General features: G+C 41.9%; 16 protein-coding genes across 16 annotated transcripts in view; all 16 read right to left on the bottom strand.

The window, feature by feature from the left end:
* The window catches only part of Krt39 (keratin 39), an 8,781-nt gene extending 2,140 nt beyond the window's left edge, over positions 1-6,641 (bottom strand). The window contains exons 1-6 of the mRNA XM_028889551.2: positions 6,144-6,641; positions 5,011-5,093; positions 4,244-4,400; positions 3,401-3,562; positions 3,174-3,299; positions 1,583-1,803 (exon numbers count right to left, since the gene is read on the bottom strand). Coding sequence (XP_028745384.2) covers positions 1,583-1,803; positions 3,174-3,299; positions 3,401-3,562; positions 4,244-4,400; positions 5,011-5,093; positions 6,144-6,587 — 1,193 coding nt within the window. The 5' untranslated portion in view covers positions 6,588-6,641. The remainder of the gene's footprint in view (positions 1-1,582; positions 1,804-3,173; positions 3,300-3,400; positions 3,563-4,243; positions 4,401-5,010; positions 5,094-6,143) is intronic.
* Positions 6,642-19,708: 13,067 nt separating this feature from the next.
* Positions 19,709-26,512, bottom strand: Krt40 (keratin 40). Its single transcript, XM_028889524.2, has 7 exons — positions 26,039-26,512; positions 24,610-24,692; positions 24,148-24,304; positions 22,945-23,106; positions 22,729-22,854; positions 21,393-21,613; positions 19,709-20,368 (listed from the first exon to the last, which is right to left on the bottom strand). Exons 1-7 carry the CDS (start codon positions 26,468-26,470, stop codon positions 20,269-20,271), a joined length of 1,281 nt encoding a protein of 426 aa, XP_028745357.1. The 5' UTR covers positions 26,471-26,512; the 3' UTR covers positions 19,709-20,268.
* A 7,850-nt stretch (positions 26,513-34,362) lies between these two features.
* Positions 34,363-35,280, bottom strand: LOC114706960 (keratin-associated protein 3-2). The gene has a single exon (XM_028889526.2). The coding sequence runs from the start codon at positions 35,026-35,028 to the stop codon at positions 34,729-34,731; it is 300 nt and encodes a 99-aa protein (XP_028745359.1). The 5' UTR covers positions 35,029-35,280; the 3' UTR covers positions 34,363-34,728.
* Positions 35,281-42,638: 7,358 nt separating this feature from the next.
* On the bottom strand, positions 42,639-43,348 carry LOC114706905 (keratin-associated protein 3-2). The gene has a single exon (XM_028889438.2). The coding sequence runs from the start codon at positions 43,299-43,301 to the stop codon at positions 43,002-43,004; it is 300 nt and encodes a 99-aa protein (XP_028745271.1). The 5' UTR covers positions 43,302-43,348; the 3' UTR covers positions 42,639-43,001.
* A 10,290-nt stretch (positions 43,349-53,638) lies between these two features.
* LOC114706903 (keratin-associated protein 3-1) lies at positions 53,639-54,243 on the bottom strand. The gene has a single exon (XM_028889435.2). It carries the CDS (start codon positions 54,195-54,197, stop codon positions 53,901-53,903), a length of 297 nt encoding a protein of 98 aa, XP_028745268.1. The 5' UTR covers positions 54,198-54,243; the 3' UTR covers positions 53,639-53,900.
* Positions 54,244-70,891: 16,648 nt separating this feature from the next.
* Positions 70,892-71,906, bottom strand: LOC114706900 (keratin-associated protein 9-3). Its single transcript, XM_028889429.2, has one exon. It carries the CDS (start codon positions 71,866-71,868, stop codon positions 71,512-71,514), a length of 357 nt encoding a protein of 118 aa, XP_028745262.1. The 5' UTR covers positions 71,869-71,906; the 3' UTR covers positions 70,892-71,511.
* Positions 71,907-73,391: 1,485 nt separating this feature from the next.
* Positions 73,392-74,526, bottom strand: LOC114706990 (keratin-associated protein 1-3-like). Its single transcript, XM_028889569.2, has one exon. It carries the CDS (start codon positions 74,486-74,488, stop codon positions 73,967-73,969), a length of 522 nt encoding a protein of 173 aa, XP_028745402.1. The 5' UTR covers positions 74,489-74,526; the 3' UTR covers positions 73,392-73,966.
* Positions 74,527-81,118: 6,592 nt separating this feature from the next.
* LOC114706989 (keratin, high-sulfur matrix protein, B2A-like) lies at positions 81,119-81,824 on the bottom strand. The gene has a single exon (XM_028889568.2). The coding sequence runs from the start codon at positions 81,781-81,783 to the stop codon at positions 81,247-81,249; it is 537 nt and encodes a 178-aa protein (XP_028745401.2). The 5' UTR covers positions 81,784-81,824; the 3' UTR covers positions 81,119-81,246.
* A 6,044-nt stretch (positions 81,825-87,868) lies between these two features.
* LOC114707012 (keratin-associated protein 9-3) lies at positions 87,869-88,614 on the bottom strand. The gene has a single exon (XM_028889601.2). The coding sequence runs from the start codon at positions 88,572-88,574 to the stop codon at positions 88,158-88,160; it is 417 nt and encodes a 138-aa protein (XP_028745434.1). The 5' UTR covers positions 88,575-88,614; the 3' UTR covers positions 87,869-88,157.
* Positions 88,615-92,338: 3,724 nt separating this feature from the next.
* Positions 92,339-93,022, bottom strand: LOC114707013 (keratin-associated protein 2-1-like). Its single transcript, XM_028889602.2, has one exon. The coding sequence runs from the start codon at positions 92,972-92,974 to the stop codon at positions 92,582-92,584; it is 393 nt and encodes a 130-aa protein (XP_028745435.1). The 5' UTR covers positions 92,975-93,022; the 3' UTR covers positions 92,339-92,581.
* Positions 93,023-99,214: 6,192 nt separating this feature from the next.
* On the bottom strand, positions 99,215-99,926 carry LOC114706904 (keratin-associated protein 2-1-like). The gene has a single exon (XM_028889436.2). The coding sequence runs from the start codon at positions 99,849-99,851 to the stop codon at positions 99,459-99,461; it is 393 nt and encodes a 130-aa protein (XP_028745269.1). The 5' UTR covers positions 99,852-99,926; the 3' UTR covers positions 99,215-99,458.
* Positions 99,927-103,062: 3,136 nt separating this feature from the next.
* On the bottom strand, positions 103,063-103,926 carry LOC114706901 (keratin-associated protein 2-1). Its single transcript, XM_028889430.2, has one exon. The coding sequence runs from the start codon at positions 103,816-103,818 to the stop codon at positions 103,426-103,428; it is 393 nt and encodes a 130-aa protein (XP_028745263.1). The 5' UTR covers positions 103,819-103,926; the 3' UTR covers positions 103,063-103,425.
* A 5,035-nt stretch (positions 103,927-108,961) lies between these two features.
* On the bottom strand, positions 108,962-109,764 carry LOC114707002 (keratin-associated protein 2-1-like). Its single transcript, XM_028889584.2, has one exon. The coding sequence runs from the start codon at positions 109,710-109,712 to the stop codon at positions 109,320-109,322; it is 393 nt and encodes a 130-aa protein (XP_028745417.1). The 5' UTR covers positions 109,713-109,764; the 3' UTR covers positions 108,962-109,319.
* Positions 109,765-120,621: 10,857 nt separating this feature from the next.
* LOC114707003 (keratin-associated protein 4-8-like) lies at positions 120,622-121,419 on the bottom strand. The gene has a single exon (XM_028889585.2). The coding sequence runs from the start codon at positions 121,377-121,379 to the stop codon at positions 121,080-121,082; it is 300 nt and encodes a 99-aa protein (XP_028745418.1). The 5' UTR covers positions 121,380-121,419; the 3' UTR covers positions 120,622-121,079.
* A 4,260-nt stretch (positions 121,420-125,679) lies between these two features.
* Positions 125,680-132,920, bottom strand: LOC114706998 (keratin-associated protein 4-12-like). Its single transcript, XM_028889581.2, has 3 exons — positions 132,504-132,920; positions 126,273-126,333; positions 125,680-126,223 (listed from the first exon to the last, which is right to left on the bottom strand). The coding sequence occupies exons 1-3, from the start codon at positions 132,880-132,882 to the stop codon at positions 126,094-126,096; spliced, it is 570 nt and encodes a 189-aa protein (XP_028745414.1). The 5' UTR covers positions 132,883-132,920; the 3' UTR covers positions 125,680-126,093.
* Positions 132,921-137,536: 4,616 nt separating this feature from the next.
* LOC119086955 (keratin-associated protein 4-12-like) lies at positions 137,537-138,340 on the bottom strand. Its single transcript, XM_037201045.1, has one exon. It carries the CDS (start codon positions 138,297-138,299, stop codon positions 137,859-137,861), a length of 441 nt encoding a protein of 146 aa, XP_037056940.1. The 5' UTR covers positions 138,300-138,340; the 3' UTR covers positions 137,537-137,858.
* Positions 138,341-141,602: the final 3,262 nt, after the last annotated feature.

The following is a 141,602-nucleotide window of genomic DNA, read 5'->3' as shown; positions in this document are numbered from 1 at the left end:
ATAAGAACAGAATTTTAGCTGTGATTAAGGAAGGGCAGTCTAGCTGTGGAGAAGATGGGAGTGGCTAAGCTGTCAATACTTGTCATTCAAAACAATCACTGCTAAATGCGTATTCGTTCATTTTGTGCTGTGGTTATAGTAGAAGAACTAGAATCAGAGAAGATCTCTTGGAAGACAGCGTCCTGGCTTCAGAAGTGCTACCTGGCTTAAGCTTCCACTCTAGCCCCATGGGAACCACACTGCACCAGCAGCCGAAACAGGGGCAGAGCCCAGCTCTGTTGTTTGCTAGTGGGCGACGCTGGGTGAACCAGTCAGCCCTCCAGAGCTTTAGTTTTGCATGGGCAGAATGGACAAAATGGGAACTAAACTTACGGATCAACATGGGTTGATGCAGCAAGTGGAGGGTCTTTCTATCTGGAAAATGGAGATGAGTTAGATAATTTTCTTGTGTGGGGGAAATTTTTCATACAATTAGTTGCGATCTGAATCCCACTTATGGGGGAGTCTGTAGCACATCACTAGGAAGTGTGGAAGTGCCCTTTTGATGTCTCAAAGCATTTTTATTTTTATTTTTTATTTTTTTTAGAAAATTGGAGTAGCCAGCAGTTGTAGTACGCTCTTTTTGAGATACGTGATTCTAATTGGCTAACTTGTGGCCTTTTGCCCTACTGTAGTTCTTTAAAGGAACAGCGTCAGTTAACACTGTGCTTGTGCTGTGTGTACATGCCAATAAAGAGGATGCAGTGAGCAGAGGCGACTGATTATTTGGGGGCAGTTGGTATAATTTTAACAAAGCTTTTGTGAGGTTATTGTGGTCTGAGTTACTCCAAGAACTCATGATTAACGTTGAGTTCTTTTTGGGTTGGTTGGCTTACTATTAAAAACAGAACAAAACAAAAAACTTTTTATTTGTAAAAGAAAGGATGCTGAAACATCATTCTTTCACATGTCAGCATGCTCCTATTGGGGCGAAGGGCAATATCTAGACAGGGTTGGGGGTTTCAGCCTGATGCACTGTGGGACCCTACGGGACCAGGGTTGTCCTTTTTCATTTCAGCAAAGTCCCATGCTCATCTTAGACGAGCAGTTCTCAACCTTCAGAGTACTGTGACCCTTTAATACAGTTCCTCATGTTGTGGTGACCCCCAGCCATACAACTATTTTTTGTTGCTGTTTCACAACTGTAATATTGTTACTGTTATGAATTGTAATGTAAATATTTGATATTTCTGAGTTCTTAGGAGACTCCTGTGAAAAGGCTGTTTTGCTCCGAGGGATCTCGACCCACCCACAGGTTCAGAACTGCTGTCTTAGTAGAATGCAACCTATAAGGAACTAATTCGGTATGTTGCTCTTCAAACCAGTGTGTTCTACCCACATCTCAAATCGGGACTAGGTTACAACTGTAGGTCTTTAGAGAATATTTGATAATCTCCATCCAAATTTTCCCATCATTGCCAAGAAGATCAAAGTATTGTTCTCTGATGCTCCTTCCGTGTGTGTGTGTGTGTGTGTGTGTGTGTGTGTGTGTGTGTGTGTGTGTGTGTATCTTGCTCATGTATGTTGTTTTAGTTTTACATACCTGCCATCCAAGCTCTCCAGAAGACTGCGGTAGGTGGCGATCTCACACTCCAGCCGGGACTTGATGTCCAGCAGAACTTGATACTCCTGGTTCTGTCTTTCCAAGGCACCCCGGATATCTGACACTTGAGCCTCCAGGTTATGGATCAGACCCTGGATCTGGGCCAGCAGGGTTGTGTAGCGGGCCTCTGTCTCTGTGAGGATGCATTCCTGGGAATCTCTCTAAGGAAGAGGAGAAAAACAGATTCAAATGATGACTCCCTTAAAATTCCCTTAAGGTCACTGTTGAGGCCATTTTAAACAACAGTTTCTTGGTGACAGTGCTAACAGCTCTTGAAGCCCTTTATTACTTCTTAACCAAATACATGCAAGACGAAAATGATAATGTTTCTTTCCTTTATCCCCTCTTTTTAAAATATCTTTGGTTTATTCCTCCCCTACCCCCTTTGCCACTTAATCTCTTACCCTCTGGAGAGAGAGAGAGAGAGAGAGAGAGAGAGAGAGAGAGAGAGAGAGAGAGAGAGAGAGAATCCACCTCACTTCATTGAAACCCAGACATTAAAATCATACCAAGACACCTCATTCAGCCAGCATTTGAGTCTTTCAAAGGAAGTGAGCAATGTTTAACTACAGGCCTTTCCCTCAGTGGGTCAATTCCTTCAGAAGTGGGTCAGTTCCTTTATAAGTGGGTCAATTCCTTTATAAGTGCGTCAATTTCTTTATAAGTAAAATATGAGTGTTGAAATTCGAATGTGTCAAGTTCTTTCTTGTTCTACCATTTTGTAAGTCTACACATAATGGTGGGATTTTAGGCTTTAATAACCCTGGCTATTCACATGATTATCTCAATTTTTATAGATGAGAAAAATGAGGTTCGATGAATTGCCCAATATCACATGACTAAGAGGTGATGAAACCTGGGGCCAGGTTTTCCTATGCGCCTCCTAGCAGGCCATTTGAGTGCTATCTTATTTCAGAGTCACAGTCTCAGGAAGCAGAGGTGGGGTCTGATCCCAACACGTTTCTTCGGCAACTTGGACAAGGCCACTCACTGCTTTTAGATCTCAGAGTCTCTGTCTGTGAACTAGGTGTAAGGGCGCTTAGTGTGGATCTGGCTTAGGAAAGTCCCCCACATTCTTGGAACCTCACCAGTAAAGTTGGTTAATGGTTTACATCATCTCTTTCAGAACTTTGTTTCAGAATTCCAATATGATAGCTTACAATAATGCCTTGCAGAAAATAAATCAAATGCTCTCCTGGTGTTTCCAAAAGCGTTTTCCGTGGGTCCTGACCACTACGACATACTCTTGGGGGGGGGGAGAGCAGAAAGAGCTTCTGCAATCTAGTAAGTTTTGGAATGCCGAGTACTGCACATCTCCTTCTTGGAGGTCCATGTCATCTTGCAGGCTAGCTTGTAGGAAGGCTAACCTTTGTTCAATCCAACATTTCCAAGACTAACTGGACCATGAAGTTCTTTTCTAGCCACAGACCCTTTAACCAACAGGGACACAGTCTGGGAAACAGTGGAACACTCAAGACATCAGGGGGTGTTGCCACCAGGGTAAGGTTAGGCTTGGCGAGCCTCTGGGTACCATTCGGTGCTGGGCCTGCAGTTCCACCTCGAGGGCACTCCTGGCACGTCTCAGCTCTATGATGTCCTTCTGGCAGCACTGCTGTTGTTGGGAGCTGGTCACTACTTGTTGGTTCAGCTCCTCCATCTGAAACACAGAGATCCCGGGTATTTTACACGGAAGCAAAGATCACAGAAGACCTCCCAGAAATGTCAGCGTGTTGTTTTCGCCTTGGTTGCTCTCCCCACCTGCCTATCGAACCACTGTTCTACGTCTTTACGGTTTGTCTCCACAATGGACTCGTAGCGGCATCTCATTTCTTGTAGAACTTGATTTAGGTCCACGGAAGGGGCAGCTGTAACTTCGATGTTGAGTCTGTCCCCCAGTTGGCACTGCAAGGAATTGATTTCCTATAGGAAGAAAGAAGAAGGTGAATTACTTAGCGAATAGATGACCCTTCCCTACCCTGTTCTTGTTTCAATCTGACAGAAATAATGTGGTCTAATTGGTTCTGGAATACAGCCCACAACAAAGGGATGCATGATTTATAGGTGTTATTCAGATGCCCTACAATGATTGAAGATGATTTCAGGCATGACTCTGTGTATAGATATGTGAAAAAAAAAAAAAGAAAAAAAAGAAAGAAAGAAAAGAAAAGAAAAGAGAGAGAAGGAATTGACTAACAAGATCAGAATTTCATACATTTTAAGATCATTTCTAGAGATGAAGAATGGATGCAGTAGCATGGAGGTGGGGATTATATGGAAAGAACACTATCTCCATGATGCCCATATAAACTTGTGCAGAACTGATTTGTGCCAGAACTGGCTTTTCCCAATAGAGATGTTAGAAGTCTGTTTAAGGATTTCTACAAAAACCAGTGAAGATGAGAAAATTGGGATGATGGGAAATATTCTACCTACATGGCATTAGATGTAATATAATAAGCTGACTTTATGGGCTGTAGCAGTATAATCTGGGCTGACAAATGGAGACGTGTCTAGGGGGATACACCTTGTTATGTACGACTCAGAGGAGCTGATGCTAATTTTAGGAGTTTAGCTTGTGCTGACTCTTGGTCTTTTTCTCACCTCTTCATGGTTGGTTTTGAGGCACAGAAGCTCCTCTGTCAGAGACTGGACTCGAGCCTCCAGGTCAGCCTTACTCAAAGTCAGCACATCCAAGATTTGCTTCAGGCCCTTGGCATCAGCTTCTATGAGCTGGCGTAGTGATAACTCAGCTTCATAGCTTAAAAAAAAAAAAAAAAGAGGCATTAGAAAGGAGATGTCCAAGGCAAGCTCAGCAGAACTCCTGGCTTCATTCTCCTCTGGGACGCTCACTGAGTGTCTCTATGGAAGAGTTTGTCCTTTGTAGAAGTGAAACCATTTGATCTATATCATGACTTAGTTGTTATGCTTAGGAGTGATACCACCTGGCTGTCTTTTGAGAGGAGGGAATTTATTTCCCTTCTTTTGCTCCCCAAGGCAACATAGTGTAAGAAAACCATTGGGTTTGGGGTCAGGATCTTGGGTCTGCATTTTTGGCTCTGTCTCATATTATAAACCTTTGTGTAAGTTTCTTCCTCATTATACCAAGGTTTTCTTGCCTAGAGCAAGGTTACAGGATATTGGCCCTACCTATCTCACTGCGGGTAATCCATCGGGTCTGCATGTCATCACAGCAGGAGCTGTGTGCAATGTTAGGGCTATTAATCTTAATCATATTGAATCTGAAGGTCTTTTCTGGGTTAGCGCTGGACAGGCTGTGGCTGAGAGGATGCGGGGACAGTCTCACTGGGAACGTTTAAGTCAGACTCGGGGTGAATGCTATCACCGGTAACAGTGCTGGGCAGGCTTACTTGGCTCTCAAGTCATCTGCAGCCAGTTTGGTGTTGTCAATTTGTGAGACCAGTCTGGAATTCTCAGCCTTGGTACACAAGATCTAGAATTAAGAGATTGAACACACAAATGAGACAAACACCAGGATCCCCTACTTTAAGAACCAAAGGGCCGTGTGCTCCAGTTAGTCAAAGACTAATTAGAATTTTCCTGAATCTTCAGAGAGATGCTTAAGAAATGGGGAAACACTGGAGATTCAGAGTTCTTGTTATTGTCCTGAGATTAGCAAAAAGCCATGCAAATTAAAAACCTTTGTGTATGTTTTTCTATTAAAATAAAGTGTCTTTTCTAATTTTTTCCCAGTTTACTATGACATACTAGAATGCAAATTTTTGAGTCCTGACATATTTTCTTAGAGCCTAAAATAGTGGCTGGAACATTTTTGTTGGTGTTCAGTAAATACTTGTTGAAAAAAAAATGAAGTAAACCCAGGTGTGTAGCAGCAATCACTGGACAGGAAACTGAGGTTTGGTATAGAGACACACTATTTAAATACTGTGAAGATGACCACATGGGCATAAAGGTACTGGTAGTTATAATTCAGATAAAAGCTAAAACTATTTGGAGACTTTAAAAAGCAGAATAGCTTCTCAGAGCCCCAATCTCTTATTTTTATTTAAGATGTGGTAGCAACTCATTAGCTTTCAATCCTGAGTTATTTGGTTATAAAATGGCAGAGCACACAATAAATAAAAAGATATAGAAAACTTTGTGTGTATATCTCAAGATGAATTTCACTCAAGGGATTCCTTCCTTCCTTCCTTCCTTCCTTCCTTCCTTCCTTCCTTCCTTCCTTTCTTCCTTCCTTTTTTTCTTATTTATTTTATTTTTTTCAGACAAGGTTTCCCTGTGAAGCTCTGGCCCTCCTGGAACTCACTCTGTAGACCAGGCTGACCTAAAACTTACAGAGATCCTCCTGCTTCTGCCTCCTGAGTGCTGGGATTAAAGGCATGCACCACAATGACTAGCTTCTTCTTTTATTCTTAAAAATGTACCAGCATAGAAGGTTCTAGAAAGACTAAAATGTAACCGATAAGAGTGGTTTAGAGACCATTGACTCATAGTTTGATTCAGCGCTTTGCTGAGTCCTTACCTTCTGCTGCAGCTCCTCAATGGTGGTGTAGTAGGACAGGTAGTCGGGACACAGGACAGGGAGCGCCTTGCTGCACTCCTCCTGGATTTTATCTTCTAGTTCGGAGTTTTCCCCTTCCAGCATCCGCACCTTTTCCAGGTAGTTAGCAAGGCGTTCATTCAAAATCTGCATGGTCTCTTTCTCGTGACTGTTAATGCCTTCGCCACACAGGCTGCAGTCTTCCAGGCAGGGATGGAAGTTGTAGGTTCTTATCAAGTAGTTAGGGGTGCGGTAAAGGCAAGGGGTGGGTCGACCCTGGGGAGTTCTTTGAGCATGACCAGTTGACTGGCCACTGTGGCAACAGCTGTTGTTAGAAGAGCTGCTCCTAAAATCTGTATTCCTAGAGCAGTTTTGGGGTGCTGCTGAAGAAGAAATAGTTACTGTAGAACCCTTGGTATCCATCATGTGTGTCCAGCTTCAGGTTGTCTCAGTGTTTGTGGTCACCACCCAAAGCACCCTGATCCTAAATGCCAAGCCTGTGGCTTTTCCTCTTTGAAGTGCTTATATAGCTTCCCTCCCCGCGGTGACACAGGAGGTGGGGTGTTTTCCTTTCTAATGTTTATATCGAACCCCACAGGAACATCTCATTAATCTGCTTTTTGCCTGCCTGCCAAGAGTTACTTGTCTCATAAAAATGTGCATTTAGGTGGTTACTAAGTTATTACCCATCACAACTACTACTTGTCATGGGCCCAGGGCTTCACACTGGGTCTTCAAAAGGAACTGCCTCACACTCTTAACAGCATCCATTATTAAGCAGGTGTGAGTGTGTTACGATCTTTAAATTCTTGTTGACCTGTCTAGCTGACATTGGGCTTCACCAAGAATAAGTCCAACCTTCTTTTCCTTTCTTCTTTAGAAAAGGGAAACTATTAATATCTGACAATTATCGGAGAACTTGGAAACCAGCATTTCATTTTGATTTTGATCTGACCAACTCATTTCCCTGTTTTCATCGCTCAGACATGGAATATGGATTAAAATGTTTAAACAGGGCTTTACAGATGCAATTGCTGGGATTGTGTTTGAGCTTTCCTGATAGGCTTTGAGGATTAAACAAGGCAATTCTTAGGAAAGACATTGATTACTTGGTGATGATTGTCCACCGCCTGTATTTAATAGTGTTTTTATTGCTCAGCATTTGCATGTTACATGAATCTGTCGGGCTTGATTTGATGTTGAAGGCAGACATGCTCTTTCTGAGGAAAAGAGCATTTCATCACTTCTAAGATGGTACTTGATTCTGGTGCTTCATGGAGGCTATAAGAGAGAACAATTTTTCTCACTTTCCCCAGCTTCTACAGGTGATCCACACCTGCTATGTTTGGATAAGTGTCACTTAAAGGCCCATGTGTCATTGGCTTGGTCAATCAATGTGGTCACTATGGGGAGATGGTAGAATCTTTAGGAGGCAGAGAGAAAGTTAGATCAGTGAGCGTGTGTCTGTGAAGGAGATCTTGACCCTTAGTGCCTTCCTCTCTGCTCTAGTTTGCTTCCGATTGCTGTGGTAAACACCACACCCAAAAGCAAGTTCAGGAAGAAAGGGTTCATCTTACCATCTATCATGAAGGGAAGTCAGGGCAGGAACTCAGGCTGGAACCTGGAGGCATGAATGGAAACACAGGCTGTGGATGAGCACTGCTTGCTGGCTTGCTCTCCAGGCTCACAGTCAGCTACCTTTCTTATCTGCCCAGGGTGACATGGCCCACAGAAAGATGGAGCCTTCCATATCAATCATTAATCATGAAAGTGCCCTCCCCAGACATGCCCACAGGCTGATCTGATGAAGGTACTTCTCCAGTTGAGGTTCTTTCTTTCTTTTTCTTCCTTCCTTCCTTCCTTCCTTCCTTCCTTCCTTCCTTCCTTCCTTCCTTCCTCTCTCTCTTTCTTTTCCTTCCTTCCTTTTTTTAATTTTTAAAATTCATTTTACATACCAACCACAGATTCCCCTCTCATCCCTCCTCTCACTTCCCCCAGTCTCCCTCCCCCTCCCCTGCCCTGCACATCTCATCTCCTCCTTCAAAAGGATAAGTAAGTCCTCCCATGAGGAGTCAGCAAAGCCTGGTACATTCAGTTGAGGCAGGACCAAGCCCCTCCCCCTTGTATCAAGGGTGAGCAAGGTGTCTCACCATAGGCACTGGGCTCCAGAAAGCTAGCTCATGCACGAGGGATAGCTCCTGATCCCACTATCAGGGGCCCCTCAAAGAGACACAGCTGCACAATTGTCTCTATATGCAGAGGGTCTAGTCTGGTCCCATGCAGGTTCCACAGCTGTCAGTCTAAAGTTTGTGTGTTTCTACGAGCTTGGTTCAGTTGTCTCTGTAGATTTCCCCATCATGAACTTGACCCCCCTTGCTCATATAATCCCTCTTCCCTATCTTCAACTGGACTCCTAGAACTTGGCCTGGTGCTTAACTGTGGATCTCTGCATCTGCTTCCATCAGTTGCTGGATGAAGGCTCTATGATGACAGGGTATTCACCGATCTGATTACAGAGAAAGGCTAGTTCAGGCACCCTCTCCACTATTGCTAGTAGTCTTAGCTGGGTCACAATAATATAAAATATCTTGGGGTAACTCTAACCAAACAAGTGAAAGACCTGTATGACAAGAACTTTAAGTCTTTGAAGAAAGAAACTGATATCAGAAAATGGAAAAGATCCCATGCTCATGGATAGGTAGAACCAGCATAATAAAAATGGCAAAAAAATTTACCAAAAGCAATCTACAGATTCAGTGCAATCTCCATTAAAATCCCAACACATTTCTTCACAGACCTTGAAAGAACAATACTCAGCTTCATATGGAAAAACAAAAAAACCTAGGATAGCTAAAACAATCCTTTACAATAAGGCAACTTTTGGAGGCATCACCATCCCTGACTTCAAGCTCTCCTGGAGAACTAGAGTAATAAAAACAGCTTGGTATTGGCATAAAAACTGACATATGGATCGATGAAATCGAATTAAAGACCCTGACATTAATCCACGTACCTATGAACACCTGATTTTTGACAAAGAAGTCAAAACTGTACAATGGAAAAAAGAAAGCATCTTCAATAAATGGTGTTGGCATAACTGGATGTCAACCTGTAGAAGATCGCAAATAGATCCATATCTATTGCCATGCACAAAACTCAAGTCCAAGTGGATCAAAGACTTCAACATAAATCCAGCTACACTGAACCTGATAGAAGAGAAAGTAGGAAGTAGCCTAGAATTCAGTGGCACAGGAGACCACTTCCTAAGTACAGCACCAGAGGTTCTCTCTTTCTAGATGACAATAGTTGTCAGGGTGACAAAAACTAACCAGCATGCTCCCTTCCCTCCTGGCTGCCATGAAGGAAGCAGTTTTCTCCACCATACACTTCCACTGTGATATGCTGTCTCCCTGTAGGTCATGGAGACAACTCACCATGGACTGCAACCTCAGTAAGAGTGAGCCCAAATAAATGTTGCCCCCTTCAAGGTGGTGCATATAAATATTTTTCTCCCACAGTGATGGAAATCTGATGTGTATAACATCATTGGTCTGGGGCCCTCTTACATCTTCAAAACCAAAAAGGGATCCCTTGAATTTTGCTAACTCATACCACTCTGACCCGACTTCTGCCTCTCTGGCCCCATTTAAGGACCTCTGTGATTACAGTGGGCCCACCTAAATAATCCAGCATAATCAGATAATTAGCAACTTTATGTCCATTTTACCATGTAGCATAATATATTAACAGGTTCTGAGATTAGGGCGTGGGCACATTTGTAAGGAACCCCATAATTCTAAATAGTAGCAACAAACATAAAATTATAGGAATCAATTTTGTTTAAAAAGGTACAATATTTGTATGAACGTGTTTAACTACACCTAAGGACAGAAAACCAAAATAAGTAGAAAGGTATGTCATGCTCTTGGATGGAAACACAGTTTACATCAATAATAAAATCTCAACTGTATCTATGTTAATTTAATTTACATACCAATAATGTATTGAGATCCTCTCAAAAATAAATGATTTTCTTCAACCAGATATGATATTTTGAAGTTTTATGAGAGAAATTAGTCAGGAAAGCAGAAATGGCCCTTTCAAGATATTACAACAAAATGCAAAAACTTTAGTAATTAAAATAGCATGTATTGATGTGTGAAAAGTCAGAACAATACAATAGACTGAATATCCTGTGAAAAGAGTCCTAAGCAGATTTGGATTTAGTATGTGATAAACAGTATGCTTAAAACCAACAGGGAAAATAACGAAGTCATGTAGATGTCAGCTACACTCTGGGGACAATTCTGCATCACCATGCAGAGATGATGAGAGCCACCTCCCCTAGAGCAGATGGGAAGCACGCAGATAAGGGAAGATGGCAGAAATTCCCAACAATAAAACTGCAGTGGAGGGACTTGGCAGGAAGAGCATAGGATAATTGAGGACACAGCTTAGGTAGGGTGAAGAGGAGTTACAGGACAGGGCTGGCTAGGTCAACGCCATGCAGACAATCATCGCCAGGCAACCAAGAACTTGACTTTGTTCCGCAGGAATCATTAAATAGTTTTGTACACTGAACTATTGTGTTTGTTGCCTATCTTAAGATACCTCTAAATTTTATGTTTGTTGAGTATCTCAGGATTGATAAGGAAACACATCAGGATAGGCTATGTAGAATAGCCGTGGCATAGCTAGAATGCCGAAAGTGAGCAAGCGAGCTGGTGGTGGGAAAATGGCGGTGACAAATCCCCACTGTTCTGTCACAGTGAAAAGAGGATGGACAATGTCTTTGTGGAAGAAGAGCCTCAGAACTAGAAGGAAGAGGGATTTTACGGATGGGAAACGAACGTGCTTACAGGGAAAGTTAAATTGACCACATAGTGAAGAAGACATGAAGAGTCCAGGATAGGAGTTAATGGATGGACTGTGGCTTTGCAGGAAGCAAAGGGGAATCAATTCAGTAGTGCAAAATCAGGAGCTGAGTCATGAGAGAAACAACTTACAAGGAGAGAAGCAGTAAGATGAAGAGAAACGCTGATTTCCAAGCTTGCCCTTTTCAGTCCTGAAAGTAATAAATCAACTTGTGGAATTTCATATAAAAGCACACTGAAAAGAAGATAGTTATCATGAAGAGTTACAAATTGCAGAAGAAAGCTACTGTTAGCACTGTTATGTGTCTCCTTCTGGCCTTCTTTATACAACTTTGAGATTATTAAATGTCTCAAATGTTATAGTCAAGCTTATCAATATTTTATAGATTCTTAATTTTGAGTTGCTGTTACAAAGGCCTTCCTCATTCTGAAGTTTTAGATGAATTCTACACTTTCACTTTAGCCTGTTTATGATTTACATTTTATATTTGAAATATTGATCTATTTGGAATTTGAATAGATGAGGAAAGTAGTGAGGGTTCATGTGTACACTTGCAGCACAACTTAATTTCTAATTTCACACACACGCACACACATACACACACACACGTACACACACACACACACACACACACACACACACACACAGAGTCATCACCCAGATTAAGAGATAGAATAGACTATCAGACACCAGCCTTGTAACTTCCTTCATGAACTTTCCAGCTAAGCCACCCTCCTCATAGCTGCCACTGCTTCAGATACTCAACACTGTAGGCAAGCCTTACATAAATATAATGATATCATTAATACTTCCTTGTCCCTTACTCCTTCATCTCATAAGGTATCTGAGATTCAGCCATGCTCTGATAACTAGTAGCTCATTATTACTGCTGCGTACTATTCTATTATGTAATTATCAGTTACTGATATTGCTGTGTGTGAGCAGTTGAATTATTTCTATTTTGTTTCTATTAAGAATACAGCCATTGTGAGATGTTTTGAACGAGTCTTTTTTGTGTGTGCATATAGCCATTTCTCTTGGGAGCCTAATGGATGTGAATGGTTGGGTCCTAGGAAAGGGATTTTGCGGGATAGATACTGATACATGTACAAAATCAAAATACTAATATGTATTTATACATAATGTTCATATAGCAAGTCTTTGGTTTCACCTCTAGAGAGAATAGAATTTCAGTATAAATAGACTAAATGAGAATCCCAGAACATACATAAAAATCTTTACGTAGTATATATTTGAAGTGTAATATATTATGCTTTATATTTACTAAAACATGAACAAGGAGGGAATATTTTTTATCCAATCTGTGACTCTTTAATTTTCTTAGCTATTTATTTTCATCCATAACATGTTGTAATGGTGATGGAGTCCAATCTACATTTAACAGTGCCCTCTGGGTGCTAGTTCATCAGTGTCCTGCGTGCTGAGCAGTCTTTGCCCCCATTAAAGCTTTGACTTGGTAGCATCACACTTAAATACCTGATTTATCCCAAAGAACAGCTTAGTTCTTCTCTTCTGTGGGGCACATGGGAAGATGAACATTCTTGTCCTATGGCAGTTATGCAAAATGTTATCAAGCCTTTGTCTTTTTTGAAATTTATTTTTTGTTTTATGTGCACGAGTATTTTCCCTGCATGTATGTCTGTACAGCATATCTGTGCCTGGTGTCCACAGAGGTCTGAAGAGGGCATCAGATCCCCTGGAACTGGAGTTACAGATGATTGTGAGCCACCATGTGGATGCTGGGAAATAAACCCCTGTCCTTAGAAAGAGCAGCAAGTGCTCTTAACCACTGAGCCATCTATTCAGACCCAAAACCTTTGATTTCTGACTCAAGACCCTGGGGCAGGAAACAAATCTGAGGTGCGGAGTCAATATGTTCCAAGTACTGGGCTTATGTGCATTTCCTTTTCTTTTGGTCTTACAATTTTGGGGTTTCTAAGTACTAACGTTTAAGTTCAATTTCTCTCCTGTAAGAACAAATCTGAGAGAAACGACAGGCATTATCTTCACAGCTTTGTTCTGGGTAGAGACCTCTGGGTGTGGGGCTGTGCAGGGCAGGGGAGGGTGCCCTAGGAGCCAGCCTGTGGCGGGTAGCTGGGGGCTCGCAGAGCCGTCTCCCTTCTGTAGAGCCAGTGAGGGCTCCTTGAATTGCAAACACAATTGTGCCTTATATATAAAAGATATTATCAGTTAACAATGGACTGTACAGACCAGGGTGGAATCATAGTATACTGGAGCTGAAAAATTCCCATCACCCAGTGACACCTTGGCCGTTGTGACGTCCTATGCAGTGTTTGGGCTGATGCTGGTGTTAACAGACAGTTCTAGAAACATTATAGCACAACTCAGCTATGTGTAGGATATGAGTACAAACTATTCACTGGTTCATCAATTTATTATCCTGTTCTTTTAATGATTATTTGAGAATACATTCTTTTCTATTTATGAAAGAGCTTACTGTAAAGCATTATGCTCACCAGGAATGATGGTGCATGCTTGTAATTCCATCACTTGGGTGGCTAAGGTAGGAGGATTGTGAGTCTGAGGAGAGCCTGGGCTGCATGGCTATGCCCTGTCTCAAAGTCAAAACAACTGTAAAACTCCAATAAAGTAGTCTGTTGTGTCACAACAGAGCAGCCCCATTTAGTTTATGTTTCCCACAGTTTTTATTGCATCAAGAGGCTTGACTGGCCACTGTCACCTACGTTTGCGTAACTGCACTCTGACATTCACAAAATGAAAGATATTGCCTAGCAACATATTATTCAAACATAACTCCTGTTATGAAGTAAGAGCTGACTGTCCTAAATACATACTGTGAGGAGCAGGAGCCCCACAAGTCATGAATACTTACAGCTAAAGTTCAAGGCCACTGTTTTTCACTAGAGTCCTTCTGGTGTGTTGTTACAGACTCTACAATGCAAGTGTGTGTGTGTGTGTGTGTGTGTGTGTGTGTGTGTGTGTGTGTGTGTGTGTTAGTGCTTATAGATGAAAGGTCATAATTTTTATGTAACACTAAGTATTAAAACTATAGGCATCCTGTTAATTAACTAATGCTATGAAAACTTTATATTCTTAACCAAAAATGAGGCTCCTTCTACATTTTACTGGGTGAATTTTTATTATTCAGTCCAGAGGCAAATTGTCATTTAAATGATTGACAATCCAGAAGAATAACTACTGTATGTGCATGTGCCCAGTGCTGAAATGAATGTGGAGAAAGACCTCTCAGCAGTTTTGAGATGTCAAGCTTCCTAGGACTGACATCCCTGCCCTTCATCTATAATTTGCTCTTGGTTTATCATCATCATTATCATCATCATCACTAGCAGCAGCAACATTGTCATCAGCATCAGCATCATTGGCATCAATTAATTTGTTGTGGGGTGTTGGGTGAACTGTAGAGTGCCTAATGATCTAGATTCATATCAGTCATAATATTGGCTTATAATTTTCCAGTATTAAAAAAACATATTTCAGTTGCTATACAAATGTAACTATGCTGTTGTGAGGTAAGAAAAAAAAATCTATGTAGTGGTCTTGCAATTTTAGAGGTTTTAAATCATTGTTGGAAGATTAAAAAAAAAAATGAATGGCCATTTGGCCTGTGCATGTGAACTATAGCCAAAAAAGCTCGACTCTCCAACCCTAACACTATTTATAATGGTGGGGTAGGTGGGTAATTAAAAAGCAGATTAGATTTGGAATTGATCTGTACCATTAGAATAATGTCACTTTAATACTATGCAAAGGGCTGTGAAGAGATTAAGGTAACTACAGGGCGGGTCTCTCAAGTGGCCACCAATGATAAAGATTTTCCTCCTTTGATTTTACATGAGCCCAGGCTACAGACAGCCTCTGATTTTCTAAAGACAAACAGATTTGCTGATCATACAAGTTGTTCCGCATGGTGGAAGGTAGCCATGACTATCTTTCTGATGGGAAACTCAGATAAGTTCCCCAAGAAGTGTTTACAGGTACTGAAAAAGTTGTTAAAGAAGAATATATACACATATATGTAACAAAATATTGTATAAAACATTGTGATTAACCATATATAAATATATATATATATATATAGATAGATAGATAGATAATACAATAATATATATTGTAATCTTGCAGCTGAAACAAAAGCGTGGTGAAGCCAGAGAAGAGGTCGGTGATAGCCAAACAACTTGTGAAAACACTTGTCCCCTGGGACACTCCAAATGGTGGTAATTTTATGGTTAGATATTTGCGATTTTCTAGCCTTGTGCTCTTGTGTTTCCTGCTGATTTTATCATCAGAGCAATATTAAAGTTGGGATGTCAATTTGTCTGGAAAACATTTTACTTTAGGTATTTTCACAACTTTTTATTGTTAGAAGAGCTGTGTTGTGTAAACACATTTGATAGAAAGTTTTAGGTCCAAAATTTGACTTTACCTTAAACCTACATTAACTGCTGTTAGTGTAATTTTTATGAGTGTTCAAAAGAGAACTAGAAAAAGTGGGGAACTACCCTCTAGCCGTCGGTTGAGTTTTTCTAATAGTTTTAGATTTTGAAAAATCACATATGCACAGGAAGTTACAAGGAAGACATACCAAGGACCCGAGCGCCCTGCTTCCCCAGTACTTACATCTTATTTAATTAGACTACAGATGCAAAAATCAGGAAATTAACATCAAAACACTGGGCCATTTTAGTTCTGTGTAATTTTCCAGATGCTGTCATTTGCAGGAAAATGGGCGGAGTTAGAGATCATCAAGGTAGCAAAATAAGCCAGACTCATGGTGGGGGTGGGTGATCATGTTTCTTTCATGTGTGTGCAGAATCTGGAAATAAATAGACATGAAAGTAGATGAAGAACTATTAGGGAAGAGGAAAGGGATCTGGGGGAGGGTTGTAAGAGTCAGGATGGGTGTTGAGTGTAATCAAAATACATTGTATGTATGTGTGAAAAATGTCACAATGAGTACCACTAATTTGTACACTTAAGGTAAATTAACAATGCATTTATTAACAATATATATGTATTTATAGCTAGGACTGGATATATCACAGGCTGGCTTCATACTTGCTATATAGGCAGATGTGACCTCCTGATCCCTCTTTTGTCCACCTCCAGAGTACCAGGATTATAGACATATATAAGCACCGCCAAGTCCAGGGCTGTCATTAGACCCAGAGGTTTAGGCATGCAAGGCAAGTCCTCTATCAACTGTGTTTCATCCTCAGCCTCCAAAGCAGTCATCTTCTGAGTGGATATATAAGCACATAAACATAAGAAGTACATACGCGTTGATAATTTCTTTTCTTTTAGCATTTGAAACCATGGCTTCCATGGTTGTAGTGGGTTAGATATGCAGTGTCCCCCAGAGACTCGGGGGCCAAAGGGTTGACCCCGATGTGGTCTCAAGATTTTGGGAAGTGGGGGAAGTTTGAAGAGGTAGGTAGGGTCTGGTTGCAGGAAGACACTGGAGGTGGTGTGCATCTTCCTATTTGTTTGTCTCTCCACTTCCTGGTCACTATGAGTTGACTACCTCCTGCTGCACATTTACCCTGCCTTACTGGCCCAAAGCAATGGACCCAGCTGACCATGGACTGAAAACTCTGAAATCATGCTCAGATATAAACCTTTTCTACTTTAAACCGTTACGCTCAGGCATTTGTCTCCACGACAACAACTAACACAATGGTCTGTGGTGTCAAATCTACCTTTGTTTAAATAGTTTTTCTTCCAGGAGGTGAAGTTTTATTTCTCTCTCATTCTTATTTTAATGCCTGTTCTTTAGTTTTCAGAAATTTGTCCACATATATCTCGCGTGCATTCTTGCTTCTAAATTTATCCTTTTGGATGTTGGCTTATGTTCTTGAATCTGGTGGTTTGATCTTTGTAAGATGTGGAAAAGTTTCAGCCTTTATTTCTTCAAATACACTTAGCCACCCACTTTCCTTCCCTTCCATGAGATGGATGGTGTGACACTTAGCCCTTCTTAGCCCTTCTGATGCGGTCCCCAAAGCTCCCCAAGAGCTCCAGGCTTTCTGGATTACTTTCTGTTGTTTAGGCTGGTTGACATTTTCCCGTTTTTCTGCTCTTTCTCTTCTTGGCATGCCAAGTTCTGTGACTGAGCCTATCCACCGAGAATCACCTTTTGGACTGACGGTATTTTTCAGTTCTGAAATCTTCACTTGGCTCCTCCTGACTTCTTAGCTGAGCCACTCCTGGGTTTTTCACTTGTTGAAGAAGCTAGTCAGAACGCGGTCACCAGAACACGGTCATAGAAGCACTTCTAATGATGACTTCTTTGAAATTCTCATCAGGTTATTCTAGTATCTCCGGGCGCAGGGGGGGGGGCGGGGGGACGGGACACGGGACGGGACCTTGGAATCTGTTGTTTGCACTTTTTCACTTGAGTTGACATTTTCTGAAATGATGAGAGAATTTTGATAGACACCGGAACATTGGGATATTATATTCTCAGACTCTGGCTGTCATTTCAATTCTGATCAAACAGGTCTCCCTGACATTATTTTGAAAGGGAAAAGAGATACTACCTCATGCTGGCAAAGAGGAGTGGAGGCCCAGGTTCTCTACTTCCTATTTTAACACTAAAAGAGAAGTCTCTTTCTTAGAGACAGAAGGCTGAGATTCCAGGCTCCTTTTCTGGTTACTCCCTTGCTGGGTGGGTTAGCGTCTTATTAATGCTTCCTGTGTGTCCTTGTTATTGCTCATCTCCAGGCCTCCTTGCATACCATCCCTGAAGAGGATTTCTCACAACTAAAATGAAGTATTATGTCCAAACTCATCACATCTTCACTGTGTTAGGGGAAGGTCTCAGTATTACCCAGCGGGAATGAAAGTTCTGGGTCTCTTCCTTAGCCTTCTCTGACTTGACCCTGCTGGGGAGTCCAATAGCCTTTATGGCCTGGAAAAGATGGAAGCCTGGATTTTCTATTTGTCCTTTCCTGGTGGGCATGGTGATAGACAAAATGATCTTTTATCCCCCTGGCATTTGTTTGGGTTGAGGGGCTAGTATCTAAAGGTTTTATATCTTTCTAGGTGGCCCCTTTCTGGTTCTTTATCCAGAGAGCTCAAGTTCTTCTTGAGACATCGTTTTTTCTGGTTTATACTTATTGATGTTACTGGGATGTTGATCCCCCCAGTTCCTGCTTTGGGATAGAAGAGGCAAGAAGGAAATCTGGGGGTCCCACCTCAGAGTCATTCTCCGAGCCTCTAATTTCCACATGGTTTGGCTTCTTCTGCTTTTCAGGGTTTATATTTGTTTCCTGTATAATCACAGGGCTTCACAGAACTATGTGATAAGATCCTATTGCCAAAGACACTAAGACACTTTGCTCACAGGTCATAGAGAAATCCTGTTGGTACTGACCAAAAGCTTTACCCTTGACTGGTTAGCTTGCATATCTACAGCTATTATTTTGCTAAATGAATATGTTATCAACCTGTCCTCTAAATTCACATCTCTACACTCGTAGATGAGTGCTGCAATCAGACTCCATCAGAGAAGCTTCTTTGTGCAGTGTATAGTGGTTAACACAGAAACTCACAACTAGTCAAGTGCAGTGAATACTTGTCAGTGGGATGGTCAGTCACAAATGAGACATCTAAAACATGCTCTTGCCCCTAAGACTCAGGGACTCTTGTGAAAGAGAGGGTGGAAAGATGGTAAGAGCCAGAGGTCCAGGAGTGAACAGTGTTTTCTGAGTGTGAGAGGACTTCTGGACTTGTGAACCTCAATTAGCTGTGGATGCCAGTCAACACTTCACCATGGAGTGAGGAGGGGCACACAGTTTCCCACCCCTGGCTGAGGAGCTATGGGCGGTTAATGGCTTCTTGAGGAGGGAGAGTCAGTTTTCTTTAAGGGTGTGGTCTTGGTAGATGGTCCCACACCCGTGAATATACACACAGCACCAACTGGACTAAGTGGGTTAGAAAAAAAAAAAAGAGGACACTAAGGTGGGAAGGGCCTGCGTGGAGTTGGGGGTGTGTGTATATGATCAAATTCATGTACGAAATTCTCAAAGAATAAAATATTACATTAAAAGAATTCTGGGGATTTCTCTCAGAAGGAAGAAGAAAGACATGAAGATGTATGTGATCTTTCTGGAAGTTTCCTTCTCCCCACCACACCCCCACCCTGTTTCTTGAAGCACAGTCTTTTTCTATAGACTTGAAGTCCACTATGGGCTCCCTACTCTACAGCCTTGGAGCTCACTATGGACACCAGATTTAGGTTCATACTATGCAAACCTGGTCTTGAATTGAAGTAATTTTGCCTCTTTTTTTCTCTTCGGATTGCTAAGATTACAGATGTGAATGACTACATCTGGATTTACTTTGCTTTTTAAATGTATGAGAATAATGATTTTTATAACCTAGTTGTGTCTTATGATATGTTAAGCAACCCAGCCACTAAAATGATGGACACAGAAAAATGTTTTCTTTTAAATTAGGATTAAAATGCATAGATAGCATAAGGGGAAAATTATATAACTGTATGCCGTGTTAAGCATAATTAGTTCTATGTGGAAAAAACCAATTATAAGAAGAAAACTGGAAGTCCTGACTAAATATTGACCATTTGTGGGGTGGAATTATGAATATTCTTTCTTTCAATATGCAAAAGTTAAAATAGGAGAACATTGTGCATTTAAAACTAAAAGTAAAAGAAATGTTATTTTATTTCTGAGAAAGACACATACAAACATCTTTTTAGATAGGAAGTACTTTTCATCTAATCTATTTAGGTATGCAACATTTCTCATGAATTATCTAATCTAATTGAAGACTGAAGATATTTTCAGTCTGGATTTAAGCAAATTCAGACTATAGTCATGGGCTTAGACCAATTTTCTTCTGTTAAGAGGCCATTATAACCAATGACAATTAGCTACTAGCCTATATTTACCATCCTAAAAAAATGAAACGTGTTATTTGGAGATTAACAAGAATGCTTTATGGGCTTCCAGAATACCACAAGCCTGCATAAGGCAGAAGACATGACCAACAGACCCAGGATGCTGAGTGAAGATTTTCAGGCTCTGTAAGCTGGGTGGATCCCTGTTTTTGCATTGGGTGTGCCTGGTTGAGGTTCTGAGTCCCAGATGGATCTGTGTATCCAGACGGAGTGTGGCCTGGTTGAAGTTGGACTTCTTTCTTGAGCACCAACACCAAATCTCGATCCACCTTGCTGGAGATTTAACATTCATGCACAGCAGTTTTCAACTGTGCAAATCACATAGGCTGAACACGGTTCACACGTGCTGTTTGATGTGGGAACTGTAGAACATGGATTGCAGGGGAGTCTGGGGAAAACCAATCCAAACTAAGTTTAGTGAGAGGATTTTGGTAGCGTACCATCTCAGTAACATCTCAGGAACATTAGAAATTGCCTTACAAACTGTGCTCAAGAGAGGCCTGGCATTTGGCCCTAGCCTGTGCCATCTTTGGACCCGGAACAGCCATAACGTCCACTTCCAGTGCTGCTTCCTGCTCCCTGCAGCAGGGATTGCTGCTCAGCTCCTTTTCTTCAGTCTGTCAAATGTTACATCATGTACCTTCCCAATTTCCTCTCGTGGAAATGGATCTATGAAAATCATTCTGTTTCAGAACGGGAGGATATTTTAGAACACTTCCACTATCAGAGATTTAACCTCAGCTTTTTCTTTTTACACTGACTTTGTGTGTGTGTGTGTGTGTGTGTGTGTGTGTGTGTGTGTGTGTGTGTGTGTGTAGGTCAGAGGACCGCCTATAGAGTCAGTCAGTTCTCTTTTTCCACTATGTAGGTTCCAGGGAGCGACTCCAGGTTGCTAGGCTCCACCGTAAGAACCTTTACCCACTGTGGTAGTTTGAGTGAGAAATGTCCCCTGTAGGTTCAGGTATTTAAACATCTGGCTCCTGATTGTCTTGACGTTCTGGGGAGGTTGTGCGGCTCTGATGGAGGAAGTACATTCACTGGGGGTGGGCTTTGAGAGTGTATAGCCTTGCCCCACTACGGTTCACTCTCCCTGCTTGTGTTTACAGTAGAGAATATGATCTCTAAAGTTCCTGCTTCTTCTGTCAGGTCTGATGTTTGCTGCCGTTCTGCCCGCCATGACAGACTCTTACCCATTGGCAACTCTTAGCCAAAATAAACTCTCTTCCTTAAGTTGTCTTTGGTCACAGAAACAGATGTAATTAAAACATCCACTGAGCCACTTAGCCAGGCTTTTCCTACACTTTTTAAAAAAGAAAGACCCCCTAAACCTATTAGTGGGGGGTTGACTTTAGGTCCTGAGGAAGCAGGATTCCCCCCTGGGACTCTGGGGACTGTGGAACTGTGGAACTTGCCTGCTGTCCTCTTTCTCCAGCAGGCCCCGGTACGTGTTGATCTCACACTCCAGCCGGGCCCGGACGTCCAGCAGCACCTGGTACTCCTGGTTCTGACGCTCCAGGTCACAGCGGATCTCAGCCAGCTGGTGCTCCACACTGTCAATTAGGCACTGCATCTGAGTCAGCTGTGTGCTGTACTGGGCCTCAGTTTCTGCCACAGTACACTCCAGAGATTCTGTCTGCAAGAGGAAGACCTTCTCAGAAGGACCCTGTGACAGCTCCTTTGCTGTACTCCTTTCCTGCTCTGAGTCTATAGGCAAGTTACTTAGCTTCTCTGAGCCTCCGTTTTATCCTATAGTCAATGGAGAATGCAAAGTACCTATGTCATGGGGAGGCTGGAGGGGGGTGAAATGAGTTGACATATGGGGAGCACTTGGTACTGTGCCTGGGAAAAAAAATTCAAGGCCTTTAAATGTGTCACCTCTATCCTTGCGACAACTGTCCCCTAGGACTTATTTGTGTAGCTTAAGGAGGGTTGACAGCATTTGGGAACTCTGAGTTTGAGTACCCAGCGGGGAAGAACAGTGCAGTGTTATCGCAGTGACAGAAGATTGGGGGTTCAACCACCTGGATTCGGTTTCCCCTGAGAACTGCAGAGCAGTCTGGAACTCAATTCCTTTGACTCCAGCTTTCTTCCCCCACTTGCTCAAGGAGGCTAGTGAAGGTGTCCGCCATAGATTAACCCGGGCCTCGCCTAGATGAATGCTCAGGTGTGGTTCATCTGGGTATGCTCCTTGGACCCCACCCAACAGTGCATGCTGTGGTGCCGGATGGGACCTGGTGCATGTGACTTTCACTGCATGGTGTGCTGTTGTTGCTTGGGTGGGGAGGGGGGTGGTAATGTGCAGATCTCAGTTATAGTATGAACACTTGAAAAACGATTTTGTGTGTGTGTGTGTGTCTTATAGATTTGATGGTGAAACTGGAAAATTGCCCATTGATCAAAAGGAAATTAAAATCTGTTAAGCTGAAGTGCCTTTGGCTCAGCTGTCCCTGTCACACTGTGTTCTGAGCCTTTTTTTTTTTTGTTTTTAGTGGGTGGTATTGGGAACATACTTAGGCCTAGGAGGACCAAGGAGATGGCCTGATGAGACCAAGAAAGCTGTAGACCTGTCACGTTGCTACCAATATGGACTATTGATGTATGTGGAGAAAGGCAGGGAAATGCCACCCGGACTAGTGGGATGCTCAGTCCTGCTGCACGAACTGTGAGCAGCTCCCTGGGCTTCTGTCAAAGAGTGTAGCCTCTCCAGGCATGTTGCTGACAAGGGATGACACTGTTTGTCCCACGCACCAGGGTTTGCTGCGCCTGGAGCTCAATTTCCAGAGCGTTGGCCGTGCGCTTCAGCTCCAGCATCTCAGTCTGGCATCCTTGCAGCTGCTGTGCACTGGACATCTGCTGCTGGTTCAGCTCTTCTGTCTGAAACAGGCCACGTTTGAGAGCTCAGGCAAGGCTCCTTTCCGGAAGCCCGCCCTTTCCGGTAGCCCGCCCTTTCCGGTGGGCACCGACCTGAGCAGTGAACCACTCCTCCGCATCCCTGCGGTTATTGGCCAGCACCCTCTCATACTGACATCGCATCTCATCCAGAACCTTGTTGAGGTCCACAGTGGGGGCGGTGTCCAGTTCCACGCTGAGCCGATCTCCAAGCTGCTCACGAAGCAGGTTGACTTCCTGTGAGTGGAAATGGAGTAAAGAATGTCAGAGTGGTGTGTGTGTGTGTGTGTGTGTGTGTGTGTGTGTGTGTGTGTGTGTGTGTGTGTGTGTGTGTGTTGTGTATGAAATGTCAATTTGATAAAAAAAAAATAGCCTATTTTGTTTTTTGGCATGGGGGGGTAAAAGTCTGGGGGTTTGATTCAGATTCTCTTGGTTGAATTTTTTTTTTTTTTAAAATTACTTCCGTTTAAGAAAGATTTTAAAAATTTACATGTATGTGTGTCTGTTGCCACATGGAGCTGGGAGTTATGGGCAATTGTGAGCTCCCTGAAATGGTGCTGGAAAATGATCTTGGGTCCTCTGGAAGAGCAGTAAGCACTCTTAACCTCTGAGTCATCTCTCCATCCTCTCTTTCTGTTAGTTTCAAGTCTCAGTTTCTTCATCTGCAAAATGGCTGTAATATTGTACCCTTTCCCAGAGGGTTATTGTGAGACAGGGAAGAGTTAAACACAATAAATTTATAAAATTCTTGATAACATGCTAACGTATCTGGAATTGCTAGCTATTATTACCATCAAAATATGCAAAGAATAAATTTTTGTTTTACTTTGTTAAGTAACTCTGCTTTTCACTCTTAACAGTTTATGATAGAGACAAGAATATCAATGCACCATATCTGAAAATATTACTCCTAATATTGCATGACTATTTACCCCTTTTTTGGAAGGAGAGACACAGCCTGTTTATCAGCTTAATTTTCTTGTTGTACAGTAGAGCTATGGAAAAAGCCATTAGTGGAGTTCATTTTCCAACCAAGCAATGGCAGGCGAGAGAGTGGCCTCAGCCCCTGGCGCTGCTGAGTGTGATGTCACATAATGACACATGCTGTATGTCACATCTACCTTGGGAGACACTGCAGTGCTCAGGCCACGCAGTAGGCATGCCTTTGGTTTTGTTCCAGCTTAGTCAGTGTGTGCCCTGGTTCAGTTCAGACCTATGAAATCTCTCCATAGAACTTTCCTTCCCTATAGTCCTTGGCACAGTGGCCACTTTGCTTACCTCTTCATGGCCTTTCTTAAGGCAAATGAGATCATCTTTCAGAGACTCCACATGGGCCTCCAGATCTGATTTGCACAGGGTCAGTTCACCCAGGATCCCACGAAGGCCACTGATGTCATTCTCTACCAGCTGGCGAAGAGACAGTTCACTCTCATACCTTCAGAGCAAGAGAAAGAGGAGGGGGCTTACTTGGCTAAACACTGACCAAAATGCTGGGGTACAGGGGTGAGTGACATGTGGCCTCCGGGAGCCACATACCACAATTCCCCTTGCATCCCAAATGATAGTGACTTTAATTTTCAAACATTCTCAGTTTAAAAAAAGAAAAAAAAAATCTCATACAGAGAATATTTTCTGTCTCATTGGAAGCCATTATTATTTTCAAATTAAATTTAAAATTTAACATGCAAATTGTATACATAAAATACAGGGTGGTTTAAAAATAAATACAGTTTGACTTACTTTGACCTAAAATCATCAGCAGCCAATTTGCAGTTGTCCACCTGTACGGCAAGTCTAGAATTCTCTGCCTTGGTGCACAGGATCTAAGAGGTAAGTCATCATGGAATCAGCAGCTCTTTGAAAGAAACCTACACATCTATTTTAACAGCCATGCCATTCATTAGCTTATGGAAGTCTTTGCAAGTTAGCATAACATCGCTTTCAATGTGGGTTTCCTATTAACTATCCCAGGAAGAAAACAAAAAACCATGCAGTGCCAATTCAGAAACAAAATACAGAAATAAAAAGGTTCTCTTTCTAAAAAAAAAAAAAAAAAGATTTTATCTTGTTTTTCCAATTATATGTGTGAGTGTGTGTATGTGTGTGTGTTATTGTGTGCATGTATGTATGTATGTATATGTGTGTGATTGTGTGTGTAGACTTGTGCATTGCCTTAGGTGGTCAGAAGAGGGTGTCAGCTCCTCAGAGATGAAATTATAGGTGGTTGTGAGCTGCCGTACGTGGGTGCTGGGAACTGAACTCAGGCTGCTTGTGAGCAGCACAATGCTGCTATTCACTGCCAGCCATCTCTTCAGCTCAAGGTTTCCTTTCTAAGTGACACAAGGCAAGGCCTTTTGCAGTCATCATTGGCAGTTGAGCTTTGTTAGTTTCCTCTGTCGATAGTATTTATTAGAGTTGGGTCTCTGTCTGTGGTCATAGAAATTCATCAATTAGAAAAAAAGAGATGGCTTTGACAGTAGAACATTTGCAATGCAAGCAGGAGGTCCCGGGTTCAGTCCCACAGAACTCATGTAAAAAAAGCTAACTACAGCGGTGTGTGCCTGCTAACCCTTGTACGGGGGAGGAGGAGGCAGCTGTATCCCTGGGATACAACTCTGGCCAGCCAGTCAGTCATATCAGTGAGCTCCATCTCCCTTGAGAGACTCTGTCTCTAAAAACAAGGTGGGGAGAGGAAGACACTTGCCATTGACCTCAGGCCTCCTCCTGCATGTACATACATTCCCTCCACTCGTGCACATACCTCCACTTCCCCACCAACCCCACATGCACACTCACATACACACACACACACACTAAAGGAAAACGACCACCAGGTGAACTAAAATAGATGATGTTCACAATCCGTTTGATAAAGAACATAAATATGCAATGATACACGCAGAACAGATTTGAGATGTCATGATTCAGCTTCTCCCTCTCTGTAGAGGACAACGTCTACAGAGAGATGACATTTCTAGAGTCATTCAATAGTTAGTGCTGACCCTGAGACAGATTTCTTGTCATCTATGGCCCTCTTTTTCTGGCAGCATATTGGCTCTTGGAATCCCTCCTCCTTTGGTTTTACATCAACGAAGCAACCTGCTCCAGGATAACTATGAGCGAAATCAGAAATGGGAAGCAGAGAACACTAGGGAACGAGACAAACAACCTTTTGTTGGAGTTCTTCAATGGTGTCGAAGTAACGCTGGTAATCCGGGCACACCAATGGGGCATCAGGCTCGCATTGCTCTCGGATCCTGCATTCCAGTTCCGCGTTGTTCTCCTCCAGGCTTCTCACCCTCTCCAGGTAGCTGGCCAGTCTGTCATTCAGGAACTGCATCGTCTCCTTCTCATTACTGTTGAACGCCCCTTCCTCACACCATGCACAGCTCCCCACCAGGCACGGACTGTTACAACCGCCAGCGAAGTAGCAGGGTGAGAGGTGAGTCCTGCAGAGGAAGCTGGGGGTCTGACATCTGGATGTGGCGCAGGTGCTGGGAAGGCAAGTTGTGTCGGTGGGACAGGGTGAGGCAGCTACGCAGCCTGACGCCTCTGCACAGGGCTCAGAAGAGCAGCACCCAGGGGAACCGTCGGAAGCCATCTTCTGAGAAGGAATGAACAGACTGGATGCAGTAGTGCCGAGGTCTCGTCTCCAAACATCCCCTTCCCTTCTGAGACCTTTATATCACCCCTCAAATGGTTGTTTACAGGCCGCAACGTGTTTTCTCTAGCACCGCGGGTGCCAGTTTCCCTACAAACATCTCATTAGTGTTGCTTATTTACCGAGGAAGTTTTATGCCTCATAAAAGAAGGATAACTTCAGGTTACTAAATCAGGACTAACGCCATTTCCACATGCTGCTTGGATAAAATCCTTATTTTAGCAAATGGTCATAGGAAACATTATCCTTTTGAAAGACTAAGGAACCCAAGAGAAAATGTGAGCCATCAGTAATTATAGGTAGAGCTCATTAGAGATACAGAAAGTAATATTTCCATAGGTTTTGATTTTGAAAATTGATTGCTCTTGTCTACTTTAAAAACAGACACCACAGCTCATTAAATTGCAGGTGTTTGATTGTGCTACCAACCGCCATGAAAATGGTGGTTACCAATCTTGAAGTGCTTGTGTGTGTGTGTGTGTGTGTGTGTGCGCGCGCGCGCGCGCGCGCGCGCCCACTTGAAGCAAGTACTTACATAGTAAAAAAAAAAAAAGATATACTGAGTATAAAGCATGTGTGTTCATTTTATAGAACAATAAGATTAAGTTGTGCCCTTGTGAGCAAAAATATAAACTGGTTGTCAAGATCTGAGTTGTGATATTTGGTTATCGAAAACTTTCGATCACTAGCCAAGCACTAATCGTGCCCAACCCTGCTTAGGTTTTGAGATTGGATCTGCTCAGAGTGGATGGTCATACACATAAGCTTCACCTTTTGTATTTCCATTTTAGAGTCCTTATGCTATTTTTTAAAAGCTGTTATTGTTTATTTATTTTGGTGTTGGGGCTCAAATATAAGGTATTCTATTTATACTACATATATGATATACCCCAAACTACAACCCCAGTCCTTACCTATATTTCTAAGGACAGTCAAGATATAAATTGCAATGAAGATTTGGGTAACCTCATTGCTTACACTTAGAAGTGGAGCCAAGGAAGCCATAAAAAGCTAACAAGAGTCTGTTTCCTCTTGTTTATTTAGGAAAGTCTCAATTTCATGAAAATTAGAAATATTGGAACTTAGGGGATGTGATTATGTTTCAAACAGCAGTTCCATTGAGTCTAAACCTCTGGTACAGAACCAGTTGGATGCAGATTTGAGACCGAACTTCTTTTCATTTGTTTTAGGACTTCACCTCTACTATAAAGCGCAATTTTATGTTGTTTTTACTTTAATTGTGATTTATAGTTCACTTTCAAAAGTACACAGAGAAAATTTCTTCCAGAGTCATTAAGAGTCCATCTCCTGAATGTGTGTGTGTGTGTGTGTGTGTGTGTGTGTGTGTGTGTGTGTGTGTGTGATATGCCAAAGGTTAATTCTGGGTGTCTTAAATTGCTCTTTATCTTATTGTTATTCTCTTTGAGATAGGGTCTCACTATATAGCTCTACCTGACCTGGAACTCCCTATGCTATGTAGACCAGGCTGAACCTGTCACCGGAATGATATGATTAAAGGCATGTGCCCCGTTTTGAGACGAGGTCTCTCACTGAACCTGGCGCTCACTCGTTCAGGTAGGCTGGATGGCCAGTGAGCTCTAGGGATCTTCTTGCCTCCCCACTCCCTCCCTGAACACTGGGATTACAGATGTACTGTTGTGCCTAGCTTTCGTGCTGGGAATTTGAACTCAAAACTTCAGGCTTGTGCAGCCAACTCTTTACTGATCCAGTCATCTCCCTAGTCCCTGTAAGACTCTTTATAAGGGAAAGAAAATCCATTAATCTGGGAAAGTGAGAAATTCATGATCTAAAACACAGTTGTTTCCTCCCTTTTGAGCATTGCTCCCTAGGTAGCTGCCAATGGAAATAAAATAATAAAAATCAGGAGAATGAGCTAGTGTGTAAGATAATATCTTAGGATTCTTTATTCATGAGTTATTTGAATCCTTGTGTTATATATTCTTAGAGGGGTTCATGGTGTACTTACTGATACTATTCTGTAAAGGATATGATGCAGAGGGTTCAAAAGCACACTTGAAAAGATAAATACCTAAAATAAAATCATACTCCAGGAGTAAACTGATAAATAACATGCAAAATAGCTTTGAAGAGAAACTCTATTGACTACTGGTCGTCTATCATAGGCCTTGGTAATTTTTTAAACATAATACTATGAAGCAGGGTGTGGTGATTCATGACCAGAATCCCAGCACTTGGGAAGCTGAGGCAGGGGGATTAGAAGTTTGAGGATGGTCTGGAATACATATCAAGAACTCTGTCTAAAAAACCACCTCCAAAAGAGTGTTATAATTTTAAATTATATTATTATTTTAAATTAACTCTCAAAAAAAAAAAAAAAAAAGACTATTTCCTTTGCCTTGAACTAAGTTCTGATTGGAGAGTTTTGGCTGCTGGTTATTGCATCTGAAGGGCATGGGTATTCATTTTGGTCTTGATTAAATAGGCAGTTTTGTATAATAATGAATAGCTGTACTCTGAGAATGTGGAAAGGGGCCAGAACACACACCTGAACCTTATAATGGTCAGAAGAAGAGACCATTGGGAATGGAGGGAAACAAATCGACATCATGAAAGTTCATGATGGCAAACGTGGTTGTTCCGTGTATGATGTGCTCTTGTTTTAGGACACCCACTGACTCCTGCTGCCAGAGTCACTCTTTTGAAAATCAATTTTTATTCCTCACTGATACAATCCAAACTGTCTACCTTGGCAACCAGGATCTTCCTTCCCTGGTTGCTAGCTCCTTCTCTGTCTTCCACTCTTCTCACACACCCAAGCTCCGCCACTCTACAAGTTCACAGCATTGATTCTCCTGCCCGTTCCATGGCTCACCTTTCATGTTAAAAACTAAGGGAAATTGTTGTGGATGATTGATTGATCGATAAATAAAACACTGATTGGCCAGTAGCCAGGCAGGAAGTATAGGCGGGACTAGCAGAGAGGAGAATTGGGAGAACAGGAAGGTGGAGTGGGAGGAGATGCCAGTCTGCCATCCAGGGAGCAACATGTAAAGACAGCAGGTAAAGCCACAGAACACGTGGCGACATATAGATTAACAGAAATGGGCTGAGTGTAAGAGCTAGACAATGGTAGGCCTGAGTTAATGGTCGAGCAGTTTAAATAATATAAGTGTCTGTGTGTTTATTTTATAAGTGGGCTATGGGACTGCTGGGGCTTGGTGGGACCCGGAGAGAAACTCTAGCTACAGGAAATGCCATCCAACTGCCTCAGGCTGGGATATCCCTGTCAGACTCCTCACGCCAAGGCTCAGGGATCATTATGGAAGAGAGAAGCAGGAAGACTGTAGGAGCCAGAGGTGGTAAATGATCACAAGGAGACAGTGTTGACAGAACACAGCAGGGCAGTTGCATGAGGAAATCAGTGGCTGGGACAGCATGAATAAGACTCATGCAAGCTCAAGTCAGACCAAATCTGAGCATGGAGAAGAGAGGTGAGCATGAGGCCCCACCATAGCTGAGGAGCTACTGGGAGCTGCTGGGGGAGGGAGAGTCAGTTTTCTTTAGGAGTGTTGTTCCTGATAGGTTGACTACATTCCAGGGGAAGGCCACATTTCCAAGGGTATATGGGCAGCACAGTTTAGACTTGATGGGTTTAAAAAAGAGGAGAGGGACACAAAGTTGGATGATTAGGAAAGGGAGTATAGATGTGTGTGTGTGTGTGGGGGGGGGGAATGAATATGATCAAAGCACCCCATCTGAAATTCTCAAAGAAAAGTAAAAAAAATCACACACAAATTCACACTTGGGCCAGCTCTCCCACTCTTATGACATCAAGGCCAGTTCTCCCACATGCCTCAGGCACCGATGGGAGGTGGGGAGAAGACATCTCTCCCATCCAACCCATGCTGCCACACTACAGATGGGTAATAGAGACAGCTCTCCCATGCCCACAAATTCGAGGCTGGCTCACCCATGCCTCCACCAATGGGATTGGCTCTTTGTGCTGCCCACACAAGGTGCAGGACCTGCTTTCCCAAGTGTTGCAGCTGGTGGTGGGCAGGGGCAGCTCTCCCGCCCTCTGACCTCAGGGCCAGCTCTCCCACCTGCCTCAGGCATGATGGGTGGGAGGGGCTGGAGGTGGGATAGAGAGGTGGGAGGGTGAGGTGTTTGTGGCATCTCTCTCCCACTCATGCCATCACATGACAGATGAGTAATGGGGACAGTTCTCCCTTGCTCACAACATCAGGGCTGGCTCACCCACACCTCTGCCAGTGGGGTTGGCTCTATTGTGTGCCCACATGAGGTGCAGGGCCTGCTGACAGCGTCTCTTTTAAGACATACTATGTCTTATCTCTGGTCCTTAGCATATAACAGACCGTTAATAAGTTTGCTAAAGACAAATCTATTTACTAATAGGGACTTGTGTTTTGATACATAATTCTTTACAAAAATCAATATTGAAGACAAGGAAAATGGGTGGAGAGTGAAGACTACTGGCCCGGTGGCCATATTGTCATGTGACTGATTAGATGTACATTTAGGTGTAACACTCTCACTCACTAACTGTATTTTCTTTTTCTAGGAATGGAACCCCTATTTGGGCCTTAACTTGTGTTCACCATAAAATGAGAAAATAATGCCTGTGTTTTTTACTGTGTGGTTATCAACCAATAAACACCAAAATGTGTTTTACTTTATAAAATTTAGTACTGCTAAATGAGACATCTTGGTTCCCAATGGCTGCATAATTGTTAACATGTTCACTTCCTTCCTTAAGTTAATTTGCTAAGAAAATGTTATATATGGCTGGGCGCAGGTTTGACAAAGCTATGCAGCCATCACTCCGGTCAAGATGTTAACATTTTCCCATCACACTGGAATGTTATTTTGTGTCCTTTTCACTTGGCTCTAAAAGTAAACATTACAGTGATTCCTGCTACTGTGGATTACTGTTCTGTATTCTTGAATTTTATGCATAAAGTCACACAGTGTTCATAATTTTGTGTCTGGTTTTCTTCAGTTAGCACTCTGTCTTCCAGCTCTCTGATATTGTATCAGTATCTTATAGAATTTAAAAGGTTCATTTTGTAATTTTGATTTTTTTTGTCTTTTCTGTGGATGAACGATGTTTTCATTTGATGCTATTATAAATAAAACTTCTAAATCATTCATGTGCAAATGTTTTTGGGAATGCATTTTTTTTCTTCTCTTGGGTCAATATTAAAGTAGAATCGTTGAGCTGTGAGTAGGTATATATTTTATTTCTTTTTATAAGAAGCTATCAGAGACTGGAGAGATGTGCAGCAGTTAAGAGCACCTTGTGCTCTTGCAGAGGACTTGAGTTTGGTTCCTAGCACCATGTCAGGCAGCTCACAACCACCTGTTACTCTAGTTCCAGAGGGTCTGACACCCTCTTCTGGCATCTGTAGGCACCTACACTCATGTATACATACCCACACACAGATGATACAATATTCATAATTGAAAAGGAAAATATTTTTAAAATAAATAAATAAACTAAATATTAAAAAAAGAAACTTCTGGAGTTTTATACTCAAAGGATTTATATTAATTTACACAACTATAGCAAAATGTTTATGGTAAACAAACTTAAATTTATCTTGGCTCATGATTTCAGAAGTTTTGGTTCATGGTCACTTGGTCCTATCGCTTTGAACCCATTACAAAGGACATCAAAGTAAGGGATGGAGAAAAGGAGAAAGCTGCTCACCATGTGGTGGTTAGGAAGCAGATAATGGGAGATGAGGGGGATCCCAATATTTTTTTTTTGAGTGCACTCTGAGGGACCACACTTCCTTCTAGTAGGCAGTTCTTCCTAAAGTTTCTATGATTTCCCAATATTGTCATCAACCAGGGACAAAGACTTCAACACATGAATTTGGGGGATATTTAATATCAAAAGTATAATGGGGTCACATCACTCATGTTGCCATCAGTAATGGATGAACTATATAGTCAGTCTGAGTTTTCTCCATTTGGTCTTATCAGTTGTTACAGTTTCAGATATTCTACCTTTTGTAAAGTGTTGCACTTTGTTTTACATTTTCCTAGTAACTAATTATATGGAGCCACTTTCCATGTTTTATCTTTAACCATTCATATACTGATAGGCATCTAGGATGTGCTGTGGGATAATGCTTTTGTACACTGGTTTAATAAAACGCTGATTGGCCAGTAGCCAGGCAGGAAGTATAGGTGGGATAAACAGACAAGAAGAATTCTTGGAAGAGGAAGGCTAAGTCAGGAGACGCCAGCCCATTGTCCAGGGAGCAGCATGTAATGGCACACAGGTAAAGCCATGCAACACATAGCAACACATAGATTAACAGAAATGGGCTGAGTTTAAGTGTAAGAGTTTAAGTAGTCAGTGGTAGGTCTGAGCTAATGGCCAAGCAGTTTTAATTAATATAAGTCTCTGTGTGTTTACTTGGATCTGAGCAGCTGTGGGACCAGGTAGGACACAGGAAAACTTCCAGCTACAAGGATGGTTCTGTTTCCTGAGTATGATGAGTAGTTCAGCAATAAACATGGATTAAAGCAGCTTGAACCAGGCAAGTCATTGAAGTCTACCTTCAAGCACACTTCTCTACTGGACTCTTACACATTGGGTGTTGGTTACTTTTCTATTTCAGTCATTGACAAGAAATGAATCTGGGGAGAAAGAGTTTATTTTGGCTCACAGTTCCAGAGGGATATAATCCATAATGGGGAACATGGCAGTCAGAGTATGAGTCCAACCTGGCAGTCAGGAAGGAGAAGAGAGAGAGAGAGAGAGAGAGAGAGAGAGAAAGAGAGAGAGGAGAGGGAGGGAGGGAGGGAGGAGAGAGAGGAGAGGGAGGAGAGAGAGAGAGAAGAAGAGAGAAGAAGAGAAGTGAGAGAAGAAGAAGAAGAAGAAGAAGAGAGGAGAGAGAGAGTATGTGTGTGTGAGAGAGAGTGTGTGTGTGTTTGTGTGAGATAGAGAGAAAGAGAGAGGAGAGTGTGTGTGTGTATGTGAGAGAGTGTGTGTGTGTGTGAGGTGAGAGAGAGAGAGAGAGAGAGAGAAGAGAGAGAGAGAGAGAGAGAGAGAGAGAGAGAAAGAGAATAGGGAGTGGAACCAGACTATAACAGCTCAAAATCAGCTCACAGTGACACACTTTGTACCTCCTAAAGGATCTATGACCTTCTCAATCAGTGACACCAACTGGGGGCTGGTGTTCAAATACCTGAGCCTATGGGAAAACATTTCCCATTCAAATCAGCACATACCAAGTGTCCTGGCTGGTGTTCTTTGTCAGCTCAACACAAGCTAGAGCTGTCTGAGAAGAGGGAATCGTAATTGAGAAAATGCCTCCATAAGACTGGCCTATAGACAAGTCTGTAGGGTACTGTTTTGATTAATGGTTGATGTGGGAGAGCCCCGCCATGGGGTGGGGCCGACCCTGGAAGGTTGGTTCTGAACTGTATAAGAAAACAGGCTGAGCAAGCTGTGAGGAGCAAGCCAACCAGCAGTGTTCTTCCCTGGCTTCTGTTTCAGTTTCTGCCTCCCACCCTGATCCCTTCGGTGACAGACTGTGATATGGGAGTGTCAGCCCAACAACCCCTTTCCTCCCCAAGAAGCAAGGTCATGGTGTTTTGTCACAGCAATAGAAACCCTAACTAGGACCCTAGACCACTTAATTTCCCCAGGACAGCAAGAGTAACAAGATCAAAAGTTTCTCTTTACTGCCTCTATTTTCAATGTCACCCATGCTGGTAGTTTTTCTTTAAATGCCAATTAATACCAGGAGTTCAGAAACACATTTAACGAAGTCATAGAGATTAAAAAAAAAAAAAGCAATTATGCACATTTGTGCTATGCCACAGACACAAAATTTATTAGGAAGATCATGAAGAAATTCCCTAATATTTCAGAAAGATACCACCCAAGACCGAAATCAGAAGCCCCAAACACCCAAAGAAAGGCACAAAGGAGTCAACATTTTCAGAGACCTTAAACTATCAACCGTCCAAACTGCATCTGGTTACAGGTAAAAGCTGCATCACCAAAGACTCTGGTTTCTTTTGGTTGAGGCAGGCAGGAGAGGTGTTGTTAATGACAGCATCACCCAACTTCGGCTTCTAAACCAGAGTAAACTAATTGCAGGTTCTGCCAGGTAAGTGCTAGGGCTCCCGGGTTGACTCTTTCGAAGACAGGTACCAAGCATTGGAGCCACAGGTCAGCAGCACCTTGGGGTGCAAGGCTCCTCACAGCCGGGCTGCACATAGGTGGTGAGGTTGACAGTCAGCAGGTCTGGGGTCGGGTGGCAGGAGTTGAGCAGGAAGCAGGTGGGCACACAGGGCTGAGGAATGTGGCAGGGTGGGGGACAGTTGTCACAGCAGGTGGGCTCCAGTTGCCAAATGGTGTGTGGGCAGGTGCTGGGCAGGCAGACTCCACAGCGGCAGGACTTGTCTGAGGAGCAGATGGTGGTGGCAGGGCCAGTGGGGACACTGCAGCAGCGGGCGACACAGCAAGCCATGGTGATGGAGTCTGGTTGGCTTTGGTCCAATGTAAAGATGAAGTCTCTGAGGTTCAAATGTCTCCTCTTGCTCCGGGGTTGTTATATACCCTCCCCAGTGGGCGTTGGTCCCACCAATGGGCTTCTTTCCTGGTTCTTGTTTATGTTCGTGTTCCCATTATCTTTTAATTGACCTGACATTTAGATGCCTGTAAAGAGTCCCTATTTTGCTAATTACCTTTTATTTGAATTCATTGCCAAATTTTAACTGATTGCTCTTGCTATTTGTCACTGGGACACAAGCTTTATGATGTATCACAAAAAGGCTTCTCCTATTACGATGTCACCACCAGGCTAGCTGGGGACCACATGGGCATGACAGCAATGTGCAGAATGCTGCTCTCCATGCTGTTGCTCGCCCTTTTTTCTCTTCGCCCCTTTCTATATCAGATGGCTTGATGAACTGTTTCTGTTTTGAAGAGCTGAAAGGGAACTTTATTTTAGTTACTGTCTGTGAGCTTTGAGGCACTTGGAGCTCAAAACTACACTAAAGTGGGAAAACAGTTTTATGAGAAATACGGCAAAACTTTACAAACACTTAATAGCTTAATGTAAAATATTACATAGTCACTACAATTTCAAAACTACTGGAAACCATAAAAGTAATTTACCTATAGTGGAACCATCTGGAAAAATCTATTAATATTATATATGTATGATAGAAAATACTCTTGACTATATGTAATCATCCATTTTTACATTTCTGGAATCATTTTGTGCAGGTTCTATAATATACCTTCTTGCATAAGCACTTATATTTCATTATCTTGCATTCCTAAGTATATTTAATAATGTTATTTTTAGTAATCTCTAGTACTCATCATGTAATTGTACTTCTCAGTTCCTTTAAGATTTCATTTTCTTTCTTTCTTTTTTTTTGTTTTTTTGAGACAGGGTTTCCCTGTGTAGCTTTGCGCCTTTCCTGGAACTCACAGAGATCCGCCTGACTCTACCTCCCGAGTGCTGGGATTAAAGGTGTACGCCACCACCGCCCGGCTAAGATTTCATTTTCTTAATCTCAATTTTTTCTTTAATAATTGTGGCAATAAAGAGAGACTCTCCATATGAATCTTTGTGCTTTTTGTGGTTATCCTGAAGCGATAATAATTACCAGAAAGGGTTATAGGAACAAATGTTAAAGTCTAATATTTTCAAAGCCTTTTTTGATATTCATTACTCTACTGCTCTCTAGTACTTTTTCAGCAATGTTTTGTTGAGAATTCCTGGTTCTTTGTACATTTTGTAAACATTAACTTAGGTTGACACATCCTCCCATCATACATGTTCCCGCATTTGTCTCCTATCAAGAATTTCCATTCCTGTTGCTTTTTTCCCTTGGCCATTAAATGGGGAAAAGTTGAATTTTTAACCTTTACATAGGATGAAAATGAAATACTAAATCAAAGAATAACTTTTAAGACTACAAGGCTAGAATTCCAGGAAAACCAATCACAATAGAAAGCAAACATATAAGCCTGAACCAGATTGATTTTAGCTTTTGTTCCTTCATGTGTTGAAAGACCCAAGTCATCTTCTAGGGCACCATTTAGACTTAGGTATCTTCAGTGTTTAAGAGAAAGTACTAGGTGTGTTCCTGGACAGCATCATCCCTGCAGCTTAGAACATTTCTCCTAAGATTGGACTCATTCATCCTTTAAGCCATGGTTCTCATACTTTTCTCACTTCCTACTCTAAGACTACCTGTCCATCAGTGTATGATGACAGGTTTGTCTGCATGTTTGGGGAAGAGGTGTACAGAATCAAGAGAACCACACTCAGAGTCAGAAAGAGCTCTTTGTTGGCCCCAGGAGTACTGGTTACTTCTTCCCTTGCTATTATAGGGAGTTCACTTTTTAGAGTCTTGCCACTCTTTTCTGCAAGTGAGGGCAGTAATACATTCTCTCACTTAAAAGACCACTGTAAGCCTTCATGAGAAGAAAAGAGTGTTAAGTCCATGGTGTGCAAAGATGAATATTACGACCATTGAAGTAAGTTGCAGATCAAACTTAAGGCAAAATAAAGATGAAAGAAACATTATGATAAGAAAGAGGAGGAAGAAGGGGGAGCAAGTAAGAGAGAAACATTAGGTGAGAAGGTGAGACAGCAGACACCGATCTTGAAAGTTCATGCCAGTTAAATAAGTAAACAACTAAAATGTTAACATCTGCAAGCAGAGAATATAGGTGGCATGTATACTGAGTTAAAAAATTTTACAAAAATGTTCCCCATGGTTTTCTTTGACAGAGAGGATTTGAGAGTCTCTGGTGTTCTAGAACCTTCCTAAGATTTCTCACTGAATGAATAGCTGCTAAATTGCACACCATATTGCTTAGGAAAAATGAATAGTGTGTGTGTGTGTGTGTGTGTGTGTGTGTGTGTGTGTGTGTGTGTGTTTGCTTGTATTTGGGTTCATGTGCACACATGTATGTGGAGGCCAGAGGAGAAACCCATTGTTGTCCTTCGACACCATTCACCTATTCTTTCCTTTTTTAAAAAATGATTTATCATGTTTATTTGTGTGTATGAGTGTTTTGCCCACATGTGTGCATGGGCATAGCAGAGTCTAGAAGAAGGCACCAGACCCTTGGGAACTGGAATCATGGTCATGTGGGTGAGCTGTCATGTGGGTGCTGGAAACTGAACCCAGATCCTCTGCAAGACTAGCAAGTGCCTTTCACTTCTGAACCATTTCTCCAAGCCTCCACCTTTTCTTTTTGAGACAGGGTCTCTCACTGGCCTGGAGCTGCTCAAGTAGGAGATTTGGCTGGTTAGTGATCTCCAGGGATCCTCCTGTCTCCATCTCCTCAGCATTGGGATTACAAGCATGTGCCACAATGTTCCCCCTTTTTAAATCTTTAACTTTTAGGGTTTTTTTTTTTGTTTTGTTTTTTCCCCCCTTTTTTTGGTTTTCTTTTTATTAAGAAAAAATTTTCATTCATTTTACACTCAAAGATCCCCCTCTTCCCTCCTCACACCTCCCAGCCTCCCCCTCCTAACCCCCCCCATGCCATCCACAAGAAGGCAAGGCCTCCCATGGGGAGGCACATCCAGTAGAGGCAAATCCAAGCTCTTCCCCCTGCCTCAAGGCTGCATAAGGTGTCCCACCATAGATAGTGGACTCCAAAAAGCCCACTCATGCACCAGGGATGGATTCTGATCCTACCACCAGGGGGCCCCCAAGCAGACCAAGCTACACAACTGTCTCAGGATACAGAAGGCCTAGTCTAGTCCCATGCAGGCTCCACAGCCATTGATTCAACTTTCATGAGTTCTCACTAGTTCAGTTTAGTCATCTCTGCAGGTTTCACCATCATGATCCTGATGCACTTGCTCATAGAATCCCTCTTCTCTTTCTCCGACTGGACTCCTGGAGCTATGCCTGGCATTTGGCTGTGGATCTCTGCATCTGCTTTCATCAGTCACTGGAGAAAGGCTCTGTGATGACAGTTAGGGTATTCACCGATCTGATCACTGGGGTAAACCAATTCAGTTCAGACACTCTCTCTACTATTGCTAATAGTCTTAGCTGGGCCAAAGTAATATAAAATACCTTGGGGTAACTCTAACCAAACAAGTGAAAGACCTGTATGACAAGAACTTAAAAGTCCTTGAAGAAAGAAATTGAAAAAGATATAAGAAAATGGAAAGATCTCCCATGCTCACGGATAGGTAGAACCAGCATAATAAAAATGGCAATCTTACCAAAAGCAATCTACAGATTCAATGCAAACTCCATCATAATACCAATACAATTCTGCATAGACATTGAAAGAACAATATTCAACTTCATCTGGAAAAACAAAAAAAAACCTTAGGATAGCTAAAACAATTCTTTATAATAAGGCAACTTCTTGAGGCATCACCATCCCCAACTTCAGGCTCTTCTGAAGAGCTAAAGTAATAAAAACATCTTGGTATTGGCATAAAAACCAACATGTGGACCGATGGAATTGAATTAAAGACCCTGATATTAATCCACATACCTATGAACATCTGATTTTTGACAAAGAAGCTAAAACTATACAATGGAAAAAGAAAGCATCTTCAATAAATGGTGCTGGCGTAACTGAATGTCAACATGTAGAAGATTGCAAATAAATCTATATCTATGGCCATGCACAAAATTCAAGTCCAAGTGGATCAAAGACCTCAATATAAAACCATTTACATGGAACCTGTTAGAAGAGAAAGTAGGAAGTAGTCTTGAATGCATTGACACAGGAGACCACTTCCTAAATAAAACACCAGTAGCACAGACACTGAGAGCAACAATTAATAAATGGGCCCTCCTGAAACCGAGAAGCTTCTATAGGGCAAAGGACACTGTCAATAAGACAAAATGACAGCCTACAGAACTGGAAAAGATCTTCACCAATGGCACATTTGACAGAGGGCTGATTTCCAATATATAAAGAATTCAAGAAACTAGACATAAAAATGCCTAACAATCCAATTAAAAAATGGGGTATAGAACTAAACAGAGAATTCTCAAAGGAAGAATTTCAAATGGCCAAAAGTGTCTGAAAGACATTTAAGGAATTGCTCAGCATCTTTAGTCATCAGGGAGATGCAAATCAAAATGACTCTGAGACACCATCTTACACCTGTCAGAACGGCTAAGATCAGAAGCACTGCAGACAGCTTATGTTGGAGAGGATGTGGAGCAAGGGGAACACTCCTCCACTGTGGTGTGAGTGGGAGTGTGAACTTGTACAGCCACTTTGGAAATCAGTGTGGCAGTTTCTCAGAAAATTGGGAAATAATGTTCCTCAAGGCCCAGCTATAACAATCTTGGGCATATACTCAAGGAATGCTTAATCATACCACAAAGATACATGCCCAACTATGTTCATAGCACTGCATTATTCATAATAGCCAGAACCTGGAAATAATCTAGATGCCCATCAACTGAAGAATGGATTAAGAATATGTGGTACATATACACAATAGAGTACTACTCAGCAGAGACATCAAAAACAATGACATCATGAAATTTGCAGGCAAATGTTTGGAACTAGAAAATATCATCCTGAGTGAGGTAACCCAGACTCAGAAGGACAAACATGCACCCATTCATAAGTGGATACTAGATGTAAAGCAAAGGATAACCAGACAACAACCCACAACTCCAGAAAAGTTAGCTAACAAGGAAGAACCAAAGAGGGACACATGGATTACCATGGGAAGGGGAAATAGATGAGATCTCCATGAGTAGACTGGGGATGAGGGGTGAGCAATGGAGGATAGGGGATAGAGGATTGGAACATAAGGGAATGGGATGATCGAGCTGAAACAGGGATGGAGTGGGAAAACAATGAAAGAGATACCATGATGGAGGGAGACATGATAGGGATAGAGAGAAATTCGGTGCTAGGGAAGTTGGCAGGAATCCCCAAGAATGACCCCAGCTTGTTTTTGTTTTTTGAGACAGGGTTTCTCTGTGTAGCCATAGCTGTCCTGGAACTTTCTCTGTAGACCAGGCTGGCTTCAAACTCACAGAGATCTACCTGCCTCTGCCTTGAGAGTTTGGGATAAAAGACATGTGCCACCTTGCCTGGCTTTATTTTTATTTATTTATTTTTAAATGTGGATTCTAGCAATCAGACTTGAGTCCTTGCATTTGCAAGGCAAACACTTTACCAACTGAGCTATTTCCTTAGCCCTGTCTCATTCATCACAAAAATTAATGACATAGTCATTTATTGAGGAATAATTCCAGGTGCTGTGATAAATGTTGGCAGTGAACACAATAAACTTGATCTCTGTTATCATGGAATTTATAGTCTGTTGGAAAGGCTTATCATACATATATTATAAATTGATGGTGTTAGAAATCATAATTAGGTTCTAAGAGCAAAATGAAAAAGGGAAGGATGGCTCTTTGACATTTTCTGGAGATGTTATAAAGAAAAAATGGTATGCAGATCATCAGATTTTCATGGCCGAAAGATGCCAATCTACTTAGGGTATGCCATTACGTTGTATCTACAATAAAAAGACTTATTATTGTGTATGCAGAATATCATGCCTCTCTAGTTATAAATGAGATTTAAGATTGTATGAATAGACTCAAACAGTTATTAAATAACAAATACATGATGATAATCTTTTTTATTGACATGACATGCAATACTTGATGAATGTATTTTCTCTTCAGTGGCCCTAAGAGATCTGGAAATGACTCTGCTTATAAACAAAGCTAGTGAGATCTGGAAAGGTGAGATAATAGTCCTTAGGTGATCTGGTTACTCACTTGCTAAAGACTAATAAATATAGGATCCAGAGGCAATGAGCTACGGCTTCTGTAAAATAGAAGCCCTGTGCTTGTGATTCTTGAATAAATGGCAGACTTTCAAAGCAGAAGCATCAAGAAGCCTGTGAGGATGCTCTGCTATATCCCTCTCTAGTGACACTGATGGGCCTCTGAAGATATTGTAAGACAGGTTTATTTAGGCATTTACTGCTCTGTGTTTTCACCCTACTCGTTTTTTGAACACACAAACATTGTTTTGTCTTTATCTCAGGGTGTTTCCAGAGTGTTGTTTGTTTGTATGTGTATATGTATTATGTAGTAAAAGCTTATATATATATATATGTATATATATGTATATATGTATATGTATATATATTGCATGTATAATACACATATAATACACATATTCTTCATAGGCTCAGAAAAGGCTCATAAAATTTATATCTCTATGATATAAATTTATGTATGTTCATAAAATCAGCTAATGGGTTCAATTAGCCAATTTCTTACTTTCTTTCTCTTTCTTTTTTAGATAGAATCTCCCTGTGTTTCTCAAGCCTGGCCTTGACCTCTCTGTCCTCCCATCTCAGCCTCCTGATCACTGGAGTTACAGATACAGCTGTACCGGCTTTGATGGAAGTTTTAGCTCTAGTTCTTCATCTGTCGCCTAAGAGGAGCTGGCATTCTACTGACTCCTAGACTAGCACTTCTGTGATAACAGATGGCAAATGAGGCATGTATTAGTGCCCAGAGTCGACCACTTTGAGCTCTGTAAGTGAAAATGAGGCAGGAATGACCCAGATCTTACAGCTGAATCCCTATCAACCTGGACTAGAGCCCATTTATCCCCTTCGTGTCAAAATTGGATGTGATGATTTTGTTGAGGAAGCTTACATTTTTTTTTTTTAACATTTTTCATGCATGTTTTGAATCTGTGTCATAGGTGCTGATCAAATTTCTTCATCTGCTTGCACTGGAGGCTTTATGATGTGGGAAAGAATTGGGCTCTAGAGTCAGACACACCTGGGGTTAAATTCTGGTTGCCTTAGTAACTAACTTTATAATTATGAGAACACTTAATAACTTAAGAAACTTTGCTCATATCATTATGTAGTGCTGTTCTAAGGATTCTGTGAGTTTGAGGGAAAGGACAGAAGACAGACGTTAAAGACAGACAAGAGGTTAGGGTGGCATGCCAGCATACTAGCTCCAATGCTGCCTTCTTCTGGAACTTTCTACAATTAAAAAAAAAAAGATCCTCTATTTTGAAATGCAAGAAACGAATTTCAAACACTACCATAAATGAAGAACATACATGGCCAGGGAAATACAGTTTATTAGAAGACCCATCCGGAGATTATTTTGCCTCTGAAGATACTCAATACAGGAAATGAGATCCTAGAAGCAACATGATCCAAAACCCCATAATTTGAAATCTTAAAGATTTCAATAGCATTTTCATAAGGGAAGACATTCACCTGTTCAAATGAATCACATGACCATCCATCCCATTTGCAATGGCAAATTTCTGAGCTTTCTTGCCATTAAAATCAAAGGTAGGGTGTTCACAGCCCTGACCATCTGCCTACTTGAACATTCTAACAACTTCTGAGACAAGTGGACAGGGGTTGGGCAGCTCCTGGGGTCTGCAGTATCAGTCTCTGAGCACAGGAGCCACAGGTCAGCAGCACCTTGGGGTGCAGGGCTCCTCACAGCCGGGCTGCACATAGGTGGTGAGGTTGACAGTCAGCAGGTCTGGGGTCGGGTGGCAGGAGTTGAGCAGGAAGCAGGTGGGCACACAGGGCTGAGGAATGTGGCAGGGTGGGGGACAGTTGTCACAGCAGGTGGGCTCCAGTTGCCAAATGGTGTGTGGGCAGGTGCTGGGCAGGCAGACTCCACAGCGGCAGGACTTGTCAGAGGAGCAGATGGTGGTGGCAGGGCCGGTGGGGACGCTGCAGCAGCGGGCGACACAGCAAGCCATGGTGATGGAGTCTGGTTGGCTTTGGTCCAATGTAAAGATGAAGTCTCTGAGGTTCAGATGTCTCCTGTCAGTCTGGACTCTTTTATACCCTCCCCAGTGGGTGAGAGTCCAATCAGAAGGCTTCCTTCTCATCCTGCTTTTGTTTATGACACCCTTTTCCACAAAGATTATCTAATCAGTTTGGTATTTTCTTGTCTATTAAGAGTTCCTGCCCTTATTAATTCAGTTGTAGTTTTGACTCACGGGGCCAGTATTTTTGTCATAAGATCGTCACATTTTATTTTTTACAGCATTCTGACATGCCCAACCTGGTGTGAGTTACAAGGAATTTGAGCAAGTGACACCTCATGTACACTTTTAGGTTTGAAATCTTCCTCCCCTCTTCTTAATTTTAAATTATCTACTTATCTATAAATGTGACTATTTCATCTGACAATATAAACTTCAAACATTTCTTTATTTAGTGATAATAAAATTCAGGCTCTCCTGAGTAAGCAATGAATCAGACAGCATGGTATGGGGTTAGATTCTTTTTCATTGTTTGAAATTAAACTATAGGAAGTGATTTTTTTTTTGGTCCAGTGACCTTTCATAGGTGGTGTTACATTTTATTTTTCCACAGCTTCTCTTTTCTTAAAGATGAGCCAAAGTATAAAAGCCATTGGAAAGAGAAAAAAATAAACAAATGAAAAACAAAACAAACCAAAACCAAAACCAAAAAACCTCACTTGCTCTCCTTGATCAGATATTTCATGAAAGGAAAATGAACCTAATTAATTTTCTTTTTCTTCTTCTGTTGTTGTTGTTTTTCTTTTTCTTTTTTTGACAGGGTTTCTCTGTGTAGTTTTAGTTCCTGAATCTCTCTCTGTAAACCAGGCTGGACTCGAACTCACAGAGATCCACCTGGCTCTGCCTCACGAGTGCTGGGATTAAAGGTGTGTGCCATCGCTGCCCGGCCCCCTAATTCATTTTCACATGAATGACATATGCACTTTAAAATAAGACAAAATGGGATTCAAAGGAGAAATCACGTAATTCACAGAGTTAACAGTAGGTTTAAGATGGCGATTGTAGCAATGCAATGTAGAATGAAGGACTTTATTAAAATGTGTTATGGACTCCCATCTGCATATTTATTTGTTTTTCACTCTTGGATCTTCAACTGGATAGTAAATTCCTCTGAGATGCCTTCTACAGCATTCTTCACCTCAGCTGGCCTTGATTTGTCTTCCTGTCTGCAGAAGATGAGACACAACAATGTCTAGTGTGCACTAGTTGGTGGTTCTGGTATCTTCACACGGCTCTAACACAACCATGTCTAGTGTGCACTAGCTGACAGTTCCGACATTGTCACAGGGCTCTAACACAACCATGTCTAATGTGCAATAGTTGACGGTTCTGACATCTTCATGTGGCTCTCACGCAAAACACTCAGCCGGTGGCATCTAAAGTACATAGTCTACTGGATAGAAAGTGAATTTTGGTTAAGCACAGAGGACAGAGTCCTTGGTGAGTTGTTCAGCCAACATGGCATGCCTAAAAGAAGAATGGTGACTGGAAAAGCATTAGATGCAGCCACCGTGAAGTGTCATGCATTACATGTACAAAGAGCAGGCTGTTTGGCTTTTGTTTGAATACTGTGTTTATCGTAAATGAAAATGTACCCTCTGTCATCTCACTTAGATTGCTGCTTTAGCTTCAAATGTTCTGTGCTAGTTCTCTGCTTCCCAAACCATTCTCATTCTTGAGGGTTTGGCCCATATACCTCAAAAATATATATAATTTACAAATTAGTCCTTCCAGATGTTTTCACAATTGTCTATGCTGTCAAGTTGACCTCGCTTCATTCTGACACATTACATACTACAGTTTCCCTTACATTTCTATTGTTCATGCCAGTGCAAGGCCCTTGTGATGGAAACTGTATCCTTGGTCTTGTTTATTTCCTTCAAGCACTTGAGGAGATGCCTGGGACATCAGAGGCATTTGAGAAATGCTTGGAATGTGAGTGTATAGATGTCTATTGACCAGCTTGTCTGTGTCTTTAACGACACATTTGAGTTGTTTATATATTCAGGGAAAACAAAAAAATAAACGTAGGTGCTAGGTGTTGATCTTGAAATGTAAAACAATTCTAAGCTTAGAGTGAATGAATGTTTTATGATTCAGGCAATTTTCTCCATGTATCTATGTATCCTTGTGTGACTTCCCTTCAGCTATGAGATTTGTGTTGATGTCATCAGAAAGTATAATTCTGCTGTAACCTTTCAGCTTCATGATGCATGCGTCAAGAGTCCTTATGTAATTATAGCATTAAACACTGAGACAGCACAGGTTCTGGGGGATGGTGGTGTTTATTTACTTTTAAAATAAGGAGATCCTTGACTGCAATTTTTCCATTCCTCTGAAATCATTGTTCAAAACACAGGAAGAATCCTTCTGCAAAAACGAAGTCCCAGTGTCAAAGCATCTTCCAGAGTGTCTAACTAAAGCCCTTTGCCAACCATTGCAGATCCTTAAGGCAAGGTGGGTGGGCTCTTTACATGCCTTCATTTAGCAGCAGGAGGGTTTACACTCACAAGATTGGACACAGGTGGAAACAGAGATCCCTGTCAGATCTGGGGCAGGGTAGCCCTTGTTGAGCAGCCAGCAGGATGACACATAGGAATCAGGCACACAGCAGGGTGGGGGGCAAGTGACACAGCAGGTAGGCTGAAGGAGACTGATCTTGTGTGGACAGGTGCTGGGCAGGCAGACTTCATGCGGACAGTATACGTCAGAGGAGCAGAGGGTGGTGGCCGGGCCCATGGGAACGCTGCAGCATCCTTGGAGACAGGAATGGCAGCCAGTCATGGTGACAGTGGATCAGGTTTTGTTGCTGAGGAAGGCAATCTTCCACACAGTTGCCCTGGGAGGCCTTTTATACCTATCTATTTCAGGGAACATGGCCTCTGCCTTCAGCGGGCTTCCTTGTTGATGTTTGCACAACCCCACACAAATAACACAGGACCTTCTGTATCAGCCACGGGACATGCACTCCTGAGGTTTTATTTGGTTGTGTTGCTTCATTCAAACTTGTTTCCTGCTACAGTGTCAAAATGGTGTCACGTAGTTCTCCATTTACTCAATGATATGTTAACATGCTTGCATTTATCCTGAGTTTCTTCTTGTTCATTCCATAGAATTTCTTCCTACAAGTGGTCTATATTGAGTGGAAAGTATCAAGAGTGATGTTCCCAAGAACTAAGAAAGGGTCCTTTTCAAACTATGCACCCCTGATACATTTGGGAAGCCCAAACCTGTCGGACTTTTCTTTTTCTATCAGATACATAATGGTATTTTTGTATGGATCTGAGGGATTAAATGAATATTGAAGACACACAACATGATTGTGTTTAGAGATGACAGAACTTGCTAGATAATTTTCTATATACTAGCCCTTCATCACCTAGACATGCAAATAAGTATGAATATGAATAAGCCTTTAGTTTTACAAGGGATTGGCTACTTTAACTACAAATTGAAATAGATTAAAATACAGGTTCTTAGGATGGTATGTGGCCTGAAAAATATGAGTATGCATTTTTTTTGCAAACCAGCATGAAGAGATTTTGCTTTCTACAAAAACCAAACCACTGACCTGTCACTTCTATTGTTCAAAGCCACACTCATGTTGACAATGACCAGTCAGACAGACAGACACCATTTCCAATTTCTTTCCACTGTAATTCTGTTAGAGTGCTAATGCTTCATGATTTAAGTTAGTGTGGACTGCAGTAAAGTACATTGGTGAGCTAATTCATTCACTGGAAGTCAGGTGCTCATTGACTTTCTAGTATGTCCTAAGGAGTCAGGTTTAGATGGTCCTGTCCTTATGGGGAATATGATCTGATGGAAGCCGCTAACAATATTTTAGTGTATAGTTTTAAAGATATTTAACCAAGAAGTTGGTTAAGCTATGGAGTTTCAGAGCTCAGTTTGTATTATAACTTCTGAGTTGTCGGGCATAAGTGAAGTCATTGAATCTATATGGATTTCAAATTTTCAACTGCAAGTCTAGAAAAAAATAGTAGCTACCCACTATATTATTATTACTATGATAAAATAACTATTAAATGAGAATTACTCATGCAAAACCTCTAGCATTGTGTGTGGCATGAAAAATTATTTAGTGAATTTTTCACAGATACTCCTGTGACTGTTATGAGAAGTTCCATAAGGGAAAACACTATGGCAAAAGGCTGATGTGGCCAAGGAAGCTTCAGTGGAGGAGTTGGATTAAGATTTTTTTTAAAATCAGAAATGTTTAGAAAGAAATGCATGTCATGAAAAAAACCCAATGGCCTGCCTTTTGACACTGTCCTGCTCCTACTCTCAGCCCTTGACCCTCACAGAATTGGACACCCCTACTCTTGAATACACCTCTGTTGAATGCAGTATCTACCCATAGTGCTTGTTGAATGTTTTGGTACACATTTTCCACCCTAGGTTACAATCCCTTTCAAAACAGTGATGTCTTACTCATTTTGACTTCTCCAGTCCTAGCGGAGTGGTGGGGTGGATTCTGGAGACTGAAACACATGAGTAAATAATAAAGGGAGATGTCAAGTAGTGGTCACTGGCAGGTAGTGTGTGGTGATTGTATATCATGTTGGCCCAGGAAACAAACGAAGGTTCAGTTTCAGGCAAGGTACTTCAATAGTGAGAGTTTTAATGTAGAGGATTTGCTAAGCACCTAGCAGAGGACTGAAACACCCAAAGATAGAAAACTGGGGTTATATAAGAAGCAACTGCTAGTTCTAAGGCTGGAAGAGAGGTCACGTTAGCCTTATCTGAACAGAGTTTGAAGGGGTGGGCATCAGAACAGAGCTTTGGCTTCCAGATGCTGAACCGTGTTCATCTATCTGTCTGTCTATCTATCTATCTATCTATCTATCTATCTATCTATCTATCTATCTATCATCTATCATCTATCTATTTATTTATTAAATGGTGTTCTTTTTTATTTTTTTAATTTTATTTTACAATACCATTCAGTTCTACATATCAGCCACGGGTTCCCCTATTCTCCCCCCTCCCACCCCCTCCCCTTACTCCCAGCTCACCCCCCATTTCCACCTCCTCCAGGGCAAATCCTCCCCCAAGGACTGCGATCAACCTGGTAGACTCAGTCCAGGCAGGTCCAGTCCCTTCCTCCCAGACTGAGCCAAGTGTCCCTGCATAAGCTCCAGGTTTCAAGCAGCCAACTCATGCAATGGACTTGGTCCCACTGCCTAGTTGCCTCCCAAACTGATCAAGCCAATCAACTGTCTCACCTATTCAGAGGGCCTGATCCAGCTGGGGGCCCCTCAGCCTTTGGTTCATAGTTCATGTGTTTCCATTCATTTGGCTATTTTTTTCAATAATTGAGTAAAACTGAAATTTATTATAAGCCACAGTCGTCCTAGGGACCTCCATGCTATATATATAGCCTCTATGGTTCTATGGGTTGTGGTCTGATTGTTCTTTATTTTATATCTAGAATCCACTTATGAGTGAGTACATACCATGACTGTCTTTCTGGGTTTGGGTTACCTCACTCAGGATGATTTTTTTCTAGTTCCATCCATTTGCCTGCAAATTTCATGCTTTCATTGTTTTTCTCTGCTGAGTAGTACTCCATTGTGTATATGTACCACGTTTTTTCCATCCATTCTTCCGTTGATGGGCATCTAGGTTATTTCCAGGTTCTGGATATTACAAATAGTGCTGCTATGAACATAGCTGAGCATGTATCTTTATGGTATGAATCAGCATTCCTTGGGTATATGCCTATATCTATCTATCTATCTATCTATCTATCTATCTATCTATCTATCTATCTATCTATCTATCTATCATCTATCTATCATCTATCTATCATCTATCTATTTATTTATTAAATGGTGTTCTTATAACTGTGTTCTTACAATGGTGTTCTCCTGGGGATCCCTGACAAAGCCACTAAGCCTGGAGGCAGTGATGAGGAGGGAAGAGCTTTACTTGCAACAAGCAGGGACTTTTGTCCTAGAAAGACAAATGTCCTAGAGCAGAGGTTCTCAGCCTTCCTAATGCTGCCACCCTTTAGTAGAGTTTCTGAAGTTATGGTGACCCCCAACCAAAAAACTATTTCATTGTTACTTCATAACTGTAATTTTGCTAACTGTTATGAATCGTAATGTAAATATCTGTGTTTTCTGATGGTCTTAGGCAAACTTGTAAAAACATCATTTGACCCTCGAAAGGGTCGTGACCCACAGGTTGAGAAGCACTGTCATAGATGCTTTGGGAATGAGGTTTTGTGAGCCGTTGTGGGGAGGAATATCCATTGACGGGCACCAAGGTACTTACAATTCTGTGTTATCTGTTTTATTAGCATATTATATTGACTACTGTCATCTGTAGGTCACTGGATGTCTCGGGCTCTGTAAATCTAAAGAAAAAGCAGTTATCAGAAATCCTCAGGACTGGGGCTGGGGAGAAGGTTTGGTCAGTAAGGTGAGAGTAAGATTCGGTGGAAATGGTCACACTGGCTATTGAGGGTCCTGTCTGCCCCCCTTGAAGAGCCGAGTCATGGTTCAGGAAATCAGAAATCTTGAGTCATCACAGTATTTTGAGCGATTTAATGGAACCAATACCTAAAAGGGCAAGAAGTGTGGCAGGGTGAAAGGGCAGTTTGGATGGGGAAGAAGCACTGAACGTGTAAGTCAAGGTCAGTTTGGATATTACAGATGAGCAGGGTGTAGATTAATCCTGAATCAGTAAGGATGCAAGAAAGACTTGGGTGCCAGGGACAATTTGAAGGAGAAATAAAACTCCTCAGCTCTCTATTCTGTTATCAACAATACACAATTACTTAATTTAAGGGTGGTTTGTTTTACCTTGTGTGGGTCTTTGAAACCCACTAAGAAAATTGCTATTGTGTTTGCCAAATAGCCCGCATTTCCACTCAAGCTGAATGACTCAGCCTACAGGACAGTGCTGATGATGCCAATCAGTCCTTGAGGTCTGACTGAAAAAATATGGTTTGTTCTCACTTTTGAAATGTTTTTCCTTATGTTTTCTATATACTCTTGTTTTGTCTTACACTATACTCATCCATGGAGAAAGTTGAACAACTTTAATAATATACAGCCAGGCCTACAATTTCAAGGAATTGTAGAGTTGTGTGTCAAGTGCTATATATGTTCTCCTGAATAAGGAGCCATCTGCAAACAAATTTCATTCCTGTCTGGGAGAGAGGTGAGTGGATTTAGTGTAGTAGAAAGAGAAGGAATTTGGAGTTCTCATAGTTTTGGGGTTTAAGTATGACTCTGTCACTAGTGACTTCTACAACTTTTGGAAGCTGGCCGAATCTTTCTCAGCTCCAGTTTCTCCCATCTATAAATTGGAGGGGAAGAATGACTCTTATTTATCTCTTAGAGAATTTTGAAAAGACAAATGGAACTGGCCCAGAAGGTACCTACCTACTAGAGCATCCAACAGAGTCACCAAACGTTAGTCACCACAGTTGAAAGTGGCAAAGGCCTCCAGGGGTCCTAGGGATGGAGAGGGGTAGAGAGAACGCGTTCTACTCGCTTTTCTCCTTGCTGTGGCAAACCACCCAACAAAAGCAACTGAAGGAAGGAAGGCTTACTTTGGCTCAGAGTCTTGAAGGCATAGTCCATTGTGGTGGGGACACTGTGGTGGCAGACATGTGAGATAGCTGGTCACATTGTGTCCAGAGTCAGAGGGAGAGACAGAGATGGATGCTGAGGTTCCAACTGACTTCACTTTTTCATTCAGTCCACTACTGTAGCCCACAGAAATGATCCTGTCCATGTTTAGGACAGGACTTTCCACCTCTGTTAACCCAGTCTAGAAGTTTACTTATGACACGTCCAGAAAACAGTCTCCTAGGTGAAGTTGACAATCCATATTAACCAGCACAAAGTATTTGTTATCTGGAATGTTTCTGGAGAAATCTATAATGCAGTGTATGAAAACTGAAAGATATTTTAGATGTGGTCTGGCTAACCAATCCATTTTACTGACTTAAGACCAGAAACCCAGGAATCTTAAGAAACTTGTTCAGGACTGCAGATGCCCGAAGCAGTGGGGCTTTTTAATGACTCAAGAGCCTTTGCATACTAAATCCTGTGGTGGGTGTAGTAACACATTTAGAGCTATTTTCAGTGTCAAAATCTAAACATTTATCCCTTACAAGTATGACAATGGGATGATGATGATGATATATATATATCATATGTATATATATATATCATATGTATATATAACATATATATGTATCATATGTTGGTGCCACATGTACACAGATACTTATAAACTGATGAGCAAAGAAATGAAGGAATTAAAAAATGTATTTAGGAAAGCCATTTGGGAAAAAATGCATGTTTTCCCAAATGAAAAGATGTCCTTTTGGAGAGAAAGCTGAGAACAGCTGGTGAAATCATGGTGTGAGGCTTTCCTGGATAACTCACTGCTGTGGATGAGGTGGTCTGTATTCTTGGGTCATTCAGTCCTCATCGCAGTTCTGAGACATAAGCAGAGGATGGAATAGTAACAAGGAAAACTAGGCTGAAGATAGGAGGGAGGGAGGGAGGGAGGGAGAGAGAGAGGGAGAGAGAGAGAGAGAGAGAGAGAGAGAGAGAGAGAGAGAGAGAGAGAGAGAGAGAGAGAGAGAGAGAGAGAGAAAGAGAGAGAGAGATGCTGCAAAGTCCCCAAGGTAAGAAAATATTCAACTATACAACTAGGTTGCAGCAGTCTGGGTACTTTCTGGAAAGACCTTATTGTATTTATGCTGTTCATCACAACTAAGGGAATAACATGGTGGTCAACACAGAGATTTTTTTTTTCAAGAGGAACGTACATTTGTGCTGTCAGAACTTAGTTGCGATTCTGCAGTATAAAGAATATTTCACTTCTGTCTAGTATTATTATGGATATTTCAGTGACAGTATAAGCCGCTTGAACTTCTAAGCATACTTGAGGCATCTGTAAACTCACAGGACCTCATGTGAGGGAACAAGAAACAATAAATTCACACAAAAACGATTATTCAGGAAGACAGCATTTATCCAAACCTCTTCTTTCTTGTTTCCTTTCGCAACAAATACCTGAGCAGTGAGTGTTCAGCTGATGTAAAAATGTAAATTACATCATAGGGAGCTCAACCCAAAAGACATTTTGATAAAAAAGATGCCTAAAAATGAAAGCAGTTTCGTGTTAAGTGTCTTGATCCACAGTATTGTTGATGTATAGTCTTTAGCCTCTGATTCCTCTATGTTTTATGCTGTGTAATTTCTAATTTTACACAGTTTGGGATATTTTATCCAAGATAGCTCTCTCTCTCTCTCTCTCTCTCTCTCTCTCTCTCTCTCTCTCTCTCTCTCTCTCTCTTCTCTCTCTCTCTCTCACACACACACACACACACACACGTATACACATATACACTTTTAAGATTTTCTAATGCTAAAGCATTTACACATTTACTATATTCCCACTTCAAATGAAAAAATTAAAACACAATACAAAAATTTAAGCTCCCCTTTATTTAAAAATTATTTTCAAAGTTTTAGTAGCTTAGCTATAATTTTGAAATGTCTCTTTTTGCTCCTGGACATCAGAGCCTGGAAGGGATGCCTAACTCTCCCCAAGTGTTCTCCAGAAAACGCCTGTCTATGAAGCTAATTTTTTTTTTATGAAGCTAATTTATGAAAACAAAGTCGAAAGAGGAAGGCATGGTCAAGCTGATTAGGGAGAAGTCCACACTCTACTGCTTTACTGCAAAGTCTCGACACACTCTAGCATACTGAAGGCTCCTGAAGCCCTCCCGTGAGGACTGCTGCTCTCTCTAGACTCAGCTGTGGGTGCAGTGACTTGTATTTAGAGTTTGGAATTTCAAAATTACCTCAATTGTGAGCATAGATTTTGCTGACTGTGAGTAAGGGGGTAGAAATTATTTCCACATGCTAGCACAACAATCAATTTTTCTTAGTTAACCACGGAAGAAACAAGAATTGAATAAAAACATTTAAACATTATATTCATGTCTAGATCCTACGTGGCACAGTAGACAGCTCCAAAATATTCATTAAATGGAAAGATCCTAAAAAAGGACCCGCTGGGGTTTTCATTGTCCAAATGATCACAAATACTAGTATCTGACTTTGAAATGAATTTCAGCATAAGAGTCTCACTGTGTTGGGATGGGTCTTGGGTTGTATAAGAACCTACTTTCAGGTAGAGCTTCAGGTAGAGGTAAAGCTTCCTCTTTCCCTAAGAGGAAACACAGAAATAAACAGCTATGAGGCCACGAATGCTAAGCCAGAATGAACTTTATTAACGAGTCGTCCAAATGGTTATCTCTCAGAAAGGAGGGGCAGAGCCCAAAAGAGAGAAGGCGTCCATCTGTGCCCAAAGGAATAAGGCATTAAGAACTTAAGCATGTCCATGGGCCTCCATTCCTGGGCCTTGGGGTTGACTAAGCTTTGATGCAGGCAGGGGCAGTTGCAGAAGGGCAGGTGACGGGGAGGATCCTGAGCAGCCAGGCCCCTGAACCTGGGAGAAAGACTTGACTGGTTAACAGCAAGGCTCACAGGGACTCTCACAGCCAGGCTGGACGTAGGTGGTCAGGTTGATACCACTCAGGCCGGGGGTCGGGTGGCAGGAGTTGAGCAGCCAGCAGGTTGGCACGTACACTTCAGGCTGGCAGCAGGGTGGGGGGCAGGGGTCACAGCAGGTGGGCTGCAGGAGGCTGATCTCATGTGGGCAGGTGCTGGGCAGGCAGACTCCACAGCGGCAGGACTTGTCAGAGGAGCAGATGGTGGTGGCAGGGCCGGTGGGGACGCTGCAGCAGCGGGCGACACAGCAAGCCATGGCTTTGGGAGTTGGGTTGTGGTTGGGTTGAGAGGAGTAGTCAGTGGATGTCTGAATGCTCCCAACTTCTGCCCTGGCTCTTATATATCCGCCTCCCTGGACGTCATCCTATTGCCAAGATATTTTCCCCATGTTTCAGTTTATGGCTGCTTCCATAAAATCCATCTAATTACTTAAGTGTTTATTACCTAAGACACATTCCATGCCTCATAAAAGGGATTCAGGTTGTTTTGTTGTCAAATGAGGACTCTTCACATTGGCCAGTTGTCATTTGCAGAGAGAGCTTCATCATTTTAGTCTTCAAAGACACAGAGCCATTATCTTCCAATCATTACACATCACTAATAGTGGCGTGGAATGGCAGGTATCTGCAGCACTTCCCTGTGCTCTGTGTCTCTTCTACAGATGAACACTTCATTGGCTTTTGGATTTCTCTTCTTCCAGCAACCATGAGTTTCCATGAGATAGTTTAGGTTCTCTGACTGAGAAAGTGAGGAAAAAATTTATGTCTTGTGGCTCCAAGAAGTTGAGTCTCGAAAGAGTGGATGGAATCTATAGGGAGTAGGTTGGGGAAAGAAGTAATATTCTACAGAATTCTAGAAAATCACTTGTTTTGTATCCCATTGTATATGCTTTGAATAATGACTTGGGAGGGGCATGCAGATGGCCATCAAGAGCCATATGGGTAACAAGGACCAGGGCCCTCATAACCTCATCAGACTGTGTTATATGCTTAAATTATTTATCACTCACAGATGAGTTATGTTGGGATTTAAAGATGAAGGAGTACGGTATTCCTAGAGTGAGTTCCATGAACAGTTGCTCCAGGGGGCCCCAAAAGGAGACTCTTAATTAAATGTGTGGAGTACTGACTTCCCCACAGGAGGGTTTCTCAGAGTGTTCAATATGCTAGAAGGCTCTGGAGGTTTTCAGTAAGGTGATATAACAAATTTCCCTCTAACCGCCTTGACCACGTACTCCTAGTTTGTTTATTTTCATAAATGAGAAGTCAGTGTTCTCTGGAGCATGCTGGCATTTGAAGTCAACTGTCTCCACGTTCCATGTTCTTTATTGCTTCACAGGTCCTCTTGCTGTGGGGTTGTTGTTCCTAGCAGAATGATGAAGGCTTTCATCATCAGTGTAAGGTAGATAGGAAATGTGAGTCCAGTTTGTCAAAAGTCCCAGGATCATAAGAGAAGCTGACTTTACAGCCTCTTTTTCTTAATCAAAATACTATGCTATACAAAGGAGATGATTTGGAGATAGGGGAAGAGATTTGGGACATATTTGTGTGATGTAGGGAGATATGGTTCCTGCCACAGAGGATGGCATAATTGGATGGGTTTCCTAGATAGATTTCTATTGCTATGGTAAAGATCATGACCAAGAACAACATGGGGAGGCAAGAGTTTATTGGGCTTACATAGCCCATGTCACACTCCATTGAGGAACACCAGGGCAGGAACTTAAGGCAGGATCCTGGAGGCAGGAGTTGATGCAGAGATCTTGGAGGAATGCTGCTTACTGGCTTGATCCTCGTAGCTTGTTCAGGTTGTTTTCTTACACAACTGAAGACCACCTGCTCAGGGGTGGCACTGCTCAGAGTGACCTGGGCCCTCCCACATTAACCATTAATCAAGAAAATGCCCCACAGACTTGTCTATGCGGCAATCTGATGGAGACATCTCCTAGGTTGAAGTTTTCCATTCCCAGATAAGCCCAGCTGTGTCAAGCTGTCCAAAAATATTTAACCCGGATAATGGGAATGGATAGAAAAGTTTAACCTGGGATTTCTCATCACATTATTCAGTCTTGGTGAACCACTTTCTAGGTGACAACCAGTTTCTGTAGTTTATACTAATATTTTTTTTAAGATAATTGCAACACTAATCCTCCACTAAAACACAGCGTTTATTTTCCATATGCAGTATCCCAGGCATAGTATTAAGTATTTAATATGCATTTTCTTTCTATGGCCTATAAGATCAGGACTATCACTATGCCCATTTTCTAGGTTATAAAAGAGCAAAGATATAATATTATCGGGTGCAAAGTTGTATAGCTAATGGAGAATGGCTTATCTAACATCAATAGCTCATGTACTGAGCTAATATATTATGTGTAATATATGTGTGTGTGTGTGTGTGTGTGTGTGTGAGTGTGTACATATATCCATACTGAGGAACTAAGTCTAACAAGTGCTCTACCCTTGAGCTCTATCTTCAATCCTAAACTTCATGTAATTGTTGATTATATATTGTTTTCTCTTTCATTTACTAACTCATTAAAAATGACCTATGTTGTGTCTGGTAGTAAGTATACACAATAAGCATTCAGATAGGGCCATTGTTACAGTGTCCATTATCATGGGAGAAACTGACAGTCACAAAATTAACCAATGGACACATAAGAACTTCAGAGAGTGACAGGTGCCAGAAGGAAAGAAAACATGTTAACATGTGGAATGACAAGGAGATGGCAATGGAGGGTGACTACTATGATTTGAGCAATCAGAGGTTGTTCTTGCCAAGGTGGCTGGGAAACAGTGCAGAATTAAGATAGGAGACAATGTTAAAGAAGTCAGCCAGTGGCTGGTGAGGTAGGGTTTTCTAGAATATTCTACAGAGTTTAGGCTTTATTCTAAGGGCATTGAAGTTTTATTGGATGATATATATATATATATATATATATATATATATTTATATATCTTGAACTTATTTTAAAATTGTTTTGTAATTTTAAAAATACACATTTAGGGGTTACATTGTGTCATTTCAGTACCTGCATCCAATGTATAACAACCTTATCAGGGTAGCTGGCATATCTATTATCTCAGGCTTGACATTTCTTTGTGTTTGAAACGTTCAAACTCACCTCTGATAGCTATTTTGACATATTCAATTAAGTGGTAAGGATCATTATCCTACTGGGCCATAAAAAAATTTGAAGTTATTTACTCTACCCAGTTGACTTAAAGCAGAGTGATAGGTTTCATGTTTGAAGGAAAATGCTCTGCCCAGAGCTGGCATGGAAACAGATTGAATTATAGAGTCCAGGAGAGAGGATGGACATTGATGCCAGTGGCTGATGAGCAACTGATGAGAGAGGGTAGAGTTTGGGTGACATTTGAAAGGAGAGGTGGTGTGTTTGCTGATTGAGAGGCTGTGTACAAACCAAGTATCCTGTCCAGTTCTCTGATCTACTCACGGGAAGGGGCCCTGAGCAAAAGCTGCCTGGGTGGTGGGGAAAGTGGAGGATATTGTCTTCAGTTTGGAGCCGGCAGGGCCAAGCCGTGAGAGGAGCTGGGCTGTAGTGAAGAGCTGTAGGCCTGAGCACACGGATGGAAATTTTGCTTACCACCTTCCAAACGGAGGCTGATGATGTTTTTTATGTGTGTTAGTCACACTTTGTTGTGAGCCTGCCTGTGCCTAACCAACAACCACCTCCCAAGAACTGCATGGATTTCCGGGTTGATCTTGGGTGAAGCCTCACACTCCGGCATCTCCTGAATCAGCAGCAATGCTAGCAGCTTCCCACTCATGGGCCACTCGGTATTTCTGAAGTTGTTTGGAGTAGTTTAACTCATCACAGTAGTGGAACATAGAAAACTTTGGAGTTCCTCATTCTAATAAAACTGGCTGTGAGTAAAAACATTTAGGCCTGTCTTACCTGACTCCCACAACCTTTCACATTTCTGATGAATTTCTTTATAAAGGAGATGGAAAGGAAGCATGGCTGTCATTGGGGCTACTAGGAATATTCATCCTCTCACTGAAGAATGCCCACTTTGTGAAGCATACATGCAAAGGATTTTGGGCTTGGGTTTAAATGGTGGACACCCCCCTCCCCAGCTGAATTGTGAATTGTGTTTTTCTCTAGTTTGTAGTTATAGTCAAGTTTGGCGTAACTCTCTCTGTATATATTTTTAGATTTATTTTATGTGTATGAGTGTTCTGCTTACATGTATGTATGTGTAACAGGTACATGCTTGGTACCTGTGTAGGTTGGAAGAGGGCACTGGATCTGGAAGCTGGAGTTATAGGCAGTTGTGAGGCATCATGTGGGTGCTGGGAGCTGAATGCAGGTCCTTTGTACGAGCAGCAAGTGCTCTTAACTGCCAAGTCATCTCTCCAGCCCCAAACTTGACCTAACCCTTGCTATTATATTACCTTGCACTGAAAATGACCTTCAAGTTGTATTGCTTTTTAAGTAGTGATGTTTTCTGAGGTCAGCTGGTATTCACCACTGTTGTCTGGGTGTGTAAAAGAGGAAACTCTCTCACTCTGTCCTGTGGACTTATGTGATCTCATTGGACAGGCCAGAACAGAGTTCAAGGTGTTTGGTCACATAGCACATGTAATATTCTTGCAAGTTTTTGCTTAACCAGCATCCTCTGGCTGGAATTCTAAACCATGTTTTGGGGAAACTGTAGGTTCACTTCAATTCTCATGTATTGTTGTGGTCTACAGAATATGCAGAGGGAAATAGAGAATCATAAACAGTGAAATAACACAGAAATATATACTTTCACTAAAGCTAATGTGACTAGGAAAATGGACTGCATGACAATTCTTTTTTTAAAAAATTATTTTATGTGTATGGAATGGCCATGGCTGATGCATGAGATTCCCTGGAAATGGTTGTGAGCTGTCGGTGCTGTGAACTGAACGCAGGTCCTCTAGAAGAGTTGGAAGAGTAGTCAGTGCTTTCTTTTCTTTTCTTTTTTTTTTTTTTGAGACAGAGTCTCTCTATGTAGTCCTGGCTCTCCTGGAGTTCAATATGTAGACCAGGCTGGTCTCATAGAAATTCTCCTGCTTCTACCTTCCAAGTGCTGGTATTAAAGGTTATGTGCCACCATGCCTGGCCAGCAAATGGTCTTACCTACTGAAACATCTCTCTATCCCCTGAGTAATATAAATATGTCTGAGAGTGAGGAAAAAACATTATCAGATTACTAAGTGAAATCTATTGTTGAGATATTTAAATTTAAAATATTTAAATACTATAATTTATATTATAAATAATATTAATATTATAAATATTTAAATATATAATTATTCTAAAGTAGCTTTAAAAGACTTACATGCTAAATACATTTATCTTTTGTTTGTGTATGTGAACACGTGAGTGTGGGTGCCTGTGGGCATCAGAAGAGGGTAACAGAGTCCCTGGAGCTGGAGCTACAGGAGATTGTGAGTTTTAGATCTGAACTTGGGTCTTCTGCAAGAGCAGTATATGCTTTTAATTGTTAAGCCATCTCTCTAGCCCCTTAAATGTTTTATTTTTAAGTTTTAGTTGACATTGGGACTTCAAAATATTTTTAATTGCGAGTTTACTAAAATGTATATCTATATGCAAAGATAAAGAGTAACAACAAATTGATATAATTTTTTTAAAGTATGACTCTAAGAGCTTTGTGAGTATGAATTATGCCATTTAATTCTTAAAACACTTTGTAAAAGTTACTAATCCTATCCTCTCATTTATCAGTAAGGGCTAAGGGAATGGAACCAGGATTGAACCAAAGAGTTTCTGGTTTCCCAATCTGTTGTTATCTGGCTATGCATTAATCTATAATGTTAGTATTATTATATTTCTATTAAAATAATAATATAATTTGGTTTATTCCCACCAGTGGTTGAGCACCTTCCATGTGACTTGTCCTATGTTAGGAGACATCGGCTGTGCAAGGGCAAGCAGGACCCAGCCATACTCTGAAGCATGCTTGTGTCTACTGGGGTTCACAGAGGATGCAGTGCTGCAGTGCAAGGTAGAGGGGGGAAGGGCATTGCAGCGGCAGCGAACACTAGGAGAGGGGGAAGAACCGAATGTCCACAGACAACAGTGAGCAGAGGCTGTTCTCACCACAAGCGCACAAGACTGGGTCTAGCTGTAGAAGCACAGGATAAGGTCAACCTAACCAGGTCAACCACTGACAACCAAGGAAAGAGTAGATATGGCTGTTATTGTCACACCGATATGGTGTTGAAGAAATAAATGAAATAACACATTACGATGGTGGAAGCAGTGTGTGAAATACAATAGGTGCTCAGCAAACCATTCTAGCAGGTGTGTCGGTTGTTGACTACGCGGACGGAAGCTGGGCTCTCTTACTGTGGGTGGCTGGAGGGGAAGCTGAGGTTTTAGCTTCATAGTATCTCATTTCTGCAAACTCTTTCAGTCTTCATCAAAACCTTTGAAATCAATGGAGTCCGTGTCTTCCCCAGAAGGGCTAGTAGCTCCCTGCCTTGCTCTGCTGGAGTCCTGGGATGTTGCCTGTGTGTGGACATGCGAATCACGAAGAACTAGTTGGACCCAGGAACAGTTCCCCGTCAGCTTCTTTCTGTCTTTCTTTGCTTTTTTGCTTCTTTTACTTCTTTGCTCTTGGGTTTTCATTAACACTTATGATTTGTATTGAAGGGATGCCATTTAAATACACTTAGAAAATGTAACTGGGGTATGGGATATAATGGAACCCACTGATAATCCTAGTTGGTCAGTGAGGGAGAAGAGAGCAAAAAGCAAAGAACGTTACATGAAAACATTCCCACAAGCAGCCAAGGTGGTTTGATTTTTTTTTTTTAAATAAGGATTTACTATAAATCCCAGGCTGGCTTTGGACTGGCAATCCTCCTGCTATAGCCTCTTGAGTGTTGAGTGTTGGGATTATAGCCTTGTGCCGTCGTGCTTGGGTACATGCTTGGTTTTGAAGAGTAGATTAATTGGACAAAGGGCCAATCACTCAATAGAGTGAGACATCACATGGAGTAATCCCCTTCCTGTTGGCACAGCTATTTCCCACACACACACATGAGTGCCTGGCTACTTCTGTCCTTTTAATATTCTAAAGGGTTTTCTACTCCCAAAGAAAGAGATTTGAATGAGTAGAAGCAGGAAACATTACCTACCGTGCACCTACTACCTGCCAGGCACACAACTATAAATGGCTTTGCTGGGTACTTCCAGCAGTTCTCGGAGATATCGAACCCCACTAAACAATTAAAAACAATTTTGGGGACCCTCTGAGACTCATTTACAATAGCGTGAGTAGGTTTGAGGTTTCTAACTTGTGGTTTCTGATTCCTCTCACATCCTCTTTTGTTTCCCTCCTATGGTGGAAACACCACACAAGTTATTTGTTTTACTTAGCACATGCTAATACATAAAACAAGACCATGGCTTCCTCCCACACCCTGCTCCTGCTCTATCCCTGGCCTTTTGTAGTTTTCTTTCCTTCTGGTCCCTTCTGCTCACTAACACAGTGAGTGTTGGGATACGGTTTAAAAACACGAACCTCATGGTTTTCCAAGTGCTTGGTTCAAATTCTATTACTTTCTCTCCCTCGCCATCTGAGTGGAGAACCCTGGGTCCCTTCTTATCTGAACTCTTTGCGGCCATCACTCCCAAACACTGTCATTTCTAACTCTCCTCCAACTCCCGAATCTTCCCTGATGTCAACTTCTCTGGAGATGCTGAGTTGCTTCTTCATCCCACAGTGCTGCTAACACACAAGGGAGGTGAGTATGCTTAGAAACACACGGGCCTGATGTGAAGTCACACTGATTGTTTTGGATTAGCATCTGTCACGCTTACAAACACAACTCTGCTTAACTCACAAATCCTCAGCTTCACCCAAAGCTTCCACGCTTCAGTAGATGTGGTGATTCACACGTTCTCTTTTCAAAATCCCCCCAAATCACTTTATGCCTTGGACTTCTAAAACAAACTTGCCTATGGTTGTTTAAAGAGCACCATGGGATTCAGGCTTCTTCCAGTCAAGTAATAGTCTGGGGCATGTCAGGAACCAACCGAGGGTCTTCCCAGGCACCAGCCTCTCCATGTAAGAAACTTTCTATAGAGAATGCGGAGACTTCTGAACTACTGAGTACTGTGATGCAGGGCAATCTTTCTAGTTTCTAAACTAGATTCAGTGTGGCCCAAATGTGATTCTCTGGTGTTCCCTCTAAAGTACACAAACCAGTATGTTCCCCACAATCTGCTATGATTAACAACCAAAGAGAGTTAGTGAAAAGTCTGAAAAAACAGCTCACTATTATTATTAAAAAATTTAAAGGAGGCAACTATAAGAGGGGTTAGTCAGGAGACATGAACTACATGCACTGTTTGTATTGGATTAATTTAATACAAACGATCTTCAAGTTGTTGGTTAGGTGGTTAAAAGGGCTTAAAGAAATCTCTAAGACATCATAAATTTATTACATGCAGAACATGTTCATTTTAAAGGAAAGAAGGAAAGAATGGAAGCGTACAAATTCAGAAAGGGCGTTACCCTGAAAAGTGAAACACCTCTTTGGAGAGGCGTGGCTGGCTAGCTGGTGTGATGGACTGAGAAGAGCATTGGAGCTGCTTCTGTGAGGATGTCGAGAACTGCAAACTGAACTCAGGTGCTGCCAGGGCGAGGATCCGTGCCTGCTGGAGTGCGGCAGCATCCTCAGGTGATAATCCTGGCATCGGAGTAAGCAGAAAGCAGTGAAGAGTAGAAGGGACAGGGCCCTCTTCTACCGACTGTGCAGTTTTCCTCTCTTGCCCTCTAGTGGTCAAGTCTAGCAGGGCCGCTGGCAGAACAACATCAGATGGAGCTGAAAAATGTGACTTAACAACAGGAACACAGATCAGTTTACTCTGAAATCTACATCTTCCAAGAGAGTCATTCTTAGGTATCTGGAATCTCCACACAACATCACTTACTTGTAGTTTCTCTCTAAATTACACCCATCCATCCATCCATCCATCCATCCACCCACCCACCCACTCACCCACCCATCATCCATCCATCTATCATCTATCTATCTATCTATCTATCTATCTATCTATCTATCTATCTATCTATCTATCATCTATCTACCCATTGTGTGTGTGTGTGTGTGTGTGTGTGTGTGTGTGTGTGTGTACATGCTCACTGTGTGGCTTCTGGGGATCAAACACAGGCTGCCTTTTGCCTGCTAAGCTCTCACACTGGCACTCTTGCTTTTTTTCTGAGACAGTTTCACACTGTAGCCCAGGCTGTCTTGAAACTCTAGGCAGTTCCGACTTAACCTCTAGAGGCCCGAGATGACAGGCCTGACTCAGTTGCTTACTTCATGGCCTCTTCCTGAGGTGGTTCTTGCTGTCGCTTGCTTTTGGTTGCTTTGCTTTTACATACGCCTGTCTGTGCACACACATATGTGGATACACGTGGAGACCAGAGGCCAATGTTGAGCATCTGCCTTCATGATGCTTCATCTTATTTTTGAGACAAAGTCTCTCACTGAATGTGGAGCTCAGCCAGACCACTGGTCAAGAATCTCCAGGGACCATCCTGTGTCGGCCTCCCCATGGCCATGTCACCCTCAGCTTTTTATGGGAGCATTGAGAACCAAACTCAGGACCTCATGCTTGTGCAGCAAGGATTTCCCTGAGGGAGCTCTCTGCTCAAGCCTCTCTGAGCATTAAGGTTGGAGTTAGACGGTTGTCTCCCCTCCCTTTTTCATAAGTGTGTGAGTGTAAGCAAAATATTTACTCATCGGTAAAACCAAAATAACAGACTGTTTCACAAGATCAATCTATTAAGTAAAGTTGCATCCATGAGAAATAAGTTTGGCCTGTGGTGCCACAAGGGAGCTTAGCAGAGAAAGGCAAGCAAGGAGGGCAATATTCCAAGCATCTTCTAGATTCCTCCAGTGCATCACACCCCAAGTAGCCGCAGCAATCTTCAGGAAGCCATAGTTTTGGCAACTCTTGAATCCGTAATTGGTGATGGGGATATGGGTGATATTTATAATTCTTTTCTTCCAACAGTCACTTCATTTCTTTATCTGGCTCTCGGCTGGTCGGGGGTGATTCTAACCTTCATTCTTGAAGAATGCATCTGCAGGTATTTTTTGCATTCACATTTTTTTTGCTGTTAATTTTCCATTATTATTATTATTATTATTATTATTATTATTATTATTTACCAAGTTTCAATTTAATAACTTGGCTTCCTCATCTAGTCCGTTCTTGCCACAATTGAGCAGCAGCAACCCAGATTTCATTTTCAGATTCAGGATCCAAGACAAAAGCCAGCAGAGTGAGTCTTTCTGTCTGCCTGAGTTCAGTGACAGGAAAAGACCAAAATAATGAGATGGCAGCACCAGCTCCTAAGCCATTGTTCTGCCTCCTGGTGAAAGTGGTTTTTTTTTCCCTTAAGAACCAAGACCTCTAAACCAGCATAGCCCACAATTATGGGACAAGTAACAACAAAGAGTCTGCATTGAATAGTTGTGGAGTTACTCTTACTCCTACTGTTTTAGAAGACATGATCTCAGCTGACACAGCTTACAGGTTCAAACATATTATAAACCCTGTAAAGAATTATTCTACATTGTTATCCCAAGACGATGCCACAACAGTCTTCAGGAGGCCATTGGACTTCTTTGTTAGGCTAGCTGGTTTGAGGGAAGAATTTATAGGTGAAGACTAATTAGTTCCATAGGGATGGACCTATCAAAAATTATTTATTTATTATAAAAATTAATTTTGATATGAGATGAATTATTTGATCAGGATCTATGTTGTGTGGTATAACATCACAGAGGAGAAGACATTCTTTAAGCCTAAGTGTGGTGAGGTAGACACATCCATGTTCAGAATTCCTGTGCAGGTAAGTCGGAGCTCTGATCCTATAATGGAAGGGATCGAATGCAGAAACTTTATCATGAATTGTGTAGCTGGTCTGCCTACGCCCGCAGGATGATGTCAAGTTAGGAGCTCATTGGGTTTTTTTTTTTTTTTTTTTTGGTTTTTCGAGACAGGGTTTCTCTGTGTAGTTTTGCGCCTTTCTTGGAACTCACTTGGTAGCCCAGGCTGGCCTCGAACTCACAGAGATCCGCCTGGCTCTGCCTCCCGAGTGCTGGGATTAAAGGCGTGCGCCACCACCGCCCGGCCAGGAGCTCATTGTTAAAGGTGCTTGTGACAGGTTAGGGCTTCACTGGCAGAAATCTCTGAGTTGAACAGTGGAGCGGGGAATCCTGGGTTGTGGGGACTGGTATTCTGCAGCTGTCACTGACAGCAGGCTCCATTGTACGGGGTGCATCAAGCAAACACTGGTACAGCCGAGGAACAGAGCTGCATGATACGTAGAGAGCATTGCATTCGTTCACCTGATTATTGAGAGACTTCCCTACTGTGATCATAAACACTTCGGAGTTGGGCCTGGTGGTGCAGGCTTATGATCCCAGTGGGCAGTGAATAGTGGAATCTTAGTCTTCATCTGGAACACACTGGTCTACTGTCTCCTCGGTTTGTGGATGTTTAATTGAAATAATCATGTTTGACAATCGTTGGAATTCCCACTTTTGAACATCAGCCTGAAGAATAAGTTTGAGCTCAAAAGACAAGTAGAAGGTCTAAGTAGGAGCTGCTAAGTGCTCACTTGGGTAATACGATAGTTAAGCCAGAATTAGTCTAGTTCCACGGGGGAATCTTGAAGATGAATACCATTACCAGTGACTTGAAACTAACCAGGATACTGATACACTCCCCTTAGCTCACCCCTTTCTTCCGAGAAAGCAGACCAATCTTGGAGAGTAATAGAATAATTCAGGTGATGACCCCAGTTGGCTCTGATATCCAAAATGTAGTATCTTTAATGGGATAAATCCACACAATATGCAACTAAAAATATTTAGAAGTACACCTCTTCCCATTAGGATATAGTGTGATCAACAGTAACTTTCCTATTATTGCCTTGGGACTATGTCAGCTTTCCTGCTCTATCATAATGCACACAGGAGAGATCTTAATCATAGTGACTTTCCACACATTATGTCAGTCTGTAAGCTGGATGACATCATGCTGATTACTTCTGAAAAACAGGAAGTAGAAAGCATTAGATGTCTTAGCAAAAAAGGCAAATCCTACAAAAATAAGAAAACCATTACCTCAGGGATGTTTCTTAGAGTTGTCCAGAACATGCTGGGGTCTCTCCTCTAACACTGAATTAAAATTGCTGTACCTTGAACTAACTTTAACTTGAAAAATGTGCAACTCTATTTATTTATTTATTTATTTATTTATTTATTTATTTATTTATCATTTTGCATACTAACGACAGCTCTCCCTCCCATCTTTTCTCCCACTCCTCCCCCACCTCTCCTTACCCCTGACCTACCCCCATCCACTCCTCCAAAAGGGTAAGGCCTCTCATGGGGAGTCAACAAAGCCTGGTACATTCAGTTTGAGGCAGTACCAAGCCCCTCTCCCCTGAACCAAGGCTGAACAAGGCATCCCACCATAGGGAATGGGCTCCAAAAAGTCAGCTCATTGAAAAATGTGCAACTCTTTATGGGCTTTGGGATATTATGAAGTCAATGTCTATTATATTTGAGTGTGATAACTCTCCATATATTTAATGATAACTCCAAATGCTGTTAGTGATTGGGAGGACAAGAACAATGGAAGGCATTATAGTAAACTCCCATGTGTAATACAGGTTTGATCCCTACAAACTAGCAGACCCAGTGACGTTGGAAGTGTACTGAACAACACAATCACTCTATATAGCCTCTGGCATGCAGCAGCAGAAGGGTTAAGAGCAGGCCTATGGGGTTTAGTGAAGATGCATGCCTTCTTCAGAAAATATTCACCTACTAATAAGCTTGTGATACGCTTGTGAGCAAAACCTTCTCAAAGGCCACCAACAGCTGCACTTGTAATGCAATAGGTGATATCTGGCCACCAAGCTGTAAAGTCAAGTGCTCCTTGGAGTGAGGTGTTAAAATGGAAAAGTGGACCTGAGGTTTAAGAACATCCAAATGGCACAAGTAGGTTCAATGAGCAATGGCCCGGACTTTGGATACCATGTTGTCTCCTCTCGTTCAGTCCATGTTTAACCTCTTGAATAATTCCTCATGAATAATTCTGTTTTGAAGGAATCGTGGTTTACAGGTATTCCCAGATATCATATTGATGCAACTGAGCATAGATACCTCCATCACCTGAAAGGACAAGCTGTGCTGTTCACAAATAACAGCTCATCAGAGGAGCCCTAAAGCAGAATGTTTTCTTCAGCCTAGAGCAGACAACCACTTAGGGAGATGCTACCAGAGAGGTTCAAAGTGTAAAATGGGCCTTGGCCAGCCATTCCTGGTTTGGCACTGTAAGGGCTCTGAGAAAACATGAGAATGAAATGAATCCAAACAAACAGGGAGCTATGAAGAAGACCCAGGCTCTAGAAGAGACTCATTGGACGGACTTCACTTATGCAAACCATGCGATAAACTTCCATGTTCAATTTAATTTTGGACAACGTCAGCTCTATGGTTACAGGAAATGAAAGGCATCTTGGAACTTCTGTTTTCCACCTGTCATGGATCTCTGATAATGACTTGGCTTGGGTGTTGTCATCTCAAGTTTGTCACTTTCCACCCAAGAGCACTGCAGAGCAGGGTCAGAAGACAGTCTCTTTCTCATCTGTTATAGTCCCCACCACCGTCAAAAGTCAAGACCAGCAGCCAAATGGCTCCAGAGCCGTTAGATCAAAGTAATAATGATGGGACAATTCTCTTCCATCTCCTATTGACAAGTTTAGCACCAAGTTCAAGTTTAGGAGTTCTACTAAAGCAGTCATCAAATCTCATTGTTGAAGGACTTTTTTTTCTGGGACCACTCTTGTTACAACTTTTGTATTAGCGAGGATCCAGTAAGGAGGGGAAAAGTGTCAGCGCCTCCCCACACACAAAGAGAACTTAATATAAGCCATTATTAACTAGCTATAGGAAGTATTAGCTTAGCAATTAAAAAAGGAGACAGAAGAATACTTTATCACAGAAGTAGCACCTACAGGAAAGGAAGAGTCAGATAGTAATAAAATGTATAAATTGTGAGGAGGTGTCTTGAAAAGGTGACTCATTGTATGTCGTCTTGATGTTTTCTAGTGTCCTGAACTTGGAGGGTGGCCCCAAAGGACTCAGAACTCTGAGGATGGGTGCTGGGTGGCTTGAACAAATCTGTCCCGGAAGCAGTGATGTGGTTTGTACAGCACTACTACCAGCCTCCCGAGCTGAGTGTGGAAGCAGGAGGTGGGGAGGGGAGCAGAGTTACAAGACCATAACCTATGCACCAGCATCTAGTAACTTCTTTGGAAGCCCATGATTTCTGAAGGAACCATTTTTTACTATTATTATTATTAGTAGTAGTAGTATGTGCATGGTGTGTGGGCATGCATGATATGATTGATGCACCTGTGTAAGTCAGAGGGCAGCTTTGTGGACTTGGTTCTCTACTTTCATCTTTACACAGCTTCTGGAGGGTGAACTCAGGTTGGTGGCAGAAAGTGCTTCACCAACTGAAGCATCTTGCTGGCCCAGTCTTAGGAACTTTGGCATGCTGTCCATCTAATTCTTTAGTTCCCTTTTTGTGGATTTTGGAATCAGCTAGAGGTGGATTCAGATTTCTGCTTCTTTCTTAGGAGCTGTGCATCAGAAAGCAAGACATCTTATTTCTTTTAAACTTAACCACATGTAAGCCAGGGTACACATATCTATTTCATAGGATTGATACAAGGTTTACACAAAATAAATCTAGCATTAGTGTCAATGCTAAGTGTTAGCATGTAGGATAGTACACAGTACTAAACAGAGCTGGGCTGGTTCCCATCTTTCCCCTTTCTGTGCATCTTTCTCAGGATTCTCTCTATTCTGCTTCATGTCTCTTATTCTTCCTCACTGTGTCTTCTCTCTGTTTTTTCTCCTCTCTTTTTGTTCTTTTCTTCATCTTGTAATTCTTTCTCCATCATTTAATACTTAATTTGGCTCCTATCCCTTGGTTATTCTTCAACCCTCCCATACCAATAACCCCCAATTAAAGAAATATTCCTACCTCCACTTTGGAATTTGAAATATGTTTATGACCAGTAGACATTGTATGTAGGAATCTGCCATTCTTGAGAGTTGATTGCAGCCTCCTGTACCATGTAGCAGGGATGTTCTAGGCTTCTGAGTTTGGAAATTCAACAAGCATTGGCTTGATCGAGTCACACTAGCTTTCCTCACTGGTAGGCTAGCTGGCAGGCATTGGTACAGACTCATCTATGTCTGGTCCAGCGCTCTGCCATTTTTACAGGAGTTTGTTCCAAGCATCAGGTGCATGTTTCAAATAAAAAGGGTTAGCTGAGGTGATGAGGAAGGGAGTGTAGCACCTCACATGCTCCATTCATCTGAGAAGGAATGCTCTCTCAGAAACCTAACCTGCTGTTTATAGGCATCATTAGACCGTCCTGCAGTTCTCTATTTCTGTAACTTCTTTCCTTTAAATCCGAAGCTTGTCTTTCAGTGACAGACTGCAGACATCTGCACAACACAGTACGTAGGACACTTAGGTTAACTATTATTTATTTCTGTTCTTTGGCAGAATGACATGTAGTTGAACCATTTAGCATGTAGCCTTTTCAGACTGGTTTGTTTCATATTTTATAGTAAGCCAAAGAGTATTTCACTGCATAGATGTCCCAGAGTTTATTCACCTACTGAAAGATATCTTGATCATTTAGAATCATCATCAGTGCAGGTTTTCAATGTAGATATAAGTTTTCATCTCATTTGGGTATATATACAGGAACACAATTTACGGATTCTATGGTAATAGTATGTTCAGTTTTGTAATAAAGTACCAGACTACCAAAGGGCTGTAGCATTTTGCATCTCTATCAGCAACAAGTGAGCTTTTCTGCCACTGCACATCCTCATCAGCATTTGGTTGTGTTGTTGCTTTGGATTTAATTATTCTAATAGGTATATAGGTTATTCTTTCCCATTCTTTTCTTTTCACTGGGAAAGACCTTCGAAGTTCCACATAAGGATTCTCTCCTTTGTAAAGCTCCTCTTGTTGTTGACATCATAACGCAGACCTTACTGGTCCCATGGTGAAGTGATCACTTACATTTTCACACCATGTTGCTCATTCTATGTATTCTTTTCCATAAACAAATCCAAGGTATTATTTCCAATGTGGAGATCATCCAAAGACTCTTGGTCATTTCTGAGAGCTCTTGAGGAATTATTTTCTTTTGGTCCCTTTGTTCTGTCAGCTCCTGGGTGACTTTTTTCTTTTTCTAAATTGACCCACACAGGAAACCCAACTACTTTAGTGCTTTTCACAGAAAGTCTCAAAGATTACGTGAATTTCTTGACTTAGTGGGGAGGGATCACATAGCAATATCCATGAGCTCCCAATGACATAATACTTTCTCTTTCTCTGTTTTATTTATAGACAAAATTTTCTTTCAGTCTTATGTGTTATTATTTCATATTATTCTGCTAGGATTTTGGTGCTTCATGGCCTGTAAGAAAATACCTTATTATGAACAGGCCTTTCAAGATATATTGGCCACAAACATATTCACTTATTAAGGGTCCTTCTGCAAGTTGGGAAAAGATTATAATTTGTCTCATTACATTGTAGCTATTCGACCATATGCTTTTTCTTTCTGGATATCCAGGTTGTCACAGATAACAGTTGACTCTTCATCTTTCTGTCTCTATCATCCTTTCCAATTCATGCCTTAAAGTGGTCATTAATGCATTTTAATGGACTGAATGATACATGATGCACAAATGACTTCAGTCTCTTAGAAGAAACAAAAGAATTAATTTAAGTACATTTTCTAAAATTATATGTAGGTGAAATATTAGATAAACAAGTTGAAACACAAACCATGGTTTCTTTGCCCAGGATATAACCTTTATTAGAAAGCATCACAAGACACAATACTACAGATATAATGAAAAAATCCAACAGGCAAGCTAATTATGATCCAAAAAAATAAGGAAGGAATTTAATGTTCAAATGAGGAATGGTTCAGCTTATTTCTTAGAGGCTGGAAGTTGGGTAAAGAACTTCCATTTTCTTTGGTGACGTCTGAAGAATGTCTCTCAGCTGTAGTCTGGTGTCTTTGATGTTGAAAAGCTTTAAGCAAACAGAAGATAAAAAAAAAAAGGTCACCAAGCAGGGTGAGTAGAGTTCTGGTCTGTTCTTAAGAAAAGATTCCCTAAGAGTTTGACAATTTTCATTCCGGCAAGAATTTCAGATACAGTGTATCCAGAACCATTTGGTGATCAGCATGAAGGTTCTTAGCATTTCTGGATCCACTGTAGAGGGTCAAGATATTGATTACAGAACAGACTTAGACAGGGCTGTAATGTGCCTGTACTCTGTGGCCCCATAACAGACAATGAAGGAAAGGTTCAAGAACTTGTTACTGGCCCAAGGTTGGTCAAGGAGATGCACAATTCAAGAATACCATGTCCTGGGAAATTGAAAATCTGCAACCTGGCTCTTAGCAGGTGGGCTGGCAGCAGTAGCAGCAGCAGGCTGGACGGCAGCAGGACTGTCCACAGTAGGAGGGGCGGCAACAGGAGGCCTGGGCATGGTGCAGCTGGCAGCAGGTTGGGGGTATGCAGCTCACCACGCAGCAGGGGGGCAGGCAGGTGCCCTCCACGCGGCAGTCTGGGCGGCACCATCTAATGCGGTAGCTCACGCCTCCATAGCCACCCTCTTGGCCACAGCCAATGCCACCCCCGATGCCATAGCCATAGCCAGCCTCGCAGCAGCTGGGCTGACAGCAGCTGGAGCCACAGGTACCACCAGTAGAGCAAGTGGGAAAGCCACAGAAGCTGGTAGCACAACAGGCCATGGTGTGAGGAGTTGGTTGGTTGTTGAGTAGCTGGGATGAGTTTCTGAGTTTGAGTGCTGACCTGAACATGGGGCCCTTTATATAGTCAAGAGAGCTACTGCTTATAAAATTCTTAACATATTTTTCTTGTTTTTGTTTAAATTTGTTCCTCAGTGGTCCTCTGATTGGCTTTCATGGACATACTTGTGACGTATTATGGGAACGACTTTGTTTTATATGGTTGCGGTGACTCGTTCTATTGGCCACCTACTCTTTAGGGGAGTGTTTGTGGTTTCCATGTTCAAAGAGCCTTCTCGCTTTAGGTTAAGGCAACACCCTTATTCTGAATAGTTGTCATTCCACTTGGCCATCTATGCAAAACTCTGAGGCAGAGAACAATTTGCTCCTTTCAAGTATTATTTTTCCCTCCTTGGATACATAGACCAAATTCCATTGAATTCAGAACATTGGGGTATTTGATCACATGGAATAGAAGCATCCACATTGACTCCATTGAGCATCATATCAAATCATCTTCATAGTTGTTATCATTTCAGCTGATTGGAGATGTATAAACATTATTTGTACATCAGGTCAAGCCAGAGAGGTTTTTTGTTTTTTGAACCAAACAACTTGGTTTTTCAGAAAGTATCTAGCCTGATTTTGGTAGAGTCTTATAAAATGTTTATTGAATCTGATTCAGTGGGTATTAACTGAGGGGGTGGAGTATAAGGTATGATTCATGGATGCCTGAACCACTCAAGAATGAGTAAATAGCACTTTCAAGTTGTAGCACCGCCTACAAAGGAGACTTATTTGCTGTGAAGACACTAGGGAATGTCAAGTTATTTTTGTCTTAATTTAGTGGTTGAACAAAAGCTTGGGGATATCTAGGAGTTACGACACCTTGAAAAAATGCACAGCCGTTCAATTTTCTGGAATGTACCATCCTGTTTGTGATCCATCCTTGGTGCCAATTAATGAGAGAGGTAAGTTCTGGGTACTTGTAAATAACCTGGAAAGAATTTTTCTCATGTCTTCTTAGATTTATGTATTTTATGTATCGTAGTCAACTGCTTACACAAGAGTTAACATTAGATGATAGAAGCTATCTCCTTTTGTTCCAGGTTTGTGCTAACTTCTTAAGAAAGACTTTTTTTTTAAATTGACTTGTAAATTATAAATTGTGACTTTTCTCTTTGAGACTTCTCCTGCGTCTGTATGATGCGGTGCTGGAACTCAGCAGTTACACCCCAAAGCTGTCTGCTCTTTTCTCAACTAGTACACAGGTGCCCCTCACACACTCGGTAAGCGCAGGCACATATTGAGAGTTGAAGCTTTATACAGCTGGGGACCAGTAGGAAGGAGATGGGCCAAGTTAGAGGCATCAAACCCAAGTTCTCTTGGAAATAGTATTGGTAGATAGTTTCCAATCTATTTAGTAGATAATTCAGTTTCTTTATTTTGTGCATGGATGAAGAAAAAGATGTACTGTACTAAATGGGACAAGGTTAGAGCTGGTAGAAAAAGTCCATCCAGGGTAATTCTATTTGTCTGGGTTCATTTTAATAAAACATTCACATATGTAAATAGCCATGAAGATTTTTTAATGCACAGAACATTTTTTTTATTAGTAGATGATTCAAACATAAGCGAATTTTCATACAAATTTTGTTTAGATTACGTGTCTCTGCCTGAAGATTACTATTGTCTATAGGTGAGCAGCTTAAAATTAGAAGATGAACAGAAATCTATTCACTTGTGCACAAAAACACTTTATTTGAGAGCAACAGGGACTATTCAAGTAGAAAGCATGGCTAAAGATGTGTGAGGACCAAGAACTAGGAAAGGAAGTCCACATGTCACTAGAATGAAGTATCGCCCCATCCTGGTGCTCTGCCTAAGCAAAGCAGAGTCCTTTGAACATGCTGCTTGAGGCATGTTTTCAGTGCACCAATTTCAGCATAGCTGTGGGGGTCCCGATGAATAGCTCCACTACTGATGAGCAGGTTAGCAACATGGAGATACTTAGCATCCACCGCACAGAGCATTTCCTTAGTGAGCCATGCAATTCCACCATGCTTTCCATTTCATTCTTAGCTACTCAGCAACCTGGCTCTTAGCAGCTGGGCTCAGAGCAGCTGGGCTGGCAGCAGCTGGGCTCAGAGCAGCTGGGCGGGCAGCAGTAGCAGCAGCAGGCTGGACGGCAGCAGGACTGTCCACAGTAGGAGGGGCGGCAACAGGAGGCCTGGGCATGGTGCAGCTGGCAGCAGGTTGGGGGTGTGCAGCTCACCACGCAGCAGGGGGGCAGGCAGGTGCCCTCCACACGGCAGTCTGGGCGGCACCATCTAACGCGGCAGCTCACGCCTCCACTGCCACCCTCCTGGCCACTGCCAGTTCCACAGCAGCTGGGCTGGCAGCAGCTGGTCTGACAGCATGTGGGCTGGCAACAGCTGGTCTGACAGCAGCTAGGTTGGCAGCAGCTGGTCTGACAGCAGCTGGGCTGGCAACAGCTGGACTGGGAGCAGCTGGGCTGGCAGCAGCTGGACTGGCAGCAGCTGGGCTGGCAGCAGCTGGAGCCACAGGTGCCACCAGTGGAGCATGTGGGAAAGCCACAGAAGCTAGTAGCGCAGCAGGCCATGATGTCAGGAGTCAAGTTGGTTGTTCGCTGGAGAGAAGTTTCTGTGTTTGTGCTGCACCTTCCCTTACCTGGCCTTTTATATATTCCCTAGAGCTGCATTTCCATGTAACATTTAGCATCTTTCCTTGATGCCAGTTGCAGAGTAAGTCTTTGATTGGTCAGTATCTGAGTAATTGAGAAAATTATAAACAATGTGTCCATCATTTGTTGTAGTCAGTGATCAATTAAGTGGCATTGAGCTTCCTCTTTCCCTCTGGTGTAAGAGAAGGTGTATTGCCAAACACAGCAGCTCTCTATGAAAGTCACATGGCAGGCTGTGGGCCAAACACTGAGCCAGCTTGCTTTGTCTCAACTGACCTTTGATAACCTAAGGCACGGTTCATCCACACTGAGCATTTGTTTCCTAAGAAGCCACTCAATAACAATCATGGTTTTATAAACAGTTTCCTCAGACTCCATAAGACTAATATTGGTGTCATCAAGACACGAGCTATTTAATTGATCAGCATCCAAACAAAGTCTGCCTTTCTGGGATCAGCCTGGGCAAGATAGAAGATCTATGCTTCTTCTTTTTGGTCACCAATGCATACATTAAAAATCAAAGCCTTTAATGACTTTGCCTTTACATTGTTTTCGGTCTTTGTCATAATATACATATATATTGCATGCATATCATGTTATATATATATATATATATATGATAGAATTTAACAAGGTCATCACCAATGCACACTTTACAAACTGAAGCCTTTAATGACTTTGCTTTGCATTATTTTCTGTTTTTGTTACATTAAATATATTTAATGTAATATATATGCTATAAATATATACCATTTAACAAGGCACACCATAATGGAGTTATATAAAGAAAATTTGATGTCCCTTCCCCCAGTGGGCACAGACATGCACACACACACACATGCACATATCCTTTCCTAGGCTAGTGTACCAGCGATGATAAGCAGTTAACTCTCTGACACCTTCATTCCTGTTTCTAGAAGTAGTAAAAAATGTGTGTTTGTGTGTGTGTGTGTTTCTTCAACTTCAACAAAGTTTGGGTTTTATATACATTTAAATTCAAATTTTAATCATGACAAATATTTATTGCATGAAATTTATGTTAACATTTTAAAATATTTATGTCAATCGTCTTAACCTTCGGGCCTTATTACCCCCATTGAAAATTTTTTGACTATGCACAAGGATTTATTTCTGAGCATTCTATCCTATATGTCTGTTTTTGTGTTAATACCACACTATTTTGATTACTTTAGTTTTAAATAAATTTTGAAATCAGGAAGTTTACAAAGTGAATCTTGTTCTTTTTAAAAAAGATTGATTTTATTTTTAATTGTGTACATGTGTGTTGGTATATACATGGGAGCACAGGTGCCTGAGGAGGCCAGAGGAGACGGACCCCCTTGGAGCTGGAGTTACAGGCAGTTGTGAGCTACTCAATGTGGGTGCTGGGAACAGTTTCTACAAAAGCAGCATCGAGATTGGATTGGGATTGCATTGTATCTGTAGATCTGTCGGTACTATCTTTATTTCCACAGCATAAGCTTTACAATCCATGAACATGGGATGTCTTTCCACTTATTTGTCTCAGCATTCTGTTGTTATTTCTGGTGTCCAAATATTTTCCCTCAGTCAAATTGATCCCTTCAGAGCTTGTTTTTTCCTGAGGCCATTGTAAATTCTTTCTGTAACTTCCTTTTCATATTGCTTATTGTTAGCGTATAGGAATTCGAGTGTGTGTGTGTGTGTGTGTGTGTGTGTGTGTGTGTGTGTGTGTATTGAGTTAACATTGGTAGCTTTGCTAAGTTCATTGATTGGTCTTAACACTTCTTTTGTGTGTGAATCTTTAGGTGTATATGTGTGTGATCCTGCTATTTTTGAACAGAGATAGTTTTACTTTTTCTTTTTCCAGTCTGGTTGATATTTATTTCTTTTCTTTGCCTGATTTATCTAGTTAGTACTTCTAGTAGTATGATAAACAGCTTAGTAAAAGTTGACATTCTTGTCTTATTCCTAAGCTAATGGGAAAAACCATCAAGCTTTGGCTAGTGAGTATGAGGTTAATTGTATTCTTTTAGTCGATGGCTTCTATTCTTTTGAGGTAGTTTCATTCATTTCCTAGCATTTTTTTTTAGTTTTAAATGTTAAAAATTCCATTTATTTATGTATTTATGTATGCACAGGTGTGTGTGTGTGTGTGTGTGTGTGTGTGTGTGTGTGTGTGTGTTAGTGCATGTGTGGAGGTTCAAAGATGACTTGCAGGAGTCTGTTTTCTCTTCCATCATATGAGTCTAGGGATCAAACTCAGGTTGTCTGGCTTGGAAGCAGGAGCTTTTGCCCACTGAGCCATCTCCTTTGGTCCTACTGAGTGCTTTTTAAAATGATCAACATTAAAATTTATTGTATTTATCAAAACCTTTTTTTGGGGGGGGCAGCTGAGATAACCATGTATGTTTTCCCTGATTTTTTTTTTTTAATATACTGGACAATTCCTGCATTGTAAGATAAATTCTCACTTAGTAATGCTTTTTAATTCTTTATTGTCCCGTTGAACTCTGTTTGATAATACTTGATGGATTAATGTTGTGTGGGTATTAATCGGGAATATTATTCTGTGGTTTCTTTATCTTACTTTGCTATTAAGTGATGGTGGCTTTATAGGCTGAGTTTGGAGGTATTTTTTCCCCTCTTCTCCCTAATTTTGAGAACACTGAACATTTTTTGAGATATTTCTTGGGAATTGCTGTTAATTTTTCTTTATATATATTTGGTAGAATTTATCTGCGAACATATCTGGTCCCTGGACTTTCTTTGTTGGGGGAGTTTTTGATTACTGATTCTGTGTCCTTTTTAGTTATACTTATGCTCAAGTTTTCAAGTTCTTTATTACTGAATATCGATAGTTTGCATGTTTGTAGGTTTTTTTCCACAGATATATTTGTATCTACGTTGTTCAATTTCTTTGTATGTCTGGAGGCCAGAGTTAGACACTAGACGTCTTTCTTAACTGCTCTTCATTTCATTTTTTTTTTTGAGACAGGGTGAGTAAACCTGGAGCTTGCTGATGTGCATGGCCACACTCGACATTTTTTCTTATATGGGTGCAGAGGACCAAACTCATGCTTAAATAGCAAGCATTTTACCAACTGATCCCATTTTTTTTCTTAAAACTCATTTTAAGAGCTATATAATATTCCAGAGTATGAGCATAGCAGAGTTTATTTACTTATTTTATAAATTTTTTGTTTGTTTTTGTTTGTTTTTTTGAGACAGGGTTTCTCTGTGTAATAGTTCTGGCTGTCATGGAACTCACTCTGTAAACCAGGTTGGCCTCAAATTCACAGAGATCCGCCTACCTCTGCCTCCAAAGTGCTGGGATTAAAGGCGTGCGCCACCGCCGCCGCCGCCGCCGCCGCCGCCGCCACCACCACCACCAGGCTAATTTTAATTTTAAAAATGAAGACATATATTACACAATTTCCCCCTTCCCTATCTACTCCCTAGCCCTTCCCATGTCACCCATCACTCTCCACTCCCTCTCAAATTAGTGTCTTCTTTTTCTTTCATTATTATTGTTACATATAGACGAAGGTAAACCTATGGATAGACTCTTCTGAGTCTGTTGAGTGCTGCTTGGGTTCAGAGCTGACCGCATGGTGTTAGATAATCAATTCTTGAAGAAGACAAGGATTTTCCTGCTCTCACATTCCTTAGTTGCCTGCAGTTCTTTGTCTAGGGGTGGGGCCTATCAGAGTTCCTCCTTCCAAGTTAGCTCGTCTATTGTCTTTGTCCTGGTCTGGCTTAGACAACCATTCTATTGAGGTATCATGGTGGATGTTTCCTGTCATTTCTAGGAGTCAGTCTCACAACCGAGACTGGTCTGTCACTGGTCTTCTGGCTCTTACTCTTTCCACACCCTCATCCACAATGTCCCCAGAGCCTTGGATGCAGAAGGTGTGCTGTCGATGCATCTATTGGGACTGGGCACTACATGACCAGTTGCCCTCTGCATTTTGACTAGTTATAGTTTTCTGTGGGACTGGGCACTACATGACCAGTTGCCCTCTGCATTTTGACTAGTTATAGTTTTCTGCAATGATCTCTATCTGTTGCAAAGAGAAGCTCCATGATGAGGGATGAGAGCAATACTCACCTGTGGGTATAAGGATAAATATTTAGAATGCAGCTAGAAATTATGCTGGGTTCTCCTCAGATTCATGACCTCACTATGTGTTTAAAACAAACAATGAAAGAATCACTGGCAGTATAAGTTTGGCTGGGTCTGTAGTTCAGTTGGGAGGGTGCTTGCCTAGTATGGGTGAAGCCCTGGGTCCAGTCCCCAGGAGAATATGAACCAGATGTGGTGGCATACATCTGTAATCTCAGCACTTGAGAGTGAAGGCAAGAGATGAAGAAGTTCAAGGTTACATGTTCATACATGGGTGCATGGTAAATTTGAGGCTAGACAGTGGTGTATGAAACCCTGTGTTCTAACAAACAAAACCCCAAACACAAAACAGTATGTGGTAACTGAAAGGTTGAATTTACACTGTATGTACCTTGGTCACTTGTAAGCAATTCATTTTCTTCTATAAACCTTGGGCTGTTTAAGTAGTGAACCAGAAAGAAGTTGGTGGCTATAATTAAGAGGGCAGAAGGACAGAATGTGCCCCCATTTCTGTCCTGTCCGGATAAGGCACCTCTGGATTGGAGTACGCTGCTAGACAGTCTGTCAGGGAAGTGAGCTGTTGGCTTATGTTTTGCCCTTTATTCACACCTTCTATTTTTCTGGGCTTTGTCACTCTTTGAATGTATAAATTACAATTTAAAGCAAAGCAAATTCTCATTTAATTCTTGAAGTTTACTTATTTTGTGTGTGTATCTGTCTGTGTGCCACAGGGCTCATGTGGCAGTGGAAGGACAACTTGAGGGACTCAGTTCTTCTCCCACTTGTGTAAATTCCAGGAACAGAACTCAGGTGGTCAGTCTTGGTCAAAGCACCTTTACCCACTAGCCATGTTGATGTTGATGATGATGATGGTGATGATTTTATGTCTATCTATCTATCTATCTATCTATCTATCTATCTATCTATCTATCTATCTATCTCTACCATCTACCTACCTACCTACCTGCCTACCTATCTATCATCTTCTATACCCTTGAGTTCCAAGTCCAAGGTCTCCCCATGTTAGTTTGAAAAGTTGCCTGGGTTTATGAGGCATTTCTTGATACTTATGCTTAATATATAAAATCTGTTTCCATACATATTACATAAAAGCACATTTATATGTAATAAGCACATCTTTTTATATTAAGCATGCATCCAAAACCAAAAAACATAAGTTAATTATAAATATTGAGCAAAATCTTGGTTATCCTCACTTGCTATTTAGCAACTGGGAAAAATGGTTTTAAAATCTCCATCTGTTGGTGTTTTCTTGGGAGAGGTTGGCCATCCTGACACCTGTCTCTTTTTGTCCTGCAAGATTAAGTTAGTGGAAACGAATGATTTGTTAGCATGTGTTACCACTATTTTAGGATTACCCGAAACAGCTTCCTTCTAGTGGGTGGGAAAGGAAGTCCTCTTTGGGTTCTGAGATTCTAGCTTCTGTGCCATCTAGTTGTAAAAGCTCTGGGTGAGAATAAGAGACTTTGGGTGCCTAGTTAGTGACAGCTGTCAAAATGACATGGCCTACAATAACCTGAAAGGGATTCTCAACAAAGTGAGTATCTTTTTCAGGTTAGTCTTTGAGAGACTGTCTTGATTATCAGTTGATTGAGGATGGCTAAGCTCACTATGGGCAGCACCATCCCTAGGCAGTGGTCCTGGTCTTATAAGAAAGCTAGCTAAAAATAAGCCTGCAAGTGAGCCAGAGAGCAAGCCACTAGGCAGCATCCCTCCATGATTTCCGACTCCAGGTTCCTGCCCTGACTTTCCTCAGTGATGGACTGTGACCTGGAAGTTTAAGCCAAACAGCCTGTTCCTCCCCATGCTGCTTTTGGTCAGAGTGTTTAATGAAGGCAACAAAACGAAGGAAGAACATGGAAATGCTGCAGCTTTTTAACCACCCTTGGGACTCATCCCATTTCCATCCCATAAGAAGAGCAATATAGAATATAAAAGAGGGGCTGACAAGGTAAAGCCCCTTGCCACCAAGCCTGATGACCCGAGTTCAATCCTCAGAACCATAAGGCAGAAGGAGAGTTTACCTCTGATCTCTACGTTCACACCTCGGCATGTGCATGCCCCACTTCTTATGCAAAATAAATAAAGGTTTAGAATCAAACTCAGCATTTTTTCAATGTGGTTCTCTATGAATTGTCTGTTATTTGCCCTCTAAATAAAAAGAAGTGATTTTGATATGCCATCAGATATAATTTATTACCTTTGATACATCAGCCTTTTTTTTTTTTATAAGAGCAATTTAAGAACAGTGAAAGAAGAACAGAAAGTATCTCAGCATAGATTTTTCCATGGCCTTGTCAGCCTCAACCCTTGTAACATGGGGGAAATCCCAAGGAAAACCGATTTTCTCATTTTGGGATCAAATTTGGATTTTATTATTTTCACAGGGGATATCAAAGCCTTCCCAGTATTAGACAAAAAAAAAAAAAAAAAAAAAAAAAAAGTTCTGTGAGGCCAACTGTTTGGTGGCCCTCCCTGCCCTCAAAACAAGCCAAATCGAAGTTCAAGAACGTGTTAGTGGCCGAAGACTTGAAAGTTGAACAGTGGGGTCTTAACAGGCGGGCTGGCAGCAGCTGGGCTCAGAGCAGCTGGGCTGGCAGCAGCTGGGCTCAGAGCAGCTGGGCGGGCAGCAGTAGCAGCAGCAGGCTGGACGGCAGCAGGACTGTCCACAGTAGGAGGGGCGGCAACAGGAGGCCTGGGCATGGTGCAGCTGGCAGCAGGTTGGGGGTGTGCAGCTCACCACGCAGCAGGGGGGCAGGCAGGTGCCCTCCACGCGGCAGTCTGGGCGGCACCATCTAACGCGGCAGCTCACGCCTCCACTGCCACCCTCCTGGCCACTGCCAGTTCCACAGCAGCTGGGCTGGCAGCAGCTGGTCTGACAGCATGTGGGCTGGCAGCAGCTGGTCTGACAGCAGCTAGGTTGGCAGCAGCTGGTCTGACAGCAGCTGGGCTGGCAACAGCTGGACTGGGAGCAGCTGGGCTGGCAGCAGCTGGACTGGGAGCAGCTGGGCTGGCAGCAGCTGGAGCCACAGGTGCCACCAGTGGAGCATGTGGGAAAGCCACAGAAGCTAGTAGCGCAGCAGGCCATGGTACCAGATGTTGCTCTGTGCTGAAGGTTTCTTTGTTTGGAGAAATTTTTTGACTTTGGATGATGACAACCACTCCAGTCCTTTTATAATCCTTGGCTGGCTGCTGTTTCCCCAATTTCCAAAGTCTCTTCCTTGTTTATGTTTATATAATTTTCCTCTAAATGATAATTGTTTTTTCCCGAGTTACTTGTTCAGTCTCCTGAAAGCCTGTAAAAAGTTTATTTTATTTGGCGTTCAATTAGGGCTCTTAACTACTGGGAAGTAGTCATTAGCGTTCATTGGAAACATAAGCATGGATCACCCATATTCGCTATAATCTTCCTATTGCCAAAGGATGATTGGATAATGCTGCTCCTACTTAAGGAGAGTCAAAATTACTCAGTGTTGACCCTTGTAATTGGGTCTTGAATCTCACATGGGAGTTTAATTCCTTTGTCTGTGAAGCAAAGATGGGACCCACTGGACAGAAAAGATTCCTTCTCTGGACCTGGAAAATGTGAACGGATAGTTACTAGTAATGCTTTTTGGGCGCTTACCATGTTCCTAGAGAACCGACCGTACCTGGTAGCAAACCATTCCATTTTCCCGGCAATCCTAAGCATGGAGCTTACTGCAGCTCTCATAATGCTGGGGAGGAAACTGAGCTGTCAGCAGATCAGCTCGGTGCTTTTGTGGGAGTCCTAACAGTGGGAAGGGGTGTCTCTGACTCTTTTGGTTGCCCTTGGGACCCTTTTCCTCCTACTGGGTTGCCTCACTCGGCCCTGATGTGAGGGTTTGTGCCCAGTCTCATTGTGACTTGTTTTGCGGTCTTTGGTTGGTATTCCTGGGAGACCTGCTCTTTTCTGAAGGGAGACAGAGGACGAGTGGATCGGGGAAGAGGGAGGTGGAAGGGAGACTGGGAGGAGTGAAGGGAGAGGATGTGTTATATGAGAGAAGAATAAATTAAAAGAGGACTAACTAAATAAATTAACAGAGAGAGAGAGAGAGAGAGAGAGAGAGAGAGAGAGAGAGAGAGAGAGAGAGAGATCCTCAAGGCTACATAAAATCAAGTGGTGAATCTGAAGTCTGAGCTTCTATCATCTGACTGAGGATAAAATTTAGTTTTCTTTTTCCATTTGTGTGTGTGTGTGTGTGTGTGTGTGTGTGTGTGTGTGTGTGTGTGTATACATTCGTGTATGTGAGTGAGTGCATGCATGCACCATGGAGCTCCTGTGGAGGTCAGAAGCCAACCCCAGGTGTGGGTCCACGCCTTTCACCTTGTTTGAAACAGGCTCTCTTGTTTCCCATAGCGTGAGCCAAGCTGGGGGATCCTCTTGTCTCCAGTTCCCATCTCTCCATAGACGTTCTGAGATTACAGATCCCTCTGGGTTTATGTGGATTCTGGGGAGTCAAACTCAAGCCTTCACATTCTGTGGCAAATCTCCCCAGCTTCTTCGGTTAGCTAATGTTTCACCTTATGTGCTTGGAACATGCAGGTGTCCTGATAAAGATCTCAGGGGCTGTTTAATTCATGTTGAAATTCGAATTCAGCAGGATGCTTGGTGCTAAAGATACCGATCTCGGGTATTTGAGACGTTGTGGTACATTGTTGATAAAAGGCCCTGGAGATAATGGCATTGTGCATGGCATTATTGTTCCTGCCTTTTCAACCTTGGCACTGTTTTCAAGAACTCCCTCAGTACAAGATTTAAGTCAACTTTCATGATTACGGACTTAGGTAATTACTAACAATGAAACACAATGCTCAAGGGCCAGCAAGCTGGCTCAGCAGATAAAAGAACAGCTCACCAAGCCTGATGACCTGGGTTTGATCCCTGGGAGCCATGTGGTGGGAGGAGGAGCTAACTTCTCCTATTGCACCTCTGTGCATGTGGGTGCACACATGATACATCTAATAAAGCAGTTACAAAAATGTCACTTGAAATTTGAGAATTCTACTTTTCTGCCATAAAGTGAAGATGAATCTGAACATCCCCTTACTAACCTCAATGAAATCAAGAACACGGGATATAGCCAGACTCTGGTCCCCCCCCCCACTTGAGTCTATTTCTTCTGTATTGATTTCCATGGAAATCAAAACAGATAAAAATATTCATGATGTTTCTCTTTGTAGATTTTCTATGCTTTTTAAATACCGGGAACTTGTGTCTGTGTGTAGTGGGTAGCCATTCCAGCTTTGATCTGGAAGTTCCAACCCCCATTGAGGCTTCGGTAACTGTCATGCCTACAAGGCAGGGCCAACAGAGGACCCTGAAGACCCGAGATCTGGATGCTCGAGCTCTCTTGGTTCCTGGACCCTGGATGCTGGAGGTAGATGGAGCAGAGTTCTCCAGAGAACACCGCTGGACTGTGCCACACCCTTCCCAGACCCTGTAAACTATCCCTTCACTTGTAAGTCACCCCACAAAATAAACCTCCCTTTTAACTACGTGGAGTGGCCTTAATAATTTCACCAATATCTGTGTCTTACTGGAAACTCAGGTGTCTGGACATTGATGTTATAAAAATTATCCTGCTTATTCTCTTACATTGTCACAACTTCATTTTGGAGGGCCCAGACCACTCCTGTATGGTAAGAACAAGGGACTTTTGGACTTTTATTTTTGAATACTTGACCCTCTGCTTAAGAGTGGTACTGACGTTTGAGTGGTTTCTGTGTAAGACAGCATAGTCCGGGTTCTGGGGGGGGGGGGTTCTCCAACTTTCTTCATCCTCATTTCACTGATGCTCTGAACCAGTCTGATCTAATTCTCTTTTACAGTTCTGAAGGATAAAGTGTGGTGGTTGATACACCAGCCAAGTGAATGCACCATTCCTGCCCAGGGCATCCATGCTTCTGTACTTTGTATTTTATCACAGGGACCTCAACCAGGCAACAAACAAGCCTCAAAGACTTCCTCTCATCCCCAACTTTCTAGCCTTAACCAAGTAAGAAGGTCCTTCTTGAGTTTTCTAAATACCAACCTATTTATTTGGATGCTTCTGAGGTGAAGTCCTTCTAAGTAAAAGATGCCTCAACTTTTAACTTTTTATCCAGTTGGAGACAGGAGACCTACATATTAGGATATGGATATTGACCATGTTGTAAGCCCATTAAGCACAGGTGTATAGGTTGTGCCTGGATGTGGGGCTGTGTTCACACAGAAGAAAGTGTGTACCATTCTTCATGCCAATGTACTGTAGGTCTGATGAGCTGTGTTCCCTGGGTATATGTTGACTTCAAAGTGGTGTTTTTCTAATTGTTATGAAGTTGTACTAGGGGAGGCCTTCTTTACTGTTTTACAAATTGATGTAAAACTCATATATCATGAAAGAACCATTTTAAAATGTACAGTAAGGTGATATTTAGTGCATTTTGTGTATGTGTGTGTCTTGTGGTTCATGTGCACAGGAGCATGTGGGTGCACACTCCTCAGTGTGTGCACATGGAGAAGGCCGGGGAGGATATGAGCAATCTTCCTCTATTGCTCTCATCATCATCATCATCATCATCATCGGTGCATGTGCAGGTGTGCACAGGCCATGGGGTGCATGTTGAAGTAAGAGAACAACTTTGTGGCATCTGTTCTTTTCTTCCATCTTCACATGGATTCTGGGGATAAAACTCAGGTGGTCAGATTTTTGTGACACCAAGCCACCTTTGCTGGCTCCTCCGTTTTGTTGTTGAGACAAGATCTCTCAGTGAATCTGAAGCTCTCTGCATGTTGACTAGCTAGATGGCCAGAGTGTTCCTGGGGTCTGCCTGTCTCAACTTCCCCAGTGCTGGTGATACCAGCATGCACGGCCATGCCTGGCTTTTCATATGGGCACCGGGGATTTGAACTCAGGTCCTCTTCCTTTCACAGCAAACACCCTTACTCACTGTGCCATCTTCTCAACCTCATGGTACATTTTAGACCTCTGATGGCCAATCTCTTTAATCACCCCTGAAGAATACCCTATAACCTTTAAACAATCACTTGCTAAATGCTGCTAGTCATGACCTGTAGTTCACCACGTTGATTCTATGACCAAAGATTTTATCCCATGGAATGGAAGCTCCATTGTGCAGCTTTTGTTTTGGACTTGTTTTACTTTAGAAACATCTTTTGGAGATTAGAACAAGAATGGTGATAAGATGAGACCAACATTGTGCTCTGTGTTCTGCCTCGCAGCACTTGAGAGGATTGTATAGGTACAAAAATACAGGTTAGTAGACTGATATGTTCTTTCATCATTTTTCAAAGTACATATTGAGGATCACTAGTTACAAGACACTAACAGGCAAGATAACAACAGCAAACATCCTAGCTTCCTCAGTTTGGGCATGATGGATAGAGACGGTCTTATTGAGGTCATTATGCCTTAATGTTCCAAGGCAACTTATAAAATCTTCAAAATTTCAGCTGTCCAGGTTTGAGTTGCTGCTACTACAATAAAAACACTCTGACCAAAAGCGACCGGAGGAAGGAAAGTGTTTATTTCTGTTTATACTTTCAAGTCACAGTCTATCCCTGAGGGAAGTCAGGACAGGAACTGAGGCAGAAATTGTGGAGGAACAAACCAAGTCGCTTCCTGGCTCACTCTCAGCTTATCTCAGCTTGCTTTTATTTTCTTTTGGTTCTGGGTTGTTATTTTTATCTAATTCTTTTTAGTTTTTGAAAATTTCATATATGAATATTAGAGTATTGTATTAACATCATATCTATCCCTCCTCTTCTCTCCTCCAACTCCTCTCATGCCCCACCCCCTCAAATTCATAACCTCTTTTCTTAAAAATAATGTCTCTCTTACTGAGTTGAGTCTCTTTAGTGCTGCTGGCATGTGCTTGTGTGCAGGGCTGATCACTTGGGATTGGATGACATATAAGGTATAAGGGAATTATCCCCAAAGAAAACTATTCTTTCTTTCTCTCAGGAGCCATTGATTGCTTATACTCTTTATCTAGGGGGGGAATATTGAGAACTTTTCCCTATCTAGAATTAATACCCAGAATATATAAAGAACTAAGAAAACAAATAATCCAATTAAAAAATGGACTAAAGATCTGAACAGAGAGCTCTCAAAAGTAGAATTTTATTTGGCTAAAAAATATCTTTAAAAGTATTCAACGTCTGTAGCAATTAGGGAAAAACAAATTAAAACTACTTTGATATTTTCATCTTGCCCCACTCAGAACAGCTAAGATCAAGAAAATAATTGACAAGTGCTGTTGAGGACGAAGGGAAAGGGAACCTTTATACATTTTTGGTGGGACTGCAGTCTGGCTCAGCTTGTGCTCTTACACAGCCCAGGACCACCTGCCTAGGGGTGGTAGCACCCACAGTGGGCTGAAGCCTCCTACATCAATTAGCAATCAAGAGAATTCCTTACAGGCATACCCACAGGCCAATCTGATCAAGGCCTTTCTTCATTTGAGGGTCCCTCTTCTCAGGTGACTCTAGAGTGTGTGAGGGTGACATTACAAACTAACCAAGACAACAATAAAGCATATAATATTATTAGATCATTGGGTTCTTTCCCTCTTCCAATGTCTGAGGATAAGGCCAGCATGTCGCCTGTTCATTTGATGATCTACACATCTGAATGGGACATCCCCCAGTTTTCAGATGAGAAATGGATGCTCAGGCGAGTGAAGTGACTTACTCAGTAGTCATGGGTCATGGCTTACAAGCTGTGGCTAGAAACATCTAGTGCTGTTACTTTGCCGTCTTGAGTTTATGGTCTTTCATTTTGCATTACACCTTAGTACCCCTTTGATGTCTGAAAGCATCATCTGTAGAGTCACACGTGAGTGACTGGATGTGCTTGGCAATGCCTCAGACACCCAAATGACACAAACTTCCTATTGTAAAATGGACCTTTTGGAATACCAGGACCACTTCGTTCAGGTAAGGGTCCTCATGGTTGTTGTGTTTTTTAGTGATGTATTTTGGTTGCAGAAATAATAGACCATTTAGTAGGAAACAAAGAAAAAGGATTATTGAAAGAACAAGCATAGTTAAAGAAAAAAAATGCTGTAGTGCCATGTTGAGACTTTGAAAAATTCCAGTCCCCACTATTATTAACAAATTCCAAAGGAAAGAAAGCAGTGACAATAACTTCTTACCATTGAAGAGATCAAATACTTTTTATTAAGTACAAGTCCCAATAAGCTACTGAAGTATTTCTGGTGATACTTATGGTGATGTATTACACCCCCCCTCTCCACATTGTAGGGCGTTTGTCGGTGTTCAAGCCAGCAGAGACGTTGGCTCTTTCACAGCAAATGACTTTACCTCCTGGAAAATTCTGTAGCTGGGACAGTAGCTGAGTTATCAATACTGAAGGTTTCTAGGGTTATAGCTGGTTCATTTTGAAGTGTCATCCTCTCAGGATTCTTGTCAGAAGATTTTCAACAGCTGGGCTCAGAGCAGGTGGGCGGGCAGCAGTAGCAGCAGCAGGCTGGACGGCAGCAGGACTGTCCACAGTAGGAGGGGCGGCAACAGGAGGCCTGGGCATGGTGCAGCTGGCAGCAGGTTGGGGGTGTGCAGCTCACCACGCAGCAGGGGGGCAGGCAGGTGCCCTCCACGCGGCAGTCTGGGCGGCACCATCTAACGCGGCAGCTCACGCCTCCACTGCCACCCTCCTGGCCACTGCCAGTTCCACAGCAGCTGGGCTGGCAGCAGCTGGGCTGGCAACAGCTGGACTGGGAGCAGCTGGGCTGGCAACAGCTGGGCTGGCAGCAGCTGGGCTGGCAGCAGCTAGAGCCACAGGTGCCACCAGTGGTGCATGTGGGAAAGCCACAGAAGCTAGTAGCGCAGCAGGCCATGGTGTCTGGTGTTGGTTTGAGAGCTGTGAAGTTGAGATGAGTTTCTGGATTCTGGCTGCTTGTTCCAGCTGGGGCCTTTTATAAGGCTTGGGCAGTCGCTCTGTGACAGGTAGCATTTTTATCTTGTTACTCTTAAAACCAGATTTTCTGGGGCCCCTGAGTTACTTTAAACATATTTTAAATTGGGTGTTTCCTTGTTGCTCAGCTAATGCTCATCATATATGTTCATCTGAGGTAGACATGTTAAATGCTTTATGTCCAAACAGAGTCGTGATTTCCACTTGAGTCTTGGCCTCAGTTTTGTGTTTGTGGTCATGGCACCTGACAAGGTGACTCTCACCTGTAATTACGATGACAGAGACATACTCACCAAATCTCAAATATACAGAAAAGGACCATTGATCCTGGGTTGTCCTTCAAGAAGACTATCTTTATGGTTCTGTTTTTTATTTTATTGCTAATATCACTGTTTCTACATCATTGTGTAGAAAGTTACACATAGAAAGATAAGTTACACATTAAAAGGAATTCACAGATATCTCCAGATATTTTTTGTATGATTTCTGTGAGCTCTTCTAAGCTTAAGACATTAATATTTGAGGACTCATTTGTCACTCAGGAGAATAAATGGAACAAAACTTGCAGCACTCCAATTTAATTTAAAGAAGAGGCTAAAATTTGCAATCAGTGAGTGGGGAAAAGCACCCACAAAGCAGTCAAGAGAAACCTATGCTTCCTTATGATAGTTTAAAATTGATGCTATGTGGATCATTTGGACAGTGTTCCCCAAAGGCTTTCAGTTGATGTCATTTTATGTTATTACACCATATGCCCTGCAAAAAGGGTATTGAGCCAAATGGGACAGCAGCCTAATTTACAAAGAGGAGTCAAGGAGACGAAAGGAATCAGGAAATACAGTCTCTCTGGTTCATAATGTTTGTAAGAGAGATTAAAAAGGGGTTATCAATATGTGTTAGTAGGTACAAAAGCAAAATTTTAGGATAAATCTTAGCAAACGAAAAGTTAAAACCATTTCTGGTATTCGACAAAAACAACGTGATTTTTCTGCTGTATGTTTAGGGTTACATGAGGGACATGAAAAACGTAGAGTGACCAAGAGTCATTGTTGCTTCAGTGGTGGGCTTGTTAATCCTACGCATATGAATGCAAACACAAAGATGGCTTTTATGAGATGGAGATACTATTTTGGACAGTGGTAAGATTATGTTGGAATATTGTTCATGCTAGTTTCAGTAAAGATGTACGCTCTCTGGTAACCATGGTGATAGGCATGAAGTTGAAAATAGTTACATGTAATCATTGAATAATGGAAAGAAAAAACAATAACCCATTTTTTGACCACTTGACATTTTAGGTGTAGAAAACAATACTGTTTTTAATGTGAGTGTCACAAGCTTGTTTAGTTCTACTAGTCACAGAACACTGAAGGGTTATAAAGAAAAAGAATAATTATCTGCCTCATATTTTGCTCTGGTGCGCAAAGCTGTGGCATATCAATAGGATTGATCAATTAAAGGAATTAGTTAAGAAACAGAGTCATTCATTCTCAAAGTCCTAGACCAGAACATTGGTGTTGTGGTAGGCATGAGTTTTCATTTTACCTCAGCATCAATTGTTGAAAGAACATTGTGATCTGGGAACAGAGAAATTCGTAGACATTAAATGAGCACTTGTCCACACAGAGAGAAGAGATGGGTGTGATGGTCTCCTCTACTTTTCCTAGACCAGTTTTTTTTTTTTTTAATTTTATGACATGCTGCTTTCCAGGTTCAGTGTGTTTCAGTAAAACTCGTTGTGTACTGCCTTTACTTTAAATACTTCAAGAATATAAACATGAGGTGTTGTGTAGGCTATACTACAGAATAAGAATCTGAAACACAAAGCAAAGAAGCATAACTATGTTAAAATCCTTTTAAGCATTTTTAGCCCAGAGTTGAAATAAGTCACATTTGCTTTCTAGTTGTTTCTTGTCTCCCACTTTAAATTTAATGTACCTGGTTTTCTGTGTGTGTCACCTTCATTCTCTCTCTCTCTCTCTCTCTCTCTCTCTCTCTCTCTCTCTCTCTCTCTCTCTCTCTCTCTCCTTCCCTCCCTCTTTCTCTGTGTATGTGTGAACATACGTGTTTGTGTGTGTGCATGAATAGGGAAGCCAGAACTCAACCTTGGCTGTCATCCTCAGGAGCTGTCCATGTTATTTATTTATTTTTTTTTGAGACAAAGTCCCTCCTGGGGATCTGGGGCTTGCTGATTAGGCTGTATCTCTCCCTGGCACTGGAACCGCAAGCCTGTACTACCATGTCTGACTTTTTCCACAGGTGTTTAGGAGTTGAACTCTTGTTCTCGCTCTTGCGTGGCACTTTTACTGATTGAGCCTTCTTCTTGTCGTCATTAAAAAGCTCCCACCACCAGCACCAGCTTCTGTCCTGCCATGTATGGACCCAAGTCTTGAAACGGCTCCTTAGCGCTTACTTACAAACTCCATTGGCTGACAGGCAAAGTATGATAAGTCTCTAAACAGTCCTTCCACGGCGGCTCCTCACATATCCAGTGCTGTAGCCAAAATGTATGGATGACCCTTGAGGCACTTCCCTCCATACCTTTGTCTAGACTGCTTCCACTGATGAGAAAGCTGCTCTCCTTCTAATCTGGGCAACAAAACCTTAACTCATAGAAGATACTAACATTTTTCAAACTTTCTTTCTAAACAATAGTAATGTCTTTGTGGATACTATATGACATATACATCTCATTTCTCATATTCTATTTAATTGTGTCAAAGTAGTTATGACTCATCTCCCCAGAGGCTTTTAATGAAAGAAAAAAAATAAGCTGGAGAGATGGCTCAGTGGTTAGGAGCACTGGTTGCTCTTCCAGAGGATCTGGGTTCAATTCTCAACACTAACAGGGCAGCTCATCACCACCTGTAACTCTAGTTCCAAGGAATCCCATACCCTCTTCTGACCTCTGAAACACCAGGCGCGCGTGCACGTGCACACTCACACTTGCAGGCACACACACACACACACACACACACACACACACACACACACACACGATGAATAGACATACACATAGGCAAAACATCCAAACACATGAAATAAAAGCAGTAAAAAATAAAAGGACATACTTTAATTTTGCTTTTTCTTCATGATTATTACATGTATACACACACAAATAAATAAACACAACTTCATGTGTTGCTCATGTGTATATGTTTTAGAGATGACCACTTGATATTGAATAACCAATAGGGGGCTTGTCCATGGGAAGGACTGATTCCTCTCTCTTTTAGTAGTAGTCACTAATTGCCTATAACTTTTCATTTAGGCGTGGGAACTTGTGAGGTTTTTGAGGGAAAGCTTTTTAAAACCTCAGTTGAATGTTTCTCATGGCCTATGCAGTCTGTGGTAAGCAACCAGAATTTCTTTGAGACCTAATTTTTAAAAAAGCTTGAAGAAGATGGACTCCCCTCCTCTGGTAGGCTGCCCGTGCTCCAGCGGATGGCCCTGTACCTATGCAGATAAATGCAGCACTAATGGGACTCAGTGAGTTACCGAAAAACAGGTGTGAAGCTGTAAGAGGGTCATGGTTGTGGGGAGGGGAGGATGATCTGGAATTGAAGGGGGAGTGTGGGATATAGATGTGATCAACGTAAATTGTACATGTGCAGAAAATTCTCAAAGAATAAATTAAAATAATTTAAAAGGCACAAGTAAGTAAGAGCAAAGCAATGATTTGTGGGGCCAAAGAAGAGAAATTTATTAAAAAAAAAAAATCTTCAAAAAGACCTTAGACCCAAGAAGGAGAGAAGGACAAAGACTGCTAAAAAGAGTCGCACAAGCCTTCATGGCAGGCTCCCGGCCTCCATTCACAAGCTGGTTGATTTAGGGCATAAGTGGCTCAGGGTAGGAGGTTAGAGAGAGAAAAATAGGAACACGACTATTTTCCAAAGGGCGGCTGCCTGCCCCAGGTGCTCAGCTCACTGCTCAGCAGCAGGTGTTGCAGGGGGAGGTCCTGCAGGTGGTGCGGCAGGGGGCAGGCTGGCAGCAGGGGGGCCTGCAGCAGGGAGCCTGCACAGAGATGGGCTGGCAGCAGGTGGAGGCCCAGCAGCAGGGTCTGCAGACCACAGCTGTGCAAGAGGTGGGGCAGCAGGTGATGGGGCGGCAGCAGCCCTGCTGCAGGCTGCAGGGGTCACAGCAGATGGGGCGGCGGCAGGGCTCGCAGATGGGCCTGGTGTAGTGGGGCACGCAGGTCACAGGGCGGCACACTGTGGTCTGGCAGGACACTGGGCGGCAGCAGCAGGGGTCTCTGCAGCAGCAGGGCTGGCAGCAGCCTCCACAGCTCTGGGAGGAGAAGGATCCACAGCAGGAGCCGGTCATGGTGGGTGTCTGGGCTGGAGTGGGGCTGAGATGTGGAGAGCGGATGGGTGTTCTCAGGTGTGATGTCTCTTCTGGGTCAGGTCCCTTTATATACCTGACTGGGAGCTGATGACCCCTCTTGTTTATCTTTTGACTAATTAAGTCAACTTCTGTTTGAGTAATGGTTGAGTCATGGTCTCATTAAATGATTCTTACTACATCTCTAAATATGAACATCTTACACTCACTGTTCATTGTGAAAACTTGAAAATCACAGACATGAGATGACGGAGTGCCATTTGGACAGAAAATGTGCAGGTTTATGGAGTGGAGTGTGACGTTGTGGTACACTCACCCACCGCGTATTGATCAATCCAGGAGGCAACCTGGCATCGTCCTCTCAGACATTTCTCATTCCATTGTGCTGAAAACATTCCTAATTCTGTCTTCTAGTTTTGATGATGCAATATTGTTAATTATAGCCACACTTTGTGTGATGGAACACCAGCACTTTCCTATCTGACTGTGATTTTACCTGTGGACCAATCTCCCCCAGCTCCTCCCGCCGTCTCTTTGGGCTCATTTCAAGTATCAGCAATTAAGGTAAACCTGGAGCACATGGCTACAAAAGAACTCAGTTTTCAACATAATTGAGTAGAGTGAGGTACACAGATTGTTGACTGGATTCTACCCCAGAAGAATCTGTCTGTAAACGACACAGACACTAAGCATGTTGATTTAAGAGATTCATTAAGAATACATTTATTTACCATTAGGTGTAAGATACTATAAATTCTTTTGCTAGAACAGCAGCTCATATACAGAAAAATCAAAAGGCAACTTTTAGATGTGTTTGATTGTATTTTCTACACACGAGTGTTCTGCCTGTATGCATATATATGCACCATGTACATGCCTCATCCTCTCAGAGGTCAGAAGAGGGCATTGGGTGCCCTGGAACTGCAGTTACAGATAGCTCTGAGTCACCACATGGGTGGTGGGAATTGAACTTGGGTCTTCTGCTAGTAGCAAGTGTTCTTAAATACTGAGCTATTTCTGTAGTCTTCCAAACTTTATTTTTGTTAATATTATTATTGTATTGCATTAATATATTGTAAATGTATTAAAAGAAAGCATCTAAGGTCACTGTGTGCATCTTTATTTTCTCTAGTTCAGGATATGTTCAACTCTGATGCTTCTGGTCACAGGGAACTAATTTTTATCTCTAAATCAGATTTTGTTTGTTTGAGGCAGGGATTCATTATATAGCCCAGGCTTGTCTTGAATTTATGATCCTCCTGCCCCAGCTACCCAAGGGTGAGATTACAGATGTACAACATTATGCCTAACTGGAAATGTGGCTTTTGTATGCATGTGTTGGTGTATGTAGGAGCACATGTTGACATGTGTGTATGTGTATGCAGGGGCACTTGCAGAAGCCAAATGTCCATGTTTTCCTCTCCATGCTTCACTTTACTTTTTGAGACACGACCTTTTACCTGAACCTGAACTTCACTAATCCTATCAAATCATCTGGCCATCAAACTCCAGGGGCCAACCTGTTCCACTTCCTCCCAAGGCTGGAGATGCACAGCTCTTACGTCGGTGCTGGAGGTCCAAACTCAGATATCAGTGCTGGTGTGGCAAGTACTTTACTCACAGAGCCCTCTCCCCAGCCCAAATGCTGTGGGGAGATTCTCCCTCCCCCTTTGATACCCTATGACTATCATCAAGTGAAATGGTGGAAGTTTTCTTACTCTAGACTGCAAAGGTATTATTCAATATGACTTTTGGGGCAGGGGGCACAAAGGAAGGCTCCCCCATATTTGTAATATTGTAGCTCTGCTCAAGACACACTGGGCAGGCTGCTTCATGAAGGGCCTCCTAATTTGCCAGCTTTGCGAACCTTCCTGAAACTTTGCAGGCATCACCTAGATTATTTTAGAATCTCTCTCTCTCTCTCTCTCTCTCTCTCTCTCTCTCTCTCTCTCTCTCTCTCTCTCTCTCTCTCTCACACACACACACACACACACACACACACACACACACACACAAGTGTGCCTCAGGCTCCAGTATCTAAAGTCACCTCAATGGTAATTAAAACCTAATTTTACTACTTTTAAAGGAACTGTAGTACCATTGGTAACACACTTGCCTGATACTCACAAAGCCTTGGGGTTGATCCCCAGGGCCACATATACTAGGCACAGTGGTACACAGCTATATCCTCATGCATGGGAAGTGGAGACGAAAGGATCTGGAATCCAAAGTAATCTTAGGCTACATAGCAAGTTCAAAGCCAGCATGGGCTATGTGAGACACTATCTCAAAAGGAAAAAAAAAAGGCGGATTAACTATTTCCACAACCAGGGAGATAGAGGAGGGAGAAATGCAGATGTGTCTCATAGATAATGATGCTTCACATACTTTGGGTTCTTTCTTTTGTTCATAGGTATAATATGTCTTCTTCTCCTCTTCCTTCTCCTCCTCCTTCTCCTTCTTCTCCTTTCTCCTCCTTCTTTCCAAATCAGTAACCTAAATAAACAGTTGTATATTTGGTGCACATTAATTATCAGATTTCATGTTGTTGTGGAATCTTATGGTTAAAATTTTTCCTTTTGCAATGGGACTCTCCTCCAAAGGCACAAAATGCCAACTTAACAAGATGAGTCTCCCTGCTACATATACTTCTTATCAGTTGTCCCATAGGGTTTTTTTTTTTCTGATTCTTATATAAAGACCCACAAGGATAGAGTCTGAGAATAGCTCAGCAAACTCTTCAGATGTTTGTTTACTGTAGCATACTTATCCTGGCTCCCTAGCGCATCCTCATTTTCAGGCTGAGGACATATGGTTCCTGTTCCCATTATCCATGACACAGGGCTGTGAGGACTCAGCTGCTTGCTTTGGCATCGGCAGCAAGGCAGATGCTGTCTTCTGACACCACTTCTCCTAGAACACTCAGCACACAACGAGGCTCTGACACTCACTGCCTTTGTGTCCTTCCGTCAGATAATTGTGCACATCTGGATAGTCATGGGGATTAAAAATACTTGTCCAAGGACTAAGAGCAGAGTCAGATGCTTGGTGTCTTATTTTTGTTAGGCGAAGGAATGCTTTTTAGCTGCCTTTGCCGGCTTGTAATCCCAGTACAAAGAGTGTTGAAACATGAGCATTTCTAGTTGGAGCAGAGTCTGAACTGTGTAGTGAGACCCTATCTAAAAAATATATTTTAAAAGTTTATATTATTGGTAGGGGAGACGGCTCAGTGGGTACAGTGCTTTGCTTTGTAAACATCAGGACCTTGGTTAAATTCCCAGAATTCATGTTTTTTCTTAAAGGTGCGGTGGCGTATGATCATAATTCTGTACTGGGGAGGAAGAGACAGGCAGATCTCCTGGGCTACAAGGCCAACCAATCTACCTTAACGAGCCATGGATGGTACCTAAGAAGTGATACCCAAGGTTGATCTCTGGTCTGCACATGCATGGACACACATGTGCCTGTGCACACACATGTTCATGCCCCACATGAACACACACACACACACACATCATATTATTTTGGTGTATCATAGACTTTAAAATTTGAGCTTAGAACAAAGTCAGCATGTTTGATATAGGCCACTCAGTTGCCACAGGATGCATGTCAAATACGATGAATATTTCATGGTGGCTTTTCTTAATATCATAAAGTAAATTTGAAGTACCTGTAAAGAAGGTTTAGCACTCTTCCCAGGTCTTTGTTCAGGGGAATCAGACTACTGCCGAGTGCAGAGGACACATACATGTGAGAACTGTGGATGGAATGTGTTACTGCAAACCCCCAGTTCAACAACAGACTGGGGTCCTAGGACAGCGTCTTTAAAAACACTTATAAAGAATTTAGAGAGCTTCCTGCTGGTGGTGGGCAATATTTTTATTCATAGCAAAATCGCAGGACCCCATTTAACACTACCATTCAACATCAGCATTGTGAACACATTTTGTGTGGGAAATATTTTCTTGTGTTCTCAAATTTCTGATTGTTTGCACAAATGGATAAGAGCAGTTGTACATGTGACATGAATAGCTAACAATTTATGACTTCATTAATTTGGAGCATAATAATGAAGATTATTTACATAATTGAGCTGATCTTCAAGTGTTAGAAGATAAATTCAATGCTTTATAACTTCATTACATTTTTAAAAATATCAGAGAATCCCACCATACACCTGCCTGTCAAACAAAGAGACTTCTTTACAGTACAAAACACTGCTTTAGGTCAATTAGACTTTTATAAATAGGTAAGTTTTGAAGTCAGAATATATTGGAAAAGGGACTTAAGAGTTTTCTCCAAAATAGTAATAGTTTCTCAAAAAAGTTAATTTTTTTAGATTGTTTTTGGTTAGCACACGAAGAAATGGGGTCTTTTGTGACATTTTCATATATATTATTATATTTTATTATTGTGTACTTATTTGCTCTAACTACCACCCTCCCTCCACCATTTAAATAGTTCCTCCTCTTGATTTTATAACATACAGATTATATTCTCTATTCTCATTTACTCCAATAATAGCCTTTAGATACTGTATTTCATTCATAGTAAAAACATGTACTTACTTAAGAATTATGTAATTAAGAAAACCTAGAGGAGAAACTGAATATTATCACTAACTATGAGTAGATTTTGTATAATATTACAATTTAAGCCTAAACAGATATAGTTTATTTAAGAAAAAATTTTCTTACAAAAATGGTTTCTTCTATTACAGTTTACTTTATAATACAAATATGTTACGGACAGTTATGTGGCATTTCCTAGGAGGTTTATCATCTTCATTCATTTAAATAATTTCTGTTCTCATTCTTTCTCTCTCTCTCTTTCTCTCTTCTCTCTCTCTCTCTCTCTCTCTCTCTCTCTCTCTCTCTCTCTCTCTCACACACACACACACACACACACACACACACACACACACACACACACACTTACTTTTGTCTCTTTGAGCAGGAGTGGAAGAAGGACAGGGTCCCAGGGTCTCATACAGCCCAGGCAGACCTCAAACTCTGTACCCAACTGTGACTTCGAACTTCTGATCCTCCTGCTTCCATTTCCATAGTGCTGGGACTGCAGGTGTGTACTACCATGCCTGGTTTCTCTTTCTCTTCCTCCCTTTCTTCTTCTCCCTTCTCCTCTCTCACAGGATTTCACTATATAGCCCAGGTTATCCTCAAAGTTGTGGTGATCTTCCTTCCTCAACCTCCCAAGTTCTGAGATTATAAGCCTAAACCACCTTGCCCAGCTGATATTGTCAATTCTTTATGTTGCTTGTGGTATGTAGGTTGATAGTTGACTTACTTACACATCCTCCCCCTGTGCATAGTATATACTCTTTCAAGCAAGGTCTCCTGTTTCACACTGTATACCCTTCAGTGTGGTGAGCTCAGCAACTCATTTGTGGTAGATGTACAATAAAGACATGCCAAACTGACAGTGATTGATTTGCTTGAAAAATATCAATAATATGCAATTTCTGAGCAAAAAAGTAAGCAGACTTGGAAGGCCACTGCAGACTTAGTATTCATAAGAGCTGGCACTGTCACTGACATTCTCAATGTCACATAGAAGCACATAGGAAGAGATTGCTTACTGAGAGCAGCAGTCACAATGGTAACCAAGAAAAGAGACTGAGTGACCTTGGCAGGAAGAACAGGCTTCTGCCATACTGAGGATAAGTGTTGACCTGAAGTTTGGGAATTGTCTATTCTCTGGGGTAATGTAATGATAATTACATTTTATCCCTACAAATAACCAACTTATTTCACATTCACTAGCCTTTTTTTTTTTTTTTTTTTTTTTTTGGTCTTCAAGGCAGAGACAACTCACCAGATGTAGCCTGGGGTTTCTCCCACCTCTGCTTTGCAGACTTTCATGATTTCCCAACAGTTCTCCACTCAGGAGACAAGCCAGCAGCCTGGACATGCAGATGCCACCTGGGCACAGCTTCCTAACAGGCTGGCCACTGCAGGGAGGTTCTCAGTTGACTGGCAAGGGTGGAATTTGGATTATGTGATGAACAGATGGGGACTAACTGCCACCATTCTAATCAGCTGACTTGCCCCCAAATGCCACTTACAATGATTCCAAGAAAACAACTCAGACTTTAGTTATTTCCCAGGACAATGCAAGATTATTCTGTATCTTGTACTGAAAAAAAAAAAAATCTCTGGTAATTGAGACAATAGACCAAAGGAAATGATCACAATGCCCATAATGTCTATGCTGAGAATGTTGAGTTTATTTGAAAATAGTATGATGTAAGTATTAGATCACAGTCCAAAGAGGGTGCAGTGTTCTTTATCAGAGGAGGGTCCCAAAAGGGATCTTTCATGTATGGGTTGAATTAATTTTAAGAACATACTTGTCAAGAAAAAGCAATTTTTTTTTAAGTGATGTCCTGAGTGGCAGCAGCAGGAACCTGGCCATCTGCCAGGAATCCTTAGCGTTAAGGTTGATCGACTCAGCAGCAGGTGTTGCAGGGGGAGGTCCTGCAGGTGGTGCGGCAGGGGGCAGGCTGGCAGCAGGGGGGCCTGCAGCAGGGAGCCTGCACAGAGATGGGCTGGCAGCAGGTGGAGGCCCAGCAGCAGGGTCTGCAGACCACAGCTGTGCAAGAGGTGGGGCAGCAGGTGATGGGGCGGCAGCAGCCCTGCTGCAGGCTGCAGGGGTCACAGCAGATGGGGCGGCGGCAGGGCTCGCAGATGGGCCTGGTGTAGTGGGGCACGCAGGTCACAGGGCGGCACACTGTGGTCTGGCAGGACACTGGGCGGCAGCAGCAGGGGTCTCTGCAGCAGCAGGGCTGGCAGCAGCCTCCACAGCTCTGGGAGGAGAAGGATCCACAGCAGGAGCCGGTCATGGTGGGTGTCTGGGCTGGAGTGGGGCTGAGAAGTGGAGAGCGGATGGGTGTTCTCAGGTGTGATGTCTCTTCTGGGTCGGGTCCCTTTATATACCTGGCCAGTGCTGATGACCCCCAGGACAGATGGCCATTTCCTTGTTTTGGTTTATTCCTTCTGTAATGGCATTGGTGGATTAGTAAGTTCTCTTGACGGGTTTTAGGCGCTCGGGTCCTTGTAAAAGATTATTTGTGTTCCTTATTTCACGGTAACTCATTATATTTTGCTATTTATGGTTCAAATATGAACTTAATAACCCTAACTTCAAAGTCGCCAATTATCTTCATAGTTTGGTGATGCTTTTGCCGGTTGGTGTTTTGATGGCACAGAAGAGCTGCCGTGCCCTCGGGGTGAATTGGTAATGATGGAAGTGAATTCAGCAAATCATCATACAGTTCCTTTTCCACTCACTGCTCATGACAAAACCAGGCAAGAATGTTGTAAGAGTATGTCAAAATAGGTTAATAAGAAAGGAATTTCCCATCTCCTTCGGGAGTTCCTGGAACATATCTTAGTAGGCCTGCATCTTCAGCAGCAGGTTTTGTCTTAGTTACCCATTCCCTGATTTCACTGTCTTAACCTTTCTAAGGGAATTTTATTGCTTTGTATCTTTACTTAGTATCACGGAATCCCAACTGTTTCAAACATCATGCTTAATTAAATAAATGTGTTAATTTAATCTTTATAAATTCCTACAAGTTAGGGATTATTATATCCTGAAATTTCCCTATACCAGACTAAGTGAGTTATTTACTCAATGTCATGTATTAGATGCTGAAGCCAAAACTCAAACCCCAAATATGTGTCACAACATTGTTTATAAGTCCAACGAGCTGCAGAATAAATGATGAGGACCACATGACCAGAGCTTATTGAATATTTGCTTTGTTTAGGAATTTTAATGGTGTATTTACTTTTGCAACTGTTACATATGACATCTTCAATCATCTACCTGCATTTTGCTGCTTACCAAAGGAACTGGAAGAATTGAGTCCCACATAACTTAGGAATTCTAAAAATTCCCAAATATGCCTCCAAAAAAATTGGTCACAATTAAATAGTCATGGGACACTATGAACAAAACCACCCAAAAGGTGAGGAAGTCAAAGAATCTGAGTCCATCCAGAGAAGCTTCCATCTCCTGGTATAGCAGTACCAGGTAGCTCCGATACAAAGTGGTCTTCAGTCCTTTCTTGTGTGTGTCTAGTATGGCCAGTACCTCCTGTGTATGAGGCTTCATGAAGTTTATTTCCACCAACAGAATCAACCCTGATGTTTAAAGGCTCCAAACAATCCGACTTCATAGAAAAACGACATCACTATTTTATAGCTCTTGTCTGCCTTTTCTCTATGATGTCTTCTGTTCTAGACCTGTGACTGGAGGCTCCAGTTCACTCCTTTTCATGTGTCGTTTTGCTCACAGGGTTACAGGGTTACCCAGCACTATAGCAGCCACTGTAGCTGACCAGAGCGTAGGGTTACCATGGAAACAAACAAGTACCAACACTCGTATTAGTGTGTTTGGAAGCAAATAAAATGTTATCTATCTATCTGAGAAAACGAAGTCATATGAAAAAGTTTCCTGATGTCTAAGAAGGAAAATGCTGAGAGGAGTAAAGCGGAGGTCGTTATACTTCTTTCTTTTTAAATGGTGAGCAAAGACATACAGAAAGAAATTGGACTCACAGAGGGCAAGGGCAATAGCTCAGCCATAGAGCACTTTCTTAGTGTTCATAAGGCTCTATCTGCAGAACTGCAAAAGCAAAACAATGGGATTGGTAAACCAAAGGTCTGATGGGAAACATCTGCCCTCCCTAATCATGAGAAAACTCCACTGTACACATATTAAAGATGTATCGCCATCAAATGGTCCCTGAAGTCCCTAGTCACAGAACATGCTGGACACATGACTTTCTGCTGAGGTACCGTGTGATGAATCAGTTCAGTGTTATTTAAAAAAATATGCACATATCAAAAATGAGGCAAGTGTGCTGGGAAGATGATGTGTCCTCATCTCCTTAGTGCTTATTTATTCTCAATTATATTCTATGTGCCAAATGTGCAGATGAATCAAAATCTAATCTTGACCAAAACCAGCTCAGTCCCTCCCCTCACAAAGCTCCCTCACTTGCCCTGCCTCATCAGTCAGTGCATAGGACTAAGTGTATAAGCAGCACATCCAAAGGACTCATGTAGATTAGATTCCCGGGACTCAAGAAGTTGACAGCACCTGTTTTGTGACTTGTTTGATTTTGAGCCCCTGTTTTGTGACTTGTTTGTGTCTGTCCTTTCTCTAAAATGACTTCCATGGTAAAAGGTTTTATTCAAGAAAACAAAAGTAATAAGCAAAGCAAAACAAAACAAACAAAAAAATAGTAGTTAGTTTTCCTAACTGTCCTAACAAGATTCTAACAACAGTGAAGCCATCCTACAAGGATTAATGTAAACATCATGTCACCCACAGTGACACTGTTTTAATGACAATGTATGTCATCTCATCTAACCAAGGCTGTATTTTTTGATTTTCTCATCAATAGCCGCATTGGGAACCTAACTGCCATGGTGGTGCTGGTTGCAGGGGATAGGAGAGTGGTTGATCAGTAAAGACAGAGGAATTCAGTGGTGAGGGTGTTCCTGGGGACTAGCTGATAGGATCATTGCATAGTTTTCTATGTTGGGAAGCAAACAGGGCTGTAACTTGGGGTTTCTTCCTTTTCTCATGTGTATGGACCACTCATGAGTCAAATTCACAATCAAAGATCTGCCTTAACATTTTTGTCCCATCACCACAAGAGTCTGTGTCTTTAAATATGAAATCTCATCAGCAAAATTATCTGAAATATTTGAATTCTTTTTAAAATTATAGATGATGTATCTCAAATACTCATGTGGGGAAAGTTCAAAATACAGCCTTTAGAAACATTTTCCCAGCCGGGTGGTGGTGGTGCACGCCTTTAATCCCAGTACTCGGGAGGCAGATCCAGGCAGATCCCTGTGAGTTCAAGGCCAGCCCAGGCTACAGATGGAGTTCCAGGACAGATGCAAAGCTATACAGAGAAACCCTGTCTCGGGAACAAAAAACATTTTCCCTTGATTCTTCTCATTCTGAACACTGCAATTTATTCTGTAAATGAGGTTGTGAATATCAAGGAAAAATACAAAAAAGCATATGTGCTTCATCAGAAATAAAATTTTATTGTTTTTATCATGTAAAGCCACAGCCTGAAAATATCATGCTGAAAATATATCCCATCTGAACCCTGAAATAAAAAATTACAGTGACGCAATGGGATCATGCTTCATGAAAGAATTTCATCTTTGTTTACACGTTTTTGAAGCCAAGAATTCAGCCGACGAGAGCTAGGAATTGTCTAGAGCTATGCAGATGACCAGCAGCATACATGTGGGAAATTTGATGGGCCTTTACAGCTGAGTGAGTTGAGGAAGAACAGGTGGGTTGCAAAGGTCGCACTTTCATCTGCTCCAGCAGGAGTAGGAAGAGTTCTGTTCATAAGGCGAAGTTGTATATTAGGTGGCTCAGCAGCAGGTGTTGCAGGGGGAGGTCCTGCAGGTGGTGCGGCAGGGGGCAGGCTGGCAGCAGGGGGGCCTGCAGCAGGGAGCCTGCACAGAGATGGGCTGGCAGCAGGTGGAGGCCCAGCAGCAGGGTCTGCAGACCACAGCTGTGCAAGAGGTGGGGCAGCAGGTGATGGGGCGGCAGCAGCCCTGCTGCAGGCTGCAGGGGTCACAGCAGATGGGGCGGCGGCAGGGCTCGCAGATGGGCCTGGTGCAGTGGGGCACGCAGGTCACAGGGCGGCACACTGTGGTCTGGCAGGACACTGGGCGGCAGCAGCAGGGGTCTCTGCAGCAGCAGGGCTGGCAGCAGCCTCCACAGCTCTGGGAGGAGAAGGATCCACAGCAGGAGCCGGTCATGGTGGGTGTCTGGGCTGGAGTGGGGCTGAGAAGTGGAGAGCGGATGGGTGTTCTCAGGTGTGATGTCTCTTCTGGGTCGGGTCCCTTTATATACCTGGCCAGTGCTGATGATCCTAAGGACACAAAGTCATTTCCTGGAATCGTGGTTACCCAATGGAAAGAGAAGCCTGGATTCAGTTGCCAGGCAACAATTCCAGCATCTGCAAGGATGCTTTTCTTTCCACCCTTCTACTGTTTCCCTTGGAATGAATGCCTGATAGTTTGTATCATCAGAACTATTGCTCACCTGTCACTCAATCCTCCCAGGCTAGGACATGTGACAGACTGAAAGTCTGAAGTGCACATTACTGATGTCACTTTCACCTTGCTCACAGTCTCTGAAGAGATGTGAGGCTATGATGCACATGAGTCACAAACCTGGTTTCTGATTGACATTCAGACAAAGTAACAATTCTTGAAGAGCCACGATGGCTCATAAAATAGATGTGTGTCTCTTCTGTTATGGGAAATATGGCCCAAGGCTTCTGAAAAAGAGCTAATTCCCTTGCTTATGGAGAGATAATCACCAAAGCATCAGAATGACCTTTAATAAAGGAACCTGAATTGTCCTGTAACTCACAACCTCCCATGAGACACTTACTATGTGAACAGGACAATGAGAGGGACAGAGAAGGAAAACTAAGCCCCCAAATTCCTTACCACATAGTAATCAGAATTTGTGGGGAGACAAGATAAAACTAAAAGTAATTAAAGATGAAGAACTCTTCAAAGGTTGATAAGATGAAGCCAAATGAAGATTTTGTTCATGTCTGTCTTTTGATCTCTTTCTTGACTGCTGTATTTCTTGCTTACTAACTATGAGACAAACACTGCAATTTAAATTCTTTAAAATCTATTGCAGGGCTGGTGTGATGGATGGCTTCCTGGGCAAATGCTCCTGCTGCCAAGCCTGGCAACCAGAGTTCAATCCCACAGGACCCACATAAAGGAGAGAGAGAACAGATTTCTGCAGGTTGTCCTCTGACTTCCACACATACACCAGAACACACCAGTACACAAAATAAAGAAAAGAAATAAAATCCATTGGAAATATGTGTGAAGGAATCAAACATCTTTCTGTAGTCAGTACTTGGGTTTGTTGGCTGAGAATTTTGATTTCTTATAAAAATATGGGATAGGATTATTACAAAATAGAAGGAGACTTGGTGAGCCGGTGACTGGATAAAGAACTTTGTGCTTCACCACCGTATCGAGGGGATATGGAAGATAAACGAAGGGTAGAGAGGCAGGTGAATGATAGCATGGGGAAAGGATTGCTGAGGACTTTGGGATCAAATTTGCCTCTGAGTGTGTGTGACTATTAGTCTTGATTGTCAACTAGTCACACTGTAGAGTCAACTGGGAAGGGAGTCACAATGAGGAGTTGTCCAGATTAGGTCAGCCTGTGGCTATGCCTATGAGCTGTTTGCTTAATTGGGTTGACTGAGGTGGGAAGACTGACCCTGAATGTGGGCAGTATCATTTCACGGGCTGGTCCCTTCAGTGAACAAAAAGTACAGAGTTAGCTGAGTACCACCCAGCATGCACTAACTCATCGCTCTCTGCTCTTGACTACCGATGTAATATGAACAATTGCTTCAACTCCCTGCCACCTTGACTTCCCCACAATGATGCACTGTAACTTGGAATTATGCACCAAAATAAACCCTCCCTCCCTCAATTTGCCATAGTCAGGAATATTGTCACAGCAAGAAGTAACTAACAGAAGATCCCAAATTTCAGGTAAGAGATATGAAGTCACAATATTGCCCTCTATATTCATCATGTCATTTGCAGAAGAAGGGTCTGTTTGCCAGCCCATGCTGATGTTGGTTCTTTTGTAAACAGTCCTGTTCAGTTTATCTAGATTTCATTTCCTGCAATGTTACCAGAATGACACCACCCATCAAATCCTAAGATGACCTCCCCATTCTGTTTGCTGCTCTGCTTGGTGGGTGCTCTTGCTGACACAAGTTCAAAGACAGGCTAGTTGAAAGGGGAGTGTAGCAGGAATCTTAGAGAGTCTTATTAATAAAATCAAACCTGTGGGCCAGGTATTGGGGTGAAGCTGGAAGATCAGAGATACAGAACAAGCCACAGCTAACCTCACCTGGCCAACTTCTCAGCTGATCTTGTTTTCTCAGACTGGAAGCCTCGGAGTCCTCATCCAGAATGGGTCTCAGCTGAATTGCTGCTAGAAGCCTGAAAGCTTAACCAGCCAAATGCTTAACTAGCCAAATGCTTCTAGTTTCTGGTCCTCACACATTATATACTTTTCTGCTTTCTACCACCACTCCCTGGGATTAAAGGCTTGCTTTCTGGGATTAAAGGCATGATGAGTCACCATGCCTGGCTGTACCCTTGAACACATGGATTTTCTGCCTCTGAAATGCTAGGATTAAAGGTGTGTGCTATCACTGCCTATCCTTTATGTTTAATATTGTGGCTTTTCTGTTCTCTGACCCCAGATAAGTTTATTAGTATACACAATATTTTGGAGAACACAATACCACCACAGGGGAGTGTCCCTAACTTGATGACATGACCTTTTAAAGTCATATTATTCCAGTTCCAATCATTCTGCAAGAGCATAATCACCAGTGGGAACACATGCATTTTAAGCATAATGGTAATTAGTTGTGAGACTTTTGTGGTTGGATCAGAGAAGAATGTAGCAATGGTGACTGTTGGTCCAGTAGGCCATGTCCTCATCTTGATAGCTTTATGATTATGTTTTGTTAGAAACTAGTTTGGGGGAAACTAGGTGTCAGGAGATGTATAAAATTCTGGAAAAATACTTTTTTAATAGAGAATTATTTCTTGGTAGGACTCTTAAAGTACACTCCAGTCGTAGGAGCCAGAAATATGGATGAGGAGGGTGGAGGGAAAAGTACAGATAACATTCCCATAGGCCCAGTTTCCTCATCTGTGAAATGGAGTCTTCAGTATCTGGAGTTCTTCATGAATGCTCTATTATAATATCTGTGCAAACACAGAAGACAGAGAGATGCAAATAATTAACCAAAAAGAGAAAATAGCCAAATTGGAAATACAGAAAAACAATGGTCAGGGAACTGGTGGAAATTTTGAATTTATTTCTGATATATATATATATATATATATATATATATTACATTATAGAAGTATATGTAAACAATCCATCATATATCTATATAATCTCTTTTAAGTCCTGCCTAAAGTCAGGAAGATTAAACCAAATATCTTGGAATCTCTTAACGCTTTTAGATTTAAAATCCCCTTGAATGGGTAAGTATGAGAGAAAGACTTTCAGATACACATATCACCTACTGTTCTTGTCTCTTGTTATTAAACTCTCCTCGGAAGACCTGGAGTCTGGAGCTCATTTCTATTGGTTTTAAAACTAAGACTCCTAGCAAGAGTGGATTTGTAGCCTGAACTGGCAATCTCCTGTGATCAGATTGGTGACTACCCCAATTGTCATGAGAACCTTCATCCTGGTGGAAACAGATGCAGAGACCCACAGCCAAACATTCGGCTGAGCTCAGGAAACCATGCTGAAGAGAAGGAGGAGCCAGAGGTGTCAAGGACACCACAAGAAAACCCTCAGAAACTGACTAACCTGGCTCATAGGAACTCACAGGGTCTGAACCAACAACCAGGGAGTCTGCATAGGATTGACCTAGGCCCTCTACATATATGTGACAGTTGTGTAGCTTGGTCTACTTGTGGGACTCCTAGCAATGGGAGCAGGGGCTGTCCCTAACACTTTGGCTCGCTCTTGGAAACCTATTTCTCATACTGAATTGCCTTGCCCAGCCCTAATATAAAGGGAGATGCTTAGTCTTACCACAACTTGATATACCTTGTTTTGTCAATATCCATGGGAGGCCTACCCCTTTCTCAACAGAAACAGAGGAGGAGTGCATGTCAGGGGAGATGCAGAGGGGAGCTGGGGGGATGGAACTGGAGGAGAGGAGGGAGGGGAAACTGTGGTCATGATGTAAAATAAACAAATTAAATAAATAAAAAACTGTAATAAGTTTTAAAGATATCTTTTCATTCTGAGACTATATTAATCTGATACCAAAGTATACTGACACCAGTTAGAAAATTCATTTCTCTGGTGGATATGAAGTATCTCAGAAAAAAAAAATTGAAACATGTGAGTAAGATCTCCCCCTGAATTCTCTCTGACCCTCAATGATTTGATTTGAACCAGTGAGCATGTTTCTGTTTGTTTGTTTGTTTGTTGTTATTTTAAGACAGAGTCTAACTGGTGTAAATAATGGCACTGGGCACTTAGTGTGTGATTGGTAGAAGTCATTCAACTCTTCCAGAGATCTATGCTGAGAATTGCTAAATCTCCCATTTTACAGTGTCATCCCTAGGTAGGTGGGCCTGGGCTGTGTAAGAAAGGCAGCTGTGGAAGCCAGAGGGAGCACGCCAGTAAGCAGTGCTCCCGTGCTCCAGTTCATGCCTGGAGCACCTGCCCTGGCTCCTCTGGATGGACTGTCCCCTGTAAAATGAAACAAGTCCTTTCTTCTCCAAGTTGCTTTTGGACATACCGTTTACCACAGCAGCATGAAGCAAATTATAACAGAAACTAAAAGTTAGAGCAGTTAAGTGATCTATGATGACTTTGTCTTTTCTTTAAGTGAATACCTCCTTATTTTTAATTCTTGTAAAGACAATTCCTTTGCAGCTTAATTTCATTTAAAAAATGGAAATCAAGCACCAGCCTTGTACTAAACAATGAGCTCTATCTATTCAGGCAATGCAAATAAACGACCATCTCTTCCTCAAAAGCAGAGACTAGATAACCTCAATGTGGTGCTTTGTGCGGAGTGAGGTAGCTAAGGATGCTCCAGGAACACGCTTGGGTACCTATTATAGCCTGATGTTATGCAAGTGGATGTGTACGTGTGCATGTGTGTTTTTTTGTGGTATGTGGTTTAAGACACGTCCACAGGAGAGACTGAGATGATGATCAGAAATGAATCAGAGCTAAGTACTTAAAAGGAGATGAAAGAATATTTGAGAGAAATGACAGAACTTTGGTTTCCTAGTGCAGTCTAGACTTCTGTTCATCTGTACACTCCAGTCACATACACTAATGAATGAATCAGGAGTGTGGCATTTGCTATGCCAAGAAAATCGTTTTATTGAAATAGTGAGCAACACATGGTAAAAACATTATTGAGGATTTGGACTGCCTGAAACATAAGGGCTTAAGATGGATTAGTCGAGTCCATTCTGGGGACCTCTGAAGGTGATTTACCATCCATGATGATGCCTACTGGGACAGATGTCTCCCAATTTAGCATAGGACAGGAATGACAGTGTCCTTATTTCACATTGTATCCAGGTTGCAGGATGTTAAATTGTTGTCACCTTTGGGGAAAAATATTTTCTTTCATTTTGATTAGAAACCCAAATAGGTGTGTAGGTGATGGCACATCCTTAGTGGGGATGCCAGGAGCTCAGCAGCAGGTGTTGCAGGGGGAGGTTCTGCAGGTGGTGCGGCAGGGGGCAGGCTGGCAGCAGGGGGGCCTGCAGCAGGGAGCCTGCACAGAGATGGGCTGGCAGCAGGTGGAGGCCCAGCAGCAGGGTCTGCAGACCACAGCTGTGCAAGAGGTGGGGCAGCAGGTGATGGGGCGGCAGCAGCCCTGCTGCAGGCTGCAGGGGTCACAGCAGATGGGGCGGCGGCAGGGCTCGCAGATGGGCCTGGTGTAGTGGGGCACGCAGGTCACAGGGCGGCACACTGTGGTCTGGCAGGACACTGGGCGGCAGCAGCAGGGGTCTCTGCAGCAGCAGGGCTGGCAGCAGCCTCCACAGCTCTGGGAGGAGAAGGATCCACAGCAGGAGCCGGTCATGGTGGGTGTCTGGGCTGGAGTGGGGCTGAGAAGTGGAGAGCGGATAGGTGTTCTCAGGTGTGATGTCTCTTCTGGGTCGGGTCCCTTTATATACCTGGCCAGTGCTGATGACCCCCAGGCACATGATCATTCTTGTAAATCCTCTGGCTAATTAAGGGAAGAGTTAGCATTGACTAATGGTATCTTTTCCCCCTCCATACATAGCATGCATATACATCACAAATATTTCTTTATTTTCTTTTGTGGTTTATTCTTACTGAGTCTAAACTCTGGACTCAATTATGATGAGTTTGGAATATTTGTAAGTCATCAAAGAGGAAAGAATTTGTTTTCTAAATCAGATATGATCTAATCACTCTCTCCTTGGCTCTGATGCCATCATCTTGCCTTCAAAGACTCCCTGGGTTACCACCCAAGCTGTGACTTACTTTATTAGCACACACATGATAGCAGCAGATTAATAGCACCACTGTAAACAGACCAATACTCATCTGCTCCCCAGAGAACTCCCAGCATGCACCTCTGGCAGGTGTGTGGTTTTACATGTGATGAAGGACCACATGGGCATTTCCAGCCTGTCACACTGGTTTGGTCACTCTCTCTTGCTGAGGATCAGGGCTTTGCAGTCAGTGTTGGCTGTTGTTTCCTTACTGACCTGGAATGCCCTGCTTGTCCTGAACTCAACTTCCACCTTGATCTTAAAATCTGCTTCCAAGATTCTTTGCGATTTTTATCTTTGGGATTTATTTAGGATTAGTCATCGCATCTGTAGAATCCAGGAAAGGATTGTGGAACTTCTATAGGTCTGTCCCAGCATTGGGGAGGCAGAGCCAGGCGGATCCCTGTGAGTTCAAGGCCAGCCTGGTCTACAGCGCGAGATCCAGGACAGGCACCAAAACTACACAGAGAAACCCTTTCTCGAAAAACCAAAACCAGCCAACCAAACAAACAAAAACCTGACTTAAATTCTCTTTATATGTCATTTATGCTGAAATCACTCTTCTCCGGTGGAGATCTTTGTTGACATCATGAGGAAATTAGCTCTATCTCACATAAAAGATATCATGGAAATGTAGCTGTGAGTGTTCTCAAATTCATTATGTCTGTCTTTCTTTGTGCAATGGTTTCCTCTTGGTTCCTTGGTACTACTTTATGATCTGGTAAAAGAAAACTAGTTCCCAGTTTGCTTACAAATAACCTTTTTAATATTGACCAGCTTCTGTAGACATTTTGTTAGTCTTTCTTAGTCATTTGAATTGATTATTCACATCATAGGATTGTAGGGAATCCCATTTTCTTTTGCAACAGGTTTTTATTAAAAGCATCTACTCTAGGAACAGCTTGCCATAGTTACCATAGCTACCTTCTCTAATGTACTTCATTTACTGGTGTTATGTTTCAGCTGCTGTTTTCCTGCCTCCCACATGAGAACTTTAATTTGCTGTTTATTGGATGCTTGATCTGTTCCATGGATTGTAACAGGTATTTTAATAACTGATTGACTGCCGTGCTAATCAATGGAGGTGGCTATTATTATTATCTCCACACTAAAGAGGAGCAACCTGAAGCTTAGAGAAGATAACTAATTTGTTCAAGATCACACAGCTGTTTACTAAGAGTCTGGATACATAGTCAGATATGTCTCAGTGGTTAGTTTATGTTTAAAAAAGATGCTTTCAAATGAATGGAATCATCTTACAGGTTAACATAAATAAGTTGACTTTACACTGTCCATATTAGCTTAGTTTTATCTATTAATATTCAAATTTATGATTAAAAATTTTATTAAAACTCAAAATATAACCAGTCCTGGTCTGTATTCTTGGACACCACTTAATTTTTGCTGTCTTGTGGAAAACCATCTTCCCATCTTTGCATACTGACAGGCATACTAAATTAGTTTATTATTGCCATGACTGAGTTAGTTACATTCAACTGTGGTGCATAGCAAGCAGCCATCAGCTCTCATCAAGTACAGTAATCGGAGTTTATTTCCTGGTCTGGATGATTTAAAACTGGGAATGGCTTCTGGTCACAGGTTAGTGTAGATCTTTTGGAACTCGGGTTGCCATATTCCAAAAATGAAATTGTATATGTTCTAGATACATTATTTTCTAGATAATAATTTTATAGTTGTTATGCTTGAGTGTAGCTGACACATCTTTACACTTTAAAAGTATTTGTTGCTTCTGGACCAGAGGTGAGTATCTGGGCCCAGCCTGGACCCCATCCCTGGGCACCAGCCACTCCTGGGAAGACCTGCTCAACTTGGCCTCAGGTTCTGGCCACCAGGAAGGTTCCCTTCTAGCCCCACCGGGAAGGATCCCCTTCTCCAAGACCCCCACCAGACCCTGCAATCTGCCCCAGACTTCCCTTCTGGACCAGAGAGGGCTCCCATCCTGCCCCGGACTTCCCTTCTGGACAACAGCTCCCACCCTGCCCGGAACTTCCCTTCTGGACCAGAGAGAGAGCTCCCAATATGCCCCAGACTTCCCTTCTGGACAAGAGCGCCCATCCTGACCCGTACTTCCCTTCTGGACAAGAGTGCCCGTCCTGCCCCGGACTTCCCGTCTAGATAAGAGCTTCCATCCTGCCCCGGAGTTCCCATTTGGACAAGAGAGCTCCCATCTGGACAAGAGAGAGAGACTTCCTGAATCTTTCAGCTCTGTCTGAACTAAGTGCGCTGATAAGACCAAGAACGAACCACAAGGAGATGGGCAGACGTCAAGGCAGAAGTACATACAACAAAATGAAGAGCAATACAGCATCACCAGAACCTAGCCTGCCTCCAACATCTAGACCTGAACATCAAAAATTGGAAGAAGCAGAAGAAAACAGCCTTATGAATAACTTCATGAAGAAGGTAGAGGCTTGTGTAGAGGAAAAGACAAAAAATGGGAAGAATGCTATAAACAACTAGAGGAAAGGGCAAACAAATTAGAAGAAAACAATAAAGTCCTGGAAGAAAACAATAAAGTACTGAAAGAAAATCATGAAAAAGCAATGAAACAAATAAAGGAAACAGTCCAAGACCTGAAAAGGGAAATAGAAAAAATGAAGAAGACACAAACAGAGGGAATGCTGGAAATAGAAAATCTGAGTAAACGATCAAGGAACTTCAGATGCAAGTATAACCAACAGAATGCAAGAGATGGAAGAGAGGATCTCTGGCATTGAAGATACAGTAGAAGAAATAGATTCATCAGACAAAGAAAACACTAAAGCCAACAAAGTCATGAACCAAAATGTCCAAGAAATTTGGGACAGCATGAAAAGGCCAAACCTATGAATAATAGGGATAGAAGAAGGAGAATACCAACTCAAAGGCACAGAAAATATATTCAACAAAATCATAGAAGAAAACTTTCCCAACTTAAAGAAGGAAATGCCTATGAAGATACAAGAAGCCTATAGAACACCAAACAGACTAGACCCCCAAAAAAGTCCCCTCGACACATAATAATTAAACAACTAAACGTACAGAATAAAGAAAGAATATTAAGAGCAGCAAAGGAAAAAGGCCAAGTGACCTATAAAGGCAAACCCATCAGAATAACACCCAATTTCTCAATGGAGACTTTGAAAGCCAGAAGGACCTGGACAGATGTAATGTAGACACTAAGAGACCATGGATGTCAGCCCAGACTAATATACCCAGCAAAACTTTCAATCATCATAGACGGAATGAACAAGACATTCCAAGACAAAGCCAGATTTAAACAATACTTATCCACAAACCCAGCCCTACAGAAAGCACTAGAAGGAAAATTCCAACCGAAGGAAGTCAGATACACCCTGGAAAACACAGGCAATAGATAAAGCCACAGCAGTAAACCCCAAAGAAGAGAAGTACACCCACACTACCACCAAAAATACCAGGGATGAACAATCACTGGTCATTAATATCCCTTAATATCAATGGACTTAATTCACCTATAAAAAGACATAGGCTTACAGAATGGATACAAAAGCAGGACCCATCTTTCTGCTGCATACAAGAAACACATCTCAAATTCAAAGACAGACACTACCTAAGAATAAAAGGCTGGAAAAAGACTTTCCAATCAAACAGTCTTAAGAAACAAGCGGGTATAGCCATCCTGATATCCAACAAAATAGACTTCAAACTAAAATCAATCAAAAGAGATCAAGAAGGGCATTACATCCTCATCACAGGAAAGATCCACCAACATGAAGTTTCAATTCTGAACATTTATGCCCAAAACACAAGGGCACCTACATATGTAAAAGAAACATTACTAAAGCTTAAACCACATACAAAACCCCACACATTAATAGTGGGAGATCTCAACACCCCACTTTCACCACTGGACAGATCTCCCAAATCAAAACTTAACAGAGAAATAAAGGACTTAACTGATGTCATGACCCAATTGGACCTAATAGATATCTACAGAACATTCCATCCTAACAAAAAAGAATATACCTTCTTCTCAGTACCCCATGGAACTTTCTCTAAAATTGACCACATACTTGGCCACAAAGCAAATCTCAACAGATACAAAACAATTGGAATAACCTCCCGTGTTCTATCAGACCACCATGGTTTAAAGTTAGATTTCAACAACAACAACATCAAAAAAAAAACTACAGAAAACCTACAATCTCATGGAAACTGAATAATGCTCAACTGAATCACCAATGGGTTAAGGAAGAAATAAAGAAAGAAATTAAAGACTTCCTAGAGATCAACAAAAATGAAGACACCTTATACCCAAACTTATGGGACACTATGAAAGCAGTGCTTAGAGGGAAATTCATAGCACTAAATGCCCACATAAAGAAGCTGGAAAAATCTCACACTAGTGACTTATCAGCACACCTGAAAGCTCTAGAACAAGAAGAAGCAAAGTCTCCCAGGAAGAATAGATGCCAGGAAATCATCAAAGTGAGAGCTGAAATCAATAAAATAGAAACCAAGAGAACAATACAAAAAAATCAATGAAACAAAGAGTTGGTTCTTTGAGAAAATCAACAAGATAGACAAGCCCTTATCCAAACTAACCAAAAGACAGAGAGAGAGAATCCAAATCAACAAAATCAGAAATGAAAGGGGGGACATAACAACAGACATTGAGGAAATCCAGAGAATTATCAGGTCATATTTCAAAAACCTCTACTCCACAAAACTGGAAAACCTAAAAGAAATGGACAATTTTCTGGATAAGTACCACATACCTAAGTTAAATCAAGACCAGATAAACTATTTAAATAGTCCAATAACCACTAAGGAAATAGAAATAGTCATTAAAAGTCTCCCAACTAAAAACAGCCCAGGACCAGATGGTTTCAGCACAGAATTCTACCAGATCTTCAAAGGAGAGCTAATCCAATACTCTCTAAATTGTTCCACACAATAGAAACAGAAGGAATATTACCAAACTCCTTCTATAAGGCTACAATTACCCTGATTCCTAAACCAAACAAGGATACAACAAAGAAAGAGAACTACAGACCGATCTTCCTCATGAACATTGATGCAAAAATACTCAATAAAATACTGGCAAACAGACTCCAAAAACACATCAAAACAGTTATCCACCATAATCAAGTAGGCTTCATCCCAGGGATGCAAAAGTGGTTCAGCATACGAAAGTCCATCAATGTAATACACCATATAAACAAACTCAAAGAAAAAAACCACATGATCATCTCAATAGATGCAGAAAAGGCATTTGACAAAATCCAACACTCCTTCATGATAAAAGTCTTGGAGTGATCAGGAATACAGGGAACATACCTAAACATAATAAAGGCAATTTACAGCAAGCCAACAGCCAACATCAAATTAAATGGAGAGAAATTCAAAGCAATTCCACTAAAATCAGGAATGAGGCAATGCTGTCTGCTCTCCCCATACTTATTCAATATAGTACTTGAAGTGCTAGCTGGAGCAATAAGACAACATAAGGAGATTAAGAGGATACAAATTGGAAAGGAAGAAGTCAAGTTTTCCCTATTTGCAGATGACATGATAGTATACTTCAGTGACCCCAAAGATTCCACCAAGGAACTGATAAAGCTTATAAACACCTTCAGCAACATAGCAGGATACAAGATCAACTCAAAAAAATCAGTAGTCCTCCTATATACAATGGACAAAGAAGCTGAGAAGGAAATCAGAGATGCATCACCCTTTACAATTGCCACAAATGACATAAAATACCTTGGGGTAACACTAACCAAGCAAGTGAAGGACCTATATGACAAGAACTTTAAGTCCCTGAAAAAAGAAATTGAAGAAGATGTCAGAAAATGGAAAGATCTCCCATGCTCATAGATAGGCAGGACCAACATAGTAAAAATGGCAATTTTACCAAAAGCAATCTACAGATTCAATGCAATTCCCATCAAAATACCAACACAATTCTTCACAGACCTGGAAAGAATAATACTGAACTTCATATGGAAAAACAAAAAACCCAGGATAGCCAAAAGAATCCTGTACAATAAAACAACCTCTGGAGGCATCACGATCTCTGACTTCAAGCTCTACTATAGAGCTACAGTAATTAAAAACAGCTTGGTATTGGCATAAAAACCGACATGTGGACCAATGGAATAGAACTGAAGACCCTGATATTAACCCGCACACCTATGAACATATAATTTTTGACAAAGAAGCCAAAACTGTACAATGGAAAAAAGAAAGCATCTTCAACAAATGGTGCTGGCATAACTGGATATCAACGTGTAGAAGGCTGCAAATAGACCCATATCTGTCACCCTGCACAAAACTTAAGTCCAAGTGGATCAAGGACCTCAACATAAATCCAGCTACTGTGAACTTGCTAGAAGAGAAAGTAGGAAGTAGTCTTAAATGCATTGGCATAGGAGATCACTTCCTAAATATAACACCAGTAGCACAGACACTGAGAGAAACAATCAATCAATGGGACCTCTTGAAACTGAGAAGCTTTTGTAGAGCAAAGGATATGGTCAACAAGGCAAAGCGACAGCCTACAGAATGGGAAAAGGTCTTCACCAACCCCACATGTGACAGAGGACTGATATCCAGAATATATAAGGAACTCAAGAAATTAGACATCAAAACGACCAACAGTCCAATCAAAAAATGGGCTATAGAACTAAACAGAGAATTCTCAACAGAGGAAACTCAAATGGCTGAAAGACATTTAAGGAATTGCTCAACATCACTAATCATCAGGGAAATGCAAATCAAAACAGCTCTGAGATACCACCTTGTGCCTGTCAGAATGGCTAAGATCAAAAACACTGCAGACACTTTATGCTGGAGAGGATGTGGAACTAGGGGAACTCTCCTCCATTGCTGGTGGGAATGTAAGCTTGTAGAACCACTTTGGAAATCAATATGGCGCTTTCTTAGAAAATTGGGAATCAATCTCCCCCAAGATCCAGCTATACCACTCGGGCATATATCCAAGAAATGCTCAATCATACCACAAGAGCACTTGCTCAGCTATGTTCATATCAGCATTGTTTGTAATAGCCAAAACCTGGAAACAACCTAGATGCCCTTCAACTGAAGAATGGATAAATAAATTGTGGCACATATACACAATGGAATACTACTTAGCAGAGAAAAACAATGACATCATGAGGTTTGCAGGCAAATGGATTGATCTAGAAAAAATCATCCTGAGTGAGGTAATCCAGACTCAGAAAGACAAATATGGTATGTACTCACTCATAGGAGGATACTAGAGGTGGAACAAGGATGACTGGACTGCTACTCACATCACCAGGGAGGCCACCTGGAAAACAGGACCCCAAGAAAGACACAAGGATTGCCCAATGACGGAGAAATGGCTGAGATCTACATGAACAACCTGGACATGAGTGGGAGTAATGAAGGGCAAGGGTCGAGGGAAAGAGAGCCTGTGGGAGTGGGAGATCCCAGCTGGATCAAGAACAGAGAGGGAGAACAAGGAATAGGAGACAATGGTAAATGAAGGCCACATGAGAAAAGGAAGAAACAAAGTGCTAAAGAGGCCCACAGAAATCCACAAAGATAACCCCACAATAGACTGCTGGCAATGGTTGAGAGACAGCCGGAACTGACCTACTCTGGTGATGGGATGGCCAAACACCTTAATAGTTGTGCCAGAAACCCCATCCAAGGACTGAGGAATCTGGATGCAGAGATTCATGGCTAGGCTCCAGGTGGAGCACTGGGAGTCTAATTAGTGAGAAAGAGGAGGGTTTATATGAGCGAGAATTGTTGAAACCAAGGTTGGATAAAGCACAGGGACAAATAACCAGATGAATGGAAACACATGAACTATGAACCAAAGGCTGAGGGGCCCCCAACTGGATCAGGCCCTCTGAATAGGTGAGACAGTTGATTGGCTTGATCTGTTTGGGAGGCATCTAGGCAGTGGTACCAGGTCCTGTGCTCATTGCATGAGTTGGCTGTTTGAAACCTGGGACTTATGCAGGGATGCTTGGCTCAGTCTGGGAGGAGGGGACTGGACCTGCCTGGACTGAGTCTACCAGGTCCATCTCTGTCCTTGGGGAAGGCTTTGCCCTGGAGGAGGTGGGAATGGGGGGTGGGCTGGGGGGAAGAGGAGGGGGGTAGAAGGGGGAGAACAAGGGAATCCGTGGCTGATATGTAGAACTGAATGGTATTGTAAAATAAAATAGAAGGAAAAAAAGTATTTGTTGTCTGTGAGGTGGCACACACCTTTAATCAGAAGGTAGAGGCAGGCAGATCTCTGAGTTTGAGGCCAGTCTGGTCTACAGAGCGAGTTCTAGGACAGCCAGGGCTGTTACACAGAGAAATCCTGTCTTGGAAAACAAAAGAAAAGAAAAGAACACCCTGCCCCCCACCAACACACACTTAAAAAAAAAAACAACCCACCAATAACAACAAAAACCAACCAAACAAAAAAGTCTTTCTTGATTATTTGAACTTAAAATTTAACAAGGTGTCCTGTATTTTAGGTGCCAGCCCTACTTAGCAGAGAGAACCCCACAGACACCTGTCATGTCTTTGGGTGGAAGAAGAAAGAGGGTAGAGTTACTGTTAATGGCAGATAATCTAATGAAGTTGAGAATCGGCTACCTCAGTGACCTCTTCCGTGGTGCTTAGACAGTACATTCAGGAAGTGATGGCCTCTGTTTGTATAAATAAGGTCTCCTCTTCTTGCTTCCTCTCATTCCAGATAGTCAAGAATTATCAGTTATTAAACAGGGACTGCTGGATTTCTGCATAGAAGTTCACTGCTGTGGATATCGCTTTATATAAATAAAACACTGATGGCCAGTGACCAGGAAGGAAGTATAGGGGGGGCCAAGGAGAGAGGAGAATTGGGGAAACAGGAAGAAGGAGGGAGAGACATGGCCAGCCACCGCCAGGACAAGCAACATGTAAAGATGCCGGTAAGGCACGAGCCATATGGCAAGGTATAGATTTATAGATATGGGTTAATTTAAGATATAAGAACAGTTAGCAAGAAGCCTGCCACGGCCATACAGTTTGTAAGTAATATAAGCGTCTGAGTGATTATTTTATACGTGGATTGTGGGATTGGTGGAACCTGGAGAGAGGCCCTTCAGTAATAGTTCACACTGTCTGTCTCCTGTTAGTTCATATTTATTGTGACCCCAAAGATAAAACAAAACCCAAAGTATTAAGAAGAGCCTGGTTTTATGAAGGTTAACAGAAGAAGAGTAAACCCTGTGTTTACATAGAGATCCAAACACTAATGTGGGTTTCAAATCCAACTTCAGACAGTTGTAATGTCTGGATCCAAACAAAACTAAGACATTCATTTGTCTCGGGTCAGGAAGCTCCTAACAAACTGGAAACCATCTGGAGAAATACTACTGGCCATCTGTTTTCTCACCCAATATGTCATTATTTTATCATGATTTAATAGACTGGAGGCTTTTTTCCCCTGTAGGAGTTTCGTATTACTTGACTATAGAACTGTGTCTTACTTAGGTTTTTGTTTTTGTTTTTAATTGCTGTGAAGAGACATCCATGACCACAGAAGCTCTTATAAAGAAACATTTAATTAGGGTTTTAGAGGTTCAATTGATTATCATCATGACAGGGAGCATGATGGCATTCAGACAGACATGGTGCTGGAGTAATAGCTGAGAGTCCTACATCTTGCAGACAACAGGAACTTGACTGAGACACTGGGTAGTATCTTGAGCATAGGAAATCTCAAAGCCTACCCCCACAGTGACACACTTCCTTCAACAAGGCCATGCCCACTCCAACAAGCCACACTTCCTAATAGTGCCATTCCCTATGAGATTATGAGGACCAATTACACTCAAACTCCCAAACACATGAACACAAATACATACATACCATTTTCATGCCTATATCACATATAGCATTTAAAAATGATTTAATTATGGTTTAATTTTTCAGTGTTTTTATATAAAACGTGAATCTTCACTTATTTTGTGAAGATTCTTTTCATTTTAACTTTATGTATCTCTGTGTGGGTACATACTTGTGAGTATAAGTACCCATGGAGGCCAGAGGCATCAGATCCTCTGGAGCTAGGGTTATAAGTAGTTGTGACCCATCCAGTGTGCATGCTAGGAACTAAACTCTGGTCCTCTGGGAGAGCAGCATGTGTTCTTTAACCACTGAGAGATTTCTCCAGTCCCCTCAATTACTTTTTAAGGATTTATTTTTATTTTAAATACTACGCATGCTTGTGTATCTGCGTGCATGTGTGGAGGGAGTGCAGTTGCCTGCAGAGGCCAAAGAAGGCCAGGCAGTTCCTGGAGCTGGAGTTGCAGGGGGTTGTACACTGTTCAACATGGGGGTTGGGAGCTAAACTCAGGTCTTTTGCCAGAGCAGAAATCACTCCTTAGTCAGCCAGACCTCAGTCCTCAGTTATTGAGTACAATGGAAGACACAGAGGACAGGACCAATGAATTCTTATGTGTAAAAAAGTTTATTAGAAAGAAGAGGAATAACAGGTCATAAGATATTCATTTTAGGAAAAACAACAACAACAAAAACAAAAACAGAATATACCCAAAACCTCAGGTCTGGGATTATAAAGTCAATGCTAAGACAAGGGCTGTAGAAAATGTCTAATTTACTAGAAATAATAATCTAGAGCCACAACATTAATCCATTTGAAGAATTAGGATAAATTATTAACCCACGATGTATAAATTAACTTCTACACTGTACTAATGTTGGAAAGAGATGGTAGCAAAGGAGAGACCGTCCAGTGAGCCAGGATGTGCTGCCTGATTGTGGAGAGGATGGCGGGCTCACTGGAATTGTGCAGTCTGTCCTGGTAAATGATGGTAAACAGATTCCTAAGGGTTCACACGAAAGAATGGTGTATAGCTGCAGGGGGAGATGAGCCTAGAGCAGGGTTCTCAGCAGCAAGGGGTGGCACAGCACATGGGGCGGGGGCAGGTGGAGATCACACAGGTCGGGCGGTAGCAAGTGGTCTGGCAGCAGACCTGACCACAGACTGGGCGCAGGCAGCAGCAGGGGCGGCAGCAGGGGCGGCAGCAGGGTTGGCAGCAGGGCTGGCAGCAGGGGCGGCAGCAGGGCTGGCAGCAGGGGCGGCAGCAGCTGGAGATGCAACAGCTGGGGCGGCAGCAGGTGGGCTGGCAGCAGCCTTGGCCACAGCCCTCCTCAGAGCAGACAGAGCCACAGCAGGAGTTGACCATGGTGTTGGAGGTGGAGGTTCTGGGTGGGTTTACAAGTGAGTGAAGATATTGGGTTTGGAAGTTTCCTTGCCCCGCACCCCTTTTTATACCCCGCTGAACACCTCATGTGACGTCACTATTTCCTTGTTAGTATTTACCTTCTTGGGAAACTTAATCATTTAATTGCATAATTGTAATGTTTCTAGTTAAATACCCCAAAAGAAAGAAAATAAGACATTTTCCCCCCTCTGGTAGCCCCCGTGTTTGCAACTGAAATGCTCATCGCATTTTTTCCATAGTCGGTCACCTTTGTCCTTTCTGCAAGTAACTTGCCACAGGACTCTTTGGCATTTTGTTTTCTAAATGTGACATTCCCTCTTGTCTGTACACTGTTCCTTGCAAATCATGGAAATGTTTTCCCACAAATTCCAGCATTTATTGTGTTGTCAAGGAATGTTCTATCCAGATGAGACTCAGGGAAAGGATTAGAAGGGAAGACCGTTTAGACGAGGCTGCCCCATCTCTCGTGGGAACGATGGTGATATTGTGTATCCATTGGAGGACTGGGGAGATGGTCAGACCTGAGGAAGTTCTAAACTGTCAGATCTCATTTCAGTCTCTTAGGATGAAGGGCTTGGCAGTGGTTCAACCACTTAGCAAGAATAGAAACTCAGTTTTTTTGGCGTTTGGGGTCTATTTTTTTTTTTTTGTATGCCTTCCTGGAGAATGATGAAGAGTGGGGAAATTTATTCATCTTTTAAGTGTGCAACTGCACAGTAGATGTTTTTCACTCACAGAGGCATTCAAACAATTTACAGTGTAGGCACTATACGTCATTAGCAGTTCACTGAATTTATTTAGTATCTAGTGTGTGTATGTGTACGAGTACATTTACCATGTGGGTCCCATGGATGGAACTCAGGTCATCAGGCATGGCAGCACATACCTTTACCTGCTGAGTCACTTTGCTGGTCTGATCTCTTTTCTTTTGTACATAAAATATTTTGTAATATTTACATACATAAAATATTTACATATAAAAATTTACATACAAAAATACATAAAAATATTTTGAGTTTCTAACTTTGGCAATATATATGCAAGAGTTTCTGCTGAATATTCTAGGCATAGAGCAGGTAGACCTTTGTGCCTTTCTGTAAGTGGTTGGATAAGACAGGCTGAGGGAATGGTTTGGCATAAAATAAAGAAATTCCATGACTTTAATGAAACCACTAAACTCAAAATATGCAGTGCGACAATGTGTTCCACGTGCCCTCGGTGGGGTAGAGCTTGTAAAATGTGACTGTGTGCCAGGTACTATGTGAGTTATGCTGTATTTCTTTTGTTTTTGATGCAGTTCTGTGAAGGGCTGTGCACTCTTCTCTTGATGGAGGAGCTTCACGAAGCACAGAGAGGCTAACACGAAAATGCGTGTCCAAGGGGAAACAGAAAGGGAGCTGAACGTGCCTCTGAGCAGCAGAGGACATGTGAAGATTCAAGTGTGCAAGCCTTGGCTGGGCTTGTTTCATCTTGGGACACGTCTCATCAGCTCTGCAAACCCTTCCTCATCCGTCAAGACTCACTGGAGACGTTTCCTCCTGCATCGTGTCTGTCCTCATAAACGGTCCCCTGCATGCATTGTGCTTCTAACTTAGCACATTCTACTTCCTGGTAGAGGTTGTGGCATAGATGGAAGTATAGGAGCAGGCCATTGTATATATTAGAGAAAAGACAGGAAACAGTCCCAAAGTGGATCACAGTCCTCTTTGAGAAAAACTACTTTTATCCATCGAATCCATTATTTGGTCAAATGTTCATTTTGCTTATGAGGCAGCATTTACAGTGGTGTGTCGCCGGGTAAAAGCTAGGTATAGAAAGCTGCAGAAAACTTGATTTGCAGAGGGAGACTTGTTTTCAGATGTCCACTAATATGTGCTTAACTCCCATGGTTATAGCCTTGGGGGATGGGGGAGGAAGAAGACAGTAACACCTCTTCACTTTTGCTCCCAGACTCCCCAGTTTTATTCTTAATGCTAGAAAAACTATCTATCAGCCAAAAATATTTCTGAACATCCCTTGACTTTGCTTGAGTTTTACATCCTACAGAACCCTAGACAAAAGCTCCATCCCAGAAGGTACGAGAGAGGAATTGGAGAAAATGGACAGAACAAAACAAAACAAAACAAAACAAAACAAAACATTTGTGTTAATGATGGGGTTATACTGTGGGCTACAGGGGACAGGCCATGTCTAAGCCCAGATGCATTGGGCTGCCATGACAGTCTCCTCAGTATCTCAGAACCAGCTGGGTATTAGTGTTAACCACAAAGTCAGGATAATATAAATTTATGAAAACTGATTGATATCTTACACATAAACAACAATCCTACCTAAAATATATTCACCATTCTCAACAACAAATGCTAAAAAATGCAAAGAAACATGCCTAGCCATACACTCAGCTTGGATGGGAGTAAGTACCAACATTTCCCAAAGTAAATCAAATAATTTTTAAATAAATGACAGCCTAAGTAATGTACAACAAAAGCTAGGTGTGTGAGTGAATGATGTTTATTCACTACATGTATGAATGTGGTTAATAAGGCTGTAGTGCATACCAATAGCTCTTGAATGAGATTAACAATGACTCATAAAGGGGAGTTTACTTATGGTCACAGACTTTTGTGTTGTTTTAAAATTTAAAGATTGTGTGTGTGTGAGAGAGGTGGGGTTCCTATATAAACTTTATAATTTTCTTTATGGATTATGTACAATATACTTCTGCCATATGCTTATATTCTTATTTCTACCAGGTACTGAAAGATTGAACATACATTTTGATGAATGGTTCCAGCTCTCAGGTCATCTATCATGAATGGGTTTTGGGAGCAGGTGGAAATCTCCAGAAAGCATGTGCTGAGACAGAGAGCAGCATGCTGGGAGTTCATGGAGACACGCTGTGGGGATCAACTGTCATGGATGGGAAGGGTCGAGTAGAATTGGATACTGGGAAAAACCAAACTGGAGGGCTACTTCATGAGCAGGCTTAGTTAGTCTTTTGGGGAGTTCAGAAAATGGAATGACCTGTTTACAATCTCTAAATGGAGGAGAGGAAATGTGGTTCTTTATATGCCACCCTGGGAAAGGAGAGGGGCAGCCTTGGGGGAAAGCCACCACTTCCAATAAAGCAACAAGCTTCCTCCAGTCCTCATTTGCATCATCTCTTTGCCTCAGAGGTGGTCCCCTATACAGGGGGATGAATGCCCCATTGACAGTCTGCCCTTATGAAGCATACATGTGGAGAAAAGATTCACCACACCTGACCCTGGAGTAGAACATATAAAGAATTTACCACACGACCTACTGACTGTCCTTATTCCCCCAAAGAGAATAAAAGGTTGTGTGAACTGTGTTCAGTCTTCCCTGATGACTTCCCTGATAACATATACTCATGGCTGCTCTATCATTTTAATTCCCCGCCCCCCCGCCCCTCGCCCAACAACTACAAAGTGACTAATTTCCTGCAACAAAGATGACTTTCTAGAGAAACAAGGCAGTTACTAATGCCATTTCTTTTCTGTTGGAAGTTTGACTACCATGGGTTGTTCGCTTTCAAGTGCAGTGAAAATACAATTCACACTTAGGCAGTCGTGTTGGTGAGATTTATGGGTGCAGCTTCTGATGTTTCCAGGAGATACAATCTCACAGCAAATTTTCTGACCCTCTGGCTCTTACAATCTTCCCATCCTTTCTTCCACAATGTTCCCTGAGCCTTAGGTGTAGGAGTGTCTATAGAAGTATCTCTTGGGACTGGGCTCCACAACTTTGCACATTGATTGGTTATGACCTTCTGTAGTGGGCTTAACAGGTTAGATCTGGGAACATGTACATAGAGTAACAACTGAAGAAAGAAGAGGCCATGGGTTTGAAGGAGATTAGGGAGGGGTATATGGAAGGATTTGGAGGGGAAAATGTTATTAACTAAAATATAATCTCAAAAATTAACTAACTAAATGAAGACAAAACATACATTTGCCCAGGAAGCATAGGTAAAGGTTTCTATTTTTTGGTAATTTTTAAATATTCTCCACCTCCCCCCCCACTGTGTGTGTGTGTGTGTGTGTGTTTGCAGTTGCCACAGCATACACATAGTCATTGAACGTGTGGTAGTCAGTTCTCCCACAGTGTGAATACCAGACTTGGAACTCTGATAATCAGGTTTGTTATTAAGTGCCTCTATCTGCTGAACCATTTCCCTTGCCTCCTTTTTTATTTACACATTTTTTAAATAGAGAAAGCAACAGTCACACTCAATTTTAAGTACCTGTGTGATGGATGTTTATTTTTGTTACACAGAGATAATAAAGTATCAAAATTTTTGCAAAGACTATAAAAGACACTTTATTGGATTTTAATGGCAGAAGGGTTAAAACTTGTAGGTTATGCTCCTACAAGTGCCAGGGATAATTTAAATTCCTCCAGCATGATGAATAGATAAAAAGACAAGGTGAGACATGTTGGGGGAGGCCTGTTAAGTTATTGGGAGATTTTTGATAAACTCATTCTAAGAGGAAGAACTTGGGACAGAAGTCAGAATATGTGCACAGAACAACTGCAAATGAGACTGAGTTCTGGGACTCGGGAAATCAAGTCCCTTAAACACTACATATTTTCTAGAAGGAAGGGTTTCATCTGTAGAGAATGAGGGGATTAATGGTGCATTCGAAGAGAAGATTCAGCAGCAAGGGGTGGCGCAGCACATGGGGCGGGGGCAGGTGGAGATCACACAGGTCGGGCGGTAGCAAGTGGTCTGGCAGCAGACCTGACCACAGACTGGGCGCAGGCAGCAGCAGGGGCGGCAGCAGGGACGGCAGCAGGGCTGGCAGCAGGGGCGGCAGCAGGGGGCGGCAGCAGCTGGAGATGCAACAGCTGGGGCGGCAGCAGCTGGACACACAGCAGCTGGGCTGGCAGCAGCCTTGGCCACAGCCCTCCTCAGAGCAGACAGAGCCACAGCAGGAGTTGACCATGGTGTTGGAGGTGGAGGTTCTGGGTGGGTTTACAAGGTGGTGAGAGTTCCTAGTCTGGTCTCTCTCTGTGCTGTCTCTTGCTTTTATATCCCGCTGAGGGCTACTAACCACGTGACTCTTGTTTATACTACAGAAGATCAGTTTTAGTCAATTACTGTGTTTATCTATATATAGAAAAGTCGCTGCTTCCTTTTCCTGCTATATTCTGCACTATTTAATTTGGCAAAGCTAAGAGAATCAGCTTTCCTTTTCTTCCTAATTCCTACAAAGCTTTCTTTGATACATCCCCTAAAGCAGACACAGTCTTTGACTTTGTCTCCTTGTGTTAGAGTTAATTCTTTATGTCTGGTCTTATCCTGGGGTAATATGTTTAGAACAGACATTATGGTGATTATATCTCTGGCAGCAGTAGGTTAGAAGCAGTTCTTATGGGATACTGGTAGGAAAACAGGATGGAATAGTTGGTATTTTGGGGGTGTGAAGGAGGTAACTTGCAATCGGCAAAGAGTATTGTATTTCTCACTTTGTCAGTAGAATGTGAGCAAGCTGAGGGAAGGTCCTATCAATCTCGTCTTATTTAGTCTCTCCAAGGTAAAAGGACTTGGAAATGACAATTATTTTTGAATAGCAAAAGCATGTTAGCCTGATGGGTCCCTAAACATTGCTGAATTACTAGTGTCATGTTTTTCAGAGTGGGGTGTCTTAAGGGCACATTTTGATCAACCTTTTGGTAAGTCAACAAACCCAATGAGTACATGCAATGCAATTATCTTAATACATTCTCTACAGGCATGAAATTCCCAACGAATAAATAAAAAATAATTTTAAAAGGTATGTCTTTTCCATATTCTGAGTTATTTTCCCCCTCTTTTGGACAAGTTTTGCTTGAAATAAGATAGGAATAAAGGCATAAACTTTCATCTGCATCATACAAACAATTAAGGGGACAGGAGATATACATGGTAGAGCTTGCCAGCTATTCCCAGGGTGTTGGACTAGCCAATAAAATAACAATGAGGTTTTTAAATCTGTGCATTCCTAATGGACAGTGTAATAACCCTGCTAGCTAAAATTAGCTGAATACCTACTTTGTGCCAGGAATATTTGGAGTTCTCTGTAATTGTTATCTTATTTACATTTCTCAAGGATTCTGAGGTGGGTGCAGTTCTTGTTAATTCCTTACACACGAGGTGACTGAGGTCCCAAATGGACTGAAGGGACACACCCACTCTCATCATAGAACATGAAAAATGATAATCTGGTGTCATTTCTTATGCCTAGAATATTCTACTTGCCTACAATGATGTTTTCTCCTTTGTCAAGTTATCAAATCCTTACTCATCCTTCAATGCCCACCACAGCTCACTTCTGATCTCTTTTTTAACATCTGTTATACTCAACGGAACCTTTCTTTGACTCTTGCCTTCGTTCTAGGGTATCACATCATATCACAACTGTTTTGTTTTATCTCCCTTTCCAAGATATAGCCTAAATGGTAGTCGTAGTCTCAAGAAAATCTCTCACTGGACCTGCCTGGACTGAATCTACCAGGTTGAACTCAATCCCCAGGGGAGTCTTTGCCTGGAAGAGATGAGAATGGGGGATGAGCTGGGGGGAATGGTAGGGGTGGGGGAGAGGGGAGAACAAGGGAATCCATGGCTGATATGTAAAATTAAATTAAATTATAAAATAAAATAAAAAGAAAAAAGAAAATTCTCTCACTTGCATTAATTAGTATGATGCCCAGTTCTAAGTGATAGTTTAGTTGAGCAAATATGTGATTTATTAAAAACAAAGGCACTTATCAGTGACAGAGATAATATATTTGGGTATAGAAGAAACATTCAGATGATGAACACAGGCTTGGATGGGCCTGTGTTTGGGCTTTTGATAGGCTCAATAACCTATCAATCATGTGTGAGGACTGCAGAGGAAGACAACATTTGATGAGTAGGATTAAGAGAATTTAAGGATTTTCTTGAATATATACTGAATGCCATCTCATCATCTAGTAGGAATAAAAGTGTGAGCAACATCCAGGGCTTGCAAATATTTGGAGGTGTGAGAATGCTAGGAAGCAGGAAGAACACTTAGATGGTGGTTGTATTGAAGGGGTGAAATGGGAATACCTGTCTAGGGTTGTAAGAATAAATGTGGAAAGGAGGAAAAGCATTGTCTTGATAGACATTTCAATGAAAGTTAGCTAGAGTTAGTTACAAAGACAGAGCTACAATGGAGACTCATCATGCGAGAAGTTTCATATGCTTCTGTCTCTTACATGTGAACAAACACACTTTTTGCATTCAAATCCTTCCTGATAGTTTTGGCATGAAAAAAATGCACACCAGTAATCAGGATACGTTATACATTGATAAAATTGTCAAAGAACAAACTCAACAAAAGTTTTAAAAATACTGCATACTAAGCCATCACAAACAAATAAAACCAGAAATGGCAGAGACAGAGGGGAGGTGGGGCAGAACATAAAGAGCTTCCAAGATAAATCAGAAGGAATCCATGCCTAGTATTATAGTCCAAGGTGAAAAACTGTCTATAAAAGTCATAGTCCCTAGAAGGAAACTTACTGCTGTTGTTCAGCTAGATTGAAATTAAGGCAGACTGTTTCTAGGTGTGTATGTTTATACCTGTAGACAAATGCTACTCGGTCTAAGTAGAGAAACCTCTCTTTGCAGCCAATAGCAACAAATGCAGAGATGCACAGCTGTTCAAAGTGCCAAAAATAAGAGACAGCTGAATGCTCAGTTCTAAATAAAACACTACATCCTCTAAGGCTCAGGGAACATCGCCAAAGAGCGGACTAGAAGAATGTAAGATCCGGAAGATAGGGAGGAAGGCTGTGGACTGCCATCCTCTAAGCAAGTCACAGCCAGGACCTGTTCTGACCCGCTCCAATCCTGCACAAGACTGGTCTTGTCAGCAATCAGTCACGGATTAGGGCGGGGCTCTAGTCATTCCTGTTAAACTATTGGCTACTGATAGATTCTGGGCAAGGCGTAGTGCAGGCCCCAGTGAGCACCACACTTAGTCTCACACATCTGGGTGCGGTTTAACTCACTGTGCCACAAAACAAAAAGACATAGATGAGAGAGCAGTAATTGTAGGGAGGGGGAACTGATGGGTGGGAAGGAGATAAGAGAGGGTGGGGGTGAGAAGAATCAGAATGTATTTTACCCATGTATGAAACTGTCAAAGAACAAATTTAATCAACCAAAATATTAAAAGAATTAATTAAAGAACAGCATAACTTCAGACACTGGACATTTGTGATAAGTGGTGTATAATCGTGCTCAGCTCCCATTTTCCAGGACAGTTTGAAATGTCTTTAAAAAAGCACAGAACACATGAACGGATTTGGTATTTGGTAAAGGTAAGCTAGTCATTCACCTAACGGTTGAAATGAGCACATTTATAATTACATTTCTGGTATTATTAGACAAGCACTACATTTTTTTTGCGGGGTTTTTGTTTTACTTTGTTTGTTATTTTGGGTCTTGTTGTTTGTTTTAATTCTCATGTTTGTTTTGTTTTCAAGAGAGGGAGAACACAAAGTTTTCTGAGATGGGAGGGGAGGGGAACCGGGTGGAGCAAGGGGAGGGGAAAACATTATCAAAATATTTTGTATGAAAAAATTTTTAAAAAAGAGAGAGAAAAGATGAGACAAGTATAATAATAATGATGATGATGATGATAATAAAAACCTTGTTGATATTTGAGATGGAAGAATTACTTCCAATTAAATAGAATTGATTATTGAAAGGAAAAAATAAAATAGATCAAGAAAAAGATCAGCTGCCTAAGGGGAAAAAGATGTTTCATACAAAGATGCACGGCAGTGAGAAGTAAAGTGTGAAACTATCAAGGCCTCGAAAATATTTGGAGGTGGGGGAATAAGTCACGTACCCTCTCTTGCATAATAAAAGCAAATAAAATAAAATAATTAGAGATGGTAATTAGGTTGTCAAAAGCTCAAAATCTGGCAATATGGAAATAAATGTTTCATGAATTTCTTGTGACGATTTGCCAATAAATAGCAACATTATTCTTGGTCATAGCTATTTCTCTATAAAGTATCCCCATATGCAATCCATAAAAATATGAAGATTTTTTTATGAGATTATTAAATCAGTTTTTTTCATAAGGTAAAATAAAGAAAGAAAACAGAACTGGACATAGCCTGGCATCCTTCTATAGGAGGCAGAAGAATGAATGACATCAACTTTCTACAACACAGCACTGTGTAGCCCTTCAATGAATAGGGCGCTCCTCTCTGTGCTACTGTGAAGCAGTATATTGTTAAGCAGTGGTAAAGAAAGTGTAATAAACATGTATCACATTCTATAGTATGTCCAAACAGCCCATGATGCAAATATAAAAATATATGTTTGCTAGACAGCTGGCTCAGAAGTTAAGAGCACTTGCTCTTCCAGAGGACCTGGGTTTGATCCCTAGCACCCACATGGTTGCTTACAGCTATTGGTAATTCCAGTTCCAGTGGATCTGATGGTCTCCATTGGCACCAGGCACATATGTGGTGCATGGACATACATGCAGACAAAAGACCTATACACATAAAGTAAAAATTGTTACATGTGTTTTACACACACACACACACACACACACACACACACACACACATTTGCTTAAAATTTAAAATGAGAAAATAGAGAAAGAGGAAGTGAGGACATAAGAATAAAAGATCTCCACTCAAAGTCTAGAGTAGCAGGAGTGGATTTACTTTCTTGTCTGAGACAATTGAAAAGCCAAACAGAAAGTGAACACAGGTTTGTAGATATTGGCTGTCAAGTGGGGCAGGAGGCTGGGCTATTGGTGTGTGGCAAAGAGGAGAGGGAAAGGATCTTGTGTTATCTTTCAAGGCTGGGCATCACTTTATCTTTAAACAAAAAGATATCCTCTTCTTCTTCTTCTTCTTCTTCTTCTTCTTCTTCTTCTTCTTCTTCTTCTTCTTCTTCAACAACAACAACAACAAGACTACTTCTGCTCCAGAGAGCTCAGGGACATTCAGAGACCTAAGATCTTTAGTCGCTCAAGCCAGATGCTACCATACCATACCTCAGTGTCTTCTGTCCTAGTTAGGGAATCTGTCCTGGTGTGGCGGAACAGTCTAGACTGAGAGAAGCAGCATCCTGGAGCTTGGTTACTTTAAGTAATAGATTCATCTTCAGTTTCGTCTTTCCTCTCTTTGCAAGTGAGAGTTTACGCACTAATACGAAGCCTCCATCTCTCACCTTCATCCTCTGATCTCACATTTAGCACCTGCAGCTTTCGTTGCATTTTAAAAAAAAACCAATTGCCCTCAGCTACAGACACCTGACTCTGCTCTCCTTTTAGTTACTACAAGATGTTTGCGTGTGCATAATATCAACAGATGTAGACCCACGGAACATGATTTACCATCTTTCTAAAATGGATTTTCTGATTTCTACCCATGAGTTTTCCCATGTTGTCTAAAAACAAAGGAGACTGCTGATGAAAAAGGCAAATGTAGTTTAATTTTTTTTTTCACCAAAAGAGTCTTTTCATTCATCCTACGGGTACAGGCAAAACACATGTTCTTCAGGATTAAGAAGAAACCTTAGAGACTTACAAAATCACACCAGATTTTCTATATGGGAAGGTGGTGGTTTATTTTTAACACAGTGATACAACACAGGAAAACTTGGAGAGTAAGAATGACCCAAGAGCATCTTCATTGAACAATTAAGACAGAGACTATGAAAATCAACGAGACAGAAATATTGAAATCAAATGGTGTACGCTTGAACTTTGTGACCTGAACCTAGAAGTTGGAAAGAATCTAGGAAGGATTAGTCAGGCCAATTCAACAGCTGGTGAGGGGCAAGCAAGTCCCCACGGAGATGGGAAGGAGAGGTCCACATGAGGGATTTGGGTTGAAGCTAGAATAGCTGTGGTTGGGTCCAAAGAAATACATGACTCAACAAAACAACGTTGAGCCCATTCTGTATGTCCTTGTGGTCAGCTATGGGGACAGAGGTGAAATTGAAGCTGAATCCAGGGATGGAGGATCAGCAGCAAGGGGTGGCGCAGCACATGGGGCGGGGGCAGGTGGAGATCACACAGGTCGGGCGGTAGCAAGTGCTGTGGCAGCAGACCTGACCACAGACTGGGCGCAGGCAGCAGCAGGGGCGGCAGCAGGGGCGGCAGCAGGGCTGGCAGCAGGGGCGGCAGCAGGGGCGGCAGCAGGGCTGGCAGCAGGGGCGGCAGCAGGGGTGGCAGCAGCTGGAGCCACAGCAGCTAGAACTACCACAGGAGGGCCGGCAGCAGCTGGAGATGCAGCAGCTGGGGCGACAGCAGGTGGGCTGGCAGCACACAGACTGGCAGCACTGGGGTCTGCAGCAGCTGGACACACAGCAGCTGGGGCGGCAGCAGCTTGGCTGGCAGCAGCCTTGGCCACAGCCCTCCTCAGAGCAGACAGAGCCACAGCAGGAGTTGACCATGGTGTCGGAGGTGGAGGTTCTGGGTGGGTTTCTGAGAAAGTGAGTTTTGAGAATCTGAAGGTCTCCTGGCTGGTGTTCCCTTTTATATAGTCTGTTCAGCAACTGGTGTCACCACGAGCAAAGCTCCTTTCCTTGTTTTTCTTACCAGGACATTAATTAGTGTAATTAAGGCATAATTACGTTTGCAAGGTTAAATATTCCAGCATGTAGAAAAGACATCATTTTCTCTTTCTACATTGTTATGATTCATTGAATTAAGGCACATGAAACAACATGTGTGCTTCTATTTCTGCCTGTGTCCCTTCTAAACTGGTACTAGCACATGATACATGTGTCACTCTATGCCTGCCTGATAATATTTTGAGAATAGCTCACAAAATGTTGTCTCTTTTTTATGTGGATACACATAAGCTATTGTCTGGAGTGCACTGGTAAAGAGAGAGACGGGAAAGATTCGTTAGTGCAGTTATTTGGCTACAATTAGGGACGACAATGTTCATAGCTCGTTGTAAAGATTGTACTTGAATGGTTAGCTTTATATGAATGTTTTTCAATGGAAAAGACTTATTAAGGAGTCAAATTCAGCCCCCTAGTCATGCCCTCTATGTGTGATATATGAAATGTGAATGGGTCTGATAAGCCAGCATATGCAGTGGATTCTGCTTTCTATTAAAAAAAAAAAAAAAAAAAAAAAAAAAAAAAAAAAAAAAACTCACGTGAAGCATCTGTTCCTGACACTCTTTTAGTAATTATGGGTTCAAGATATTTTGCTTGGATAACGAGGGCATAGTAGGCTTTGCTCTTTGTCCTATAAACTCTAAAGTGTGCTATGTTAAAAAGGAAATTCTGACACAAATTGAAAGTGCGGAAGACTGGGATCCAAATCAAGAATTAAACATCTCATATATTTTTCAATGACAATCAAGCTCACAGAGGCCATCACTGTTAGTGAGTGTTGGCCATGCTCCAGACCTCCTATTCATAATTTGTGTTTATTGTAGTGAGTTTACTTTTCAAAGAACCCCCAAGGCATATGGTCACTACAGCTCATGCAGAAATGAGCTAAAGTTGTTAGAGACTTCATTAGTCCACAAAGCAGAAGTATTACTAACTTCCATACTTTTTATTGTCCTGTTTCATCTCCTTAGAATGTACCTTCTTCAGCTTCTTTCCAGAAAGTTCTTTTACTTCAAGCCAATCAGCAGCCCCACCTTCCTTCCTTCCAAGTGTTTTCTTTGGCATTATTTTATTAGTTTGTGGAAATTTCACCTGTTCTTTTGCTTGTCTTTATACTGGGAAGGGCCCTGCTTGAGCCCAAAATGACTACAATCTGAATGTGTTCAATTGTCTCATGCCAGACTGTAAACTCCTGAAGTGAGTATTTAGATGTGCGTATTACCACGTCATCATGCTGGGTGCGATGGATAATCCTCATAGTCAACTTCAAGGGCTTTAGACTCCCCATGGAAACTCACATCTGAATGTATCAAAGAGAGTGTTTCCAGAAATCTTAAACAGAGCAAGGAAGACCCACCCTGAATGTTGACGATGCACCCTTAGGCTGTGATCCCATGCAGAATAAAGGGAGGAAAGGGAGCAGAGAAGCAGCATTCATCTCTCTCTGCTTCCTGACTACAGATTCAGTGTGACCAGCTACTTCACACCCTCCCTGTAGGTCCAATGGACCATATCTCCCTGAGTGTAAACAAAGTAAACCCTTCTTCCTTAGGCTGCATTTACCAGGGATTTGATCATGAAAAAAAAAATGAATATACTTAGAATTGACTACACATCCCATGCTTGCTTCTCATAGTCCTAAAAATTACTTTAAAATTTTAATTGTTTTATAATTATGTAAATTAGTTTGGGTTCCAAAATAATTTTTACAAAATGAGGCATATCCAAGGAAGCCTTGCTTTGTGTCTTTCTTCTCTGCATGCATTCTCTCTCTCCTCTATGAATAGAACTTGCTTTTGATTGACACATGTTATGTGTACATATTTGTGAGGCACAGTGCAATTTCTTGGCTCATGTGCATATTGGATAATGATTAACTCGGATTAATGAGTATATCAACCAACTTAAATGTTAATCATTTTTAAAACTGAAGGTTGCCTTCACATCATTATTTTAATACAAGTTCATATTTCCTGTCAGTTTTGTTTGGTAGCTGTTCTCATACTATGTATACTTACTTACAGTGTGCTTTGCTTCACTTACTGCACCACAGTAATGGTATATTACTATTTATTCTATAGTAGTGGCTTCAGATATTTTTCAATGCATTTCAGCCATCCAATATTCGATTTTGTGGATGTAATATAGCTCATCCAGCTAGTATTTTACTGAGAAATATTTGGTCTATTGCAAATTTTGTTATAAAAATGATACTCTGCATTGAAAACAAGTTTTTGGGGAGGGGGTGTTTTAATTTGTTTTGGTTTGGAGATGGCTGCCAAGTATAAGCTCTGCCTTACAGATTGATTACTTCAAATTCAATCAGTTTTCCTGTGGGCTCTATCTTTAGTTGCACAGTATATTGAGTTTTGTTCTGATTCTTGCTTCTCCTAGAGCAGGGCTTTTCAACCTTCCTAATGTTGTGACCCTTTAATACAGTTCCTCATGTTGGGGTGACCCCCCAACCATAAAATTATTTCATTGCTACTTCATAACTGTAATGTTGCTACTGTTATGAATCATAATGTAAATATTTGTGTTTTCCGATTGTCTTAGTTTGGGATCTACTGTCCTAGAGCTTCTGAGTTGAGGTTTGCTCTATATTCATATATTTATATCACCGTCATCATAATAATGGATCTCTCTTTGTCTCATGCAATGCCTTTTGGGTTAGATTTAGCTCATTTCGTTTTTATCCTAAGCAAATAGCTGAGGGTGTATTTCCATTTTGTTTCTTATCCATGGGTCTGCACTTCTAGCTTTCTCTCCAAACTACAAGATTTCAGGTGCTCTCTAGAACGGGAAGATAGGGTATGTCATTAACAAAAATATCCTTTTGAGAGAATATTTCCCATTTTTTATCTAAAGGGGAACTCTAAAGCTCAATTTCATCCCTATGAATAAAATTACCAGCAAAAATACTATGTACAAACTGAAGAGGACAAGGGTTTTGCTTTTTATTTGTTTTGTTATTATTTCATTTCATTTTCTGTACATGGGTGTTCTGTCGGCATTTATGTCTTTGTACCATGTGTGCACCTGGTGCCCACGGAGACCAGAAGAAGGTGCTGGATTCCTTGCAACTGGATTTACAATCAGTTGTAGAGCCACCATGTCGGTGCTGGGAATCTAACTCGGGTCCTCTGGAAGAGCAGCCGATGCTCTTAACCATTGAGACATCTCTCCATCTCCTGGAAAAAATCTGAAGGGAACAAACACATCAGATACTTTATTGGGAAACTCCATGGTGTAGACTCTTAAGCGCAGAGGCTTGTGCCTGTCGGCTCCCACTATTGCCTCAGCACTTACAACGGGGGTTGTGTTGGAAGCATTCAGTACATGCTCTTTGAATGAGTATGTGAAGAGTCTGGAATCCGAGAGGGTCAATGGCAGCAGACTCGCTTTTCAACAGGCCTATATGTCAAAAGAACATGGAAACAATCACCAGGAGCTCTGTGGGGCTTTACTGATGTGGATATGCAGCATGCAGTTGACCATAGTTTACAACAGACCACATTTTGCTTGTCTATTTTCCCTACTGAATCTATCCTCTCCTCTAAGATATGGTTCTGTCCTCTGGATATTTCAGGATTTGAAAACTTTCTATGAAGAGGAAAGGTGAGTCATGGGCGAAGTCCTGCTTTATTTCAAGTACATTTTAATCTGATATTGGAATATATCTGCCATATTATTTTCCAGTTAATATATGAGGTTAGCATATTACCGAGTTTCATCTTGGCATCTTTATACATAGGTGTCAATGTGCTTTGTGCTCATACAGAAGCCCTGCTCTGCATGGAGGCAGAGGCAATACAGGCTTGTGGCATCTGGATCCCAAAGACGCAAGCTTTCTGGTGTGAAATGGGAAGCACGCACTCTGTTGTTCATGTTCTTACATTCATGAAGTCCTGCAAGCATGGCTACTTCTCACAGATTTTCTCTTTCCCCAAAATTGATTCATAGTGCTAAATAGCTTGTCTGTGAAATAGTAAGACATCCGGGGAAAAGTTGGCCATTGACCAAGGGAACCTGGAAAGCAAGAACATTTTCTTGTGTGCTCTGTAGGTGAAATACACTTGTTCTCTCTCTCTCTCTCTCTCTCTCTCTCTCTCTCTCTCTCTCTCTCTCTCTCTCTCTCTCTCTCTCTGTGTGTGTGTGTGTGTGTGTTTGGGTAGGCCAGAGGTCAACCTCTAATGTCATTCAGCAGAGTCTGTCCATCTTAGTTTTTGAAACAGAATCTGTCCCTGGGACCTAGAGTTCACCAGTTGGGCTAATCTGGCCAGCCCAGCAGCACATGGAACTCCCTTGATCTGCCTCCACAGCACTGAGTTTATGAGCATGTACCCCCACATCTGGCTTTTTACACAGGTTCTGGTGATAGAATTCAGGTCCCCACGCTTGTGCAGCAAGTGCTTTACTGACAGAACCATCCTCCAACCCCCCTGGACACACTTGTTTAAGAAGAGTAGACATCATCTTAGAAGAGCAACAGTCATACTGAGTTTTTATTGCAGAAAATATGGAAGTTTCCTTTGGTACAGGCATATATTAGATTACTCCAACTGCAAAGTCCTATAGAGAGGGTGTGAAGAGGAGTGTTTTTCCAGTTGTTTGCTGGCTCCATAAAATTTGTTTCCAGGTGAAATCCAGACTCCAGACATCATCCATATGGTCTGGCTCCTCACTGGACTCATGAAGCTGAATTTCATGGTATCAATCCATTCCACGTGTTTCAAGTTAAATTACACTCACAAAAGATCTGAATCTATAGAGAAGAAAGTGGATCTATGGCAGGGGTCTCAGCAGCAAGGGGTGGCGCAGCACATGGGGCGGGGGCAGGTAGAGATCACACAGGTCGGGCGGTAGCAAGTGCTGTGGCAGCAGACCTGACCACAGACTGGGCGCAGGCAGCAGCAAGGCTGGCAGCAGGGGCGGCAGCAGGGCTGGCAGCAGGGCTGGCAGCAGGGTTGGCAGCAGCTGGAGCCACAGCAGCTAGAACTACCACAGGAGGGCTGGCAGCAGCTGGAGATGCAGCAACTGGGGCGGCAGCAGCTGGGGCGGCAGCAGGTGGGCTGGCAGCACACAGACTGGCAGCACTGGGGTCTGCAGCAGCTGGGCCTGCAGCAGCTGGACACACAACAGCTGGGTCTGCAGCAGCTGGACACACAGCAGCTGGGCTGGCAGCAGCCTTGGCCACAGCCCTCCTCAGAGCAGACAGAGCCACAGCAGGAGTTGACCATGGTGTCGGAGGTGGAGATTCTGATTAGTAAGGGAGTGAGTAGTGTAGTGAATCTGAACCACCCCTTGCGGAATGCCTCCTTTTATATTCTGCTAAGGGTGCTGTGACCACAGCGTGGAATATTTCCAACTTGTTTTTCTTTTCCCTGAAGAAATGGGCATCATTAAGTCAGACCATTGGTTTTCCTTTTTAAATACTTGAAGATGAAACACACAATTTCCTTTTCCTTGTGTATTGAGATTGCCTAATCTGACTTTTGTCTCAGAATTGCCTTCCCTGTTTGTACACCCTGCTTCTTGGGTGGGTCCATCCTATGGGTCTGGTCACTGGTTATGCCTGTGGTTTGTGTATCACTCATGATGCTATTTAAGCCAATGTGTCTCATGATCCTCACATCTCTTTTGATGTCAAAAGGGAAGTATAATGATAGTAGGTAAATGGGTGTGGGGGGGGTCTTATCATTGTGAGATAGCTCCTTGTGAGTTATGAGGAAGAGACTCTTGTCTGTGAGTCAAGGATGCTCATTAGATGGTGGGTTGTCCAGACTATCTCAAGGTATGCAGTCAAAATGATACTTCCTTCACCCAGTTTCAAGCTGTCATGAATGAATCACTGTTTTAAATATGAGGAGGCCTTTGGTGCCACCTTGAAGGCACTCTCACTGGCCCAGTATGGGACAACTTGAAAACCAAAACAAACAATGACAGCAATGGATTTCAACACACCAAATAAAACAAGAATAATTGGCCTATACTAAGACTAAGAAGAGAAGTAGAAGGTGAGAAACCCTCCACAACAGTGGCATGGTGATTAGTTAAATGGGAAAGGAGTAGGGAGTTAGAGTCTCTAGATCCATCATAATAAAACTTGGTCAGGGAAATCTCAATTAATCCTAAAATGATTGGATAAAAGTTTGACTAGGAATGTGATATTTGTATATTTCAAAGTATTTCTCTATCAGTTATTTATCAATTTTAAAATGGAAAAAAACTAACTTACTATGAAAGAACTCTTAATCTGGGGGTCAGTATTGGTGTTAGGGCTGTAAAGATGGTTCCTGCTTGCTCTGCTGGCCTGAGGACCTGAGTTCAACTCCCAGAAAGTATTTCAAGCAGAGTGGCATGTACTTGCCACCTCAGCACTGGGGAGGCAGACACAAGTGGAACCCTGGGGCTTGTTGGCCAGTCAGGCTAATGAATGGTTTTGTCTCAAAATCAAAATGATAGACAGTGCCCGAGGCACAATATCCAAGGTCATTTTCTGGTCTCCACAAACATGAGCATATATTTGCATCTGCACACACATGAATGAACACACATGTGTGCATGCACAGATGCTCTCATGCTCACACACATGTGATAAATGCAGTCACACTTTGAAAATAAACCTCATTTATTATTCCTGTCAAAGGCATAATCTGACTGTAGCTTTAGGGAAACAAGATAAACAAAGGCTGAGGAATTCTGCACATAATGACTGGCTTACCCTCTTTAGCACTGTCAGAATCTTCTAATATAGTGACAGGCTGAGGAAATGTTTCAGATTTAAGAAAATCAAAGAGATGCAGGATCTAAGCGTAATGTATAGCTGTGAGTATTCCTCTATAGGAAGGTGTTGACAGCATTTGGATATGGAGTGCACATTAGACAATAGATAATAATATTGGATAACATATGATGTAATTTTTTATCTGTATTGTGGTTATATAAAAGTGTCCCTAAATTTAGGATATGTATATATCTGTGTGTTATGTCTGACTACATTCATTGGCCTTTGTTCCTTCATTCATTCCTTCATTTCTTCTCTCCCTCTTTTCATCTATCCATCCATTCCTGCTCCCATCCATGCATCCACCTATCCATCTACCCACCTACCTACCTGTCTCCTAATGTGTCTGTCTAGACAGACATCAAGTGTGGCAAAATGATGAATCTTGGTGAAAGCAGCAGGCAATGAGGAACTCTTTGCATTGTCATTACAATTGTTCAATAAGCCTGATTCTTTTCAAAAATAAAAGTTTAAAAGTATAAAAGGAACTGGGACTAAAATTTCTATTGAATGGCTATTTGGTCAAGACAGAAATAAAGAAAGAAATTAAAGACTTCCTAGAATTCAATGAAAATGATTGCATAGCATACCCAAACTTACGAGACACAATAAAAGTGGCATTAAGAGGAACAATCATAGCACTATGTGCCTACATAAAAATGTTGAGCAGTCTCATACCAGCAACTTAAAAGCACACCCAAAAGCTATAGAACAAAAGGAATCAAGCACACACAAGAGTAGACAGCAGGAAATAACCAAACCGAGGGCTGAAATCAATAAAATAGAAACAAAAAGATCAATACAAAGAATCAATGAAACGAAGAGTTTCTTTGAGAAAACGAACAAGATAGACAAACCCTTTATTCAAACTAACTAAAACACAGGGAGAGAGAACATCCAGATTAACAAAATCAGAAACAAAATAGGGACATAACAACAGACACCAAGGAAATCCAAAGAATCATTAGATCATACTTTAAAAATCTATACTCCACAAAATTGGAAAAACTAAAAGAAATGAATAATTTTCTCAATAGATACCACTTGTCAAAGTTAAGTCAAATCAGATAAACAATTTAAATGACCTATAACACTTAAAGAAATAGAATCAGTTATTAAAAGTCTCTCCACTCCACCCATCAAAAAAGCCCAGGGCCAGACAGATAGTTTTAGTGCAGAATTCTGCCAGACTTCCAAAGAATACTCCATTCCAAAGAATGCTAATACTCCATCAAATTATTCCACAAAACAGAAACAGAAGGAACATTGTCAAATTCATTTTATGAGTTCATAGTCACCCTAATATCCAAACCACACAAAGATTCAACAAGGATAGAGAATTACAGACAAATTTCCCTTATGAACATAGATACAAAAATACTCAACAAAATACTTGCAATTCGAATCCAAGAACACATCAAAAAGATCATCCACTGTGATCAAGTAGGCTTCATCTCAGAGATGCAGGAATGGTTCAACATATGAAAATTTGTCAATGTAATCTACCATATAAACAAACTGAAAGACCACAGGATCATCTCATTAGATGCTGAAAAAGCCTTTGATAAAATCCAACACCCCTTCATGATAAATGTCTTGGAGAGACTGGGGATACAAGGGAAAACCTAACATAATAAAGGAAATACACAGCAAGCTGATTGCCAACATCCAATTAAATGGAGACGAATTCAAAGCAATTCTACTAAAATCAGGAACAAGGTTGTCCACTCTCTCTATATCTATCCAATAGAGTACT

Source organism: Peromyscus leucopus, chromosome 8b, assembly GCF_004664715.2.
Source record: "Peromyscus leucopus breed LL Stock chromosome 8b, UCI_PerLeu_2.1, whole genome shotgun sequence".
NCBI lineage: Eukaryota > Metazoa > Chordata > Mammalia > Rodentia > Cricetidae > Peromyscus > Peromyscus leucopus.
The sequence above is the reverse complement of the archived record's forward strand: the minus strand, read 5'-3'. Positions and strand labels throughout refer to the sequence as shown.

Bases quoted from the DNA above. Each gene is read 5' to 3' on its own strand.
- LOC114706960 (XM_028889526.2), bottom strand. From the start codon at position 35,028: ATGGCTTGCTGTGTCGCCCGCTGCTGCAGTGTCCCCACTGGCCCTGCC.
- Krt40 (XM_028889524.2), bottom strand. From the start codon at position 26,470: ATGGCTTCCGACGGTTCCCCTGGGTGCTGCTCTTCTGAGCCCTGTGCA. The intron at 24,305-24,609 runs GTAAGTCAAACT...CTTGCTCTGAAG, and splicing joins GCTGATGATTTTAGGTCAAA to GTATGAGAGTGAACTGTCTC. The intron at 21,614-22,728 runs GTGCGTGGGACA...TTCCTCTTGCAG, and splicing joins TCCAGGCGCAGCAAACCCTG to ACAGAATCTCTGGAGTGTAC.
- LOC114706989 (XM_028889568.2), bottom strand. From the start codon at position 81,783: ATGGCCTGCTGCGCTACTAGCTTCTGTGGCTTTCCCACATGCTCCACT.
- LOC114706990 (XM_028889569.2), bottom strand. From the start codon at position 74,488: ATGGCCTGCTGCGCTACTAGCTTCTGTGGCTTTCCCACATGCTCCACT.
- LOC114707002 (XM_028889584.2), bottom strand. From the start codon at position 109,712: ATGACCGGCTCCTGCTGTGGATCCTTCTCCTCCCAGAGCTGTGGAGGC.
- LOC114707012 (XM_028889601.2), bottom strand. From the start codon at position 88,574: ATGGCCTGCTGCGCTACTAGCTTCTGTGGCTTTCCCACATGCACCACT.
- LOC114706998 (XM_028889581.2), bottom strand. From the start codon at position 132,882: ATGGTCAACTCCTGCTGTGGCTCTGTCTGCTCTGAGGAGGGCTGTGGC. The intron at 126,334-132,503 runs GTGTGATCTCCA...GCTGTGGCCAAG, and splicing joins CACTTGCTACCGCCCGACCT to GCTGCTGCCAGCCCAGCTGC. The intron at 126,224-126,272 runs CTGCTGCCGCCC...CTGCTGCCGTCC, and splicing joins CCCAGCTGTTGCATCTCCAG to CTGCTGCCGCCCCTGCTGCT.
- LOC114706903 (XM_028889435.2), bottom strand. From the start codon at position 54,197: ATGGCTTGCTGTGTCGCCCGCTGCTGCAGCGTCCCCACCGGCCCTGCC.
- LOC119086955 (XM_037201045.1), bottom strand. From the start codon at position 138,299: ATGGTCAACTCCTGCTGTGGCTCTGTCTGCTCTGAGGAGGGCTGTGGC.
- LOC114706904 (XM_028889436.2), bottom strand. From the start codon at position 99,851: ATGACCGGCTCCTGCTGTGGATCCTTCTCCTCCCAGAGCTGTGGAGGC.
- LOC114707013 (XM_028889602.2), bottom strand. From the start codon at position 92,974: ATGACCGGCTCCTGCTGTGGATCCTTCTCCTCCCAGAGCTGTGGAGGC.
- LOC114707003 (XM_028889585.2), bottom strand. From the start codon at position 121,379: ATGGTCAACTCCTGCTGTGGCTCTGTCTGCTCTGAGGAGGGCTGTGGC.
- LOC114706905 (XM_028889438.2), bottom strand. From the start codon at position 43,301: ATGGCTTGCTGTGTCGCCCGCTGCTGCAGCGTCCCCACCGGCCCTGCC.
- LOC114706901 (XM_028889430.2), bottom strand. From the start codon at position 103,818: ATGACCGGCTCCTGCTGTGGATCCTTCTCCTCCCAGAGCTGTGGAGGC.
- LOC114706900 (XM_028889429.2), bottom strand. From the start codon at position 71,868: ATGGCCTGTTGTGCTACCAGCTTCTGTGGCTTTCCCACTTGCTCTACT.